Source organism: Scardinius erythrophthalmus (assembly GCF_964197995.2).
Source record: "Scardinius erythrophthalmus genome assembly, chromosome: 2".
Lineage (NCBI taxonomy): Eukaryota > Metazoa > Chordata > Actinopteri > Cypriniformes > Leuciscidae > Scardinius > Scardinius erythrophthalmus.
Genome location: NC_138222.1, coordinates 41990482 through 42111410, shown reverse-complemented (window position 1 = coordinate 42111410; position 120929 = coordinate 41990482). Strand labels below are relative to the sequence as shown.

Sequence of the window (120929 nt, the reverse complement as noted above, 5' to 3'; positions counted from 1 at the left end):
GAGTCTTTGGCCTCCAAAGCTTATTGGAATCCCAGTAAAACAACACAGGCGAGTACAGTTTTGTTATAATTTTATATAAAAAAGGCTATATAGAGCATTTCAATTTCACATCAACAAACCTCTCCATTTACAGTAACACAGCAAAAGGAAGCCATATATCCACACTTTACTCATAGGCAGGAAACAAGAATAAGGTACCTCAAAATCATCAGGCAAATTACTGTCATTTTTGAAGATATTTGAATACCTTTACACACAATCCTTGTGTCACTGAATATTGCAACAGTATTGGGAAAATGCAAGGAGAAAGAGGGAAGAGGGGAGCAAGGGAGCGCTTCTCTAGCCACAGACAAAACACAGACCAGAAACAATGGGGAAGGACAAAAAGAGAGGATTAACGTAAAAGATACCCGACAACAACATACTCTCAAAAAGCAACCACTGGCAACCATACAGGACGACTACAGAGGTGCGGCCACCTGCGGAGCTGAGGACCCCGGTAAGACTTTCGTCCGGCCGGGAAGCAGCTGCAGGTGACACTTAAGAATCATTCTCTTCTGGTGAGTGGGTCCAGCACACAAACTCTCAAAGAGAGTTGCACTGGACTCTTACTAAATCTAAATATATTTTCATATATATATATTTATATACTTTAACAGTAAGTATTTGTTTAATCTTTTTTTTTTTTAATTGTCATCACAAAACATTTAAACCAAAATGATTACAGTGCTAACTTGTTACATATTTTTGGGTGAATTGACTGCTAAGTAACTGTTACCATGGCTTTATTGCTTTGTACATTGAATATGGTTATTACCTGCTGCTAGGACTGTGTCAGCCCTTAGACAGGTTCTCCCTTGTTTTCCCAATGGACACGTTTCCCCCATCCCAGCTAAAATCCCACACTACAGGTTACCTTTGATTAATTGTGCAAAGAAATTGACACGTCAGTAACAGTTTTGTAAAGTAAAAGTGAAATAAAAAACAACATTTACAAAAACAATTTAACCCATGCATAACTAACATTCACAGATGTCAAAATGGCATGGAGTTAAAAGAATGGAATGGAATTTAAAGAGTCCGTAGTTTTGACACCCTGTGCTTTCGCTTTTTGTAGCTTTTGCGATAATGTTCCCAGGCGTTTCCAATGATCTAAAATCGAACCCCTTCCCAAGTTTCATCTATTACACCAAATAGAACAGCACCATCCAATTGAAACAACCTGCTGAGCTTGAGAAACATTTTTTGTTGCTTTTATGTCATCTAAACAACTGTGCTTTTTTTTCTCTGCAGTGTCAAAGACCAAAGTCCTCTTTAATCTCTCAGAAACATGAATTATACGATGGACAAGTAACACATCATGAGATATAAACACTCACTTTGTGTGCTGTTAAATGACATTGTACAGCTCCCTTAGTGCAATCAGAAAAAAGACAGTGTAAACCTGTTGCTTGGTTGGAATTCTCTATAGCAGTTTTTCTCCATGGATGAGATTCATTATCTGAGCCTTAGTTCTGGAAACCAACTGCCTGACTAACTCTAAAGGCTTCTCTATGTTGCAAAGGCTCAGAATAATGGGGTGAAAAACTTGTGACGCACGACTGCACTCGAAATGAAGTTACTCTACTTTTTAATACACAGAACATTTACAGTCAGCCAATTTTGATATGTAATTTCCCCTTTGTATAACTGATACATTTAAATCCATATTTAAATGTAGGATTTGATCATTTCAATTTGTGCAAACATAACAATTCTTAAGAGTTTTGTGTATGTTACTCGATAATCTTTTTTCAGGGCTCACAGACACTATAAAATCTATCATATATTTTTATACTGTGCTGTATGTAGAGTGGCTCAAAAAGTATCTGGATGTTTAAGTCATAGTTAAAATGTATAAATGTCATTACATTAGCTCCTTTTTTAAAGCTAAACATCTTACAAAAACAAGTTTGTTAGGTTTGAAGATATAACGATATATCATATAACTACATATATCTATATATTTATGAAGACACTTCATACATCCACTAAAGAAAAGCTGATTTGTTGCAGATTGCACTTGGTTCGATATCTTGTAATTTAATGCAATGGAATTTACACGTTTTCAACTGTGACTTGCGTCGTTTTTTTGAATACTTTTTTGCGCCACTGTATGTCTGTGTGTGTGTGTCATAGTGTGTATTTGCAAGGTCTAGGAGTAATCCCCACCCTGCCTGTATCCGTAACCCTCTTCTTCCACACCATCCTGTACAAACACCTCTCGCTTATCCCATCCTTCTGCCCATCCTCCGTTCAACTGCGTGGTGGCCCCGTAGGTCTTGGCTGGACCTCCCAGGGCACTGTAGCTCTGGGTGATGTCCCCTGTTTCCTCAGCCAGCTCATCTTCATCAATGAAACCACACTTCTCTTCACTGGTCTGCTCCGGATCTGCCCACGACTGCTTCTCCCCCGAGGCGAAGATGCCATAGAAGATTACACCTCCATAATGCACCATGGAAGCGATAAGGAACACATACTGCCACTCTTCTCGGGTCTGAAAGGATAAAAGAGTTGTCAAGTATTCATTGACATTAAGAAACTCATCCTGGGAGCTGCAAGAATAACACATGAAATAAACATGCAGTTATATCTGAGTATTTTTGACAATGAATATGGAGAAAGATCTAAAAAATCTTTTGTACATTTCACAGTACTATATCCAAACACAGTACTAAACATCTAGAATTCAAAGGAAAGTCCTGACAATTCAAAGTGGTCTTACCTTGTGTTTGGTCATGGCACCCACTATAAGAGGACACACCATTCCTGACAGAGTTCCCACTCCATTAGAGATTCCCATGAGGATACTGGCATAGCGAGGAGCGATGTCTAAATGATTGACATTGAAACCTGATGGACAATAGAGGTTTACATTTTATTACCATCTTATGAAAAGTGAAATAACTGTAAATAATTATCTTTTTTTTCTATATTTGGCACTGCGTTAATATCAACAAACAAGGTATATTATCATTAAAACTAAAACCATTAAAAAATATTTTCATTACATTAAAATAAACATTAACTGAAACCAAATTAAATTAAAAGAAAAACATTAGCTTTATTTCAGCTAGTTTCCAATATTTCTTTGAAGTACTAAAACAAATACAATTAAATAAAGCTATTTAGACATTTAAAAAAATCTACTTTAAAATATGAACAAAAACCATAATAGGTTAGTATATCAGTGATACTAAAATAACACTGCAACAAACAACATTACAGAAAGATATTTTCAAACACTCCGTTTCTGTTCTATACTGTTCTGTATCAAGACGAGTGCACATTTTCTCAGTATCTCTGACATGATGTTGGAGATACAGACTAAAAATAGAAAGATACGCCATCTTGTAGAGCGGAGGCCCTCCCTCATTGAGTGCTCTGTCTGGATGTGCTGCCTGTGAGGCTGCTCTCAGGGGACAGTGTGTATGAATTATTTAAAAAGTCCAGCAAAACCACTTATTCCTTCCAAGCTGAGTGTTTGAGTGATAAAAGGAGAACAATGGTATTTTGTTAAAAAATAAGGCATTATTTGCAGTCTTCCCTGGCTGCGTATGGTTGCTTTTTATTGCTGCTTTTTCTTGTCATTGTTGTGTATAAACGGCAGGTTTGCATGGGAAATTATTAAATCAGACATATTGTTTCCCCAAAGACTTGCCTGATATTGCAAATCCACTGAAGCCGACAGCCAACACAAGGAATGAAATGGCCACCCCTTTACTGTGCGAGTAACCAACAACCAATAATAGAGTGGCCTCCATCCCAAAGCCTGTGAAAGATAAAAACATATGGATAAACAATTCACTAAGCTAAAATAGACAAATAAATGACAATAAAAGAAAGAAAGGGTAAAAGTGTGAAATATTTAGGTTGATGAAAAATTCTCATTTAACATTCCTAGTTCACATGGATTTAACCAAAATTCAGCCATATGGCTGCAATAGGAACGATGCGAATTCGGCAATAGGCTCCACTCACCTCCGCAGTTCATGATCTTCCGAACTGTTGTAGTTGACAGGATGTTTTTGGCGCGAAGGTAATCAGCTAACTGTCCTCCAATGGGTACGATAATGGTCATCACCAGATGGGGCAGGGCCGACAGCATGCCAACCTGAATAAGACAGCAGCCGTCAGGCTCAGAAGCATCTTATTGAAAACACACTGCAGAATGAAAGCATTAGCCATTGACCAATTGACCAAAGATGTGGTTCCACCACAGAAAAGAGAGAAAAGTCCTAAGTCTAATCTACAATAAAATTGAGCAAATTACACAATTACACACACTGGATAAAAAAACAAAACAATAAATTGACATGCAACATTACTGTAATATGCACTATTAATTAGTATGTTAATTCTACAACTAGATGCAAAGACATGATTGCAGGTTTAACCGTAGGAAGTGAGAAAACAAGCAAAATGAGATGCAAGCACAGACTTAAATCACCAATAAATGATTAATGAATAATTCATCATGAACTATTCACAATGAATAATTCATCAACCTATTTCAGACCTTAGGGGATGACAAAGGTCACCCATTTACTGATATACAATGGAATTATAGTCAAAAATCATATGCAACTTAGATACAAAGGCTAGCCATTTTGATCCAATCGCTGATTAAGTCATTGTTAATTTTTTAATCAATCATGCATTTTTTATAATACAAATACCAATTTAAATACATGCAATTTAAAAGGTAAACTGAAATTACCTTGCTAATCTCAAAGCCAAACACCTCCTCAAAGTATGCAGGCTGGCTGATGAGCAGCAAGTAGAAGGTCCAACTCCTGCAGAAGTTGGCCACAATGATTGCATAGACAGGCATGGACGTGAAAAATTTCTTCCAAGGTGTCTTGAATTTCTGTGGGAGAAAATAGTATTGCAGCTTATTTAGTGAAGAGTTACAATAATACCCATACTGATAATGATTTTATCTGTCATGTCTTGAACATTTTTGATTCTTTGTCAGTACTGATGTTCTCTAGGAGTGCATGGCATTTACACCAAAGAAATCAAAGTAGCTGACTGACATTTTATAGCATCAAAACAACTGATGTGCAAGACTTCTCTGATATGTCTTTGATATGTTACAGATTTAATTAGAAATCCTCATATGGTGACACTAAATATATCAACCTCTACCTCAAAATCTATAAGACCACGATAGATTAACATAAGAAGTTTTATACTTTAAAGGCAACATTTTTTGGTGGCCACACATTTATCTCCTCATGTTTTTCAACACATCCTGACTTAAAGATCCCCTAATATGCTTTTTCAAATATTACCTTTCATGTAAAAAGGTTTCATGTAAAAGGTTTGCGAATTTTTAAAGATCAAAGTGCACGACAAATTAAATGATTGTCTCCTAAAAGAAAGAGTTGATTCTGAACTGCCGAAATGAGTCGTCAGCAATTCCAGGGTAACATATCTACGTAAGTTTGTAACAAATTTGCATAATGCCACCCTATGGTCTTCATTGCCACGAACAATGTCTACTTAGTACTTTGGCCCACCCTCAAACAATGTAGTTGTAGCTGAGAATGTCGACATGTCGATAGGTAAATCTACTTTGCATGCTCTTACAAAGGATGAGGACTTAAAACCAATGCCATTGTTACTGTAAATGTATGCAAGAGCTGAGGAAGCCTCTGGAGCTAAAATTCAGATATGGTCATGGACGCTTCATTTCCGACACCTGCTGTAAGCAGTAGACCAATCACAACAGACTGGGCCATCTGACCAATCAGAGCAGAAGCTCTCGGAAAGGAGGGGCTATGAGTGAGTGAATCCTTTATTGAGACGTTTCAAACACTGTGAAAAAAGCGGTGACGTGCAATGTATGAGAAAACTAAAGTGTTTTTTGACCACGGATGCATGTAAACCTATTGTAGGAGACCTTCAGAATAAAATTAGGAACCTTTAAAATAGCATAATAGGGGAAATTTAAATAATTATATGGTTTCATTTACCCTCTATCAAATTGCAAATCGCTCAAAACAAGTTTTAAACTACAGCAATGTCATAATTTTGTTAACAGCAACTGCAAACAGGGGTTTCTCTCTCCATCAAAGCTCCCGATCTTAAGTTCAAAATCTTAAAGCAAAAAATATCTATTATTAACCTGATGTCAAAATAAGTAGACAATGGCACATTATGCTGTTAATCTCTACAATCTTTCAAAGCACAACCATATGAATTTGATTGGTGTCAAGCAACAACTGAGCATTGTAATTACAGATCAGATTGTAATTATAAGAGAGTGGATGTTATTCCATTAGTCAAACCATCTCTTTTTAGGACTTGAGTCCTTCAGTCAAGCATTTTGTGCTGTGATATTTTCTTCTGTGCCATATCCAGCTAGAAGTTTGGAGTATGATTATGTTTGGGGTCACTCACTTCTGCAGGTCCTAGCAGCTTAGCGCTCTCTCCGATACTCTCCTCAATGAAGCAGCGTTCTTCAGCAGTGATGGTGGGATGTACAGCTGGGCTCTCATATGACACCAAGATCCAGAACATATACCAGAACATCCCAAAACATCCTAAAGAGAAACAAAGGATTCTTAGATGTTGACCTTAAAAGAAAACAAAAACATCATAAAATGATGTCAGATAAGAAGCAGACAGGAAGATCAGCTGACTGAAAACTCCTCGTATAACTAAATGGATTACAGTTCATTGCTTTCCTGACAGAACGTGCTAATTCTTGGCACAGGGTCGGGCAGATTCAGTGTCAGTGCAGAGGATAGACACATGGCAGCATCAGAGGAAAAATCAATACTCAGCATCAGTGAGTTGATCCATACTACACTTACTAAAATACACCCATCAAGACCGTTAAGCTCACTCATACAATTATGCTTTACACTATAACCATGGCTCATACAGTGGTGCACACACAAACCTCGTACCATAGACATAGAAAACAGATGACCAGCCAGTGTACTGCACCAGGATCCCAGCTAGAGGCATGGCAATGACAGCTCCAGCATAGGAACCTACAGAACGGGAGAGGATGAGGGCCATGTAAGAACTCAAACGGAACCAAAAACAGCTTCAACTCTGGCAGCTTCAAATCAAAATTGCTGAATACATGCATTAAAACAACACAGGAAAATACAGTCCATGCATAAATCATGTTTCCTAGAATTCTTGCTAAACAACAAATGTATCTTTAAATTTTGACATGCACACAATAATGAGGTAACTTAAAATGTAATGACACATGATTTTCTTTACTATCCACTAATCTATATTTGCTTGGAAGAGAATAAAGATGTAAATTACCACAGAAAGAGGTTGTGGCTAGACGGCTTCTTTCCAGTGGAGGAGCCCATTTACTCCAGATCCCATGACAGGCTGGGTAGGTCACACCCTAACAATAACACTACACATCAGTTTTATATTACAAAGAAATGTGCTTAGACAGATTTTCAAATTATAAACAAATGATAAAAACAAAACGATAGAAAGTTACATCACATAAATCAATTTAAATGCAAATGAATATTCCATTTGTTACAAATAAAAGAATAATAATAATATATACAGTGTTGTCATGTTGTCTACAGATCAATATAGGCTGTACTAAAGACAAACCCTGAGTTATTATTCTCTCAGAATATCCTCAGGCCATAACTGACTGTTTACAGGACCATGGGCTTTCCCTAGGAAGAATTCCCACAAATGGCTTTTTGAGAAAATATCCGCCAAAGGCAAGTGCCCAAATTTTAGATATGAATACATAGAAGGTTATGATATTATATCGTTATTAGCAAATAAGCAATTCGAATGAAATGAGAGAAAATCGTACTTACCTCTACAAGCCCTTGTAATATCCTGACGAATATGACGCAGCCGTAGTGAGCACGTGCAGCTGAGGGGATGAACATATTCAGTGTGGACGTGAGGAAAATGGCTGCGCCGAATACCCTGAATAACAGATGGAAACATAGTTTAATTATATAGCCTACCATTGGATTATAGAATGCAAAAAAAAAAAAAATCATTTTTACATAGGCTATGTATTATTTCTAGTGTTTAAGGCTGTTCTATTTCAGCTATGTGATATTTTGGTTTCTTTAAACTCGACTTTAAACCCCATTTACTTTACTTTAAACCCATTTAAACCCCCCAAAATAGGCCTATAATATACAATTCAAATCTTTCTGTGAAAAAACATCAACAAAAAAACAGGCATAATGGTCGCGCGGGGTGAAGCCCCAGCTCCTACTGCCACAGAAGAAATACGGGTTTCCATTTATTTCCAATTTTCCTGACGTCCTAGAGCTCAAGACCCTTTCTCTCACCTCTCTCCCACCGGCACTCGCTAATCGGATTGAGGGAGTTCTCCGGCACGAGACTCGCTGATTCTATTAGATCTCAATCACGTCAGCCAATAGCCGAAATATGAACTAAGAACTGATGTATAATTTCTGCGACGTCAATTATGTCAAAGATTTGACGTACTGAGTTAATAGAACTACACGATTACACAACATTTCAATAGGCTATGTCGACTATGTTGACATTGTTGGCCAACTATCAAAACAGATGTTTTAGCGAGAACCAATTGTGTCCAATGTTCCAAATATTTCCAGCTAACGACATGGCAGTTTTATTTTTGATAAATTTGTTGTGTGATATATGAGGCACGGCCAAACCCTCTGGCAGCATGTCCGGGGCTGGTTGCCATGCCCCCCTCATTGAGCAGATTAGACACGGTTCCCCCCCGGGACCTCATTAACAGGTGGAGAATGCCCCACAGACAGGGTCTAATCCTACAACTCACACGACGGGTCAGCCTTCAGTCTGCCACTCACGCAACACCGAAACACGAGCAGACTCGTCAACCATCAATGAACTCCCCCTCTGCCTGTCTGAAGCCTTGATTTATTCGTTTGTTTGTTTATTTGATTTCCGTTCCCCTTGGAAACTTGAATAAAAAATTGTATTGATAAGGTTTATATTATAATAATACAATTAGAACAGTGATGTGGGCTATTAGCCTATGCCTTCTTTAATACGGACCATGACCTTCAAATGGAAACGTTTGAAGCACTTGAGACGTTTTCAAAAACATCGGTAGGGCCTATTGTAATAAACATTTCGTAAGTTAGAGATCTTTCTTCGTTTTCTGTAACAAAATTGAATCAATATAAACTATAATAATGCATAAAGTTAAGTAAGATGGCTATAACGAAATTAATTTCACTCAAAATGCGTGTCCTCCTTACACAGTCATCCAGTTAATAAAACAAATTGGAGGTTGGGTTGCACTTGTGTTAAATCAGCTCCTCCCATCATCATCATCCTCTTCTTCTTCCAATGACAGGTAGATCCAGTAGGCGCTATGAATAATCAAAGTGTCTTAAATAATACAGTATGCAGTCATCACTAGCAGGCTTATTAGCTAGCTAATGAATAAAACGAAGGACGCACCAGGGATGTATAGGCCTATAGCCAATTTTTGCGGCTCGATTTTATTGCTTATTTCAAATAGGCCTATTCGTTTCAAATAGGCTAGCCTATTTTTAAAGTCTTATGACTGAAGCCATGTAATAATTATTTATACTATTACATTCAATAATGTTTAATACATTTAACGAAATTCCTTGTTAGGCATTATTTTCGCACTGCTTTCGTGTTGGGTTGACAAACACCTGGAGATGCGTCACTGGCTGCATCTGAACTTGCCAGCTCCTGTTATGTGCAGGAGCTCTGTGCGCGATCCCGCTGGTTTGGAAAACGTGGGCGACACCATCTTTTAGTAGGATAACGGGCGTAAGATGCATTACTTTTAATGGCTTGGTTTGCATAATCTTTGATCCGTTTAAAACTAAATTATATAATTTATCAATAAATAAAGTATTGTTATAGAATATTTATGGTTAGTAAAATTGTTAATAATTCATTAGCATATTAACGTTCTTTTGTTACCATTAGGCTTTTTCCTAAGGTAGCCTATTTGCAATGTGGAAAATATATAAACCAAATGCAACGTTAAAAGCAATTAATTACTGAAATAATACTAATATGAATAATGATAATAATAATAATAATCTGAATTAATTAACAAATGCATATCAAAGCTAAAGCTTTACCTGTTTGCCGCCAGTCTAGAACAAATATATCCTCCGGGAATTTGTGTCACAATATAACCCCAGAAAAACGAGCCATGGATCATTCCAACTGTTTCCGGGTCCCAGTTGAACTTTGCCTTCTATGGAAGAGAAATACCAGAAAAAAATCAGATACCCAATCCTGTCTGTAAAAGGCGAGAGACAACCGAAAATAAACTAATATGCACACGTTTCTACACACCTCTAATAACAGGTTAAATATATAATACAAGCCTATATAATAAACGATGAACTTTTATTTTTTTAAACACATAGGCTAGCACAAAATACGTATTGATTATTTTGCACAATAAATGAAATGACAAGAGCGAAGGATTAGTTTCCAGCTGAAGAATTAATCAATTTGAGGCTGATATAACCAAGGTCAATTTTTTTGCATGAGTAGCCTACTTGTTTTCAATATTTTCCAAGCTAGTAGTGGGGCATTCACTAAGCCTCTTTCCAACAAACACAAACCATTGTGCTTTTGAATTATTCCCTTTATTATTTATTGTATTTCCATTAATTGATTTCAGACTCTCTCTCTCTCTCTCTCTCTCTCTCTCTCTCTCTCTCTCTCTCTCTCTCTCTCTCTCTCTCTCTCTCTCTCTCTCTCTGTGTGTGTGTGTGTGTGTGTGTGTAAGCTGTGAGTGGGGGTGTCACGAGGCTGACGTGAACATATAAAATCCAAGTGTGCCACGCGCACTAACCTCTTTGATGACGATCTTTCCGTTCAGGTGAATGGTGCTGTTGTTCACCATGCTCACTATTGCCACGCCTAAGTTGCACCGAATCCCGAAGGAGATGCAGAACCCGAGGCCGCTCATGACGGCGATGATGTAGCGGCGCGGAAGTCCGAAGCACGTGCAGTCGCACAGAGGTGGCTTTTTCTCGCTGGTCTGGGAAGGCCGTCCATCCTCGGTCAATTCAATGTTGTCGCCAGGTTTTTGCCTCTTTTCTAGCACTCTGCATATGTCAGAAGAGAGTTGTCAGACTCCTTGAAGGACACTATAACGACTGTGGTCCGAATGAACCAATTCATAGGAATCTCATCACTTTTATTATTGAAGCAACAATCATCGTTACAATTACAAACGCATCAAAATATCCTTTTGGCATTGAATTTAATTGAAATATATATTTTTACAAGTAGGCCTACTCTAAACTGCACGGGCAGATTTAGACAATGGTTATTGAAATGGCCTGCAGGAATAGTGTGCATATTTATATATTTTTTCCTACAGATATTTTTATGTAAACTCCACATAGGCTTCGTGTGCGGCTGTAAAGCGCACTGTATACCGCATTGCAGCATTCCCTTCACCTTCACCTTATTTACATTCACACGGGCTTATAGGTTCACTCATATTCACTAACACGATATTAATAGCATTATACCAGTGCCATGGGTATCCAAAAAGAGTCATTTACTCACAGTAATTTAGTATTATTTAATGAAAACATGGCATGCGCAGATAGATTCAATAAATTCATGTGCAAACACGTAGGAATATATTTGTTTAAAGAAATGTCATAAATCAGTCATAAATTTCGATTCATTCATATGATTTAATTAGCAGATGTGACGGAGTTAAATGCATTTTATTTTGTAATATTTTGCACGTGTAAACTGCATAAAATGCACATGAACTGCATTATGAATGTCAATTCAGTTGTTTAATTACAGGAGACAAATAAAATACAATATCCTATTATTTTGGAAAATACTCAGTGATTACAACATTTTTATAAGTAAACGAAAAAAATGAAAGATGATGAGACACATGTATTAAATGTAGCGCTATGGGGTGAAAGGGTATTTTCAGTTGCGTAAGAACAATTCGTTCCTATGGTCGCCACGTTCTTTTCCCCCCTTTTCATAAATTGCAAAAAAGGTTTTTTGAAAGACACGCACAAAAATGACAAAATTTCAAGGAGCAACGATAAATGATTATGGATAAACCGATTTTCTCTTATTTCAATCGTGGTCTTTTTCTTTTTCTTTACAGGACTGGTATATGTGAATGATCTCTAAAAAAAAAGAAGAGACACTCAAGGGGATCCTCTAATTGAACGATTACTATTCAGTCGTAAATGCATTTTAATCGCCGGGTTACAATGACAACCTTTCAAGATAGGAAAACTTGCATGCTTCCATCCCCTCCTCCCAAGATTATGCAGAATTACATAATTTTCTGCACGTCTCCATGAGGCGTGACGCCAAAACCGACCGGGAAACTCGTTATTGAGCAAATCAAACTAGCAACACATTCGTGAATTTTCTGTTCCGTTATATAGTTAGAGTTCATATGTATTGAGAGCCACAATATGCACATATCTAGGCCTATTATTTTAAAATGACTGAATCAGTTGGAAAATGTTCAAATATCTTACTTGTACATGCGCCCCAGCGTCTTCCCCGCTAGTTGCTTCAGCCCCTCTTTGCTGGGCACAAAACCAGGCTCCCTCGGAGTCTCCATGTCCAAATGTGATAATCCCTCGTTTTTCCCCCGGTAATGTTAAAGTACCATGTCACTGTGTGAGATGACAGAGCATACCGGACCGATACCCAGCGGATCAATGATTCAGTGAGACAGATGAGGAAAATTCACGAGCGAAGAAAAAAAAAAAAATATCCGCCTACACAAGAGATACTATATCAGAAGTGGTATGGCTCTGTCTACTCACAGTTATAAACTCATAAACTGCCCTGCGCGCGATAAGGGCACGCGATGCCATCTCAGATTTGAGTCAAGAAATTATTGTTGGCTTCAAATTGAGTTGGAAATAAAATCGGATAGCTACAAATAAAAAACGAGGTATGATCAAATAAGAACTGGTCCAGTTCGTTGTCTCGTACTGTCACTTTTTTAGGTGCAAAGTGACAGTTAAGGGAGGTGAAAGCGTTCAGCACCAAGGTCAGCGACAGTCTCGCGATCAGAGCGGCGCGAGCTCCCGCCGCCACTCCTTTGCCAACTAGCAGTGTGTGCTGCGCGCGAGGCGGATCACTCCCTCCAGTGCCAGCAGCGGTTCACTGCTTTGGGAGGGGTTAGAGAGGGCGGACAGTGTTCACATTCCATTCACATTTTCTTTGATTTTGTCCTCAGATTATCTGATTATGTTCCACGTTCGGGAAAATGATAGTTTTTCGATGCGTAGGCTATATGAAAGGCACATGACGTGACATTCAAAGTTTCTACATTTGTGCTTTTATGCCTATTGCTTGTTTTCCATCAAAGGCCGTGCAAGCCTCCTGGGGGCGGTGCTATGGAAACCGAATGAGGGGTGTTTCCCCCCTCCAAGTGCGTGTGCTGGTGTGAAGGAAAAGCGTATTAATAATTCATATACATATCTCGCAGTCCCCCTCCCTCTCTCTGTTTCACTGTCCTCCACAGCTAAAAAAATAAATAAATAAATAAAAATAGCTATTGTGTGTACGCGTATGTCAAATTCGAGGCCAATACAGATCATTTTGAATTTAAGTCTGTTTCTAATGGCTGGGAATAATGCGGAATATGCTGGCGGGGCATTTTCATAAGTTAGTAGTAATTTATTATTTTGATATCTTGATAAATCAAAGAGCTCTTCATGGGAAAGTAACTGCGCTGTTGCGACGCTGTGCGCGTCCTTGAAAGAGACACAACAGGTTGACGATAGCGCGCTTAGTGAAGCGCAGGCGCCATCTTGTGTTCATTTAGCCTACCATTGCAGACAGTGCAGAGGACGCCCAACAACAAGTGCTAACACGTGTGTTATACTTCATTTATTTTATGTTTGGCACATTCTCGTCATTGGAATGCAAACAATAATTTCTTTTAAAACCTTGATTCATGAATATTCACACTTCTTTTTTTTCACACGGCTTTCATGCAACTCATTCTGTAAACATTTGTAGGGCAAAAAAAAAATACACATTCATAAGTATCATTGCCAAAGAAAATAATTAAGGCAAAGGCATGGGTGACATGGTCTCATCTGAAAACACACAAAAATCCTAAACTAAATGCATTTTTTATTATTTTTTTTTTCGATATTATTTTTAAAATGTCCCTGTAACATTAAATATTGTCACATTGGGCACAGAGATTATGTTTTGTTTAGAATCAAATTGTTTACACAAGTATAGCAACACACAACAACCAGAATAATTCTGTAAACAGTAATTGTATTATCCATAAAAGATCTATGAAAGACAGCATAAATCACTCGACAGTCTAAAAAAAATATAGAATTTATAACACATTTGTGTGAAATGAACATGTATGGCTCACAAAATGTTGTGTACATGGAAGTCATGTGTAGTTGAATTGATAAGACACTTTAATAATAATATTATAATATTAACATGCGTGTTTGTTTTCAAACCAGTCTCTGTAGAGCAGGGTTTCTCAAACTCGGTCCTGGAGGGCCACTGTCCTGCAGAGCTTAGCTCCAACCCTGATCAAACACACCTAGCTGTGAGTTTCTAGTGATCCTGAAGACATTGATTAGCTTGCTCAGGTGTGTTTGATCAGGGTTGGAGCTAAACTCTGCAGGACAGCGGCCCTCCAGGACCGAGTTTGACGATCCTGCTGTAGAGGATGGTTGGCGCTGAGTGAATATAGTGTTCATCAACAGTACTACAGAATGTAGTAACCAAACATCTGAAATGTGGATGGCACAGCTCAAAATTTTTTAACCAAATCTCTTTGCACCAGGTCAGTAATACATTTCTTCAATTCACTCAATTCATTTTTTGTCCTTTTGCATGTATAGACCAACAGAGATGTTTAACTTGGTCTTACAGGAGGAATCTCTGAAAGCCTGTTTCCCTGAAATAATTTACCCCATCACTGCTGTAATATCAAATGCAGTTATCAGGGTGAACATCAAAGTCACTGATGCACGGAGAACTGATGGCAAACATCTGAACTGATCCTGTTAAGTGCAAATGTGCAGAACTCAGTTACAATGAAATATAATAATCAAAAAAAAAAAGACTAGTGTTCTCCTAGTCATGATTAAAGACAAGAGCTAATGTTCATTAGCCTCAGATGTACGATATGTGCAAACATTGACAGAATGAGGTTATGTATAATGGCTTGAGTTTCTGATTTCTGAAGCATCAGAAAATACATAGCAAGTCATTATAGAGCTTAAAACACAATCATTCCACAATCCTTCCTTCCAACCGGATAATAAAGCAGTTATATGATTATTCTGAAGCAATAAATACATCCTTGAAGAAAGCTAATAATAACAAAATATCATTACATTTTAATATTACACTGAACAGAATGTGGGTAGCAAAAGGTATTAATTAAAAGAATATCATCAATAAAATATAAATACTCTGAGAAACATGATAATGCAAGCACTACAGAAATTATGATGCTATTCTGTGTTTCAAAAGGGGAAAATAAAATAAAAAACCTGACAGTTCAGAAAAACCCAAGCAAACAAGACTACAAGTACCTCTTTCACAGTCAGACATACAGGGAAAAACATGCAGATCACATCTTCAGAAGAAAAAGGTTATGGCAACAAGCTGGACAGACGTAAAAAGCTTTATTGCCTTCGAAAAACATTTTCATAAGTCTTTTAATGGTCATATATGATTACTCCTAAGTTGTCTTCACAGCAACTTGCTCTCGAGGCAACATGAGGTGCACCAGGCTGCGTTCCAGAGGGTTTGTGGTTTAAATCACTGTGATGTGTCTCCAAGCCTTTCTCCATTGAAAGAGTGCAGTTATACAAGTGCACTCTGGACATGTATAAAAAAAAATTAAAAAAACCCGGAGGAAACTGTATTGTTCTCCCATAAACCGCAAGCAGAAAAAAAAGCTGCAGGTTTGTATCATTGTTAGGGGTGTCGTTCTTTGTAAAAGTTCTGGCAATTGTCTGGATGAGGGCAGGCAGTTTTTTTGCAATAAATATTTGGAGGGCGTACCGAAGATTCGATTCCTCCATGGTTTGCAGTGTACAGTACATTTTGATTAGACCCGAGGGCTCATGGATGTTCAAATACATTCAGAAAGCACCTGTTGTTTACTAGGACTAGAGGGCAGCAGTGAGGCCGTTTCTGTGGACAGGCAGAAACTCTGGCTCAGCTGCATCTTGAGTTTCTCCACTTCGTAGTTGTGCAGATATTCCTGAACCAGAAAGCGCTCACGCTTTATACGCGCTTTCACGTCTGACGGCACATCTGGAATCAGCCACGCCACGAAGAATTTCACCACAAATACGACGTGCTGAGAAACGAGGGGAAACAGAGGAACAGTTATCATGTGCACATACTGTACAACCAGGTTTAGACAGCTAAGGCCTGGTTTCACAGACAGGGTTTAGATCAAGCCAGGATTAGGCCTTAGTTCAATCAGGACATTAAAGTGGCTTTTATAAATGTGCCTTAGAAAAAAAAAACACTACTGGTGTTGCATCTTGAGATGGCACTAACATTTTTAGTCTTAAGCCTTGTCTGTGAAACCAGGGTACGCTTGTGTCAAATGGTAACTAAATGCTTAGCAAATATTAATGTTCATACAGTACATGTCTTTCCATCACTGTATTGAGCTCACTTCATTCTCTTTATAAAAATTCAGATGGTAAAAACAATGTTCCTGTTAAAGCAAGATCAGAGTACTGCTGTGCTAATTCTTACGGTCAGAAATCATCACGTACAGTTCCAATCCTATTTTTTTTTTTTTAAGTTTCAAGCAATCAATATTTTAAACTAACAGACAGACCTATTATTTATTATATACCAGGATTATTATTATCTAAAATTAAAATATTAAAAACATTTCTGTTAAATGAAATAAAGCTAAAATAAAATATAAATATTAGTTGAAAACCTCAAACTCAACAAAAATGAGAAATTTCAGTTTATTTCAAAATTATGAACTGGTAATAAATAAAAACTAAAGCTAACAAAAACTCAAATAACATTTCTATAAACACTCTCCGGTCTTCAGTGTCACTTGATCCAGAAATCAGTCTAATTTGCTGATTTAGAGTGTTTAGGAAACATTTCTTATTTTTTATTAATGTTAATAACAATTGTGCTGCTTCCTTCTTCTGGAAACCATGATGCATTTTTTTTCAGGATTATTTGATGAATATAAAGTTCAAAATAACAGCATTTATTTGAAATAGAACATATTTGTAACAATGTAAAAGTTTTTCCTGTCAGTTTTAACATGTTCTTGGAGAATGAATTTAATTAATAAAAATCGTACTTACTTTCTCTTACTTACTGAAACTTTTGAATAGTAGAGTAAGCTACTGAACTTAACGATTGCTTACTTTCTCTTACTTGCTTTTCAATTCTCTACTTCACTTTCCTGATCACAGACTTTACATCCCAATAAAAAAATAAAAGTTATTTTAAATTCTCCTGCGTATTCCACCATATTAACTCTAGGTTTCCTAAAAATAAATGAAGAGTCCTTTGGATCATGCAGTTGCTTACTTCCATGATGATGATGAAGGCTAGCTTAGCAGCCAGGATGTGCCAGAACTGCATTGTGTGTGTGTATTGCTTTTCATGGCCAGGTGGGTATCTGTAGTCCCGATAACTAAAAAAAAAAAAAAAAATCATGATGCTGTTAATTTAGTATATAGAAGTGTAGATCTAATTCAAATTATAGTTCCCACTAGGCAATCGCAAACCTGCATTTCGTGATGGTAGAGCTGTTAAACCAGGATGGGTTTTCTCCAGGTTCGGGTAGGTTATCTTCAGGGATCTGAGAGATGTTGTATAAGGAGAGACTGTTGATGATGTAACCACTCATAGTGGCCTCCCTGCCGTGGTAGGCGTACAGATAGACCAGACGAGGAATCATATCTGAGGTGAATGCCATGATGAAGGCCTCAAGTGCAAATGAGAGGAGAAAAGAAACCACAATAGATTTTAAGTATGGTGGAAATAATGCTTGATTTCACTAAAATCAGTAAACTATATTTAGAACGAGCAAGTTAAGCAAGCCACATCCAATTTTACACAAGACAGTAAAATTATGGGATGAGTCAATTAAATAGAAAGCAGAACAAAACAGTTTGCATTTACATTTGTGACTACGGACAAGATGGCCACCACATTGAGGATCTCTTCCCACGCTCCTATGTTGCGTGCCTTTGCTGCCACTGGCCTTCTGAACTGTGTGGTAAACTTCCAAGCATCGACTCGCACCTCCAGGATGTTGTTGAAGAGGGCAAGAAGAGGGGCCAGTGGAAAAGAGGCTACGAAAAGTGTTATGAAGCCAAACTGGATCACTGTTTAAAACACACAGGAAACAACTGGATTAATTGATGAAGGAATGAAAATGCTGACAGAAACCCCTAGCAGATTTTAAGATCCAGATCCTTACTTGGGACTTCTTTTATAGGAACATAAAGATAACAAATATCTTTTTATGTATACTTGCATGTATAATAATGATAAAGAAATTAATATTTTTTTCATTTATATTAACAATTTACTATATATAGTCTATATTTAATATATACTACTGTTCAAAAATTTGGGGTCAGTAAGATTTTTTAATGCTTTGGAAAGAAGTCTCTTATGCTCACCAAGGCTGCATTTATTTGATTAGAAATACAGGAAAACAGCAATAATGTGAAATATTGTTACAACTGTTTTCCATTTTAAAATGTATATTATTTCTTTGATAGCAAAGCTGGATTTTCAGCATCATTACTCCAGTCTTCAGTGTCACATGATCCTACAGAAATCATTCTAAAATGCTGATTTTCTGCTCAAGAAACATTTCTTATTATTATCAATGGTGAAACATTTGTGCTACTTAATATTTTTTACATATTAAAAGAAAGTCCAAAATAACCGCATTTATTTGAAATAGAAAGATTAATAACAATGTAAGTCTTTACTGTCACTTTCGATCAATGTAATGCATCCTTGCTGAGTAAAAGTAATATATTTTAAAAAGTGTATTATACAATATTATTTAATTTAGCACAACTACATAAACAATACAAATAAATTATAATAATAGTAATTCTAGAACACTAATTCTAATTCGCTAGTGTTTTGGTATATCAACACCAAATAATTCCAACATGTATACGTGTTTTAAATCGTACCCATCTCCAGATACTCATAGAAGAGTCCAAACTGGCTGAAGTTCTGCAGATCGTGGTCCTGCTCCCATCTACTGTATGTACTTTCTGGATGACTCCGCCCTTTCCTGCTGCCCCACCAGTTTCTGAGAAGTCTGAGACACAGACACAAGGGACCATTATGTGTTTTCTTGGATTTGAAAATTGCCTAGAGGACAACTACATTCTGACCCTCTAAAAATACATATGCGCCATAAATATGCAAGTATAAAGCAAAAACTATTGAAAAAAAGTCAGTGTTAGAGGTCAAAGTTCATAATGCTTACGGAAGCAGAGCCTCCTGGACGTTCCCAACCATCTGTTTTCCAGCCATGACGATGAGCAGCTGTGTGGTCAGCTCAATCAGACAGCCCCCGGGGGCACACTAAATATTAAAATGCATGTTTCATGTTAGATCTACTTATTTTGAGCTTCACCTGAAGAACATTAGGTCCTCTGGAGAACTGATATTTCAGACTGCCTCACCTCTTCATTTCTCAGACGGGTCCACTTTCCAAACATATAACTGTAGTTTCCCGGATGACCCACAAACTTCCCTTTAAAGAAGGCCACATAGAAACAGGAAGAGTAGTAGTTCACAAACTGGAACATAAACATCTTCATGGTCAGCTTGTTCTCATACTCCAGATGGGTCTTGGGGATCTCTGAGAGGAAGTTAAAAATAGAGGAAGTTCATCAAATATTTTTTTCATACAGCTCAGCTGTACAGATGAGCAAATACGTGAAGGATAATGTACAGTCAAATGGCCATTATCGGAAAATAAACACACACCGTATTGTTATTTTGTAATATTTTGTAATTGCGATATTTTCTAAATGTCGATAAAAAAATATTGTTTCCATTAACTGATGTTATGCAAAATAAAATGTAACTTTTTCCTCTCGCGATAAGTCATTCCAAAAATCATGGCAATGGATGTTGGTAGGTTTACATATATCAAAGCCATTATTTTTAATCGAGGAGACATAGGCATGTTATCCAAGCATTACTGGCAAGGAAAGACCCTTATACTGAGGAGGCACATAAGGTGTTTCTGGGTGTTTCTCCCTCATATCTGCTTCAAGGTCTTGATAAATTGTGGCATTTCTTTGTTGTTTAGAATCAAGTATTCTCGTAATTCTTTTGTATTTTGTGAGTTTAATAAAGAACTCTGTCTCATCTTCTGTCCAAACATACCGTGTCATCTACGTCAGGTGACCTGTAAATGCGGAAAAAACTGTTTCCATTGCAGTTTTGCGAAATATTCCTTTTTCGAACAGCTTGAAAAACCACCTCATGCGAGCGTAAAAACATTTTTGTGATAAATGGGAGTTTTTGCGAAATTGACGCATTTCAATTCGCAATTTCAATTTGCGCAATTTGAAGGGTAATGGAAACGTGGCTACAGTCCGACTGTACATTATCCAGCTTAGTACACAGCTACTCACCAAAGAAACAAAGTGGACACATTAATTCATTACAAACTGTTATGAATTAATTAATGTAATTCATTAATTATACAAACTGTAAACTTGTGATTTTCCGGAGCTTGAGATGCATTGAACATGTCAAACACACTCAATAAATATATCTCGAAACTGCTTTTCTCGTGTGAAGTGAGGATGCGGTTTTTGCTCACCCATATCTGTGATCCAGATGGCCACTTGCTCATAGAGGAAGTTGAGGATGAGGATAATGACAAAGTTGATGCATGAAGCAGTGACAGAGGTGGCAAGTTGAGGAGTGATGAGAGAACCCACAAGCTGGATCTTACTGGTGGGGCTGTCCTTCATGACGCTGGCGAATGCTGCATAAACCGCTAATCTGTAAGCGATCACCCCCATTATACAGGCCACTATCAGAAACGTCTGACAAAACAAAGAAAAGAAGGGACTTTTAAACAGATTGAACTTTCTTTAAATCAGCTTGCTAGAACAGTGTAGGAAATTAGTAGAAAACTCACCCAGAAGAGAACAGTTGCACCAGACAGGCAGAATAGAGCACACTTGCTGGGGAAAGAAAGATAAGGCTCCATTTCCTGTTAGAATAAAGAGAGTGTCAGCAAGCCAATTAGTACTACAAGTGTTTAAGTGCAACTGCAGTCATGGTACAATATGTAAATGTATTTTAAATGACTATGTTAAACAACATTTAAAAAAAATATATGAGATGATGAATAAATGAATTTTAATCAAACTTTAGAATTCTCAAAGTTAACATGGAATTCAAAATGACCCCATTTACGTTCTTACTAAACGTTTCTAGGCTGGTGTTCTGTATAACAGGACTCTTCTACTGCAGACTTCAGTTCAAACCCTAATTAAACACACTAGTCTGTGATTTAAAAGTTATTCTGAACACAGTGGTTGGCTTGTTTGGGGAGTTTGCTAAATTCAGCAAAACACTGGACTGGATTTGAAAAGCCCAAAGCAAAGTATATTCAACGTTTTTTTAGTACATTTACACTAACATTCAAAAGTTTGGTGTCTTTGAATTCTTTTCTGTTTTTTTTCTGTTAATTTCTCCAGGATTCTTTGATTAATAGGAAGTTTTTTGAATTTTTTTTTCAATGTAAAGTAATGCAATGTAAAAGTCTTTACTTTCACGGTTGATGACTTTGAAGCATCATTGCTGAATAAAACAATTTTTTTCATCATCACCAAGACAACAATGTAGAGTTTTGAATGCTTGAGAAACAAAATCTCTGACATAAATTTGAATTTAAATGGAGTATTTGTCACATGGAACAATAACTAAAATGGAAGACTTGCCTTTGCCATGTTTATAATAATGTGTTAAATGATGTGGCAAAAACCAGTTTGGGCAGAAGACAAATGCAAATATTGACTCGGATCATGCAAATTATTTGAAACATATCAGGCAGATTCTCAGTCACAAATCAACACGTGACAAAGGCTATTAAGATAGTGTTATCAGCATGCATTTGAAATCTGAAACAGAAGCTCTTTGAAGTGTTCAGTTCTCATTCTTCACCCTGCTTTTGATTTTTTTTTTGTCTCCTGTTATATTCTCATTCAACAAAATGAATAGTTGAATAAAGTAGTTATTTTGGGGGGGTTTTGCACACAAAAAGTATTCTCATCGCTTGATAAACTTAAGTTTGAGCCACTGTACTCACTTGGACTATTTTAACAATGTCTTTACTAACTTTTCTGGACCGGCAGAATGAAATTGCCTAGAAGCCTATGAAGAAGTGATTTCATCAAAAATATCTTATTTTGTGTTTGAAGATGAACCAAAGTCTTACGGGGTTGGAACAACATTAGGGTGAGTAATTACTGACAGAATTTTCATTTTTGGTTGAACTAACCCTTTAAATCACGCTGTAGTGTTTGCAGGTACCTGAGTGAAGCGGTTGAGTCTGCGGCCTGTGCACTTCAACTCATACTCTGGCCTGATCTGTAGCTGCTGCTGTTCCTCTTCAAAGTCCACAAGGTCCCACTCATATTCCAGACGGGCCTGCCGCCGTTTCCAGAACTCTAGGAACAGGGTCACTGCAAATCATCCAGAGAAAGAAAGAGACAAACAGAGCAGAAGAAAGAGAAAATACATTTTAGGAGTATATGCTCACACTTACTATCAATTCAATTTAAATCTAACCAGCTTCACACATAGTGTCACACAGTGTTTTCCCTCCTTATGAAAATAATTGTACTTCAAGTTAATCTTACAAAAGTTTAGAAGAAACTAAATAAACATTTTTAAAATGTATGAATACACAGTGCACTGGGTGCAGGAATATTTACACAGTGCTGATTAATCAAATCACTGCATAAGCAGAGCTCATTTTGAGCCCTGTGTGAAATGTATTCAGTGTTCAGTAATGGATAATCAGCATGCACCACTACCCTAAAGTGATTACAGACACATTATCAAAAAGCATACACAAATTATGCTCCTTCATTGTAGATTTATTTAGTGAACAAATTCTGTGACAATTTGAACACTTACTACTAATCTCTCATTAGATACTGAGTCTACCTAGAGATATCCTGCTAACCTCTAGATGGAGCTGTTAAGCTAGTATTTTGAACAATAGAAGTGCACTCACCCCAAATGCCCATGAACATGGCGAAGAACACAGTTCCCTCGTTATCAAATAGATGGGATTGCTGAGAAAAAAAAAAAAAAAAAAAAGGATCACATATGAGGAAAATCTGTCTATGATGAAGGGACAGTGCATTTAAAACTTCCTTACTCACCCAGGAGGACAGGCATGTTGAGTTGAGTTTCCAGTAGCTACACTTTTTATCGCAGAGCGGACACATGACAATCATCCCTCCAATTTCTGGGTCACAGATCTCCTTGCTGAAAAGACGGAGGGGGAGAGAGAGAGAGACGGGGTGAAATATGCAGAAGCGAACATGTCCAAAATCTCTGTGACAGTATTTTCTACTACCCCTATTCTTGACGTAATGCAATTACCACAACATGGAAAACTTGGACACAAATAAACCAGGATAACAACAAATTTCACATTCAGTGAGCATGTTCCATAAACACCTATAGTTCTGAAAACAAGAAAAACAAATGTATCGAGCCTCTAGAGTCCCTCTGCCCTCACATTACATTACAGATTGTATGGCAAGTCTTAACACACCGACTCAATCTTTTTCATTTTCAAGTTTTGATGCTATTTGATAAAACGTTCTTTAGACAATGAGAAACATTTCATTTGACAAAGTATTTACCTACTATCAGAGGTTATGGTCTTCAAAAGAATACAGATATTGCATCTTATTCAATATAACAACATTTAGTGTGCAACTGCAAAAACACACTGACTGTACACAATAATTAATAAACAAAACAAGCTCCTGAAGGCTTAGTTTTAACAGTTAAAAGGGCAACAAAAAATGCATGTAACCACACAGTATGGGACTCAGGATGCTGAGGTAAAGATGTGTGTTCATAATATGACCTATATATCCTGCCAGTGCCACTAACCTTGTGATGTTGTCGTCGTAACTGAGCACACCATACACAAAACAGATCACACCCATGACTGCAGCAAAAAACAGCATTTCTGTGTAAAAGCCCAACCAGGCAAAGTAGATACCAATCTTCTCACCATAATATTTCCTATGACAAAATACAAACAGGAAATGTAATGCTGCTTTGATATGCTGCTGCTGCTGCTGCTGCAGCAAAAAAGTGAGAAGTTTTGCCTCACTAAGTTGTACTCTTGCAGCAGTCTAATGATGAAGCATCTAACTGTCTGCTCCAGATATGGTTATTGCATTCTTTTTCAGATGTTATGTCTGCAGTGTCCTCACTTGATCAGATTGAGTGGCTGCTCCTTGTAGAAGCAGAGGAATCCAGCCCAGTGTCTGTACAGGTGATACCTTTCACTCTCACACTGCATGTCTTGTGCTTTCTTCCAATACCGACACTGAGGAACAAACAGCAGATAGATGTTAACCAAAGATATACACAAACTTTTAAAGGGTTCATGAACTGGTGTTTTTTTTTTGTTTGTTTTTTTTACAAATGTTCTCTGAGGTCCACTTATAATGTTATCAAGATTTTTACATAAAAAAAAAAAAAAACATCCTGAGTTAGAAGTAATACGTTATTTACTCTCTTGTTTTTGACTCTCTTTAAAACAGTACAAAATTCAAAATTCAAGACTTGGAAGTAAACGCCCACTGCTATGATTGGGTAACAGTTTTGCATATTAAAATAATTTTCAACGTCCCGCCATTACATCTGGAATTGTTTCGAAAATTGTTTCAATGTGAAAAATGTATGCATATTACGCATGCTTTATAAGTCTTGGTTGTGGCAAATAAATCTTAAAGGGGTCACATAATGGTACATGCACTTTTACAAGTTGATTGTACTGAAATGTGTGTTGGCAGTGCCTGCACACAACCATCATAAAATGATAAAAATCCATCCAGTGTTTTTTTTAAATCTTCTTATATGTTTCCCCCTCTCCTGAATCAAGCTGAGCGTTTGAGCGTTTCAACACAGACCCGCCCTAGCGCCCTCTTGAGCGAGCTGTCAATCATAGCCCGCGCCAACCAAATGGCGTCTAAGCGATGGTGGTGTTCTTGGGTGTAATAACGAACACAGCAGTCATATTGATGTTCCTAAATCCGAACCGCTGAAGACACAGTGGCTGAGTTTGTTTTCGAAGGGGATATTCCCCACGATCAACAGCAATGCTTTCGTGTTTGCGCGAATCATTTCACCAGACTGCTTTACAAACGAGGGTCAGTATAAAGCTGGTTTTGCTAAGAAGCTGCTCCTGAAAAAAGGATCGGTACCAACTATTCGTGTTCCTGCTGCACCTCCAGAAGAAGTGAGTGAGTGTAACGTTTTATTAACCTTTATATTAATCTTTATATTAATCTTTGCAAATCGCTTGCTGCACGCTTCATGATGAATGCGGCTATTTTTACACTCAGGTAGCCTACAGTACATTATGGCATGTTTTCTATGTATGACGTTCTCAATATAATTCATAATTCCATGTTTATAATAATAAACAACGCGTTATGGTTATTGTGTTAAATTGTGTTACAAACGGTGTACGCACAGAACAGAGGGGCGGGGTGAGCAAAGCTCATTATCATTTAAAGACACATGCACTCAAACGGCGTGCTGAAAACAGAGCTGGTTTTCAGCAGGTAAAATTTGTGTTTTCTTACAATACTAATGAGAATTTTTAATTAAAGTATATTACAAACTTTTAATTTAGACCCTAAAGAATCATATTAGCTTGTACAAAAATGACATTATATGACCCCTTTAAGTACTTGGAGTTACCACAGTTATTGTTGACAAAGTATGACTTATGGTATTTCATGTGAATGGAATTATGAATGAATGTACCATATCGTTCTTACAGGCCATTCATAGTTCATCCCTTTCGATAAAGTGAAAAACGTATACATTTTTTAAATAAAATGAAACGTGTTGTAATTACTTACTGATGACAAAACAGATGACGTCACATTTATTCCAAAATAATAACTAAAGGTAGTATTTAAACAATTTATTTTATTTGTGTATTGAATGTTCAGCTGTTCTTTTTAACTCAACTTATTTTCAGATCATCAGTGATGCTCATTAAACACTGCCTGTCACAGACACGATGCTGTATCTTTAATTTCCACAAGCTGATTGCTCATTAAAAATCCTTTCGTCATGTTTTCAGGCCATTTCAAGATTGATTTTGATGTGACAAAGCAGTGAAATCTAATATCTGATATCTGTGTTGTTTACTTACTTTTGTTTACTAACCCTTTACTTAATTAGTCTTCTGATGAACGCCATCATTTTGTTCATTCAGACTGACGCACAGAGGGGGGGATTTATCGCATAACCCAATCATAGCGCGATGGGTCATTGCCTCCTCTCACATGACTTTCCCTTATTCATTCTCAATTACCCTGCACTAAACCCACCGCATACTTGACGGGATCTGTTAAAACTCAATGGGCTCAGGGGAGGCAAGAGAGATGCTGCGTCCCGCTGTATCTTCACCTGGGGGTGTCGCTGTTGGACAGTGTTACTTTAGAAAAACGAGTCACTTTTTAATGTCACATTTTGTAATATTTGTGTTGTTTTATTTTTGTAATATGGATTATTTTCTCATCCTATTTTTTTGTGGAGGCACTGTCTCCCTTGCATCCTCGGAGGCAACTATTTAGTTTGACTGCAATGCTACAGTATAAATACTTGGTACATACTATCTGTATCAGACAAAGAAATAGTGACACATGGTAAAAACACTGTTACTCACATTTGTGTGTTGCGACATTACTGTCGGATCCAATTTAGTCATCACTGCATCATCTTTTATTTTCAGTCTCTCTGAAAAGTAGGGCTGGAACAAACGATTATTTTTCTATTGATTATTTTTCTCGATTAATCGAATAATTTAACGATCTTTTGCTTTTTTTCTGAATAGCCTAGTTGATTAATCCATTGATTAATTTACTGATAAATAATAACCAATAATTTACAAATAAATAATAACCGCAACTAATCTATGTATGAATTTTTACCTAATGATATTATTTATCACAAAAGTTAAGGTTTATGCAGTGTAGGCCTAATTAGGAAAGGTGTTTTACTATGGCTGAGTTCACAGTCACTTTTTGGGATTTACAACAGCAACTGCTTACAAATGTGAATCCTGAAATGTTTTGTTCATTCATTGTTCATTGTTCACAACCGCATTCTAACTAACCGTAGCGACATTGTCAAACATGGCGGTGTCCATAAAACCGTGAAATTTTACCATGATCGACAGCATGTAATGAGTCCAATCGAGGCGCAAGTTCATCCATTAGATATTTTAAATAACCAACAACAGTGTTCAATGCTTTGTAACCGGTTGCATAGAGTACTTTTGAGCCGCACGTCTCGCAGCTTCGCCCGTTTAAAACGTTTCCAGACTTTCCACACTTTAGAATAGGCTTGATTTTTTTGTAATGATGGCTAATTTTCAGAATGCCCAGGAGCCGCCATCATTGGGGAACATAAACAGCACGACGCATTCGACGCAAATCGACTAATTAAAGTAATCGATTACGTCGACGCGTCGTTCCAGCCCTACTGAAAAGCCTGTGTCGAACTGTGCCTTGTTTAAAAATGAATCCGTAGTAAAAATTAAGTGAACAAACGAACTGTGTCTTACTGACGCAATCTAATGGGAACTTCGTTAAAATTAAAATTCATTCAAGTTTCCAAAACTTGACACTTCAAAATCCTCAGAGGCATCGTTTTGCCGCTGGAGCAGTAATCCTGTGTTTGCGTCTGTTTCGTATTTACTTGACATGACAACATGACATGCGTGAATCAGTGGGCGGGGCTAAAGAGGCAATGATGTACAGTAGAAGTAGTCATTATTCTTCTGCAGAGGCGGTCTTTCATTGCATTGTCATAATGTGACAAAACTCAACGAGTTGTTTTGCCAGCTTGGTTTCAAAAAAGCTGTTTTAAAAGCTGTTTTTGGAATTATGAGGAAGTTCAGAAATTGACAGGATATTTTTATAGTAATACCTCTTATATGTCAAAAGATCGAGGAAAATTTCTCAATTCATGATCCCTTTAACTTTGTAGTTTTCTTTGGTTTAACATAATATAGCATCATTGTTGTTACTACTACTACCACTACTACTCCTACTACTAATAATAATAATAATAATAATAATATTCTATTTTTATTATTATGGAATATGTATTAAAAATCCACTGGAATGTACAAACAACTTCTGCTAGATAACATTAAAATGAATGGAGTTCTAAATGGAGCTATACTAAATTGGAAACAAGTAACAGCGCAAAAATGCAAAAGTGCATAAATCTCACACTCACGTCATGAAGGGGATAAGCTGAGGTGTAGGTGCCGTTGTTTAGCAGTCGTTTGATTCCCGTCTTATCTTTCTCTTTACGGTCTTCCTTGTAGTAAGGGCAGCGGGTCAGGATGTAGTACACGATCCTGTTGCGTGTGGAGGGAGGAAAAAACGTGTCCTTATCATCAATGAGGAAGAAGTCAACCTTGCTCTTGTCAAAAGGTGCAGTGAAGTAGTCCGGCTCTGGCCTCATGATGCCTTCTGGAAGCCGGAAAGGGTGAGTGAGCCACTCCAGAGGAACTTCTCGAGCTTTGGGAATATCGCTCTCTTTAAAGGGCACTTTGATCTTTAGCACATCCGCATAGGTGGCCAACACCTCCCATGGAGCGTGGATCTTCAGATAATATGTTTTACGATCATCTGACTCCTGCAGGGGGAGATTTTTTTGAGAGGGGAAGTGTTATATTGGAAAATGCGTAACAAGGTATCTGTATGCATAACAAAAAAGCATTTGTACAAAATCACATCAAAAGACACCTTGAAGTAATGCATTAATTGCAATTTTAATAGTTTAAATAAAGCTTTAAAAAACAAGAGAAAGGTCTAAGCTTACAGACCTTAAATAATAAATATAATAAAATAACACAAAAAATACAATAAAATTAAATCTGAGAAAAAAAATTTATATATAAAGCAGTAAAAGCAAGATAAAGGTCTGTGCTTTGATATAGGAGATAAATTATTATATAACAGTTCTTTCTGGTTCTCGAATCTGATTGGCTGAGAGCCTTTTCCAGCAGTGCTATTTTCACACAGTAACAGCACTCTGGCCGTTTAACCATTTGTATCACTCCGCTTGCGGCGACTGTCATGGCGGTCGAGCAAATCCACCATATAAAAAAAAAATAATAATAATAATAATTTTTAGGCAAGAATGTGGTTATTTAGACCTCAAATATGTTACAAATACAGTATATAATCATAGTGCCTATTTTACAATCTGTCGAGACGCTTTCACAGATGTGAGCTCCAGGCCGTCAGCGGCCGATCAGTGCTCATGTTCCCGCAGAGAACAACGTAATATCGGCCAGTCCTTCGGGAATTTAATATATATATATATATAAAAAAAGATATAATTAATTTGGGGTATATCAAACGGGCAATCTTTGGTCTTATTAATCTATTACTTGTTCCAGAGCAAATCGTTTTTGGTTAAGGGGAAAATTTAGGCTATATTTCACTTAAATCCTGTACTAGAGTGCTGCTTGTACATTTGATAATAAATCATTTTATATAAATAATATGCCGTATTTGGTATTGAGAAAGGATCGTGATATGGACTTCAATGAAAGTTACATTATTACGCCATTGGACAGTCTTTATGAGTGAGCCAGAACAAGGAAGTTGTTTTAGCGCTGTCATGGGAAGGACAATGACGAACATATCGCTTTCCTCAGCGGTCATTTTTGGATATAATATTATGGACATCGACCTGAAGAATGAATGCTATAAAATACCATACTGTACTCTACATAATACCTCAAGCTCAACTGTCAAACTGAGATTTGAATCCGTGGCGGAAGGAAGTAGTTTTGCACAAAAGAGGAAGACACTTAAAGACACTCCATTGTTGTTACTTATTTGTTTACTCACGTGTGCCGTCGAACTGTTGTATAAACGCAATATCACATGAGTAGCCGAGAGGTATGGCTGTATATCAGCACGCTGTGATTACCTACGGCCGAATCACAACCGTGCTGATATAGCCTACAGCCATATCGCACGGCTACTCGTGTGATATTGCTCATATTTATAAATAAAATAAATGCATAAAATATATATTTTTTAAATAATAAAATAAAAGATCCATAATAGAAGTGCAACCATGAGGGGGCATCTGAGGCTCAGAACCTCACCGATTTATCTTCAGTCTCCAGCTCAAGACCAGACTTCTCCAGGTTGGCTTCAAACTCTCTTCTTCTCTCCTGGAAGAAAGGCCACACAAAACTTTCAACTTTATCATTGTACTATATCATTCGTGGTCTCTTTCTCTTTTTTTATCATTAGTTTTAAGTCATTGATTGATTCAGCGTTGTATATGAGGCTATTTTATATGTGATATTTAACGTCCTGAGGGTTGTAAACAAGCTTTGGACTACGTCTTTAGAGAAAACTCGTATTTCCCATGAGCACCGGTGACCTATAGTTACCATATCTTATCTTATGGAACACCACCTCAAATGGGTGACTCAAGGGATACGACCTTCATTAAGCAGAGAGCCTGACCGCGCATCAACCTCTGCATACAGGAGAAAACAGAGGATCAAACCGGTTCACCAGCAGACCCTTCAGTGTTCTCAGCGATTGAACTGAATGAAGGGTCTGACTAAAGAGAAGTGGTTGACCCCCTGCTCTCATTTTATGCAATCACTGTTTGTCTTTCAGTTTATTGTGCAACAGCTTCTATCTGACTCTGACTCACTGTTTCTCACTGTGCCTTATGACCCAGCAGACATCTCACCCCATCTCACCACCACTGCACGCCTACGTACAGGTCCCCATCACACTATTTTTGTACATAGTGAGCAATATTAAGCTTCAGCCATTGTTTGATTGCTTAACAAGGCCAAGTACAGAACATTTTGGAGTGAACGCACACTAATTAGAATTCCTGCATCAATAGTAATTACAGATGATGGAGCAATACCAGAATTTTATGCATGACAGAGATCAGGACTGTGGAAAACAAACAATTAATGAGGGGTGCAGAAAATCTGTGCATGAGCAAATCTGTGCATGATTTTCTAACACCTCGAATATGTGAGTGTAAACATCATTATTTTCAATAATGTTCGTTAGGATGGATGGATGGATGGATGGATGGATGGATGGATGGATGGATGGATGGATGGATGGATGGATGGATGGATGGATGGATGGATGGATGGATGGATGGATGGATGGATGGATGGATGGATGGATGGATGGATGGATGGATGGATGGATGGATGGATGGATGGATGGATGGATGGATGGATGGATAGATGGATAGATGGATAGATGGATAGATGGATAGATGGATAGATGGATAGATGGATAGATGGATAGATGGATAGATGGATAGATAGATAGATAGATAGATAGATAGATAGATAGATAGATAGATAGATAGATAGATAGATAGATTAGATAGATAGATTAGATAGATAGATAGATATATATATAATTAAAAAAAAAAAACATTAATTTTTTTTAAGCACTAACCCTCCAAACCCCACCCCCAAATCCTTCTTGTCGGTTATTGGCTGTAACAGTTTGTTATGTTTCGTGGTGCAGGTGAGCCCAGTTTGTTTTTCTTGCCGTTTGTGGAGCCTGGGGGTGTCTACAGAGACCGCGTTTTTTTACAGTGTGTTACAGAGGAGATGTTTGCTGTATGTGACAAAAAATGTTTTGGCCTAAAAAACGCGTGACATCGCTTAGAGCACCTTTAATATACGTTTTTGGGGATTTGCGGAACATTTTGCAATCTTATTTCTGCTTTAAAAACAATCATATAGGAAGTATATTCAAGTAATAGTATGTGTGAATTGCATTTTAAATGCATCTTTGAACGAATCAACAGAAAGGACTAATAAGTGACTGTCTTGTCTTTGAAGTGTGTTGTTAATAATATAACTATGAAAGTCATGTATATTAGTGTCATACCGCTTTTTTGTCTCCATCCTTGTCGTCAACGTAGGACAGGACGAAGTCGATGCGCCGTACACCATCCTTGAAGTACACAGAGTCCCTGTTCTCCTCAAACTTGTCTATCTAAAAAAGAAACATTCAGAAGATTCATATCAACATCATTCCCACTTATACACAACTACATGACCATACAGCCTTTCAGAGTTGCCTCCTGTCACAATAAACAAATGTGTCTATTAACTGTGCTTATTTTTTTAGTTGACAAAACCCCAACAGACCCGTTACATCAGTAGAGGTGATGCTCAACATACCGCATAAATCACTAGTGCTCAGGGTAGTGAGAGCAGAAATTTACTGCCGAGTAAAACATCATCCCACTAACACAGCAGAAATAGTATCATGACAACATGAGAGGCTCCAGGAAGAGCTGCAGCAAGATGTGCTGAGAAAACCACAGGTACCGTATGAAGAGAGTTGTTACTTCTGCAGACATGTAGAGTGTAAGATCAATACACACACCCACACCCACTGGCTTAGCTATATAAATGGTGACGTTCCATAGACCTCTATTATATATATATACAGTGCCCTCCACAATTAATGGCATCCCTGGTAAATATGATCAAAACTGGCTGTAAAAAATAAATCTGCATCGTTTATCCTTTTGATCTTTCGTTCAAAAAATGTGTAAAATTCTAACCTTTCATTGAAGTAAAAGAATTGAATGTGGGGGGGAAATCACATTATGAAATACGTAAATATGAAAAACACGTTGGCCACAATTATTGGCACCCTTTTATTAAATACTTTTTGCAACCTCCTTTTGACAAGATACCAGCTCTGAGTCTTCTCCTATAATGCCTGATGAGTTTGGAGAACACCTGACAAGAGATCAGAGACCATTCCTCCATACAGAATCTCTCCAGATCCTTCAGATTCCCAGATCCATGTTGGTGCTTCTTCTCTTCAGTTCACTCCACTCATCAGGTCAGGGGACTGGGACGGTCATGGCAGAAGCTTCATTTTGTGCTCCGCAACAAATTTTTGTGTTGATTTTGATGTTTGTTTTGGATCGTTGTCCTGATGGAAGATCCAACCACGGCCCATTATAAGATTTCTAGCAGAAGGCATCAGGTTTTGATTTTTTAGCTGTTGATATTTGATAGAATCCACGATGCCATGTATCTGAAGAAGTCCAGGACCTCCAGCAGAAAAATATGCCCACAACATTAAAGATCCAAAGGTATATTAAATTGTACACATGGGGTACTTTTTATCCTTGTGTTCACAAAACCCATCTAGTGTGTTTGCTGCCAAAAAGCTATTTTTTTAGTCTCATCTGACCACAGAACCCTGTGCCGTTTGAAGTTCCAGTCGTGTCTGACAACTGAATTTGCTGGAGTTTGTTTCTGGAGGAGCGAGGAGGATTTTTCTTGAAACCCTCCCAAACAACATGTGGGGATGTACTGTAGGGTTTTTTGTAGTTTTTTTTTTTTTTGGCTTTCTGACCCCAAGACTCAACTAATCTCTGCAATTCTCCATCTGTGATCCTTGAAGAGTCTTTGGCCACTCAAACTTACATCCTCGCCGTGCATTAAGACAGTATAGACACACGTCCTCTTCCTGGCAGATTCGTAACATCTTTAGTTGATTGGAACTTCTTAATTATTGCCCAGATGGTCAAAATGGGGATTTTCAATTCTTTAGCTATTGTCTTACAGCCACTTTATATTTTGTGATGGTCAACAATCTTTTGCTACGCATCAGAACTATATTCTGTGGTTTTACTCATTGTGATGGATGATTAAGGGGATTTGGCCTTTGTGTTTCCTCATATTTAAACTCCTGTGAAACAAGAAGTCATAGCTGGACAGTTTCATGTTCCTAGTCACCCTGGTGTACTAAAAAAGGTAGCCTAAATATTAATGGGAATATACTTCAGAGATATTTTACTCGGAAAAAATTCTAGGGGGGTGCCAATAATTGTGGCCAATGTGTTTTGGAGAAAAACATTTATTTCATAATGTGATTTCCCCCCACTTTCAATTCTTTTACTTCAATGAAAGGTTAGAATTTTGCACATTTTTTGAATGAAAGATCAAAAGGATAAACGATGCAGATTTATTTTTTACAGCCAGTTTTGATCATATTTACCAGGGGTGCCATTAATTGAGGAGGGCACTATATATATATATATATATATATATATATATATATATGAATATATATATAATATATAAAACATTTAAATAATAATAATAATAATAATAATATATTTTAATTTTGTACCATTTTTCAGATGAGGATGTCAACAAAATTGTTTTTTTCCAGGTTTAAGTCACTTCTGGGTAAAATTTTTTGTACAAAAAGACAATATGTAAAAAGACAATTATGTAAAAATATGAATTTAAAAGAACACATCAAGTGACAAATTTGTAGTCCATCTTTTATAAAATTGTGATGATGCCATGATACAGTGATTGTATCAGATGATAATTCCTTTGGTATTTTTTAGCTATTGATGATTATTGAATAATTACTTTATTGATGTCCTAGTATTTATCTCATATACCAAGACATTTCAAACAATGCCAAGGTTTTAATCCAGACACAAGTCAATAAAAAAATATGCTAATATTATGGTACCTTGTTGTAAATATTTTAAGCAAAAAATGCAAATGCAAAAAAGACAAAAACAACCAAAAAAAAAAACACCCCAGCCATCCCAGACACAAAACCAAAATACCAATACCAAAACCACTGACATTAATATGCAAATGGGGTATAATAAAACCTCAGGAGATTCACAATACATCATACTTGTACAAAAATGCCTTTGAGGTATGTCTGCAAGTCCTGTTTTACAATTGAGAAACATACTGTATACTCTATCTTCTACATCATGCATACAAATCCCACAGGCACAGAGGAGGAGGAAATAGCAGCTGTCCCTACAAATATGCTGCTCCAGACAGTAAAACAAGCCAAAACAGATCAGTCACAAAAAATTTGCCTGCTTGGCGCGTCCGTCTAAAAAAGGCCAGTCAGTGACCGAACCAGGGAAAGTCATTAAACTAAAAAAGTCAAGGCAATGTGCCATATGTGAAGGCTTTTTTTTGCGGACCACTAATTAAATGTGAGAGAGCTGACAGGAGCACTTATTTTCAAACAGGTACTTTGTTAATCAGCATTACTGGTCAGATGGGACCTTTGTACGCTGCTCCTTTAGGAAAGGACATGGAGGGTTATGGATCACTATTGATGACAAAATGACAATCGAATACTTCCAAGCAATCTATAAAGCAACAACAAATCAACAAAATCATTTAAGCACCAGGAATTCTCAAGGACATCTAGGAGCATAATGTGAAACTCCATGCATGAGTTTCAAATTATATCTGAAATATCTGCACTTTATTATTTAATGTCTGCATTTAAGCACTAGACATTGGATGTTCATATCAAGGCCAAGTAGATGAGAAAGCACTAGTCCCATTAGTCCAACAGAGCTGTTGAACAGTGACAAATCATTGCTTGTGTTCAAGACAGATACTGAAGGTCTATCCTTCCTCCTCTTATGACTCACCTCTCTCTCTCTCTCTCTCTCTCTCTCTCTCTCTCTCTCTCTCTCTCTCTCTCTCTCTCTCTCTCTCTCTCTCTCTCTCTCTCTCTCTCTCTCTCTCTCTCTCTCTCTCTCTCAAAAAAAAAAACTTTCACAAAGTGAAACAATCAAAATAAAATATGTCGATTGTCCAGTCTCAATGTGTTCAGGAAGACTATCATCAAAGAAAAATAATAATATGCTATTAATATACAGTACACTGAATACAAACTATATACATTTAAACATTACACATTCTGCATATTTCATATATAATAGGCTACTTGTAATTTAAGATTTGTTGTGAATAACAATGCACTATTCAAGAAATTTAATGTTCAACCCTAAAAAGGTTTCATTGAATTCGCAACAAACCCCTTCCATTCAGACTGCAGGCGAGATAGCGTGTGTTTTCCCCCAATGCCTGTTTGTGCACATTCAATACATACATAGGAACCTTTTGCACGCACTGGTTTCTCGTAGCGGTCGGAGTGGGAACTACATCCGGTTCACGGAAGCTAATATTTTGGTTTGCAAAATGCGCATATCAAGGGCGCAAATGTGGAGAAATTGCCCAAAATGAGTTAGGTTATGCTAAGATAAAAATATGTACCAGCTTATTGATTGCTTCTATAGCTATGTTATTCATATAGACTTCATGTGACGAATATTTTTTACGTACTTTGTAGATTTCTGTTTGTAGCAAATTCGTGACATAGGTCCATAACGGCTGGATTGGGCTATAATGGCTACATATAATAATGCTGTATTTAGATGGTTTCAGCCAAAAAAAAATATTTTTTTTCACAAAAAATAGCATGTTAGGATATAACACTATAAGAATATATAATGTATGCACTGGAGAAACAAGGAAAGAGTTAAACAGAGTGTAACATGGAATGTATAAAAACTACTGTCAATGTTAGGGAGTAGGAGAGTGTTTTGTTTCTTGCTGTTGTCAAGATTCATTAATTTGTCAATTAAAGTTTATAAGTTCTAACAACTTTGTGCCATGAATAAAATCTACATACCTGAGATGGGGAAATGTGTTTTATTAATTTTACCATTTTGTAAAAAAAATTACCCTAAATGCCTGTTGTCGCTAATTTGCAACATACCTAAATTTATATCTATTCTATATGGTATAGACAAATTAACAATCTCAACTTAATTTAGCATCAGCTTGGAGCCAGAAACACACATAATACATTTTTTTTATTTAATTGTAAATAAATTCAGGCGTCAAGAGGTTAAAGAGTCATTTAAAAAAAAGCTCTAACGAAGTAAGCATAGATTGTAAAAAAAGATGGACGACGCCCCTTCACTCTCTTCCATTGGTGAAAAGTGAAGCTGCCAAATTTCTAATATGGCGCTGACATCTTACGCTGATTTGGGACCTGCTTCTGCGCAGTAGTGAACGCGAAGTGGAGCCGCGATATCAAGGTCCCGCCCTCACTCTTGCAGAAACCGTTAGTACTAGGGCTACACAATATATCGAAAAATTCGCAGAGAGGTGCGATAAATTGCATTTATTTTATGTGCCAAGCATTTGTGTGATGCATGCATGCATAGGTTGTTTATCCAAATTCGACCAATCAAATGTGGCCTTACTATCTTTATACCTGCCTCCCCAGTAGGTACTATTATGCTATTGGCTAGATCGGGCCCAAAGGGGAACCTAGTGGCTCAGAGCAGAGAGTGGAAAATAAAAACTAATGGTGGGAGTAGAGACAAGCGAGGAAAATGACAACAGCGAAGAACCTGTGCCTAAAAAGAATTGTACGTCTGAAATATGGCAATATTTTGGCTTCAATAGAGAAGACGTGTCATAAATGCAGGTACTGTGAAAGGGGCCGTTCACATATCGCATCTAAAAACGCATGGAAAGCGCGGCCGCGCCACTATCTCCTTCTTTCCTCAAGCGCTTGCGTCTGTCGTTGCTATGCAACCATGACCTACGTGAGCTTGTGGAATTCTGAAAAGTTGAGATGTTCTCATTTAGTCACGGCATAGGCGGGCCTGTAAAAATGTGCTTCCATTTTGAAATAACGAATTTGCACGTGCAAAAAACGCGATATGTGAACATAAGTGACGCGGTGTCATTAAGTCGTGCCGAAAAAATTTTGGCCACGTCGAGAGGAAACTAATCTCCACAGTCATCTGGAACGCTATCTCAGGGAGCTATATGAAGACTTCAAAAAGTGTAAGCCCAAATCTACCAAAACTGCTAACGAAATGCCAAGTAACAATAACAGAGTCTCACAGACAACCATTAATCAAAGTGTTGCATGTCTAACGTTAACTCCTTATGAACAAACTCAGAAGAATATCTATTAGCCTACCTGTTTATTTTAGTATATAAATTATAAAAAAAAGACTTTAAAAAAAATAGCATTTCTATAGGGAAATGTTATATCGCAAGAAATATCGTTATCGCAATACTCAACAACAATATCTCATATCGCATATTTTCCCAGTATCGTGCAGCCCTAGTTAGTACAGCTTACTTCAGAACAACTCATTATGTCAGTGTGAAATAAACAGTTATGGACATGTAGAAATTAAAGTTGAAGCTCCAATCTCCTCCCGAAAATCCCCCAAAAAGTCTGTTGGTGCCTCAGTGCACTACTTCGTTTAGAGAAGCTGTCAATCATGACGTCACATTCCCATTTTTATAGAGCTGGTAAGTCCCGCCCCTTCCGCTAATCCCGCTGGACCTCTAGGTTGAAAAATCGTCATTGCAAGTGAATGGGAGAAAATAATTATTTTCTGGTCCCGTTTGAATTGTGCCATGAATGTGAACATATGTTGTCTGTGAATTTTTTATATAATCTTTCGTGTAAAGAATGCTACAATTTACCGGGTAGAAGTTTGATACGGTTAGACTTTGTGTGAGAGCACTTTGTGGACTACAACTCTTCGCTGCTTTCGATGCGTTTGAAACGTCACCAACACTAGCACACGGACACTAGCTCACAGATGCCGCTAAACATGGCTGTGTCTTTGGTGCACTTCACCGCCTTCTTTCAGGGAGAGGACAAAATCGTTGAGGTTGGCGAAAACCACGGGTAAGTCAACTTTATGGGGTGACGTCACATAGGCGACATGTAGTCTTTCTCGTTATGTCTTTTCCACAACTGCTAGCCGAAGAATCATACAATATACTGTCAAACTCGTAACATGAAAGATTATATAAAAAATTCACAGACAACATATGTTCACATTCATGGCACAATTCAAACGGGACCAGAAAATAATTATTTTCTCCCATTCACTTGCATTGACGATTTTTCAACCTAGAGGTCCACTTGGGGTTTTACGGATGGGCGGCACTTACCAGCTCTATAGCATCAAGACCAACTAAGACCAGACTTATTTAAAAGAAAAAAACAAACAAAAAAAAAACACTTAAACTTACATCAGCGTGATAAAAATGACCTAAAATGACAGAAAACATCTTTGGAAAAAAAATTACTTGAAGTGTAATTTAATTGTTGTTTCCATCGCATCCATACCTCAGTTCGAGCTTTCATCATTTTCATAATGTGCTCCAATGGTGGTATGCCTCATAGAGAGAGAATGTCCAAAGTAGTGCTAGCAAATGTAAACATCAAGCTGCACACTCTCTCACACAGAGACCTCTGATAAGAGTAGGTCACTCCCCCTCACTGCAGAGAACTGGGGGAAACATGCCTTGGCCTGGAGACTCTACTGTGATGAACTGGTTTACACTGTTCTGGGACTGAGATCACAATCACATGCTCATTGCAATACTTCATTATTCACTAAAAAGCAGAGCTACAGTTTCAGTTCTAGATGCCCCCTCACTAAACTGGTAACACAAGGGTGAGTAATTCAGTATCTGTCTTGAACACAAGCACAAGATTTGTCACCGTTTTAACACTTCAACAGCTCTGTTGGACTAATGGGACTAGTGCTTTCTCATCTACTTGGGCCTTGATATGAACACCCACTTGGCTTGCCAAACCACTCCTTTATTGCTGACTCCACTAAGATGTGGAAATTATCATTAGCAAAGTTCACCAGCAAGAGAAAGAAAGCAAATGCATAATCTATTGATGCTTGCTGCTTACATAGCTTATTATTGCTAAAATCAATGCTTAAGACTAAGGAAAGTGAGTACTTTTATATTATTAATGTAGTGGAAAAATATACTAAAAGGTCCAATGTCCATCTCAGGAACAACCAGAATCTCCTTCTGTATAATAAACATAAGAATTTTCTAAACGTGTGAGAATTTGTATATCTTCAGGGTTGCTTAAGACATCAAAATACCAGGACATTTTAAAAATGTGTTTCCAGGCCAAGAAAAGTCATAATTGCAATTAAATTAATGAATGCAATCTTTAAAATCATGGAAACGTCAATGGAATAGTTTTTTCTAGTCTAAATATTCCTTATATAGAGTAAAACCCATTTTGCATGCCATAATAGTTTGATTTGTGGGCGAATTGTTCTTTAGAGTTGGTTCTTTTCAAAACAGTCTAAATCAAAATGGTTTTTAAAAATCTTTAAATCACAAATGTCATTTTTTGTTCACAAATTCAAAGAGTGTGAATCGTTGTATATTGCGTTTGGTGGACATTATAAGTGTATTAATGGGAGAACCCCCAAATCCCTTTGACCTGTCTTCAAGAGCTGTACTTATTTACAAGTTCAAATTGGCCCAACATAAATGTTTAAAACAGAGATGTTTAGGGCAGTTGGGAGACCTCTTGTTGTGAGTACATTCACACACATTTAAACTACCACAACCTCAAAATGTGACCTATTTACCACATTACAAAATAGCACAGTAGTAGATATCTGACTGAGATGAAAATATCTGATATCTTACCTCCCGGTGACCAGGCAGCTGTGTCCCTCGGTCAGAGATGGAGTTAATGCTGCCATTATTACCTGCAAATGACACAGGGGAAATTACATTAATATATATATATCAATATTAATATATATCTCAGAACCACAAATGCTATATAGTCTAACTGGAAACATCATATGCCAACCAAGATGCTCTTGCCGTTCTAAACTTTGCACCTTTTAGTGGTAGATAAAGTACAAAGTTTTCTCTAAGGCAAACTTAAGGGTACTGCTCAGTGACAAGCTGTTGTACTGTTAAAGGGTAAAATTTTAGCATGTTTTTAAGATTGCATATAAAAACAGGAAATATTTGGTTACATTAAAACAGGGCTTTTTCAGCACAGTAGATCACAGACCAAAGGTGGGCAGTATTAAAGGTGCAGTAAGCGATTTCTGAAAAACGCTGTCGAAAGTGGATCGGAACGAGCACCATAAGAAGCTTGTAGCCAATCAGCAGTAGGGGGCGTGTCCACTCATGATGAGAGAAGGAGAGAGAGTGAGATTTGAAGACTGTTGAAAGAGAGATGGCTGAGAGACATTACAAAAGAAAAAATGTCAAAGGAATATCACTGGAAAAAGAAGGGTTAGAGTTTTAGGAAGTTAATATTAGAACAGCATTCCAGTGCAGCAGAGACTTAAGCGGGAAGGCCTGAAAACAGATGTTGTTTCTGCTCCATACGTGAGTAACACTGGTTTTGAGTGTCATTGTTTGTCGCCAGCAGTACATCTGTTTCAGGCCTTTCTGCTTAAGTCTCTCCAGCACTGGAACGCTTTTCTAATATTAAAGGGATAGTTCACTTTGAAATAAAATGTTGGTATGTTTTAGCTTACCTCAAGGGCATCGAAAATGTAGGTGTCTTTTTTTCAGCAGTAGTTTCAATTTTGATATTTTTAGGTCAAACCGTTTTTGTCTGTCAGTCATATCATGCAGGTCTGTGGTCACTGTCTCAAAGAGCATGCACAGAGTCCAAATTAAAACAATTCTTCCGGTTTGTGTGAGAAAACAAACAGTATTTATATCGTTTTTACCTCTTATACACAGCCACGTCCAAGTGATCTGAGGGCGCGCGCGCTTCCTGCTGTGTGACATGTGCGCAGACTGGTGCATAGATATATATACACTAGATGTCACCTTAAAGACATTCGTTCCAATGAACTGCCGTAGACAAGGCGACATCTAGTGTATATATCTATGCACCAGTCTGCGAACACGTCACACACCAGGATGCGCGCGCGCCCTCAGATCACTTGGACGTGGCTGTTATAAGAGGTAAAAACAATAGAAATACTGTTCATTTTCTCACACAAACCGCTTGTTTCGTGTCTTAGGCCATCAATGTGTACTTACGATGGGGAATTGTTTAATTTGGACTTCTCTGTGCATGCTCTTTGAGACAGTGACCACAGACCTGCATTAAATGACTGACAGACAAGAACGGTTTGACCTAAAAATATCAAAATTGAAACTACTGCGGAAACAAAGACACCTACATCTTGGATGCCCTTGAGGTAAGCTAAAACATACCAAAATTTTATTTCAAAGTGAACTATCCCTTTAACTCTTGTGTACTGTATGTTCATATTTTGTTTCCTTGTCAGTCGTTCGTTCATCATTTTTGCTTTTTTGCTGTTTGTTTGGGCTAATTTCAAATATCAACAGTGTTCAGAAATCGCTTACTGCACCTTTAATGTAAACTACATACTAGTGGTATTTAAATGACAATCATTCCACTATGTTTTAAGAGACATTACATTTTCACAATATTTTATTTCGTTTTACTTTGCAGAAGAGCAGCTCCAACTTAAACAAATTCAGTGTTATGCAGCGTATTAGAGTTCATAGCTGCTAAAGTGAATGTCACATAGCACATCATTTTAACAAAAAGGTTTACAGTCGTATGTGTTTTTTGTCTTTGCAGCCCTTTTGCTCACTCTCCCCCACATACTTTGGCAGAAATTCCATTGGCTAGTCAGCCAATGACTTAATGCTGAGCTGCCAACTTTGTGGGATAGAAGCACTTCCTGTGGTGAACAGTCAGGCATAGTGTAACACGTAGTGTTTTGTAACAGGATACACACAACACATAATTCCTGGCTAGTGCATGATATCACTAAATCAATCACTAAATCAATGAGCACTAAATCACCACTCAATCAAATTACAGATAGGCCTAGTTAAATATGCAAGTAAATATGTTCCACCATGGACAGATTAGATTACAGTCTCAGACTGGTTGTTCTGTTAATTTGATTCTGCCTTATTAAATTTTGGATTTTCAGTTGTGCTGCCTTCATTCTTTCGGAACAACACTGCTATCAACAACAAAAACACAACACTTCAGTCATCAAACACGTCTCTCACAAATTCAAGCTAAAACTTCCATGCAATTCTGACAAAAAAAGCTTTAAACACACACTCATATCCAGCCTTAAAGCAGTGGCATGAACCTTAACAAGTTGACAAGGCCAACGGAATGAAAGAACAGACAAAGACGTCAACATTTTTTAAAACATCTTTAGCATTTGGAGCAAAGTTTACATCTCCAAATATGTGGTACCACAGACAAGCACACTTGTCACAATATGGTCACAATAACAATATGGTTTCTGAGATGCTGATGAAGCGTAATAAAATGATAATGACAGGAAATGAATATGAAGCAAAAGTATCAGAGGATGAGAAGATGGCAGAGCGGGGGACGGACAGACAAGCGGCACACGTAGCTCTGTCCGTACCTGCCTGAAAGGTCCTCCGGTAGCCCGTCAGAACGGCACAGCCATCTTAACCCAAGAGACAGTTAGGGGTGTAAAGATGGAAATTAAATTTTAAATCCACACAAGCAACTCTTTCTATATGCATTTCTTTTAGGGGGAAATTAATACATGTGTGGGCTAACATTTAAAACCATTGATAAAATCACAAAAAACTGCATTTGTAAATGGGTATAAAGGCAGGGGTGCACATAACTGGTGCTCAGGTGCACATGCGTGGTAAAAAGAAACGAAGCGCAGCAGAAAACAGGGAGGGAATCGGATGCAACGGATCGCAATTGTCCGTGATCCATATGGACTAGGCCCCATGGTTCAGCACCCATATGATTCATAGATTAACAGCTAAGTTTAACCATCATAGAGCAAAAGTTTATCATTTGGACATGTTTTGAGTACCGAATTGATTCCTCTTTCATGTTTACTTGCGCTTATTATGTCAAACTAGCCGTCTCTGCAAGTATTCTCTCGGTTTTGTCATAAGTGAACAGTTGAGAAAGAAACCAGATGTGTGGCAGTATATTCGGTCCATGCATTCGGTCTTAAAGTGACAGCAGCCTAATATTCCAGCTGTTGTCTGTGTCATTAATGTTAATAAAAATAAAATAAAAACATCATCATCATCATCTACCATGTTTGAGAGAAAAGAAGACAGTGAGGAAAGCAGTCAGGAGGAAAGTGATGACGACAACTTAAAGTGTGAGTACCAAGCATCCTCTCCAGGTGCTCCCTTGAGAACCAGACCAAAAAAAGTGATGTGCATCCCTGTATAAATGTCTGGTCTCTATCGTTTCCATTCTATGAGAAGGCCAATATTTGCTCTGAGCAGAGCCAACAGGTATGGTCTCGCAGGCTTCCTCTGATCGTGTTATTATGAGTGATGATTAGGCCTACTGGGAAAAAAAGGCTTTGATAATGGCACCTTTGTGTAATACTTTGAAGCAGAGAGGGAAAAAGCAGCAGTAGTGTTGATAAAACCAGTCTGAATACAAACCCATGGCCCCCACAGTAATTTCCTAGTAAACAAATCAACAGTTTAACTGAATCTGTGTGCTAAAGCATACATTTACTGTTCAGCAGGGATGGGCTCAGCTTGTTCAGCAGATGGGCTGAAAATATATTCACAATTCCGATTCAGCCTCACGTGTCACATGACTAGCTGTAAAAGGAATATAAAGTGAACTGAATTTATCGGCTGAATGAATCAAGCTTACACCATTGCACTCTTAATGCATGGCAAACCATAACTCCCAACAGGAAAAGTGTGTCAGGAAACGCCATAGATTCAGGTCAGAGAACATTCACGGAATAGCAATTTCACATTGGCAGCAACTAAACCACAATTCCCAACCACAATTTGTGTCCATGACAAAGTCTTTGAAAAAGCTGCACAATAACACAGAAACTGAATCTTTATCAACAGGATGCAATGGTGTCTCAGTAAATAATTGGGGATCTCCAGCAAAGTCTTACTCTTAAATAGCGAAGGAGACAATGACTATACTGTGAGGTCAGGAGAAGGACTGTTTATAGATACAGATAATATTCATAATTGAAATTAGATGTATACAAACAACTTTTGAGTCACGTACACAAAACAAATGCATAAATCTTCATACAGTTCTCCGAATTGATGAAGAATAGCCCATTATCTCGCTTTAAAAAAAATAATTAAATGTTTCTTATCACTCTGTTGATGCTCAAGGGCCATGATCATACATATACATATACATATATATATATATATATATATATATATACTAAAAATAGAGTGATCCTTTTAGAGTTTATTTATGACTTTTACTGGGTCAACTACTTGTTCATACAGTATGGCTATCAAAGAGAAAAATAAATTAAACTGCCTGTTGCTATAGCAACAACTCTCACTTTCTTTCGCCTGGTTACCAACAAGCGCAGCCTCACTTGTTGGCTGTTGTCTACAAGTGGTGTGACAATTAAACAATCTAATTCAGTTGTGCTCTTTTGAAACAAAACAAAATCAAGTAATTGTATTTATGCTATTTGAATAATAAAACATTTTAGTAGAGTAAATCTGTAACTAAGTTAATATCTTTATTACTTTACATGACAGATCAAGAGAACACATTCATGCACACACATACAAACACAGCAGGCACGGTGTGGCAGGGAGGGCGCGGAAATCTATTCAGGGTCCACGCCGGGTGTCTATGTCGCATTCTCTAAAGAGGATACCATGAGGTCTGCCCTGATAAGAGACTCATTCTTCTGTGTGACAGTCCAGCGTGACAATGCACTGATAAACTCTGAAGAGACGGCAGGACCATTCACACTGTCAGACAATATACAGTTTATTATACAATCCCTTGAAAAAGCAAAAGAGTAAATAAAAGTTTTTCCACAGGACAGAAATAACAACACTTTGCATTGACTAAAGTACTTTCTAATGATGAGAGCTCAGATGGTTAACTTCAAAATAATCTTTTAATAATGGCATTTCTATGATCCAGTAACTGGATTATTAACAATTGTAATGTGTGCATTCTGCTGTAAAAATGATGAGTAGGGCTGCACGATTAATCGCAATTTACATGAAATCGCACTTAAATAGAGTTGGCTTATCGCGATTTTGAAATCGCAAAGTCTGCGATTATTTTTTACTGTGATTATTACCGGAAAGCACTGTGAGTTTGATTCACTTAAAATGTGCATTTGAAAAAGCAACACGCGTCAAACATCTTTCCAAACATGAGAAGCATTTATGAACCTCTTGTCCAACAAAAGACAACATTCAATAACATGCTTTTACTCCAAACTAACTTCATAAAGACAGCTGAGCTCATCCTTCTATGAGATGATGTGCCTTCTTACTCAGAATAAGGCAGTCGTGTGTTTATTAGTCATGTTTAATCAATCAAAGCGTTTCAATCTTCTGTATATTTAGCTACAGCGATGATGCCCGATAGGGATTTCTTGGAATGATGCGCGTCATCTACTTCTGCGCGGGGCATATTTAGCGTGTCTGCGTGAGACGCCCTCTGGCGTTCAGATGGAGCAGCATTTACTACAGACCAGCCACACTACACTGACAAGATGCGCATAAAATAATCGCAGCCTTTGCCAAATCGCGTGCGGTTTATTAAGAGTATGCTAAATTAATTTTGCTCTAGAGCAGTGTTTCCCAAACGTTTGATAAGAAAAAGAAATCCCATGGCACACCTCTAAGCACTAAAATAACAAAATTGCACAAACATGCATGGCTTCAAATGGCATAACTGGATAGGCAATTATATTAAAAGCAGTACTCGCATGTCAAACTTTAGCTTAAGTCAGGTATGAACCCAAATAAGGTCATATGGGTAGCTATGATGTTGTTGGTGATGATGACAAAACAACAGTTTAAAAATTGACGCTGTCGGATGGAAACTTCACATTTTTTGGATGGTATTGTGGCTTTATATATAGTCAGACAAGAGCATATGACATTATTATAATATTAACATTTTATGAAGATCAAGCTCAAACGGAGTTACGATTTTTTTTTTTTACCAGCGAATGACAGAGATATGCCTATGTCTTTTGTCCGTCACTGGAACGCATCTGAGGCAGTAATTGCATTGCATTACGTTTTCATCAACTTACAGGTTATAAAGTTTATTGCAGTTATATGGGCGCTCAGTTTTTCTTGTTGTTGAAGATTTGGACGTTTGGACAAAATCTCATTATATAAAAGATGAAGCACTATGCACAGGATATTTAAAACAGTAAAGCTATATTAATTGGCTACAACTAGACGGCAAATACAATACTAAGACTCTTTTCAAATACAAAAAAAAAGCCTTTATAGACATAGTGTTTCTTGAGTAAAGAAAACGTTGTACTTAATCAAACATCAGTTCTTTATTTACCTTTGCATTGCAAACAAGCAAAGATATCCAAACTGTGTGTGAATAATTTACAATAGAGGCAGGTGAAGTTATGAGATTTGACCGACAGTTTGAGGATACGATAATGTTACGAGATTTAGTCACAAGCTATTTTAAACCCTTTCATTGGTTAAATCTTTGTAAGTCCCTTTAAGACTATGAAGTAATTTCACTCGGCGGCCATCTTTGAAACGCCTCTTATTCCACCATATTGCGCGTTACACTTTCTCCATCTCAGTAATACGAGTGCACCGTCTTTCTGTATATAAAGTCTTTGGTAGAACTTAAAATAAAACAAAAATGACAAAATATAAAGATACATGGTTTCCACCTGAGAGCGACAATACATTTTTATATTAGTAGCATTTATTTTTATTTATTTATTTTGGCATTTGGTTGGGAAACACTGCTCTATAGAGATTCTGTTCCAAGGAGCTCAGAACATCCTGAGTTGAGATACCAAGGTTTCCGTAAACATCTGTATAATCAAAATTTGTTGTGGGCCATGACATAAAGAAGGCTGCTGTAATTAAACCAAGTAAAACGAAATTGCAATACTAAAAAAAAAAAAAACAGAGATAGTCATGCAAACAAAATTAGAAAAATAAAAAAATGATCAACTAGCCTAACCTCTATTTGGACCACTTGCGATTGATTGACCTAGTCCAACTCAATGTTTACAAAAAAGTAATTGGATTTAAATATTTTAGCATATCTAAGAAGTTTATTTAAAAGACAATTTTAAACAAGCTATCTAACACTAAACACAATTAAACTGATGCCCAGTCATGATGGAACTATATTGCTATTGCAGCAATTACGATGATGATGATAAGAAGCAATATATTACCAGGCTTCAATTACTGCAGCAACAGGAAGTTTTATAGCTAAAATGAAAAACTATGTGATATTAAAGCTATGCTATGCAGATTTAATGAGTTGGCCATTAGCTGTGGGTTCTGGCCCTGGGTTGATTCTCTGTTTTAGAGCTGCTTAAGCAATGAATCCTCTCAAACTCTGCTGCACTTCTTAATTTTGCTGTTTATTAGGCACCTATGAATGAAAAGTATATTAAACTCGTACATCTTGTAGTGCACTTGTTGTCGCCAAGCATCTGGCCAATATAAAACTAATTAAATATATAAAAATAATTAACTTTGAGATTCAATGCATTTGTTAATGAAATACAGTGCAAGTAAGATATATATAGATACAAAATTCAGAGTCACTGTAAATCCCTCTGTTTTTTAATCACACATTGCAGACTTAGCAATGTGAGCCATGACACTGCCACAGTCCTGGTCGAGAAGCATAATCATATTACTATCCAGTGAATCACCTATGATCAGTACATGGATTAAATAGTTGCAGTGAAATCCAAAGCAGGAGGGAACAGAGAGATTAGGCTGGGGTTCCCCTGAAATATAGCCTATACATTTCCCTTATATTCTACATTTTCTCATTCCTCTCAACCACTCCCTCTTACAAAACATACACTCATGACACAGAGTAATAAATAATATTAATAATAATAAGTCACTTTGGCAAACAAACCCACACACCAATGTGAACACGAGCCGTGGACATAAACATACACCTACACACCTCACACTTATTAAGTCTCTAAGCCTTAATGCATTAGCAGCTTTTACTCAACCTGTGCAACAAAAAGCCTCAGGACGGCAAGAGCCACAGCACTGATTCATTTCAGCTCGGCTCAATTATTCATTTTACATTATTAAAAAACAAGCCGAGTAATATCAAATGTGGGATCAAACAACACTGCTGCATGACACATCTGTCACATCCCTGAGCTAAAACATCAGCGCAGGATATTCTGTTTAGATAATACCACATATTTATTTGTCAGAGGGGGAAAACCAGGAACATTTTCCTACCTAGGTCCTGTGTCAAAGGGGGCCCCTAGGGTCGGTAAAGCCTATTCATTGGGTATCATCCTATTATGATTTTTCTCATTTGGATACTACAAAATCGAGGAACTATGCACTTCACTATTCAATACTCCACGAATACAAAGACCATTCACTCCACTTCTCTCTGTATACCACATTCTTAGAGGAGCAGCCTGATGTTTTTTAATCTAAAAATGTCCTGTGTGCAGGGGAACTGAATGAACTCTGGATGAGTCACAATGACAGCAGACATTTAACTGATTCAACATAAGGACTGTTTGATTCAATTTCAAGTTATGGGACTGAGGCCAAGCCATGTGGCAAGACGGAGTAACGTGAAAGCTAATGAAAGAGCTGGTTCAAGCTGCTTTTAAAACTACCATTCATACAATGATGCGTAGAAATAAATATCACGTTTCTATGTTGTTTTTCAAAATCCGTAACTTAGGTCACGTAGCCTACATATGCTCACACCAGGGCTATTTTTTGTGGATTTAAACCATGTCACAAACACGCTTTTGTAATGCAGGATACAGCACGGTACCAGGTAGTAATACCCGTATTTGGGTGTAGACCGCAACTTTTCCATACCTTTGCCATTTCAGGAACTTAAGCCTATTTTAATTTCAGTTCAACGCCGCTTATTTGAATACATGTACTGTTATACGTTTTTATTTTGTTAAAAGGACCTGACCTGGTGAACATGTTGCATTTTCTTTCTTTTTTTTTTTTTCATTGTTCTTTGTCTTTGAAGTGATCATGTCAGCTGATTAAATGCAGCGTCACATTCATTTATATTTTCATTTAGGATGACAACTCCCAGACCTTCACATTACGATTTTGAACACTGCATATAAGGTTTACATAGCTGTTGTAGCAGTTCTTACCTTCAATCTGAGAATCCAGAGTGTTGGACATTTCTATTAAAGTAGCTTCTTTCGTCTTCCCCGTTATTCTCTTCATGTTAAGTTCGTGCGTTTCTTTTCTCCCACGGGACAATGAAAAGAAAAGAAAAATCCGTCAGTTCAGTCTGGCTTTCTGGCCTAAAGGTGCCGAAGGAGATTTCTGCTTTCAAGCTTTAAGATGTTAGTTGGGAGAATGTAGTGGCTAAGCAGTGAATCCCTCGCTCGCTTTCTTCTCCATAACATCAATAACTAACATTACAGCAAGCAGCGGCGAGCTGAGGACTGGAGATGTGATGATGATGATGATGATGATGTCTTAAAGGGGAGTGGCTTTCCGTCGGCATACTGACATAAAAATACTGAAAAGTATTATTTACGGGGTCTTTATAATGTCACGTTCTTTATTACTGTGTTATTTATTACATGTGTTCAGTCATGTTTCTAATTTTTTTTTTTTATTGAATACAAGATTAATCTGTAAAAGTATACATCTCTATTTAGCATTTCTGTCCTGCACTGTTAAGGGCATTATGCGTCTTATATGCTATTCTGTATATCCATTACCTCAATAATTTTTTAATTAAAGTACACTGGGTCAGATCGCACGTGCTTCTATCTTACAGCATTTGCGCCCTCTGCTGGTTATTGGACAGACAGACATGAGTGTCCCAATCCTTCGCATAGTGCCCTGAAGTGGACTTCAAAGGTATTCAGCCATTCAAAGGTATTTGCGTTCACGCTATGTCGTAATTACCGTAAATAAGAGATGACTGTGTACTTGGAGCTGTTCACGTCCTCGGATTCGGATACTTTCTCTTGCACTAAATCTGCAGTGGACTGGTCGCATGGTAGCACGGTCACGTGGTACAAGTCTGCTTTTTACAAATCAGAATAGTTACGGTAAATACGACAATGGCGTGGCGCACCTACATCTTAGGAAGCGAGCAGGGCAAACGAAGTAGCCATTTTTTGTACATCTGAGACATAGTGTGAAATTAAACATTACAAAATTAATTTATCACTAAATTTAGTGGTTTCAAGTATGACTAATTATTATTAAGTTATTAATTAAAATATATATAAATATAAAATCTTATATAAACTCACAGATATTTGAATGTAACACTATGAACTTAAACATTTTTATATTATATTATATTATATTATATTATTTTATATTATATTATATTATATTCATACACCGCTTGCTATGCATGAAGGGAGCTGTGAACACTGACCATGTGAGAACTAGAACGCAGCTGTTTTTTTTCATTCTAACAGATAAACTACATTACCCACAAAGCATCTCTTCGTTGATTATGGGCACTCACTGCAGCTAAAGGTATGCTACTGCTTATGTGGACAACTAGATACGTGTCAAATAACTAAGTAACTTTCAAATTATGGTTGTTATATTTCAACCAGCATGTTACCGTAAATGTCGTAGGTTCTGAGGGCATTTGAGATATTTTGATCACGTTTATCATCACAGCTAGGCGGGATAGCTGCGTTAGCTGGCTTAACGTGTCAACAGAACATAATGCTCACTGGCATTACATTAACGTCATGATTTGGTTTAAATGTCTGTAGTTGTGCAAATTTCTTCTTCTTGATTTAATAAGTATACATACAGATATGCTGATGCTGATTTTGTTTAATTCAAGTTTACACCGTAAGAAGAGGACAACCTTCAGACTAAACGCTATGGCCATAACTTTGATCAATACTCTGGAATCAACAATTTTAGCTGAACTGACCAGCTCGCAGTACCTGTGAGTCTTCAACCGCAGTAAGATACCTCCATGCACCCAAGCATTGTTCCAGCTGTATATATTTTTTTACTTTCTTCATATTAGTGGGATTATGTAACAAGCGCATAAAGAACAACATTACAAGATCTGTAAAATAAATGAATAAATATGGATTTTAATATAAATAATGTATTTAAATACTTGTCCTTAAGTATTATTAGATCACTGTATAATGCTGCTATGTAATTGTATGTTTACTGAGTGAAGATCTCACTGCTTGTTTCTCATTCTGGTTCCTATAGGTGTCTCAAGAGCCTTTTGGTGAGCGAGTAGTTCCTCATCTTTTCTTTTCTCTCTATAGTTCATGTCAGTTGGTTTGTTATGAGTTTGTCAAGATCACCATTCTATGAAGTTAATTAGCACTAGTGTTATGTGCAGTCAGTGCCTTACCTTTTTACTTTATATGCTACTCTTTGAATAAAATGTCTGTGTTTGTGCATTACTAATACAAGTATTTCTTAATTTCTTTCTTCTTTAGATCTTTCACACAGCATCTCCGCGTAAATATCCAGCTTCTAATCGTATCTCTTGACCTAACCTCGGAGTAGTAGTAGCACAATGAGTGACCCAAACTGCAAAGAAAAGGATGCTCCCAACAGTCTTTCTAATAGAGATATGATTGAACTTCCAGATGATCTCTCCCTGAGCGACTCTGACTCTGATGAACCCACAGAGCATTTCGGCAGAAAGGTTGAGGACTTGTCATCATCCTCAGAGGATGAAGGTGAGACTCAGCAGCATGTGAAGTCTGTTCCTCAAGAAAATCCCACCTTCAGACTGATAGGTGGGAGCTCTGGTTTCTGTGATCGGAGCAAGGACATCTTTGCACAGTTGGATAGTGCAGCAAAGCTCACATCTAAGGATCTAGGTGAAGACAACATTCTTGATGGCATGTTTGCCCGTCCTGCTCCACCCTCACCTCCACAGGCAGCTCAAAGGAAGTGTGGTGTTGACCAAGAGGCAACCAAAAAACAACCTCCAGGAAAAAAACTCCCAGACTACCTAGCAAACCCTGAGCGCTGGACCCGATACAGTCTCGAAGATATTGCTGAAACCAGTGATAGAAAGAATAGTCAGGTCGCTCATGAGTACATTCAGGAGCTTCAAGACAGCCGGAGGTCTCAAAAAGCCACACTGGAGACTTTCACTCCAACTTTCAACCAGGATCACAGCAGCAGCAGTGATAATAAGATCGTGTTCACTAAACCCAAAAGCAAAGATCAAAGTGGGAGCAAACTTGACCATGCTAAGAAGGAAGTAGTTGGCCTTCAACACTTGGATGATCATCACATTTCTTGGGGCAATAAAGAGAAAAAAAGGAAGTGGGGGTCTGAGAAAGAGGAAGAAAACAAAATGGTGTCCAGCGCTGTCTTCAACAGTGCCAAGAAAGTAAATCGCAAACACTTCCGTAAAACCCTGGAAGATGATGAAGGTGGCGCAGAGTGAGCACTTTGAACCTAAATATTTAAAACTACTGTTTTAATGTTTATGTACTTCAAACTTAACGTTGTTTTGTATAAAGTGGTTTGACTATCCAAATATCTTGGTTTAGGCTGTATAATCCATGAAAAGCTCTTGCTGTCATACTGTACAGGCTATTTCTCAAAGGATAGCCTAAAAAATAACCCACATCTATAGATTAATACTCTTTATGCAGTGGTATCAGTGGTTTAGTGTGTATATAATTATTCTGTGGTCATATTTATGATCACTTTTCATGAATAAATTGGACTCTGTTGTGTACTTTGAGATCACATTAAATAAGTGTGCTTTGTCTTAGTGTTGGTGGAATTGTTTGCTCAATGTTTTGCATGGTCATGTGATTGATGATGAACAATGCAAATGAGGAGATTAATCCCACTTCTGGTAATGCAGCACAAGGCTAGACGATCCATGGACTTTCAGGACATCTGCTTTCAGCCGAATCCCACTGTACACCATTCTTGCTTTTGCCCTCCTCTGTAGAGCATGTGTGTTTTAGGAAATAATTACAGTTTAAAGTCTTAAGAATGATATCCAGGTATTTTCAGAGAAACTAAATGTTGGGTGGTTTCACCAACTTCACCAACTTTCTCCTTAGTGTTTTTTAATGACCTTATGGTCCTGGTAAACCTGGAGAAATCAAGGTATTGCAAAAGTATAATTTGCGGGTCTAGAAAAGTAATTGAAATTTATATAGTCTGAATAATTCTTAGTAGTTATACTTGGTTAAAAAGTATTTAATTGGATTAAAAATACTTTTTGTGAATGCAATCCCTGTGTTTTGTAGTTATTTTGCATTTTCATGCAAACAATTTTGCCGGCCCAACGACAGAATCGACCGGCGTGGGCGAAGTTATAATGTTTGTTGGTCTTTTTAGTGCTTCTGTGAAGTTCACTTAATTATTAGAATTTAATATAAAATTGACTTAAGATCCTTGCTTAATCTGACTCCAATTTCAAATGATTATTAAATTTAGAATGTTTCTAATTAGGAACAAATCATAAATATTGGTTATTTATTCATTTAGATCTTATTCTGGGAATCCCATACTTTCAATTATTCATTCATTAGGAACCCGATGTCACATGGAGTCGCACGCCGGCCTGGTTACGTGGAACTTTACGAACACAAACTCACCAGTCTGATCTTAGTCAGATGGTGCAGGGTTAGCTATTACCTTTAGATGGTTGCATACTGCTTACTCATACAAAAAGAGTAGTTTATTTATCCGTTTCCATACAACTTTCTAAGTCAGTGATCGATAGAAATCAAAAAGTCTAAGATGACGTGCCTAATGTTACATTTATTCATGAGCCTTTAGTTTGACCTACACCAGACTCCATAATATACTCAATGTTTTCAGAAGAATACAGAATAAATCAAACATAACATTTTATTCGTCAGGTAAAAATGTATCATGCCAATTACACAATGAAGCAATTAGAAGCCAATTCATAAATAATAACATCAATTGCTCAAAGAAAGAATCTAAGAGTAAGAAATATACCTGACAGTGGAGAGACACACACAGCAGTGTGTGGAGGTTTTCTGGTAACAGAATCCCCAAAGACTATTCTGCCCGTTTTCCTAATAGGAATAGATTCACAAGATACATCATGTTTTATATCATCAGTATTAGTGAACCTACAGTGACTTGAGCCATGTGAAAGGAGGGGAGTAAGGAGAGGGGTGCTCATGGAAGAGGAGAGAAGTCTGGGCGTTGTCCTATGCTCATCTTTTCTCCAGATGAGAGTTTTACACCCGGTTCCACAGACGGACAGTCCCAGACTAAAATGCATGTTTGAGCTGTTAACTGAAAGCAACTTGCACTGACATATCCATCACTGCCACTGTTTTGTCTCAAGATGCAACACCAGTCATGTTTTTTTCTAAGGCAAGTTTATAAAAGCCACTAATGTCCTAATGGCTAATGGTTTTATCGCAGGGTGTTTATCTCATGTTCTGTCTGAGCAGGAAAACAGTCTTAATGTGTTGCCTTCATTTTCTTGACTGAGATGCAATCATTTATTGTACCCATTTTTTTCTTTAATGAAATAATGTTCCAAAGATTCCAAAGGTTTTTATTTTTCTTCTGGATTCTAGGAGGTTAAAGCAGCAAGTATTTGCATGTAAAAAAAAAATAGCAGTGCAGTGACAACTGTGCCCAACTCTCCTAACTCATTTTTTTGAGTTTAGCATATTCAGAGCCGAATGACTGTTGCCACTGCAGTAACGTCCGAGTTTCGATCTCAAGTTATCAGTATTGGTCTCTCTGATATTGAGAGTAAAACCTCGGACCCGCCCTTCAACAGAGAGCGATGACGTCTGTTGTCTCACCTGTAAAGGTAGAAGTCACGATCATACCGTCGAGCTCGCGGATGTCTTAAATATGAGATGGGAAATGCGGAAGTGTAGGTTACACTGCTTTCGATCGGTCTCTACTCTAGTCAGTTTGAATTTCTCTCATTAGTTAAAGCTGGTCTTCGGCTATGTGAGGATTAGAGAAGAGAGACTGACATCGGTCTGCCTAAACTGAACTGAGCTGCTTTGAAAACTTTGATTTGAGAATGTTCTTCACTGATCGAGAGGTAGGCTACAGTGTGTGTGTGTGTGTGTGTGTGTGTGTGTGTGTGCATAGGTCAATGCCTGTCTGATTGGTTTTGAGGTGTTTATTAATTTATCTGGTCGATGTGAGACATAGCTCATGTGAAGAGAAAATACTATTTTGTTTTCTGAGTATTTAGTTACAGATGTTTCGTTATATAACTATGCTGTTTAGTAATATTAAATGTGCAGTTTATACCCTTTTAATATATAATAATTGGTAGACTACTGTAGTCTCTGTGTTGCACTCATCCTGTCATATACATCAGTCGCTTTCACCACCAACAATATTACTGTAACAATATATCCAACATAGCCTAGAGAGGGAAGTTACAGTAATAGTTTATCCCATAACACTGTTTAAAATAGGGAGGTGCATCCTATTTTATTTACAATTTTATTTTTCCTTAGTGAATGACTTTGTCTTGGGATTTATAAATAACTGTCTCGTTTGGATTATTCAAATGTATCGTTTCAGACAGGTTAAACTGCATTATTTAGGAGGGATTAATGCAATCAGAAACTATTCTGAAGAACACTCACCTGACCTGAACATCTTGTTGAGATCTTTCATGTGAATGTTTCAGAAGAAAGACTCTGTTGTGAGCGTAAACTTAATGTATAACTCGTGTTTTACACAGACAACTCAGTAATTTGCTTATGACCTCCTTAATCTCGCATACGGTAATACAAAAACTTGATTAGGGATTAGATTTTTTTTAGACTCATTATTGATTAATCTGTTTTGGTTGAGTAAAGTGTTCAGGTACGTGTTCATATTACGTAAATGTATGCAAAAACTGAACGAATGATGGTTATGTTATGGTTAAACAGGTTATTTGTCATGTGCTGCTTTTTAATATGTCATTGACTAGAGCAAGAACATATTTTAATTACTGTGACTTCAGTTAATGATTTTGTAAGGCAGAGGTGAGGAATAATAATCCACGTTCTTAGTGATTCCTCAGTCTTTCTGACACCCACAAACACACACTCTTATCAAACACTTGTTACCCACAGGCATGTCTTGACCTGCCATCATACCAGCAGGAGTAACTGCTGTCAAAGTGAACATCAGACGTAGGAAAAAAAAAGGGAAAGAAAGCTTTTACGCTACAAGAAATTATCAAACAAATTCAGGTTTTTTTTTGTCCCAATCAATCTGAATTCATCCTAGAATATTAATAATAGCCTAAACATTTCCCATCCAACTGGCTTTAATTTCTACAAAACACATGGTTTCATATGGGCACATGTTTTCGAGCTCCGTTGAAGTCCGGTTTTACTTGACAAAACTGGTGAAAAGTCTTTTATTTTTTATTTAATCTTTAAAAAGTATAATTACAAACTAGACTATCATCATAACAATGTGAGCGAAAAACTTTAAAAAGATATTTGGATCCTGCTGTATTTGATCAGTTTGCTTTATATAGAGCTGGTTAGTCATTAAGTATTACTGTAGTAGCTTGCATGAAGACAGGTTAGAAATTTGCGTTTCACTTGAGATAAGGTTTGGCATCACAAACAAATGTCAGTTTGCATAATGCACATTTTCCTCTGTCTCAGGGTGATACCGGGTTGGTTTATTGTAAGTACATAGATAAGTCTTATGCTGTCCTCAATACATTAATCACAGTGGCAGTAGGTGAATTTTTTACAGTATATGCACTTGCTATTCAGAAATTGTGCATTGGTCAGTAAACTATTTAAACCTATTTATAGTTCTCTGGGTAACACTTTTGTCCTTGTTATGTACTTACGATAGTAATAACAGTAAATTATGCATAATTACATGCAACTAACCCTCAACAAAATCCTAATCCTGCCCTAACCCTATAGCAAGTACATGTACTGTAGTTGCTTAATATTACTCAGTACTTAAATATATAATTACACTGTAACACTGACACCTCAGAATAAAGTGTAACCGTTATTTCTATGTATTGCAGGATGAAATGGCTATGTATGAGTTGGACAATGCAAATGAGACTTTACTTACACCACAGGTAAGAAAAGAGACCAGACATGTGTTTTTGTGCATTTGTTGACCAATAGGATTTAAATACCACAGTCACCACAGTCACATTTCTACCCGAGCACATGTTCAGTTGTGATGACTTCACATGCAAAGCACATGATGATGTTATATCTTACCAAACTATGGTCATAATGTCACATTCACATCACTTTTTTGACCTAAACTTTTGGAAAAAACAGCTGACAGTCACAGACCCAAACACTCAACTAAACCAAACCCACAAAACCTAGAGTCAGCAGAAATACAGTCTGATCATTAATTGATATTCAGAGAAAAATGGTATGTCTGCTCTGCAAGCATGTTTCTTTCTGTCTTGGTTATTTCTGCATTTGTTTCATTCAGCATAACTCATACGTCCCTCGATTATTTGACTATGTCCTGGTGGCTGATAAAGTGGAGGACATGGAGGACCAAACCTTCAAGAAGCAGGATGCCTTTATTGGCGAACTGAAACAGAAGAACATTAAAGTGACTGTATGTTGTCACCGTCACACACATAGTATTGTGTCTTTCAGTTCAATTTGACTGTCTTACTCAAGGCTCTCATTACTTTTGAACAGAGAATTGAACATGCTGGAAAGGTGTTCTTCGGTATCTGTGCACCTGAGGAGATGTTTGCAAAGTACAAGTACTTGCTAAAGGTGTCTGATGCCTGTAACTGGAGCGCGGAGCAAAAGTGTGAATCGTCTGTGTCGTTCTGCACCAGGTGAGGGTCACAGATAGCACCTCTACACTGCTTAAAATTGAATTTGAAATCTGCCACATAAGACGTTCTTTTCATAGCTTTTGTAATGGGTTTCTATTCCTTTGTTTCATAGAATCAGGATTGTCCACTTCGTCTTGTACAATACATTTATAGGAACAGGAGGTACACTTTCTTTCCTTTTCACTTTCACTTCGTCTTATTTCCCATTGTTGTCTTGACTCATTCTAAACCTTAAAAACTAAAAACTTTCAAAAGTTCAAAAGTTTGGAGTCGGAATGAATTTTTTATGTTTTGAAAGAAGTCTCTTCTGCTCTCCAAGGCTGAAATGATTGAATAAAAAATACCTTAAAATGAAATATTATTACAATTTAAAAAGATTTTTCTGTTTTCTGTTTGAATATATTTTAAAAATGTAATTTATTCCTGTAATGGCAAAGCTGCATTTTCAGCATCATTACTCCAGTGTTCAGTGTCACATGATCCTTCAGAAATCATTCGAATATGCTGGTCTGGTGCTCAAGAAACATTTATTCTTATAATCAATGCTGAACAGTAATGTGCTGCTTAATATTTTTGTGGAAACTGATACATTGGTTTCGGGTTTCTTTGATAAATTGAATACATTTTAAAAGAACAGCATTTATTGGAAATAGATTTTTTTTTGTTTTATAAATGTCTGTCACTTTTGACCAATTTTAGTGCATCCTATCTGAATTAAAAAAATATATATATATATATATTTTAGTTACACTACCGTTAAAAGTTTTGGGGCAAGTAAGATATATATATATATATATATATATATATATATATATATATATATATCTTACTTGCCCCAAAACTTTTAACGGTAGTGTAACTTGAGTTTGTTATCTTTAAGTCTTTCAAACACTTTGTCTACAAAAAAGCTTTACATAAAATGTATGTAATATGAAACTGCATTGAATCTAAAAGTGTTTGAATTTTCCTATGCATGTATTAAAAGGGCTCAGAAGTCAATAACAGAGACACCCATTCATGTTCGATGTTTTTAAAGAAATAATGAAAGGGACCAGGACTGAGCCTCTGTAATATTATCAATGTCTTTATTCACTATTTTACTCTATAAGAGAGCCTTGACGAGTTGCTGAGTGAAGGTGCTTTTGAGTCCATCTTCTGTCTGCATGAGGTAAAAGCCCTTATTTGTTTGAGTTTTTATTTATTATAGACTGTAGCTAAGGAAATCATTAAATAAATATCTGAGGTTTGTCATTGTAAAAGGTCACATTAAACTTTTTTGACTTGTCTCTTCAGAAACAAGAGCAGAAAAAACTAAAGAAGAAGTGGGCAAGCTGGCTTTCAGTATTGAAGCTTTTTAAACAGCCTGTCACTGATGTCAAGTAAGTTCTACTGGTTTTATATTGTTCTCTGTTCCTTGAAAATCCTTTTTTTACCACTCTATGTTCACATATGTCATTTTTAGGGACTATTTTGGGGAGAAAGTGGCACTGTATTACCTGTGGCTGGGCTGGTACACACGGATGCTTATCCCTGCAGCTATTATTGGTGTCATTGTGTTCTTGTACGGCCTTGCCTTCTTCAATACCAGTCCACTCATGTGAGTATATTTACAGCAAACAAATGCTGAGTGTTGAGGTGTAGAGGCAGATTACAGATCGTATGCAGACAGAATAATCTGATTTTAATTGACTCCCAATTATCTCTAAGTCGTGGTGTCTGGGTGTTCTTACAGTCATGAAGTCTGTGACTCCAACACCATCATGTGTCCAAGATGTGACACAAGATGCAATGTGTGGAACCTGTCTGAGACCTGTACATATGCCAAGGTCAGTGAATAAACATGTCACTCTTTTTCTTGCATTTCTTGACACCATTAATTGTTGTATTTGATACACTACTGTTCAAAAGTTTGGGGTTGGTAAGATTTTTTTGATGTTTTTGAAAGAAGTCTCTTATGATTTTGTGAACTATTATTACAATAAAATAAAACATTTAAAATATATTACGTGGAAACCGCCATGCTTTTTTTTCAGGAGATTTTGATGAATAGAATGTTGAAAAGGAAAAGAACATTATTTATTTCAACATTATAAATGTCTTTTCTTTTACTTTTGATTAATGTAATATATCCTTTTTGAACGAAAGTACTTTCTTCCAAAAAGAAACTTGATTCAAAATAAATGAGAGCTGAATGCCACACTATTTTCTACCTGTGCTTATCTGTTTCATCTTGACTAGTTGTGTTAACAGTAAATGCTTACAAACAGGTGAGCCAACTTTTTGACAATGAAGGGACGGTGGCTTTTGCCATGTTCATGGCGATTTGGGGTGAGTTTTGCCCTTTAGCTAATGGAAATGACATATTTCAGTGTCATTTGACAAATGCTAAGGTACTGTTATGTTGTTTGACTAGCAACCCTGTTCTTGGAGTTGTGGAAGAGACATCGAGCTCTGTATGTGTCAAAGTGGAAAGTGTTCAACTGGTGCGAGGAGGAGGTAGACTCATTAATATTTTTCTGATCATTATTTTGGCATATTTAATGTGCATCTGCTGATGGAGCCGAATGACTATTTGTCCACAGGAAGAACTGATTTTGGAGATTGTAAATAACCCTCAGTGTAAACCCAAAGAGTTCAGACATTCCTACCTGCGCAGCATCGTGGTGCTTCTGTTGGTCACATTAGTGGTGAGAAACACATTCATTTTTACTATGTATATATATATATATATATGCATTAGCATTACTATTACTTCAAAAGTTGTTATTGTTTAAAAGGACTGATATGCTAGCCTGGGTTTCCCCATGCTGCCTTGCGCGCAGCGCGATTTTATTCACGCTGCTAGGCAGTCTGGACACCATGGACCAGATTTTCCCCTCAAAAAGGGAACCAATCACAGAACGGGGAGGGAGCAGCAAGACGATGATGACGTCTATGCAACACACAAGCACTTTGTTTATATCTATGGATGGATCCAACATGGCAGCAGACGCAAAGTTACCTTTTCGATGCAGCACAAACGGCAATAGTCGCTGAACGCCATCGTGTACACATAAATCTCTGACCCATCGTCTTCTTCCTTGTCGAATTTCTGTCGCTCTACATACATCATCTGGTATAATTGAAACGATTGGCTATGAGCTACGTACAGGTGCATGTGATAGATATTCGTAGCGCCCAATAAACGGCTCTGGGCATTCGTAAACCACGCCTCAAATACGAGAAAATGAACGTGTGGTTCCCAGACCACGTCTCAATGAGACGAGGTCTGACGTTAGCCCGGCTACTGATATGCACTTATAAACATAATAACAACTGTATCTTCATGTTTTTCAGCTGGTGGTGATCATTGGTCTGACCCATGCTCTGGTGATCTTCCGTGTTTTAACTGCAATATTGTTGTCCGAAAGCAGCTTGCACTTTCTGCGTGAGCGTGCTTCCACAATAGCTATGTTGTCCGGAGCAGTGCTACACTACATTACTATTCAGGTTATGACTCGGGTAAGAACTGACAGATAAACTGTCTAATGGGCATAAAGCATCTGCTTGTTAAAAAAACATAGCACCTGTCTAATTGCTATAATTCTTTTCAGGTCAACAAAATTGTGGCGTTCAAACTGTGTGAGTTTGGTGGGTAATAAATCTAAATTATAATATTTGTTTGCATGTCAGTAAACAGGCTAAGTACTTAAAATGTCTCTGTTGTTTATTTGTAGAGAAGACTCGCTCCTTTGCAGCCACAGAGAAGCGCTTCACTGTGAAGATGTTCACATTTCAATTCTTTACTCTCTTCTCATCACTATTTTATGTGGCGTTCTTTCTGGGAAGGTAATTGTGTGTGTGTGTGTGTGTGTGTGTGTGTGTGTGTGTGTGTGTGTGTGTGTGTGTGTGTGTGTGTGTGTGTGTGTGTGTGTGTGTGTGTGTGTGTGTGTGTGTGTGTGTGTGTGTGTGTGTGTGTGTGTGTGTGTGTGTTTGTCTGTGTGAGTGAGTGTGTGCTTATCTAGTTATTTACTCTAACAGTCTATTCAAAGTCTCTTTGTGCTGTGCTTAGGATCAATGGCTATCCAGGAAACTATGTTCGAATTGCAGGGAAATGGAGGCTAGAAGAGGTACGATTCATGCAGTAATCATTGTACATTACATTTATATTTACAAATGCATATTTACATGTATGCATTTGGCAGACGCTTTTATCCAAAGCTGAATCAAATCTTCAAATGTAATTGTAAACAAAAATAAGAGGTAAAAGTCATTTTTTTTCTATCTCTCTCTCTGATTTAGTGTCATCCAAGCGGCTGCCTTACGGATCTCTTCATCCAGATGGCTGTAATCCTAGTGCTCAAACAAACAATCAACAACATATTTGAGTTCACAGTGCCGTAAGTGTTTACAAAAATATACACTAAAACCCAATGAAAACTTCTTTCGCTGATTGCTCTTTTCATTATTATTATTATTATTATTATTTAAAATTTTTCTCTCACTTTCTATCTCTGACTATGCCGTTTCTCTGCAGCTGGTTAAAGGTGTGTTTCAGGCACACAAAAGCTAAGACGATGCGCAGAAAGTGTGGTAACTGTTACCGGAAGGCATGTCGAGAGGATGATACTAACTTCTTCCCATGTGACCTCTGCAACCTTCGTAATTGGCTGGAAAACTACGACCTGAATGATGTTAATTCTTTCAGCTTGTTTAATGAGTTTTTGGAAATGGGTGTGTATCTTTCTTTGTTACCTATGTTCAGCACAAACTATTTTTACAGTATTGCTGACTTGTATAACATCTATTTTTTTTTATTGGAATATCATTTTTGAATTGTAAAGATGTGACTGTAATGTTGCTATGCTACAATATTGTACACTAACACATGCTGTTCTTCCCTGTGTCATTAGTTCTTCAGTTCAGTTTCACCACCATCTTTGTGGCTGCGTTTCCTCTGGCTCCTTTATTGGCTCTCATCAATAACATCTTTGAGATCAGGCTGGATGCCATCAAGATGGTCAGCCTTGAGCGCCGCCTAGTGCCCAAAAAGACAAATGACATTGGTGAATAGCTACTGTATTGGCTTTTTTGTGCATGTATTTGTGCAGTGGTGATGTGTGAGTTTAGCTATCATCATGGAGTAAACCATGATGTGTTGTGTGTTCTCCTGTGGCAGGTGTGTGGACTGGAATATTAGAAGCTATTGGTGTGATGGCTGTCATTGCTAATGGACTAGTGATTGGGATTACCTCTGACTTCATACCTCGTCTGGTGTATCGATATCATTATGGACCTTGTGCTGTCAGCAATAGTACAGACCTGGAGTGAGTATCTGAGCTACAAACCATCAGACAATATAAGCTGTTTTTGTCCACCTTTTTCTCTCACCACAACAATATTGGAAAAAAAAGTTTGCTTATTTGTTTTCAAGCATATATGATAGTAGATTACTGCTGTAATGAGTGCATTTATTTTGTCTGATAGCTGTATGACAGGGTATATCAACAACACTCTGGCAACAGCGTTCATGTCCAATGAGAGAGTGAAAGACGACTTCAAGCAATTGACCGAAAACAACGGGTATAATGTTACGCAGTGCAGGTGACAACTTTGTTGGTTTTTACTTCTACTTATATTAATACGGATTCATTTGATTGGTTAGTTCATACTGGACTAACGAGGAAATGTTTCATGTGATACAGCGTCATTGCATTGAATGTGTATTGTGTGTACTACAGTTACAGAGACTACCGCAGTGATGAAGACCAGAGTCTCACCTCTCAGTTTTGGCTCATTCTGGCACTCCGCTTTGCCTTTGTTGTTCTGTTCGAGGTACAAATGTTAGAGCTATTTAACTTGTTTTTCTATTTAATTTGATTTAGTTTTTAACAAACATTAATATATTTTGTTAAATATCGTCTGAGATTTGTTCTTCTCTCCACTCCTCATACACAGCATGTAGTGGTGATGTGCAAATTTATTGCTGCCTGGTTTATACCTGACAATCCCATCAGAGTGAAGAATGAAAGGCTAAACGACAAACTGAGAAGACTGAAAAAGGAACTCAAGTAAGTATTTTCTTGTGTTGATTTATATAAAAATTATAATTTCAAGCCTCACTGTGATGCTTATTTCCAGTTGTTGATTCTCTGATTTTAACAGTGAAGCAAAGGGAACGTATGACAGCAGATCTACTGAGGTGTGAACGGTGAAGGTTCAAACCGTGTTCTTTCATTTGAGAGATCTGAAAACCTTCTGACTTCTGTGTGCAAACAAGACGTGACACAAGGAAGATTTCTGTATTTGACTGAGATCATTATCTCACTTGCATCAGTACATGGGACAGATCTCTTCACTTCACTACTTCCAGAGCCTTCAGCATCTTACTGGAACTTAGTGGAAAGCTCTCGTTGCAGTTTACAGTTTCGCCTCAAGATGAGTCATATTTGGTCTGCTTCAGAGGGATACACCATACATGTTTTTGGTTGCGTCATAAATTAACTATATTTCTGAGCAATGAAAAAAATGTGAAAATGTCAAATTATTTTATTTAGTGTGTGTGCGCTTCTAAGAGAAAATCCAACAAGCCTAAAATAATCCATTCATTTTGTTGCCAAAAACATTTTATGGCAATTCCATTTTAACAGAATATATTGTGTTTTAATGTTTACTCTTATTAAAAGTAAAAAAGCTGTATTTAGCTTCACAATGAAAACCTAGTTTCATGAGGACTTTTACTTAAAGGAGAACTCCGGTCAATTTTAACATTGAGCTTATTTTTTTGTACATTTGGAGTGCTGTCAATACAGAGAACAACGACAAAAATCGGTGTTGCCTACACCGTGTTATCTTTTTAAAATTTGCACCCTGTTGACTTCAATGGGGCAAGTTTTAAACCTGCTTTTAGCCTCTTAACATCCTTGATGTGTCATTAAGTGCACAGGTCATGTGAGTGATTCCTTCAGAGTGATCACGGGTGAATCTGACTGCAGTAGATGTGAAAGATATTAATAAAAATGATGTTATTTCAGCCAGCGCACATACCTGTATTTTCTTCCTGTTTTCGGCCGAAGGCCATAGTAATCGATTGTCGAGTTCACGCGCATAGGTTCAGTACCTATGATCATGCGCGTGAACTCGACAATCGATTACTATGGACTTTGACCGAAAACAGGATGTAAATACAGCTATGAGCGCTGGCTAAATAAATATCATTTTTATCCATATCTTTCACATCTACTGCAGTCAGACTCACCCGCGTTCACTCCGAAGGAATCACTCACATGACCTGTGCACTTGTAATGACACATCAAGGATGTTAAGAGGCTAAAAGCAGGTTTAAAACTTGCCCCATTGAAGTCAACAGGGTGCAAATTTTAAAAAGAGGATAACACAGTGTAGGCAACACCGATTTTTGTCGTTGTTCTCTGTATTGAAAAAAATGAGCTCAATGTTAAAATTGACCGGAGTTCTCCTTTAAATGTGAAGACCTGAATGTGACAAACAAAAAATATCAGGAATTGTGCCAATGTGTGTTATTATCTTTACAATGCTGTCCATAGCAATTCTAAACAACTGTGTTTCTCAGTACATAAAATTATATTTTGATAGCCTATTGTATTTTTGATATTGTCCTATTGGTCTGGTTTCACAGACATGGTTTAGATTAAGCCAGGATTAGGCATTTAAGTAGCTTTTATAAACTTGCCTTAGAAAAAAAAAACATTTCTGCTGTGCATCTTGAGACAAAACAATGGCAGTGACATATTTCGTATGTCAGTGCAAGTTTCTTTCAGTTAAAACAGCTGAAACTTGCATTTTAGTCTAGGACTAGGTTAAAGCCTTGTCTGTGAAACCGGGGATTGTGTTCCAGGAATGAAAGGGTGAAATAAATATTGAAGTTGAAATTAAACCGTTGCCCCTTTAGTCCTCCACAAGATGTCAGTAGAAATGCATGTCTACAATGCTGAGTTGCTTCAGACAAAGAATGAATACTTGGGTTCCACACAGTTACTTTTGCTAAATGCGTTTTGTCTTATTCTGTCAGTTGCTTAAGATTTCTGTTGTGTTGTTATTGATGGGTTATTAATAAGCTAATATTTATATTTTAATAATAATTCGCTTTTTATAGTAGCCTAAATACAATGTGAAGAAAGGTTTTGTTATTTTGCTGGAATCAGAACGCAACATCTGAAGTCATCCCCAGCCTGTTGGCACAAAGCTGCATTGTTTTATCTTCCCTTTTTATGTATCTTCTAATAATAGTCCTTGAACCCTAGTGAAAATATCTGTACCAAAATGTATTTAAAATACATTTATTACGTTCTCAAAATACATTATTAAATCCGTTAACATTTTTTTCTGACATATTGCTTGAGACTTACTGATGTAAATATTATATTAGTACTTCTTTATTGCACATTTTGTAATATTATGCATAAAATATGTTTTACTCACTATTAGTAAGGAAATGATCACTGTATAATATCAGTCTTTAAATGCAAGATACTTGTAATAGTTCCACTTTAGCACAATCAGATATACTTAAGTATATCTTTAGTTGGACCTCAGCACTATTTCCGGATAACTAAAGTGCATTAAGTACAGAATTAGTTGTTCCAATTTAGCAGACTTGTACTGCATAAAATACAATTATTTCAAATACATTTTGGTATATTTATTTTTCACTATAAGGAAGATTAGCTGTTTGAGGCGAGGCAGCTGTGAATCTTGTGTTAGAGTGTGTGCGTGCACATTTTTTTCTATGGAACAGCAACTTTTTCTTAAGAAATGATAGTCTTGTACTCCCTAAGTGTTGATGGGCCACATATGGGGAACTTGAGTAATTTCATGTGTGCATATTTCTGTGGCTGCGTTGGACTTTTCTTTTAGCCAAACATACTTGGCTCATACCACGTAAACCAGATATGTATAAAATGTGGAGTGCCTTTTTAATTTGCTAACATTAAAGGTCTTAATCTTCCTTTTTAATTATCTTTTTTTTTTTTCTCTCTCTTGTGGATACACTGTCTTGGATTTGACTTCTATTTTTGAAAAAAAAAAAAAAAAAAAAAACATATTTGCTTTGTCTCTAGTGTTTAGAGAGTAAACAGTTAGAATCATTTCTCTGGGCAGAAGATTTTTTTAAAACAAACAAACCCTCTGTTCATCTCCCTCTCTTCGTCGTCCAGTTAGGACAAGGCTCTTTTTCAGCATTTTACAGTTCCGTCTTTATATTGAAGAGAGAGCTGTTTTTGGTCAGTGGTTGCTCAGCATGTTCCCATGCACTCAACTAAAGGCCACAACTTCTAGTACACTGACCCACAATGTATTCTAACCTATCAGTCATTAGCCTCAAGAAACCTACCCCAAAAAAGAAAGAAAAAGAGTTGAGCATGTATTTCACAAGGCTTTTTGTGTCAGTTAATTTTCTGGAAGAGTGTATACTGTTCAACATTCATGAACCTCTTTATTCATAATAACCATCAGAACCATTTTGATTGTGCTTTGGGAGATGAAGTACATTAAATCACACAAAACTAAAAGCCAATCAGTTCATGTGTTAAATTTGGGTGATAATAATAATAATTTGGATTGACTGTACATCAAATTAAAAAAAAAAAAAAAAAAGATATATATATATATTTTTTTTCAAGATAAGTGTAATGATCACCAGTGAGAGTGCCCGGGATAACAATCAGAGGGTACTCCAACCTGGACAATCACCACACATCCACAAACTACATTACCCATAATCCTTTGCCATGATCACATTCACCTGTATGTCATTACCTTGTTAAGTTCACCCCATATAAGCCTGGTTTTCACACTCATTCCCTGCCAAGTCTTCTTTAGTGTTTGTATGTCTCACTGCATTTCTGAGCATTTTTCCCGTCTCCTGGTTTTCTTGATTCTCTGCCTGTCCCCTCGGCTTTCTCTCTTTGCCTCAGCCCTTATCTGTTATTGTTTGGATTGTTTGTTTGTGTATGATCCTTGTCTGGATTTGGATTATGATTGTGGATAACCCTTTAAATAAATACTGCATTTGGATGCTCAACCTTCATGTCTCAGAGCAGTTCGTGACAATATGTAATATCAAGATTGTTTGTTTCCTGTTTAATCTTTACAAGTGGCACACAAATTCTTTTGCCTTAATCTTCTGGAAATGGTAATACAAATGTTTAAAGATGCTTTTCTATTTGTTTCCAAAGGCAATGGGTGTGTAATATTTGTGCTTTCAGAGTAAGGCTTTAACGAGATACTTTGCTTCAAAGGTTTATTTCAGGTGCGATGTCATTTGTTAGCTCATTTGCACTCAAAATCCAAGGCTATTATATCTGTAACAGGTTACCACAAAAGCCTGCAGCAATGTTACATGAAAAGCAAAAATTGCAAATATTTATTGCAAAGCCAGCAAATCTGTTTCATTAGTTGTAAACAACTACAACATTTTAGTTCACAGTCCACTTCAGTCTCTCTTTCTCTAAATGTCATGATTTTAGTCTGTGAACTATGAATCTGTGTGAATATATATAAATTCAACTTCAAATCTATGTTAAAAAAACAGGTCTGATGAAGATGAATTAGACTTTGACTTGACTTGTTTCCGCAGTATTTAATGGAACTAATGGTTGTTAATGTCTTCTCTCAAACAGGCTTGAGGTTTATGACACACACACACACACACACACACAAGCATCTCAGCCTGTCTGTTAGACTAAGTGCTCCGCAAGCATTCCTCAACATCTCTGGCATGTTGTAATACTTTAAGGGTGCTGTTAACTAAAATGTATACTCTAGTCATTAGAGAAAACTTCCGAATTTAATCTCTCCGCCACAACAGGCTGCATTCACTTTGGTGATAAAGTAAAATCCCATGGATGTTAAATGCCATCTTGTCCACTGAGTTTAGCATCGAGTCATGGACACAGATTACATGGCCGCATCAGTGAAATCTCGTCTTGTGAACCCTTTCTGCAAAATTGAAAACAGAAAAAGAGAAATTAATTCTTAATTAGTAGTATATAATAGTCTAAATGTAAAAGGTAATTGTCATGTGAAGAAATATATTGGTATATTATATCTAGATGATGGAAAGGAAAGAAGTTGCCCCAAACTTTGATCAAAAAGGAACTTCTTGCATTCCACTGACGCATTCCACATGGACCACTGATCTGACCAACGCCATTTTGAACACCACAGACAACAGACTTTAACAAGCCTCAGCCTCGGACGGTAAGTCCATGGACCGCCCACAGTCCATTTACTGACCATTTGATGCACACTGCCCATAAAAATGGCAAGAGCTGGTGAAATATGACCTCTTTAGAAAGAAAGTACTGGCCTCTAACAATGAGCGCTTCTGAAGAAGAAGAAACCACTGGATTGCACACTTTGTGAGGTACTTGGCATTCAAAAGTTTAGTTTGGGCCACTACTAGATAAATCACTTAGTTGTCTGCATTAGCCCACATGTTTAAAAAAATCTGTACTTGTATTCTGATCACAATTGACACAAATTTGAATCATTGTTGTCTGTACATTAATTCACCGACTTATTATTGTTATATTCATTTTAGATTTGGATACCATGCTGTATTTTTACAAGAACGTAGGGTTGGTCAGTCACATATAAGTCAGACGGTCTCTTCCTGTGTAATTGGCCATTGTCTACAAGGCTTTAACTATTTAAAACAATACAACCACTTTGGGGGGAAAAGCCTTAAGTGAGTTCAAAGTAAGTTTAACTGTATCTTGTGTTGTTGCCAGAGATATAACCTGACTGATACGGCCTTTAGCTCGAGTGTTAAATAGTTGCTTTTGTCAGCAGTTTTTGGTAGTGTGCTTGCCATCCTTCATGAGAAAATTCATTTTGTTGTAAATATGCAGCAATATAATTTAAGACATGAGAAACGAAAAGTCATTTCAACAGTAAAAACAGAAAAGACTATATGTTTTCTAGTCTGGAAATCAGTAACGGTTGTGGGTAAATATTATTCCAGTTCAGTTATAGAACTGACTAACACAGCTGATATCACATAGGAGAGCACAGTAACAAGCAATTAGACAGCTTTACAGTATCCTTAAGGAGCTGTTCACACACTGTAACCGCCCATATTTATTGACTTGACATAATAAAATAACTGACCATTGGCCAAGCAGGCTGATACTCGGTAAGCAAATGCACACAATACCCATCAGTGCAAAGTCTGTATACAGTAAGGTATCCATTTTCATATCAGATTACAGAGAACAGGCCTTTTGTCGCACGCCTACTACTGGCAACTCTGAACAGTAACACATTCATTTGTGCTTTTAGCTGGGTTTGATACTGAGACTCACCTGTTTGTAGTCTCTGTGAAGTTTGCTGTACTGAAACATGTTGGACAGAACCGTGGAGGCGGCCCTAGCTGCTTTCAGCTTCCCGGGACTGAGATAGAATAAGAAGGGAGAAACATGAGAAGCAATGCTGGGACATTGTGCTCTTAATTAAACAGCTAAATAATGAAACAGCATGTAGGCTATATTACAACAGTAGTGCTGTGAGAGCTGGTAGGTGAGGTCCAATATAAATGGGTCAAAATTATTTCTTGTCATATCAGTTGGGTCACAGCTGAAATTTAAAGAAATTATGCTTTCTCACCTTAGCTCTAAAGTAACAAAACTGTAAGCACCATAAACATTGGGGACCACCACTTTTTTTTCTAAGGCCAATTCTGACACTAGCACCCGCAATACTCAATATGTGATAACTAATTACAAAGTTTATCGTTGCTAACCTTAAGCTTAATCCTAAAATGCCACAATTATTCAACCCATCCCAGTACATTCACAAATCATAAACAGTATAGCTTATATTTTATGGCACATGTTAGCTGGAAGACAATTCGATTTTATTCTATTACAAATTAAACAAAGTTACAGTAAATCCATCAAAGATATCAATCAAAATATCAATATTCCTGAGAATAACCCAAAAGTGTAAGGCTTTTTTCAGTCTTTTGCCCAAAAACTAAAGCATTTATATTTGTGACAAGCTCTTAATGTTTTTACACTGTCTATTTAAAGTATTTAAGTGGGGTTGGTAAGAGTTTTTTAATGTTTATGAAAAAAAGTATCTTATGCTCACCAAGACTGCATTTATGTACTGAATAAAAAATGATTACAATTTAAAATAAATATTTTTCTATTTGAATATATTTAAAAATGTAATTTATTCGTGTCATGGCATTTTCAGCGTCAGTGTCACATGATCCTTAAGAAATCATTCTGAAATGCTGATTTGCTGCTCAAGAAACATGTATTATTAGTATCAATGTTGCTTAATATTATTCTGGAAAATGTAATACATTTCTTTGATCAATAGAAAGATAAAAAGAAATCTTCTCTATTATTATAAATGTATTTATTGTCACATTTGATCAATTTAATGCATCCTTCCTGAATAAAACTTTCACTTTTTTCAGTTCAGCATCAAGACCAGGCTTGAGAAATCATAATGTTTTTGGTTTTCATCTGAAACATTGACAATATTAAAGAATGAAGTAAAGCTTTCGTAAATAGCATTGCAACTGTTTTACCTGTTGTCATGAGATGTCTTAATGCTGACCAGCTTGGGTAGTCCATCAAAGTAAGTGATATCTCTTGCAGCTACAGAGCTTGCTGTCACCAGATTGTTGAGAACCCCACAGATGTTGACCACCACGTCACTGGAAGGTTCCTTCTGATGCCCATCACAAGGGAGTTTGTTCACCAGAATATTCACCACTTTGGTAGCTATGGATAGGAAGCAAAAACAAATTTAGCTGTAATTACACAAACAAAAAGAGTGAAAGAGTGATTGATGTATGTGTAGTTTGATGAAGGAGGCGCCCTGTGGCCCAGCGGGGGTGGATTATAGTGAAGCAGAGAGCTGAGGTCAGGGTGGGGAAGAATGGGCGGTAGAAGTATGAGTCTGATGGGAACTGAAAAGAATGTGTGGGAGTAAAATGTGTGAGAAATCTGTCTACAGTGGGGGTGAACAATGGGCAGTAGTAATCAGAGAGTTTTTTTTTTTTATAGTTATCGCTTGGGCAATAACTTTATGTAGGTTTTTACTAATCTAGACATTTTCTTTGCCAGAATGTTGAAATCTTGGCAGGGGTGTTTTACTCATTGAAATGTAAAGACAGAGAGCTGGGACATAAAGTCATTCCCTAACCCATGTCAGCTTTGTTTCTGCAGTGTCGGGAGAGGTTCCTCAGCAGACCCGTGAGAGAACGGAGCTCAGCATCTGTGGGACTTCGCAACAGGTCAAGAATCACCGGCAACATCCGCTCCTGCTCCAGCGCCACACGACTCAACACATAGGCCCACTAAGAGAGAACAAAGGGAAATAGCGAGTGAAGGAAAACAAGAGAGAATGATAACAATTAGTTAGACGTCCAGCCGGATAAAACACAAAAAAACATAGGGGGATGGTGAGTAATTAGAGCAGTGGAAAAACAAAGATATGGGAACATACAGATGGAATAAGTAGGAGAGTTGAAGAACACACTGAACTTTACAATTTACACTAAAAGTGATAAAAAGTGACAGATGCAGCTACAAAAGAGATTATGATACGGAATATGATTACGTCAGGTCTGGTATCTCACCCTGCTGTCGCCCGCTGTGATGTTCTGCAGGGCTCCCGCTGCTGCCTCACGTGTGGCTGTGCTTGACTCGCAGTTCTGCAGGATGCGGTTGTACAGACCGACTATCTGAGGGTGCCACAGCCACTCTGCTCCTTTAGGGACTCTGGCCACTTCAGAGAAGGTGGACAGCTCTTGATTCCTCTAAAGAGACACATTATAAACTCATTAAAGACAGACAGCAGGGAGTCTACTAGATGAACTATAACAACTCTTTCAACACACTGCTGAGAGCACAGAACCACACTGATGTTCAAAAGTTTGGGGTCAGTGAGACTTTTGTTTTCTTTTTGAAAGAACTTAATACTTTTATTCAGGAAGGATGCATTAAATTGATCGAAGAGATAAAAAAGAAATGTATCTGAACTTTCTAATCCTGAAAAAAAAAAAAAAAAACTTTTATTCATCAAGTAAATAATTAAATTAAACAAATGTGACAGTAAGGACATTTATAAATAATGTTTAAAAAGATTTCTATTTCAAATAAATGCTGTTCTTTTGAACTTTCTGTTGATCAAAGAATCTTGAAATGTTTCACCAAATCAGCATATTAGAATGATTTCATTTCTGAAGGATCATGTGACACTGAGGACTGGAGTAATGATGCTGAAAATGCAGCTATTTAAAATTAGAAAAGGTTATTTTAAATTGTTATAATATTTCACAATATTACAATTTTTTTACAGTATTTCTGATCAAATAAATGAGACTTCTTCTGACCCTAAACTTTGAACAATAGTATTTATTATTATCACTATACTGTATTTTCAAAGAAATAATCATAAATGAATAATATAAAATAGGTCATTTGTGAGGAGAATAATATTGCTTATACATATAAAAGCCAGAGTGGAAGAGTGACTGACATCTTTTGCCTTCTTGCTCTGTGGTGTGAAGCAGCCGATGGGGTCATTGTGTCGCACGTCCTGTGCTCGAGTGGGTCCTTCCAAACGCATCTGAACTGAAGCAGGGATCTCAGAGTACAGCTGGTACGACAGGTTGCGCAGGACACATACACAGTTTTCAACACCCTAGAGACACAGAGGTGCAGAATTAGGATTTCAAATGGTTTTGGAAGTAATGTTGTAGATTACAGCAACTGATGTTCTTGATTTAATAACAATAGTTTTCTAATTGCCACCTGAAAATGGTTTTCACTTTGTAAGTAATGCCACACTCACACAGGCTCAAGGCTAGTATATTAGCAAGCACAAAACTTGAATGTTGATTCTCGGGTCTGACCTTGTCCTCTCCTTTCCCCTCCTGTATGGAGTTTTCGATGTATCCGACCAAAGAGTCTACCAGCCCCCGGGATTCCCGCATCTGCTGCCTGGTTCTTTCATTCACTGAGCTCAGGTTCCTTTCAATACATATAAATGGGTGATGTTAAAATCCGCGTGAACCGGAAGTTGCAAACGACTTTTCTCCAGTGTTGTGACGTATTTCCCAGTGAAAAGGAATATTGAACAGAGGGCAGGGTTTTACTCTAGCGCTCCTCCTCTCCATCTCTCGCTCATAACAGACTAACGGTTTGAGGGGAGTGGTTAAGCGTTTCCCAACCCAAGTCCTCAAACCTGCGTCATCAGGGAAGGTCCTCCAAAGCAGAGGGGAGGGGCATTTTCAGATTTTGATTAAAGATTACGAAGCCAAAACATTTTTTTGTGTGGATTGACTTGCATGGATGAATTGTTCACCACAAACCGATCAATTTAGGCAAACAAAGTAAATATGGTCAATTTTGATTTCATGTGGACTTTAACATGCCAAGATGTTTGTTTTTTTCATGAATTTGTCTTTAAATATTTAAAACAGGTCTATAAATCTTTCCAGCTGGAAATCTGATACGTTGTATACTCTTTGTCTGGTGTTTTTTTACAAACTTGCAAACTACACAGTAGCAACCAGCCATAAACACTCATATTTGTGATTGTCACCCAGTGAAAGCATATGAGTGATCATATGATCCATCAGTGTCAGAAATGAACTCTTTTTATTTTTAAGTAAAAAGTACAAGAAATAATGCAAATAGTACCTGACATAACAGACAATATCAGGTCTAGCCCTATAATATGATATTATGAAATATACAATATATAATTTCATGTAATATTATTTTTCTGTTAAAAAAGAGGCATTCATTATGGATACATTTTACAACCCCAGGTTTTAAATATCGTGGACTTGTTACAACATTGGTTGACATTTTTTGCCCCATGCTCTGGTTATTTTTTGACCATGCTGTGCATTGGTGCATAATGCAGGTAATAGAACATAAATGCTTTTAAATGCAGGCATGTATATCTGATGGCTGTACCTGAGGCAGCCTGTGGTGTTGTAGAATATATCAGACTCAGACGCGCTCTGTTGAATGACACCAGCATCTCCTCCTCCAGACAGAGGCACCAGCACTCTCTCCGTCAGCTCAGACAAACTCTCTCTGGCCAGTCTCTCCTTCAGACTGTCTTTAGAAGACAGGTTCCACAAAATGCCTACAGAAGAGATACTCACAATTTAGTCCTCTTTACCTTTTTACTTATAAATATAACATACATTCGCAGATCCTGAAGGAGTATAACAACTAATATATTATATTTAAGTTATATCACATTTTTTTTTATCTCATCTTTCACTACAGTATACTTTGTATGAACTCATATATGTGTTGCATCCCAAAAATATCATTTAAATAAAATGTTTTCACCTATGCCATTTATGTGGATTTTTATCATTCAGACTACATAAAACTAAATGGCAAAGTTTGTTCAGCAAAACAAGAAGCTTGTTTAATAGGAGCAGAAATTTCCTTAAAGGGATAATATCATAAAACAATGTTTTGTTGATCTGAATTAAATGATCAAATGAGCTACGTTATCATATATTTTATTAAGTTCATTATGAAAAAACAAGTTAACTGACATGTAGGGATGAATATATAAACACATGACTGCCTAGTCATGGTTATCAACCATTACATTTATTTTTATTTATTTTTAGAAAAAACTGCATAATTGACACTACTACACATATTATAAGTAATAGTTATAGTAATAAAATTAGTTTAGGGCTTAATTCTCACTATTAACTAGTTGCTTATTAGCATGCATATTACTAGGATATTGGCTGTTTATTAGTACTTATATGAATGCCTTATTCTGCATGACCATATTCTACATCCCTTAATCCTACCCAATAATACCTAAACTTAACAACTACCTTACTAACTATAAAAGGAGAACTCCGTTCAATTTTAACATTGAGCTAATTTATTTGTAAATTTGGAGTGCTGTCAATACAGAGAACAACGACAAAAATCGGTGTTGCCTACACCGTGTTATCCTCTTTTTAAAATGTGCACCCTGTTGACTTCAATGGGGCCGAAAACAGGATGTAAATACAGGTATGTGCGCTGGCTGAAATAACATAATTTTTATTAATATCTTTCACATCTACTGCAGTCAGATTCACCCGTGATCACTCTGAAGGAATCACTCACATTGGCTGTGCACTTGTAATGACACATCAAGGATGTTAAGAGGTTAAAAGCAGGTTTAAAACTTGCCCCATTGAAGTCAACAGGGTGCAAATTTTAAAAAGAGGATAACACGGTGTAGGCGACACCGATTTTTGTCGTTGTTCTCTGTATTGACAGCACTCCAAATTTACAAAAAAAATTTGCTCAATGTTAAAATTGACCGGAGTTCTCCTTTAATAAGCAATAATTAGGAGTTTATTGGGGCAAAAGTCATAGTTAATAGTTAGTTCATAGTGAGAATTGGACCCTAATCTAAAGTGTGACCTAAAATTAATTTTGAAAAACAAAACGAAAAAAACACTTTTTTTTCAAAGAGTCTAAATTCTCAAATGTATAAAACTGCCCATTGGGAGATGTTTAGTACACAGATCACTAAGCTGCTATTGTCTTGTGAGGTTTTAAACTCATCACAGATAAGAGTACAAGTCATAAAATGCCACTAAGAGACCTGGCAACCCCGAGTCCAGCAGGAAAGAATGTCAAGGATTGTTTACTAAGTGAGTGCGAGTGTGTGAGGGGTGGGGGTGATAGCAGAGCTCACAAAGCACAAAGGCCTCTGGGAGTCTACTTCCCACTGCCTCTGAGACTTGGAGTGATTTCAGGTAACAGCCAGACAACTTTTCTTTTCTTTTCTGCTCTCTCTCTCTCTCTCTCTCTCTCTCTCTGTTTCTTTGAACATGCTCACTGCTTAACTTAACGCTCCACCTGTCTGCACTGACAAATCTGCTCCAAGTTGTCATCTAAAAATCACCAGACCTTACTGATGTGGAGGACTTATGTACTCAATCAATATTGATATACTTCTAAATACACCGGACTTCTAGCTAAGATATGAGTGCCACTGTTTATTTCCAAAGTGAAGTTCATAGTCCAAAACTTTTACCCTGCTCTGAAAAAACAAACAAACAAAAAAAAAAACTCACTCAAACATACGCACCTGTGATATTTTTGCGTAGTTCATCATCTGGTTCTCTTAAAGCTCCAACTAGTTTGCTAATGCCACCAGCTTCGATAAGTGCTGTCTTGTTGTCCATATTCTCATAGATGAGATTGCGTGTAGCACCTGTCGCATAGCGCTGTACCTCCTGGTTCTCACTGCTGAACAGCTGTACTAATGCTGAAATGCCCTTCAAACTGCGCAACTGTGGCGAGAATAAAAACATCTAGATCAGTTCGGCGAGAAAGAAAAATAATTTTTGAATCAGTTCATTACTTATATTGATTCCTAAATAATCCCAGGTCTCTGAATCCCATTTCTGTGCTTTACACTTAGCAGACAAAAATAGCTAATCTATTTAACAACACTTTTTCAGCCCAACATGGCAACCTGCTCGGACATCTGTCTATGTTTTGCCATGATGTGCTCTCAGGCGGAATGTTCTGCTCCCTGAGGTTCAGGATAAAGATTAAGGACAGGGTGAAGGTATTCTCTCCATCTGGCTTGAGTATAAAATATAACAATAGTGAAGAAAAAGCAGCTTAGCCTAGAGCTTGACCATGCTCAATGGGCTATACAAATAAATATTTTGCTGACATCTAAGATTTGACATTTTTTTAGCCAAACTTTACACAATTTACTTTTTTTATTGTAAAGCTGTCTCATTGATTTATTTTTTCCCCCTTGAACATGGTTTATTTGTATAGACTTTAAAAGGGATTTTCGTCATTTTGTATGGAATTTTTTATATATATATAATTGCGAGATATTTACTTTTTTCTCAGAATTGCAAGTTATATTCTTGGAATTGCAAGAAATAAAGTCAGAATTGTGAGATTGCTAGTTTATATTTAGCAATTCACAGTTGCGAGTTTCTCAATCTCACAATCAGACTTTATTCTCAGAATTGTGAGTTATAATCTTGGAATAGTGAGAAATAAAGTAAAATTTTGAAATAAAATAATAAATCGCAATTACATTTTAATTTTTTATTCTGTGGTGGAAACAAGCTTTGGTAATTTTGTCTACACAACCACTCAACAGACAAATCATCCAACTACTTGGGGGGGAGTTTGCACCTGAGCTATTTTTTAAATGACGTGATGTTGTACTTATGTATCAGTCTTTTGTCACTGATAATGTCTGTTTCTTCAGTGTCTCGCAGCATGAACTTTGCACTTTTAAAGACTGAGTATAGTTCAAAAGATTTCGCCTTTCAAAAACACGTCACTAGACCCCGGGACTCTGTTCCTGTCGGATGCACTTCGTCAGGCTGTTTTTGAAAGGGTGAGCACATCCTGTGTGTACGCCCTCTAATCTTGTCCAAACAGAGCTCTGTTGCTGCCCTGGACTAAAGGTTGTCATGTAAAACACAAGCAAATTCTGCCAAGGTACCAGAAATTTTGACTAAATTTAAAATACGATCTCACATTGTTGTTGATTGAAGTCAAAATTTTCCATTGTATGTGTTATTTCCATAGTGTCCATTGTTTCAAATGTTTATTGCTGAACTAATAAACTAACAAAGTTTGTTTTTGTTTTTACCATGGTCTTGGCTTCATTGCTGTGGTAACACTGATGCTGTATGTAGGCTGCTCCCAACATCTGCATTGCAACGTCAGTGGAAGAGAGGTAACTGACTGCTGTGGTCATGTCCAGGTTATGGATTCTGCTCATTCACACAAACAAAATGGAGATTGTAATAAAAATATAATATACTTAAAACAAGTCGTACATTAATATGTTTAAACAAAAACATAATATAATCTATATGTCTAATACACTAATATTCAAAAGATTGGGTAAGTAAGAGTAAGAAACACTCTTATTCAGCAAGGATGTATTAAGTTGATCAAAATTGACAGTAGGCTAAAGACTTTTACATTGTTACAAAAGATTTATATTTTAAATAAATACTGTTCTTGTGAACTTTCTATTCATCAAAGGATCCTGAAAAAAATGTATCACAGTTCCCACAAAATTATTAACTGTTTTCGTGGTCTGTTTTTATAAAAATACATTTAAATAGATTTTACTGTTTTATCTGTATTTTAATTCAAATAAATGCAGCCTTGGTGAGCATAAGAGACTTTTTCAAAAAATCATAACAGTCCCAAACTTTTGAACGGCAGTGAATGTGTTTAAGATATACTTATTGATGATGAAGTGTTAAACAAAAGTTGTTATCATGTACACTGCATTGTATGTATGTTGTATACCTATTAACCTTGAGTCCTTAATGGCCAAATATATCAAGAACTTTGTAGAAACAGCATGAGAATACAGCTAAATGGAGATTTACAGCTTTTTTGTAGTTGAAATATAATTTTATATTACCCGCCAAGCACATCCGCGGTTTCATCTGCAAATCCATCATAAACGTCCACACCACGTCCGACACTCTTCATACTATGCACTGACCCTGCTCTTTTCATGGTGCTCTGGTATTGCCCAGCACCCATCAGACTGGTGCCCCCAGTGGACATCTGTTGCCACTGCATTGAGCTGCCGCTCAGCCTTTGCTGCTGTTGCTGCTGTTGCTGCTGCACCTGCCGATTATTTATGCGGTTGATGGTCCGGTGGGAAGGGCCTTTAAATGAATATTGATTAGCCAACTCTGCCTCCCTCCATCCTGTATTGAAACCCTCCCGTGCCAGGGTCCCACTGAGGGTGCGTTGCCTGTGCACTGCATTGGGTGAAGGGCTGTGGCCATAGGACGGCACCCAATTCGCCACAGGAGATGGCTGTCGTTGCAACGTGAGCCCGGCCATTGCTGCCACCTCCTGCTCAGTCCGATTCAGTGTCCTCGATTCTGATGTTTGCATCTGGTTGTAAGAGCCACTCGGATGCGAATCATCGTGGTACATGTACGGGCGGCCCACTACGGCGGGAATGGGCACGCCATGGCTGATTCTCTTCCGTGTGCCCATTTCTACCGCAGAGCGCGAGGAAAATTCCCCTGCATACTGAGACGGTCGGGGCGTCTGTGTAAAAGCAAGTCATATGGATATCAAAATTACACAAAAGCAACATTTTGTGTCTGATATGAGTGATTAAGTACATGCTAACTCTTCTTGCAGGCTCACTGCTATCTCACAGAAGGGGTAATGGTAATGTACCATTTGGCACATGAGGTCTTGGGTTAGGAATGTTTCAGATGCACTTTGGGCTCTGAGCTCAATTCCGCAGCTTGCTAGAACTGCACTTCACTTTCTAAACACAGCTCCCACAGGAGAACGCAAAATACCGCATCATTGTGTGTGCAGGGTGCAGCCACACAGAGTGTCATTGTCAAGGGATTGTGGACTTGGCAAATGAATTCAATAAAAAAACATTCATAGTAGGCAGTTCTGATCTGATTTTAAGAGTGCTATCAGTGAAAATGATGTAAAATGAAAGATTTGTACTAAGTAGCTAGCATAAAACGACAATGTGATTTGTCATGCAATTGAAAATTTTGTGAATGTGGTCCCACTTACCGCCATTGTTCTGTTGCCATTGTAGATAAGAGACTTGGAACTGAATCCAGGGCTTTTGGATTGGTATCTCACAGTGGATGAGTGGCCATTAAATTCTAGAAAAGAGGACCATTAAGTAAAATGTTAAAACAATGTATTTGTTTATAAAAATATGTGTGGCTAACTTGTTTGTATATTGCATATATTATTTCCCTTTAGCAAAAATAAATAGATAAATAAATAAATGATGTCATGTCATAATTAACTTAACTACGACATTAACGACTTAAAAAAATATTTTTCTTCTCCGGAACAGAAAATAAAAATATTTGAAAGAATGTCTCAACTCCATACAATGAAATTCAGTGGGATATTCAATACAACATTGAGGCATATGTTCCACAGAAAAAGTTTTTTTTTGGGCCATTTTGCAATCCAGATAATTCTTTTCATAGAAACAAGAACAACTCATGAAAACTTTCCAGGTGGCTTTCATTTTGATGGGATTTCTTCCAAAGCATATTGGTCAAAAGTGTCAACAAAACCCAGTTGTGTCACCTGATCTTTGTTCGCCATTCAGCTCTCAAATTTGAAGAGATTAGGTTTCTATCAGTGCTTGGCATCTCAACCCAGTCTGTTGCAAACAGTGCTGATTAGTTGTGAAAATGCATTAGGTTTAAGTCTCCAAAACATGCTCAAAGGAAGTTATTTCATGGGTGAGAGGGGAAGTCTGCTATAGCAATCACACTGGAGAAGAATGAAAGGGAGGGAAAAGAGGATGACGTCATAGGGTGGTCCTTTGTCTTATTTTCTGTTTTTTGGAGGTGCTTCAGTGCTCTGTTCTCGTTATTTTATGTTCTTTATTGTCTTTTTCTTTTTCTCTTTCTTTCCTCTGTACACTGACTTTTGTAGACAAAAAACAAAAAAACAACTTGAGTGGTTGATCCCTGTATGAAAGAAAACCTCGTGATAAAGCAGTTGGACAGTAAGAAACAGAAATTGTTCTGTTGTTTCAGGCCCAGAAACATTCAACAAACCAAAGTGAGTCAGCTATATCCATTCCAGTAACACTGGATATAAGGACAAGCAAACAAACCCATCAGACTGGGTTCAGAAGAGTGTAATAGCTTCGGTTTCTGTGATGACTGAAAGATGAGGTCAACCATGTATTGCTCCTCCCAGAGGAGAGATGAATTTCAGCCGAAGCTCCATATAAATGTGTCGGAGGATGTTGCTCAATAGATGAAAATATCAGATTAACTTTGGCACATCTTTACAATGTTTTCTGAAGAATAAAAATACTGAACTTATTAGACTAAAGAGTGTGTGCATCTATCTTAAAGGAGAACTCCGGTCAATTTTAATTTCAATTTCATATTTCAGCCAGCGCACATACCTGTATTTACATCCTGTTTTCGGTCGAAGCCCATAGTAATCAATTGTCGAGTTCACACGCATAGGTTTAGTTACCTATGATCACGCGCGTGAACTCGGCAATCGATTACTATGGACTTCGACCGAAAACAGGATGTAAATACAGGTATGTGCGCTGGCTGAAATAACATCATTTTTATTAATATCTTTCACATCTACTGCAGTCAGATTCACCTGTGTTCACTCTGAAGGAATCACTCACATGACCTGTGCACTTGTAATGACACATCAAGGATGTTAAGAGGCTAAAAGCAGGTTTAAAACTTGCCCCATTGAAGTCAACAGGGTGCAAATTTTAAAAAGAGGATAACACGGTGTAGGCGACACCGATTTTTGTCGTTGTTCTCTGTATTGACAGCACTCCAAATTTACAAAAAAATGAGATCAATGTTAAAATTGACCGGAGTTCTCCTTTAATATCTTTATGCAATTCTGCAATCTAATAAGACTATTTTAAGTGCTCCGTTAAGAAGAGCTATTATATTTGGACAATAAGAATGCAGAAAGTGCTGAGATCTGCATTTCCATAATCATTTAAAATGTTTCTTAAAAGATTCATAATTAGCCTCATTATCACACCCTTCTCCTCAAACTGTCATAATGTAAAACATTTTCCCATTCAAATGCCTAGCTAATTCCTGTTTCCACTGTAGTTTCTAATCTGTCCGTGGGAAGTCTGACAGGAAACACAAACGTCCAAATTAAAGTCTTGGCAAGAATGTCTAAAGGTTTAAGACCTGACCAAAGCTATCTTTATCCTGATTAACTGTGACTATCATTTTTTTTTTTTTATCAGCATTTCCTTGAACTGGCACTATTTCAGAGCTTTGAAGTGCACTCTATTGAGATGGTTCCCAGGTAGCCAGTAAATACAGAAGTTTATTAAATGATAAATTCCTTCATATTGGGTGGAAGAGAGTGTTTAAGGAAGATTACTTCTAAAATTGAAACATCTGTTTTGTTTTAGACATCCTTGGCATGATATGTATGTCTTTGCTCATCTCCTTCTTTTTTTCAGTGGATTAAGAGTACATTCCACAACCTTAATTAATTCCTTAATGTTACTGATACGCAGGCTGTATTGATATATACTTCAACCATGGTGTTGATCTTAAATACATACATTATTAGGCTTCAGAATTCGTTACTTTATTACTTTGTTTTCTACAAAAACATTTGCAAAATGTAAAAATTTAAATAAAAAATAAATAAATAACTATGAACTATTACAAAAAAATAAATCCGCCCCGTGACCACAATGTTTACGAGGGATGTCATGTGGCTGGACCATCTAAAAATGTCCCATTATAAGCCCAAGTGCAATAACAACACATACTAAACTTGAACTTGTTGCTGCTGGAATTGATAAAGTTTGAGATTCTTATTGCACATGCTCAGTAAATCACTAGAATGAGTCTGAGGATGATTAAAACCCATGCAATCCCAATTTTCCCTGACATCTTGGTTACAAAATCTGAGTAACAGAGCATAAATCTTGATGATACTTCAATAGCAAGCACTGTGCACCATATTTAGGATAATTGCAAAGCAGCATGTTGTCTGTTGCATGCCTTAACAACTGTTTTTTCACGGTTACTCTATTCTTCTCTATTCTTCACATCCTCCCATTCAGGTCTTCCATAAGCTAAAATAGCACTGGTAAAACACTCTGAATCAAATGGCAGGAAACTTGTCTGCAAAGGACGTGGAAGTGTGACCAAGTGTGCGACAGACCAGGTCAAACTGAGCTCATGTGTAAGCTGACTACAAAAAAAAAAAAAAAAACCTGTGTAAGTTGCATATAAAAATGTACAAGATAAAAAATACACATATTCCAATGATTTCTTCTGTTGTAGTTCATTCTGTGCTTGGGGAAAGTCCCTCAAGAACAGCAGCTTGGTCATTTCGTCTTCTTTTCAAAAGGTCACGTCCTGGCTCATTTTTTAACATAAGCCAGATAGGACCTCTCAAAGTCACTCGCTGTGATTAGGCTCAACAATAGGGTCAAAGTTTAAATGCCTAACATTCCTTTTCCTAACAGGCATCCCAAAGGGAAGAGTTTCTTCCAGATTTAAATGTTAGCTACTGGTTTGCACAGTCTTTTCTAGTCATGTTAATCAGTCGTCACAATTTCAGTGAAATATTAAGTGGACTTTGCTATAATTTGCGTGAGATCTGCTGTATACTTCATCTTTAAGAATGATATACTATACTATAGCTTATTCCTTAGGTACCTATTCCTGTTAATTTGTGATTTTTAATATAATGTTTGACCAAAGTGTTCAGTTCAGTTATATTTCAGCCACCTTCTTGGCAAGAGAAAGTTACGCTACAGGGCAGTGGGGGGTGGGGTGTTGGGGAGGTGGAGACTGAGGTTTGCCCTAATTTCCACCTGCCTTTCTAAGCCAGAGAAGAAAGTGATACCTTTCCCACGGGTTACACTCCTCCTCCACAAACATCCACATACGCACTGCTCACAACGGCTTACATCTCTAAATCACCAGTGCTGAGTGATCCATTTTACACATTTGCATTTGAATGCCTCATATATCTTGTCAAGGTTTCACTGTAGAACAATGGGCCGATTTTCCATTCACTCAAGCTTATGCAACGTTTACAAGTTTAACTCCATTCTGAGGGCCAATTGACCGTCTAGTTTTCAGGAAAACGTCAGGATATCAGTTGTTCCAAAGTATTTGTTTCCTGTTTTTAGGGGGTTCCCAGCAGCCAAAGTCAGTGTTTTGTCTCTTTTTATCCAAGATACAAAGCAACACAACAAGCATGCTGGAGAACCAGTGTGCACACCTGCAGCAAATGCAACGACTCTGATCAACACATGAAGACCTATAGATATTTGCATGTTGATGCAAATCAAATCCTATCCGTCTCACCCAGAGTCTATGCAGAGCTATTGTGTTCACAAGTTCAGCTATTGTAGGAATGCTGTAAGGTTTTACTTATATTCGGATTGTTTTCTTAAACTACACAATATATAATTATTCATATTATAGAATCCATGTTATATTTACATAACTGGTATGTTGAGCCTTGGTGTTTCTGATATAACAAGAATATAGGAGACAAAAAAAAAAAATTCTGGCGAATTTAATTTTGAAAACTCCAAAATTTGTAAAAGTTATTTAACGAGAAAATAACAATTTTACATTTTTAAACTGTATTTCAAAGTTAAATTTGTTGTTGTTGGTGGTTTTTTTTTTTTTTTTGGGGGGGGGGGGGGGGTCACTTTGTATTAAAAATTCTTTATGTACTATTTTGATGAACTCCTATACAGTGTTAGTGTAGCTACTATGTTGTAGTCAGTTTACTAAATGTTTCAAAATGTCCTATGTGTACATTGCATGGCAGTTCATACGCTATCCGAGTTGTGAAGACCACAGCACCCCATAAGGGATCTCACCTGTAGAAGCGTTGATTCGGGATGAGGATAAGGATTTCTCCGCCATGCGCTGCTGGACCTGCTGCTGGACGCGTCTGGCTTTCGATAGGTGATCCTTCCTGGGATGGTCATCGGTCGGAATCGCATATGTAGTGACCGAGGTGCTGGGCTGTAAGGCGGAGAAGAACAGGCCCTCAGTGGCCACAACTGCACTCATCGTGAAGTCCGAAAACTCGCTCGAAAAATGACACAATCCAAATAGTTTTTATTTGCGCGTTGAAAAATATTTTTTTTTTTCGAAATCCGAATTTCGTGAGAAAGTATATTTTCCCCCACCTCGAATGTTCTTCTAAAAGAATTCCAATATGATATAAAAGTAATTTGCCCGGAGCGCAGGTCAAATGAACAGCGCTCCGTACACTTGATCTCCAGCTCTACGTAGGCAGCAGTGCGCTACTGTCGCCAATAGAGACAGCCAGCAGAGAGGAGCCTGACGGGGGCGGGGCGTCCTCATTCAACATGCTCTCAGCACTGAGATATGCGTTTATCACACAGTTTAGAGTTACAATGGTAATATGAGATCCACCGTGTAGATTCTGTCCCCACTAAAAGTAGTTTTACCATGTTTTTGACATGGTTCCATGGGCATGCCATGTAGGCTAATTACAATGGTACTTGAATGTGCTAAACATTCAGGACTATCTGACTATCCACAGAACTTTTTTGGGTTACACTTTATTTTAAGGCGTCCATGTTACAGTGTAATTATACATTTAAGTGCTGAGTAATAATAATTAACTACACATAGGCCTACTTATAGGGTTAGGGTGAGGGTTTGGTTTAGGGTTAGTTACATGTGATTATGCATAATTTACTACCAACTACATAACACATGTAACAAGGACACTATAAAACCGCCTAAGTTATTTATAGCTTCATAATTTTTTTAATAAATATATCGCTTACAAATAATTATTTTCTAAGGAATCTAAAACTAATACCATATATATATAAACATGACAAAAATGATTACTCACCTCCAATACTGAAGATTCTGGTTTCATTGTTTGATGTTCCTCCTCCTTATTTATTTGTCTTTTGTTGGTTTTAGAGAACACAGCCTTACAATATAAGCAACTCTTGCTCTTCTCTCTTTCTTCTCTTGTTTTTAACAATTCTGTTTAAAGAGGAGTATCTTAAAATGTGTGTTACCCGCCCAAATACTGACCTTGCATCATCCCTCCTCCCAGGAACTTTAGTTAATCCTTAAAAAAAAAAAAAAAGATTGGAGGAAAAATGCAGGGTTACAAAAAAAATCCCACTTTAAAGGGATAGTTTGCACAAAAATGAAGATTTTGTAATCAATAACTAACCCTCAAGTTGTTCCAGACATGTATGAGTTTCTGTCTTCTGAACACAAAAGAAGATATTTTAAAGAATGTTGGTAATCAAACAGTTGACGGTAGCCATTGACTTCCATAGTCATTTTTTTCCTATGGAAGTCAATGGCTACTTTCAACTGTTTGATTACCAACATTCTTTAAAAATGTCTTTTAAAAAATAAATAAATAATAATTTTTAAAACTCATACAGGTTTGGAACAACTTGAGGGTAAGTTATTACAAATAATTTTGGGGTGAACTATCCCTTTAAGGAGGAGAGGATGTGAAAACTGTTTAGTCAACAGGCTGTGAGAAATTTCAGGGTTTTTTTCAGTTCAGTTGGTATAAATGTGATTATATTCTGTGTATACTAGAATCATAAGTGACTCATACAGTAAAGAATGCCTGATTTTGGCTGACTGCTTTATCCACTTACTGTAATGGCCATTGGCTTTTGTTGTAAACAAAGGAAAGCCCCATAGTTCAGTAAGACACACCCAATGCAGCAGTCCAGAGTGGTCACTATCCCATAACACTGAAACTGAGAAACTGCTACTAAAATGACTCCTTTGCTGTCTATGTCTGGAGGTAATTGACAAAATAAATACATACATACATTAAATAAATAAATAAATAAATAAATAAAAGTATATTTTTTAATTGGATTTGACTGACAATGTATGAGCCAATGTATAAAGCATTCTTGACGAAATATACAAAATTCTTTATATATATATATATATATATATATATATATATATATATATATATATATATATATATATATAGGGCCATTCCATGTCAAATCACAAATCAGCCAAATTTCAGAAACTTACCCGGCTCAAATTTTTAATTTTGTTAATATTTATTCTAAAGAAACATAAATAGTGATGAAAGCCAAAATATTAAATATCATGGATGTATATTTATTGAGTAAACCACTATTTTGTAGAGGGGGGTCAAAATGACAGTTGACATGAGATTTGGAGCCAAGTAACAGAGGGGTAAAAAATGACTTTAGAAAGATGGCAGCATGCTTATTTTATTTTATTTTATTTTATTTTATTTATTTTTTTACACAGAGGTTGGCTCTATTAGTAAAATCTATGTTTAATAAATCTATTAAATTATTAGTAAAAATATAATTATATTAGTAAAATCTGTTGTCCAAGTTTTCATGCCTGTGTAACTGAAAAAAGTATTAAAGATCTCGTAATATCTTTTTAGATTCTGGTTCATAATGAACTTTTCTTTTGGTATCTTATTTTTAAGGCCCAATATGGTTAATTTGCAGCGATATGGGGATTTCAATGTGGCTCAATTAGTAAATTGTACACATTTTCAATGGTCAAAAACTAAATCTGGGTCACTTTGCATATGGCTGATACTTTTTCTTACAAAGAGGAACAGCTAAAGAACAAATTATGTTGAAACTAGAAATGTAGGCTATGTTGTTATTTTCTATCAACACAATTGCATTGATCATACCTCTCTGATTTCCATAAATATTGTTTTTACAAAGTTTGAGTGCCTATAAAGTATTAAAGATATCTCAACATGATTTTAGATTCTGGTTCTTAACATTTTTTTTTTACCCTACATGGTTTAACTGTTCAAATGGTTGAAAACAAAATGTGGTTCACTTTGCACGCAGCTAATACTTAAAGGTCCGGTTTCACAGACAGTGCTTAGATAAGGCCAGGATTAGGCTTTAGTTCAGTTAGGGCATTTAAGTGGCTTTTATAAACATGCCTTAGAAAAAAAAAACATTACTGGTGTGCATCTTGAGACAAAACAATGGCACTGACATTTGTAAGATATGTCCGTGCAAATTGCTTTCAGTTAAAATAGCTCAAACATGCATTGTTGTCTGGGACTAGTCTTAAACCTTGTCTGTGAAACCGGGGGATTGTGTTTAAAGGGGAATGTCTGAAGAATCTTGTTTCCCTCAATCAAACAATAACATATGACATTCCATCATCTCTGAGTGGCAAAAATACACAAAAATGGTCAAGTTGATGCACATTAACTTTCCTCTCAACTCTCAAAAGTGTATTTATAAGAATATTTGAATTAGTTTCAGAAAAAAAAAGTGTTCATTTTAACAGCTTCTGAAGCTACTAAGAGTTAAAATATGCTATAGTCAAATATGCTATATTGTAACTACGTTTCCGGATTGACATCCCAATATCTCTGGGATTGGACCATATAGGGAATTAAAATTATATGGTAAATTTCATATTAACAAGAATCTAAAAGGATATTAAGATATTTTAGTACTTCTTGAGTTATAGATAAACTTTGGAAATATTTAAATATTTTTGCAACTCAGACAGTTATTATGCAATTGTTTTCATAGAAGGAAACAAGATACATTTCTAGTTTCAGTATTACTTGTTCTGGAGACATTCTTCTTTAAACAAACATTTGGTTTTCGACCATTGAAAATGGGTGAAATTCAACAATTTGGAAATAGTTCAGCAATGGGATCCTCATATGGGATTGAACTACATTGGGCCTTAAAAGTGAGGATTACAAAAGAAAATTTTATGAAGAATGTGAATCTAGAAGGATATCAAGATATCTAATACTTCTTGAGTTGCACGCAAACTTTGTAAAAACAGTATTTATGGCACTCAGACAGGTATTCAATTGTTTTGATAGAAAAAAAACGAGATACATTTCAAGTTTCAACATTTTTTGTTCTTCAGATATTCCTCTTTAAAAGAAAAAGCATCAGTCGTATGCAAAATGACCCACATTTGGTTTTTGACCACTGAAAATGAATTTACCAATTTATTCATGGAGCCACATTGAAATCCCCTGGAAATTAACCATATTGGGCCATAAAAATTAAGATAAGCTACCAGAAAAGTTCATTATGTACCAAAATCTAAAATGATCTTTAATACTTCTTGAATTACATGAAAACTTTGTGGGAAAAGCAGTGCTTTTTACCATTTTTGAATTGTCACCGTTGGCATACAATGCAACAAAGATCGCTCAACATATTTTACTAATAGAAGAATAAAAAGCCATTTTACCCTCCAGAAAATTATTATTTTGACCACCCTTTAGTGTATTTCTCAGTAAATATCAATCCATAACATTTAATATTTTGCCTTTCTTCTTCATTTATGTATTTCTTTCACCAGAATTATTATTTTTTTAAATCGAAATGAAAATATGTATCTAGGGACCTTTGGTTGATCTGACACAGAATGACCCAAATGTAATTTCCATGCTTTGAAAAAGAGTGTGACAAGTATTAATGGTACATGATGACAACTTTTAGATCTCTAACTGACGAGGCAAAAAATGAAGACACAAGAAAAAAATGAAGACATGTTATTTGTAAAATACATTTAATTCCTGAATATTTGGGCAACAAAACCAGACCAGAATCTACAATTGGTGTGTCAGGGTATAGGTTTGAGCGACAGCTGTCAATTTAGGCATCAAATAAGTATGAGATCCTTACAACACAAAGGTTATATTTGATAGTATTCAAATACCTTGATGTGTTTTAACTACAGCAGTTATTTTCATAAACAACTGTTTCACCTTCATAATATGTAATAGTTAGAAGATCATGCTCGACCTGTCAGGACCCCCTAAAATTCTTACATGCTTCAACTGAAATCATTGCTGAGGTTCTCTCTCTTTTTTTGACAAGTACCAGGAAAAAGATATCACAATTAAAGGCATACATTGTCATTACATGGTCATTAGTATACTATATAGCTGTACAAGACACTTTTTAAGCATATCAGCATAGGCAATATGTCTTAATAAAAGGACAAGGTTGCATAATGGTCTAGTTCGGGGGGTTCGTATTAGTGCGGTCTAGAAGAATTAAGTGCACGATAGACATGTACACAGGCATAGTAAGGGTGTAATCTCCAGTAAAAGTGAAACATCTTTGCACCACCTAGTGAAAGTGGCACGGTATTACAGCAACTACATCTGTGATAGAGGTGGCAGTGAAGAGAGCTTGTCCATTCTATAACCATTTAAACCTGTCCATCTGAATTCACTGTCAACATATAGCATACATGTACATTCACACAAACTGACTATCTTGATGGTCTACAGATCATCTTGTCAGACTTTCTAGTGGTGTGAGGTGTGTTAAGTGAGTGAATCTGCTCAGAAAAACGTCGGGGGCCGCGTCGATATCAAATCGTAAATATCCAACATGAAATCCTGTTGTGTGGGGGTGGGAACGAAACGATACGATACACAGCCAGAAAGCGCGCCGACGGAAAACAGAAGCATAACACGACTTCATCCGAAACGCAGTACAAACACTCGCCATTCCATCTTGCCCGTCGTCCGCCATGTTTTTTTTTTTTTTACTTTAAAGTCACGCTTGACCGTGAGATTTTGCGAGATTTCTCCGGTTCACGCTCACAGTCGGGACTCCGTTTGTAAGTGAATAGAATCTGTTAGTGTGTGGTGTGCTGTCTTGGTCACATCGTGGAACTCCACACATTATAGGAACTTTATCATCATGTTTCTGGTCTCACATTTTGAAAATCTGACAAGATTTTAGTGCTTAAGGGATAGTGTTTCATTTATTCATTAAGGCTGTTAGGTATATGTATGATCCTCTCCATGTCTGCGATTACTGTAAAGAGGGGCAGAACTTGACTGGGGCAGTAATTCTTAATGGGTCCATCTCCTTGTATGGGAAAACACATTGCACTATATTAGTCTTATAGAACATAAAAAAGATAGTAGATTGCATCAGGAGCTCTGTGTTTACAGCTTTCTACAGCAAAACGCTGATCTAGGATCAGCTCTTTCGTCCATGTGATTCCACATACGAGAAACACAATGATCATAGATCAGCGCCCTTTCTGCCATTAAAGGAATATTACAGGTTCAATACAATTCACAGGTTAAGCTCAACAGACAGCATTTGTGGCTGCGGCGAGACACTTAAAATGGAAGTGAATGGGGCACATTTCTGGAGAAACGTGAAGCTTGTGTACTTTTAGAAAAGCGCTAATGTTTCTGTTAAAAAGTAGTTCTAATGTTAAGGTTTTAGATTTAATTTCTCATGGCAACTAAGTTGTAAAATTGGATACAACTTTACACACACACACAAAAAAAAGTTTTCACATTAACATCATGTAAGCATGCATGTTATTTGCATTTTGAGGCTATACTATTGAATATACTATATAATTTGTTTGCGAATCGGCCCCATTCAACCCCCGTGTAAGTACTTTGCTGTAACCCAGATTGTAGCTGTTTTTGAAGAAAATGAGGTACAGTTAATTTGGAAAAGTGCTGTCTACTGATATTAATTTCTACTGAATCCGGAATATACATTTAAGCTTTGTTTGCACCGAATGAGCTCTACTGAATGGCATACAGTGTAAGCAGCAAACTTAACATTACAACTCTGTAATGTTAAGACGAAAGTATACTTCCCCTGTCCGCGTGGTGATGCGTGTAGCCCGATTTTTGTGTCTGCGCGAGTGATTTGAGAGCGCTTGATAAAGGTCAACCTGGTAGTGCACGCGCACGGTCAATAGAGTGTACTTTCTCGCTCAACTGTGCGCTAGAAGGAGCAGAACACGGAAAACGGAGTATATCTGGGTCTTTAAACATTTATCAATCTTGGCATTCTCACCTTCAATAAGCACTGTATTCTGACTTTCTCTCTCACTTAGCTAACACTGTTTATTTAGTGGTTTCTCAGGAAGAAACGTGTACATACAAGCAGCAGTCTCGGAGAAGAAGATGGACAGGAGTGTTCAATACGAGATTCATGCTTATTCAGCCATACAGGGCTGCAAATATATACAGTTTATACATGTACATACGAAAAGAATGATAGTAACCGATAGCAATAGCAGAACTTAACGGTTAACACACAAAATAAAACTACAAGCAAATAAATGTATCCATCCTTCATGTGATAATGTACTGTGTGTGTTTGTGTGTGTGTGTGTGTGTGTGTGTGTGTGTGTGTGTGTGTGTGTATATATATATATATATATATATATATATGTGTGTGTGTACAAGTCTACTGCTAAAGCTACAGATCGCAACTAGTCATCGCCAACTACAGCGTAAACAATAGCAGACTAGTTGTTGGTGGTTCCACCGCCACATTTGAACAAAAATGCACAAAAATTGTTCTGAGACTTTAGGAACAGGACAGAGTGACTATATTATAAAACGATGGTAGATACAAAACAAAATAGGAGATGGTAGATATAAAACAAAATGATTTTTTTTTTTTTTTGGCTGATGTTTTTAAAGGACATATCTTGCCCCTGTGTTTTAGTAAACAGGGCTGTTCCTGATACCGCAGCAGAGCACCATGCTGAAGATCATCTCGAAGATCTAGAAAGGAAAAAGGGCACAATAGGGGTAAAATGTGATACAAGCGACATCAAATGATAGTAGAGTGTAACTTGACACACACTCAAGAATCCCTCACCATGATCACAGCAACAACCAGGGCAGCGATGCCAATCAGGTAGATCTTCTCTGAGAAAAGCTCTTTGATCTTGGTGTGACAGTTCTGAAAAACGGAGAAAACGTTTTTTTTCGTCATGCTATGAGAGATGATGATTTAAATGAGAATTCTCTATCTCGAGGGTTTACTGGGGGTAGACTTACTGCAGCGTTAATTTTCAATTCTCCAGGACAGGTGTCTGTGAACAACGTTCCAAATGAATTTAACAATCCACCTTTGCCACAGCAGTTAAGCTGAAAGCCAGAGATGACACTGATTAGAGAAGCGTCTTTACAACATTATCTGGTTTGAGTGGAGTTTGTGTTAGCTTGATTATTGTTGTGCTCCTCAGTACACAAGGACTACTTACAGTCTCGTGAAAGGCCTTCAAGACAGCAGCGGCAGCCTGCTGTTGATCGCTTTGAGCGAGTGAAGTGCCTTTGTCATACACAGAGTCATAGAAAGTGATCACCTCTTTGGAGATCTGAAGAGAAAAAGAAGAAGATTTAATTACAAAAATATGTAAACAGATGTGTATGTGTCAGCTTGACACGGTGTATTAATGAAACCAACCTGGTCTTTGTGCATGAATCCCCAGATTCCAGCAGCAACCTCACAGGCAAACAGAATTACCAGGCAGGCAAAGAACTGTTGGAGAGAAACAAAAAAGGATGTGTACTGCATATGGGCAAGAGTCAGTGCCGTACAGTGCAAGACGCCAAACTTACTAACAGTAGTGTAAAACGGTCAGCAGTTGTTAAAATAATGACAACGTCATGGCACCATAACAAGTTCAGTGAATGCTTTACTTAGAATAATTCGATAAATTCAACTAAAAAGCAATGCAAATATCAGTAGGGTTTTACACTCATTCTATTAATATATACTTCCGGTTATTGTTAGGCATCATGTGATTTGAGGAATTTGCTGAGTGGTCTCAGGATTTGTAACTCACTGTTCCGAGAAGACACTGGGATTCCTGTATGGCTCCATAACAACCAAGGAATCCAACAAACATCATCACAGCACCAACAGCAATCAAGATGTAGACACCTACAAAAGAAAAGCATGTGTGTTATACTAAGGAAATATCTACGATCCTTAAACAAAAAAAAACTGAGCTCAAAGAGGGAGCCATGAAGCTCAGTTGTTTAGATGCTTAATTAAACTGAATAACCAAACTAGATTTGAAAAGTCACCCGATCAAAATAGTTTATATATCGAGGGTGCACTACTTCATTGTGACCAGCAGGAGGCACTGTGTATTCACTTTGATAGGGTGGTAAATTTACTTTAAGCAGAAGAAAAACTGCACGACATTTGGAAGTCATACTAAGAGGCCCAAATTAACTTTGTTTCCATTCCCTCATTCACATAAAAAAAAAAAAAAAAGCGCCTTCAGTTAATAGCAAATCAGGGTCTTATGTAGCATGACGTGCACTGCTAGAAGGAAAAAAATAATAATAAAAAGAGAGCTGTGGAGTTAAAGATTCAACAGCAAAGAAAGAAAGAAAGAAAGAACTCTTTTTTCCAGTGTTTACATCGGTTAGTAACACAGGCTCAGTGATAGCTGCTGTAACCATAGCAACCCCAGTAGGCCATGGAGTGCAGCAGCAGTGTTTGCATGGATGTTCAAATGGCAGAAAATAGAGGGACAGAGAAAGAGAGAAATAGAACAGAAAACTCTCTCTCTTAAGAAACAATCAGCCACACACAAACTGAAATCGTGTGTGACCCAGCATGCAGAATATGAGGTAGCGTGAATGATCTTTCAACTGTATCTTCCTCTTTTGTAACACCTGTTCCCTCCTGCAAGTTAGATTCTGTATTTTTTTGTTTGTTTTAGCTTTAGTAATTAACACTTTGAGTTAAAGACAAGTTTAATGTTTGCAGTTTACAGTTAACTTTTGTGTAAACCTCTAAATAATAAAAATAAAATAATTGTTTGAGATTGAAAAAAGAACCAAACAAATGCAACTTAAAAGTATAAAATTAACCATTATTAATTTATACTCATTCATATTAAAGATCTTGGTAAACATGTGGTGTATAAGAAAAATAAAAATAATGTGTATGATTATTCTTTTATGGTTATTTCTATGATTAATCCTTTCAAATATTATCATCGTATTGATCGATTTATGCTTTTTGTGTATTGTATATTTTAATATCATATACTCATATTCATGTGTTCTATTCAGACCTGACATTTAGTTTACTTCTGCTCTGAAAAGTATATGTCTATTTCTGGGCTAGACACGCTGTTTGTTTTTTCCGTTTTCTCCTCAGTGTGTTATGGCGTCTAATATGTGTGATATCCTGTTTATTATGAAGTTTCACATGCGATAGTTATCTTACCTGGAATTAAGGTACAGCTGTATTTGCATAAGGTCCACACAAGATGGAAATACTTATTTGGCCATTTCGGCTTCTTAGGCAGGTTCACACAGAAAGCATATTTGCTTTGAAAAAGGCAAGATGCGGGTAGTGGATGTGTTTCGAGACACATCTTTTAAAAGTTGAACTTTTTTTAACTTGAGTGCCGCGTTTTCGCAACGGTCATACTTGTCAATCTAGCGCGTGTTTACATTGAAAAATGTAAGTCTGTTGTTTATTTTTGTTGTTATTTTGTTGTTAGCTATTATTTCTTCTCTCCAACAATAAATAAATGCATACATAAATAAAACAACAACAATCCAATTTGGTGAACTGTTCTGGAAACTGTTTTGTTTGATTCTACTTGTCAGTCACTTCATGCAGAGGTATATGGAAATATGGCACACACATTCTTACTTCTACAGGAACTTGTAGATTTGTTTAAGATTCCCAACCCAAAATCAAAACTGTATAAGCCTATTTCAACAAAAGCTATTTTTGTGTCAGGAAAAAATAAATACAAATGTGCTTTACATGGTAGCACCTAAATTGTCATGATTCTGCCCTCTTGTCATTATCTTTCTCTAGTCTGAGGCAGGATCATGACAGACCCATGTTTTGTGTACAAGCACATGGCCATTTGTTTGTACACAAAACATGGGTCTGTCATGATCCTGCCTCAGACTAGAGAAAGATAATGATAAGAGGGCAGAATCATGACATAAATGGACTGGTTTAAAGTCAGAAAAAAATGATTTCATATTACTGAATCAGCCTATACATCAGGGTTCCAATGGCAAATGCAATTTTAACAGTCAGATTAAGCAGAAATAGCTCCTTAAAGTCTGCATGAAATCAAAAGTAACTTAGTGCAAGTTAATCCACAGGAAAAAAAATGTCCTTGCAATCTGGTCAAAATCAGAAAATTTGTCAGGTTTAATCAATTCACTGATTGATTCTATCTTGTCAATCCCTTCGGCACACACATTCTTCCTCAGTACACTGTAAAAAGTGATCAGTTGACAACTTAAAGTAAATAAACTTTAATGGTTAATGGTTAGAGAGTCGGACTTGTAACTTGAAGGTCGCGAGTTTGAGTCTCAAGAAATGTAGGTGAGGGCGGGGAGTGAATGAACTTCCACTCTCATTACCCACAACTGACCTAACCCCTAATCGCTCCCCGGGTGCCGCAGCAAAAAAATGGGTGTCTTTTTGCTCTACTGCTCTGGGTGTGTGTTCATGGTGTGTGTATGTGTGTGCACATGGATGGGTGAAATGCAGAGCACAAATTCCGAGTATGGGACTCCATACTTGGCCACATGTCACATCACTTTCACTTAAAAGTTATTGAAACAAAAGAAAATGTGTTGTGATAACTTTTTATTTTAAGTTGGACTAACTTAATCTTAATAAATTGTAATTACTTCAAAATGTTCCAATAGGAACCAGTTGGTTTGTTTTAGATTCCCTAATCTAAACCACCTATTCAACAATTTTAAAAATACATAATTTCTCTAGAAGAGTATTGCAAACCCCGCCTTCTTTGTTTCCCCATCTCTTATTAAAATTCAGTTGATTCTGTCCTGCCAGCCCCTTCTCTCTCATCCTCCAGCCATACAGACACGCCCAGGCACTTCTAGCTCTAATGCTGCTGTTAACACAAACTGAATCTCCAGAGCATAATTAAATTAAGTTTTTAAAATGTCTAAATGTCCCGCTGTCATTTAGCAACTGTGCCCATTCCGTTGCAAGAGAATAAAAAATAAATAAAATCAATGCAATGTTGGGCTGTGCGGGAGAGGACTGTCTGAGTCCCGGTTCCATTTACTTAATTGCAGTGGGTACAGGGCTAAAGGAATCGCCATCAGGCCATTTCTCAGCGTGACAGGTCTGAGTGGAGCGCTACGATGTTACTAGCATACTGAACAGCTGCATAATACACTCCAACTCTCCCTATGTGCACCTTTACTTTCTCTTTAAACAACCCTCTTTCTATTTTGATTCAGATGTCTTTGGATGTCCATCTCCAATTACCAAGTCCATAACTACTGAACTACTGAGTAACTGTGCAGAGTGTAATTACTTTGAGATGAATTTCTACGTAAGGATATTTCTATGCATTTGCTTAGTTGCAGGTGCTTCCTGTAGGGAAGGACTGTCTTATGACACAATACAATGAAGAGACCCCCAACCTCCTGGATCGAGGCACTGACTCTGCTGTCTGCGTCTCTGTCTGAGTCTATGTGAGTCTCTGTAAGAGTGTCTGAATTCATGTGTGAGTGCAAAGAAAGTTGCCAAATGCAGCTGCAATTTTGGTTAATTCCAAGAGCAGACGCCTGGCTCTCGGCCAGTGAAAGACATGGAAGTGAAAGAGAAAGAAAGAGAAGGAGAGAGAGAGCTGGGCATGTCACATGAGGAAATGAGCACGCAACCCCCCCCCCCCCCCCCCAAAAAAAAAAATCAGGAAAATATGATGGAGAAGAACAGGAAAAGGAGGATGGTGGACAAAAGAATTAAGAGAAGAATGAGACAAAGGTAGTAAGGAAAGGAGGTGAAAGAGTGGACACGGGTAAAGGTGCAGTTGAAATTCAGTCATTTCAACAGGAATCCACAGAATTTCGTGTGAGAGCGGATTTTTTTTTTATTATTTTGCACAGATTTGCACAGATCAAAACACAGATTTTGCAACGGTTTCAAGTTTGTCAAGCCGATTCACCGCATTAACCAGCTGCTTGGTTTGTAATTGACTTCTGTGATTTATACATCGCTAAACCATAAAAACATTTCTCAATGCAGATTTTGCAACGGATTAAAGATGGTAGGACAGATTTGCCACGTTGAACAGATATCTGCTTGGTTTGAAAGTGACTTTTGTGTGAGATGTGCTTCATACATCGGCACAATATTGACAAGATACAATTGACTTTTCCCCCCACAAATTTTGCTGAAATTTCACTAATGTGACTGCACCTTAAGGGAGAAAAGGGAATGGGAAAGTCAGTGCACACGCTGCAAACTTTAAGCACAAACAGATTATGCTAGAGTTCAGAGTTGAACCACAATGGAAGTAATGGTGAGTGGAAAAGCTGCAGAGAGAGAGAGAGAGAGAGAGAGAGAGAGAGAGAGAGAGAGAGAGAGTGAGAGAGAGTGAGAGAGAGAGAGAGAGAGAGAGAGAGAGAGAGTGAGAGAGAGAGAGAGAGAGAGAGAGAGAGAGAGAGAGAGAGAGAGAGAGAGAGAGAGAGAGAGAGAGAGAGAGAGAGAGAGAGAGAGAGAGGGAGGGAGGGAGGCATGTTCTCAGGCAACAGGCGGAGCTGTAGTGGAGGAGGGGTGCTGGGATGTGTGAGCAGATTTTTCCTTTCGTTTTTTTTTCTCAAGAGACTGTTTTCTGTAACTTGTGTCCTTTGAATGCAGAACATCTTTGCTTTTGAAAGTCCAAACATGCACATTTGATTTGCTTTGTGTCTGCATAAAGCAACATGGTAACCTGTAACTGTTACCTATAAGGAGCTGTTCCTGAAAATAGGCTACCTTCCGTCAACATAACCAACGTGACAACCTGCTTGCACAGGAAGCGTTGGAAGTTACCGAGCTGGGGACTATTTGCAGGTGCTGCGTCATATCATTACGCCTGCTGCACTCATGGTATGGCAGTAAAGTTTCTTGATTATTATGCAGGAATGAGAGTATAGTTCCTAGCCATATCAGCCTAGAAAATCACAACTTTACATTTTCCGTCGGTCTTAGTGCACAATGTAACTACAGAAGTCAAGTTTAAAATAGGAAAAATATTGAAACTCTTTGGTCATTTTTTTGAGAGAAATGCTAATGGTCTTGTCCACTTCAATGATGTATGCTAAGCTATGCTAAAAGTGGTACCGCCAGAACCGGCTGAATGGATTCAAAAACGGTAAAACTCAACTATTTAACGCTGGGGGAGTTGTAAAATGAGCCTATTTCCAAAAAAAGTGGAGTATCCCTTTAAGACACTGATTTTCTATATTTGATAGTATGGTATAAGTGAACTATGAAAGTAAGGTGTACAGTGGTAGAGAAAAGAGAGAGTCGGTAAAATCTGGGATAGTACTCTTCTTTCACAGACGAAAAAAAAAACTTTGTTTTAGCAAGTCAGGAATTGACAGCCCAATCTGGACTCTTAAGATGTGCCATTCAAATTTGAAGAAACTAAAGAAATCGAAGGCAGAAAACAATGACAAACACAAAAGGCCATGTCACAATACTTCAAGGTCACTTCCTCAGAAGGAAGTGTAATGTTTGGTCAGCTAAGAAACACAGTTTGACCTTTAAAATACAGCAAATTAAGCCATTCTTATGGAAAAGCAAAACTTTAAAAACAATACTTATTTGAAATACATTTTTGGCCTGTAAGCCAGAAAAGAACTGCAGATAAGTATCCAAATGCATGTCTGCAGCCGTCTGTTAAGCAAGAGCATACCGGAACAAACTGCATTAGTTTTGCATTCCAAGGAAGTTTACAACATACTGACTGCTTTTGAAGAGGAAGAAAAAATTAACATTAATGTATTATGTTTCTCCTTTTATTCAAATGCGATACAGTGATTTAAGCTAATAATATTTGTACACTGTACGAAACAAAAAACAAGTTACATTATTGACACTAAAATTAAATGAGCTAATATTACATTACAATTACTAGCAGTAGCAGGATTGCTAAGATGTATCTCAATAAGGTCTGATGATTGTTTATTTTTCTCATCAACTCTTCACAAAGTGCTTCAACCTGGCAACCAGTAAAACTCCTGAAATTAATTTGTACACTTGAATAGGCTTTCAGTGGAGAAGAGCATAAATCCACATCAGTTCTGTGGTATAAATGACTCAAGATTATGAGCTGCAAAGCTAATGCTGAGTGCTGATGGATTTTCAAAGTGATTGCGATCATAGGAACAGGAAGCCATTTGTGCTAACTAAATATAAATGAATTCTAGGTATTGACTGAAAAAAACATTTTAGCTTAGTGTCTCATGAGGCCTGCTGACACTGGTATGCTATCACACGTAGGCTATGCCAAAGGGTGGGGACTTTTCAAATGAGAACATTCAACAAAAAGTGTTAAGCTTACTTTCAGTATCGTGTTGGTCTCTTTTTATAATGCAGGAGTACTTGAGTTTTTCTTTCAGACTGACAGATCCCACTGGGGATCTCCATGGGATGTTTTTATTAGATTGCCATTGAGTTTATAGTTTGTCATGTGTATGATATTGGTCGAAAAATACATTATCACTTTAGCCACAATGGGCTTGTGGTTACTGGGTGGGGTTGGCCACTAAAGGAGGAACAAATAAGACATTCATTCATTACTAGGGTTGGGTACCGAAACCCGGTTCCAATAGGGAACCGGTTCCAACGTAAACGGTAGTAACGAGACCGAATAAGAACGAAACTTTTGGTGCCTGATTTTGGTGCCTGACGTTTTTTACCGCCCCCTATAAAACATCTCGCGGCACGAATGATCCAATAATAAAACATCTCCAGTAAACCAGCAGAGCATTCATTTAGTTCGTTTGTTAAATAAGAGACGATCTAGCGCTGAAATGTGTTTTTTAAATCAAGTGATCAAAGTGCTCGTTGCCACTGCGATCAGTGGCACGGATACAGTGTTTTCTCTTGCGGCTCGCGCACACCGCACTGTCTTCACTCGGACGCGTGCTTCAATACGTTGCGGAGATCGATCTATTTATGAGGCGCCGTCTATATGATTATGTGCGCGGAGAGTTTGTGTGTGCGTGCTCGCGTCTCAGAGGAGTATGTGCGCAGAGAGATCCGCGCGTCTCGTGTGTGTAGAGTTTGCGTGTGTGTGCGTGAGCGACTTTAGATGTGCATTTTATATGTATTAGTTTGAGCATTCAGCAGTATACATGTATGTGTGACTACTTAGTATATGTGTATGCAAATGTTTCATATGTGCGTGAATGAAGTTTGATTTAAGCCCTAGACGGCGCCTCATATCTTTTCGTTCTGGTGAAATCACAAAATATAATGGACACAAAGTGTCGCTGCATATAGAATGCGTTGGATGAGCATAATCGGTTTTGAACAAAAAAAAAAAAAAAAACACGAATGCGGATTAAAACCCAAAACCTCTGACATGCTTGACTAAAGTTCAAGTTAAGCTGCCAGTGTTCCTCTTCGGGTAAGTCTAGTAGGCCTATTTTAATGCCAACTGCAAATCTTGCATATCAAGTATGAAGTATATCAATATCAAGTATATTTATATGAGGCTATACTGTGTAGGTTAAATATTTCTGCTCAGTGTCAGATATTTCTCTGTTTTGTAAAAGTCATAATATGAGAAGACAAGATTTTGATCTTAACTCAAGTGTTTTCGGCTACACCAGTAGCCTTTTAAACGGCACAAGTTTTCATTTAATCAGAAAATCTTTTTCAGGAAAACACACACACACACACACACACACACACACTCACACTCACACACACACACTCACACACACACACACACACACACACACACACACACACACACACACACACACACACACACACACACACACACACACACAGAGAGAAAGAGAGAGGTATTATTTTTTTGATAAAGTGTGTGCGGTTTAGTTTTCTAAAGTACCGTTTCAAGAACCATTTAAGCACCGGAACCGTTTGAAAAATACCGAGTAGGTACAGGTATCGGATAAAACCCAACCCTATTCATTACGTTTTCTTTACTAAAAGGAAAATGTGGGGATTTCTCTGGTGAATCAATCAAAAAACATCCTTTCTGGAAAGAATTACTCAAACAAAATGTAATTTACATGAGATTGTGTTATATACAGTAACAAACCTTTGTGTGGGTTTACCATACACAGTGGTTTAGTGATTAGTGGTATAAATTCAGCGAAGTTCAGTGATTCTCTGCTATGAGACTTTCAATCTGAAATTTTTTAAAAGTTTTGAAAAAAAGAGAAGAGCCGTAAATGACACCTCTGAACATACTGCAAAAAGTCAGCAATGCCGCTTTCAAACTGATCTTGCATTTACACACTTGTCAAATGAGGAACTTTTACCTACTCTTAAAGGAGTCATGAACTTTTTTTATTTAATAATTGTATAATGTTATCAATATCCTAATTTAGAAGTAATTCTCTCCAGTTTTTGACCCTCTCTTTTAAACACTCAGTTTTGATAGGCGTGCTGCATTCAAGACTTGGAAGTAAACGCCCAGTGCTATGATTGGGTAACAGTTTTGCATACTGAAATGATTTTCAACGTCCCCGCCATTACACGTGCGGAATTGAATATATTGATTTTTTTATTTAAAATTTAGTCAGAATTATGGCGCTCTTATTCAATTGCGCTCCATCTGTTTGACACGTATGCGCGTGGTGGCCCTCATTGAGTGAAGTTTGTGAAGGATAGCGGAGACTTGCTAGCATAAGGTGCATCCACTCCTGAATATATTGAAAAATAAGGAAAATTTGATATCTCGATTCATTAAAAAAATTTAAATCTGAAACATTTACAGTAAATGTTTACAGTAAAAACAGTAATATTGTGAAATTAGTATACATGAAAATGATTTTATTTACTATATTACTTAAATTACTTTATTGTTTTAATATATTTTACAATGTAATCTATTCTAATATGCTGATTTGTTGCTCAAGAAACATTTTTTATTTTCAATGTTGAAAACAGTTGTGCTGTTTAATATTTGTTGTGGAAACTGTAACATTTTCAGGATTCTCTGATGAATAAAAAGTTAAAAACAAAATTTATCTTACTGACCCCAATTTTTTGAATGATAGTGTACTTCACTTATGTACTGCTTGAGTGATCAGTTTGAAACAGGCCTGGGACAGCAGAAAAATTCTTATTGCTGAGCTATGATTTAGTTGTCAATTTTGTGAACAAGAGCTAAGACCGTAAGAAGATGCACTACTGGGCACTAAAGTCATATTGGTTTGAGTCGTGAATCCAGTCTTATTCAAACTGTGTTGTTTAAGTACAGAAGCAGCCACTCATCTAATTTTGTTGCTATGGTTACATCCCTCCCCTGCCAATATGGAATAATTGAGTCACCCGGGCCAGCTCCATTCCCCTCACACTCAGCAGCAGGCATTTTCAGGGAATGGCTGACCTGACCACACACCACCATGAGATTACACAATGTCTGATGGGAATTGCTCAAGTAAGACAAGTGAAGCAAAAGCATCGCAAATGTGTGTACAACAAAAACAGTGATGAGTCTTGGATATTTTTAGTCATTTGAGTTTGTGTTCAGCTACAGTAAATCACATCCTGACGCCGTTTCTAGAACATAATGTATTAGTAAATATCACAACAATGATTTATGGAAATGAATAATTGACTTACTATTTAATATTTATGAGTGCTTATTCTTTAATCGCATTCTATATTGTAGCCTTTAAAAGATGACTTTTAAAGAGACTATTAAAGCAAGCACAATCCTTTATTCTATTCAGAACAAAAAGCTTCCCCACCTGGAGCCGTCCAATGCTCTTTCTCTGATGGACTTGAGCTCTAGTTGTGTTCTCTCACATTACACTCTATAAAGAGTAAGGCAGGGTGTAGAGAGCTTCTGGCTGCAGGCCATTTCCTCACATTAAGATGTTGAGAGCTGTAATGTTTCATCTGCAGCTCCTTACATGGCATCTTTGCACTTTGCAGACAGACAGAATATCACAGTATACTCGTTCTGTTTCAGCCTGGGATCCAAAACGCATTCTGTCATTCTTTACTTGTATTGCATCATTCCCTTAAATCTCTAATTCTGCCAAATGCATATTTGCTGGTTCTCTGGCTTTGCATTCAGATCTGCTAACTTACAGAAATAAGCTGCTCTGTTTTTTTTTTCCTGACAGTATTCTTTATTAGGTTACCATGTGCTTGGATGCCACAAATCTGAGTTTCACCTCTCGCCTTTATGGCCACCCCCCAACCCCCCAACCCCCCAACCACTGCCACTCCCATCATGCCTGAGCCATGTGTGATCGTCCAGTCAAGCCCTCAGCTGTTCCCAGACATCAGGAAGGCCACCCGCTGAGCTTTTATAATAGTGGCTGTATACCACTGAAGCGCTGGACCTTGATGGTCAAAAGGTTAAGGCCTTTTTCGTTTTTTTGCTTAGGGGTGAAATTAAGTTTGAAATACCTGAAAAGTAATATATTGTCAGCAACCAATGGTTGTTCAAAGGTGTTTACCAGTCAAAGTGAACTTTTTTTTTATTGAATTGCAATAATTAGCCAAAATGAGCACAGAAGCACCAACAGAGCCAATAATGTACCAAGCACAGCAAGCTCACTGTTCCCGATGCTTGAAATATTGGAAGAAAATATAATTATTGAATTGGGGGTGGGGGTTTATATGAATGTATCTCAGAAGGGAACTGACGGTCTTCAGAAAAGTTTCAATAGCATTTTTTTCCCTCTTACCTCTGTTTAATTATCTGTATAAGTGTTTATAAGCGTAGTGCTGCTTTGTTTATAGTGGTAAGGAACCAAGGAAATGTTGTGTCGCTGCTGTTTCATAAATGCCACCTAGTGACAGAAAGTGATCTGCTGTGTTTGTTTCGCGCAGGTATGTAATTTCACAAAGCTAAAGTCAAATCATTCTGTTTTTGCTTTAAATACTTAAATTCGATCTAATTTAAATAAAAAACAACTGCTCATGCTTCATGTGTGTAGTTTGGATCATTTCAAATGGCTACATATATTTTAAGGCCAGTTTGGCCTGAAGTAGAGCAAATAAACAAACAAATAGCCTACATTTGAAGAAAAAATATTGTAATCGGCCCATTTGCTTGTAAAAAATTGGCAATCGTAAGCAACCATGAAAAATCATGACCAGTGCATCCCTACACGAAACAAACTTCATTTTGGCCTGATTTTGTTCAAAATGACATCACACTAGTTCATTCTTTGATTTAGGTATATTTAGGCCCTTTAAGGCTAAACCACTATTTCACATATTCTCATGTTAATATAGCCTAATCATTTATCGAGATAAAGGAAACTATATTTGAAAAAACTGTGATTCATACATGAATTATAGTAATAAAATTGACACAAAGCTGGTGATGCTTAACATAACTGACACAAAAAATCCTTTTGGAAACTTGTGCCAATTTGCCAAATAGGCTAGCTGTTCAAAATTAGTTTCAAATGTTAAATAGGAATTTAAATTCCTAATGTACACATTCTGTATTTATCTTTCTACATATTTTTTTTTTTCTTTCTTTGTTTTTTTTTTTTATTGTATTATGTTCAGGATCTTTGAATTACATGTGACCTAAGATTTAAATGTTCATAATGACCGAAGAAATAAACTACTACTACTACTACTAAATGGTGTGAAACAAACATTTTGCTTCAGGCAATCCAGTCAGGGGTGTTTTTTGTACTACTGTTTAAGCTATATTCACGTTTACACACAAGACATACACACACATAAACACACACAGTTAGTCACATCTGTAATCAGCCCTTAATGTTCAGGAAATACTTCACATGACTCACTGGGAATTTCACATTTTCCAAACCCTAAGCAGGACCACACGTATTAAACTCCTCCCTTTTGCACACAGAGTTGCAATAATATCTCCAATTAAGCATAACAGATATTCTGCATTCCAGAAGAAAGAAAGTGAATGTTGAGTATGTGTTTATGTGTGTTTGGGGGTAGGGGATATGGAAAGTTGCACAGAGAAGGAAAACACACAGTACAAACCCTCTGTGGCTCCTTAAATTGATTTTCCTGTTTCCATTAGTTATATGCTCATTAACAAACATGTTGGAAATACTAGGTTTCACTTTTGGATGAATGTGAGCCACGTGTTTTCCGTAATGCAGGCAAACTGATCAAGCTGAAAAACTCTGGCAAATACCTTTAAGACCAACAGATAGGAGAGAGGAAATGGGAGAGAGAACATTGTTTTCACAAAAAGAGGCCGAGAGGGTTTTTCCACAGCCTGAGAAAGCAGACACCTGCACTCAAACATGTTAGTTTCCATGTATCACAAGATTAAATACACAGCCGAGTTAAAAATAAAATGACAAAGAGATGTTTTTTTTTTTTTTAAAGAGTATGCATTTTTCAACAAAACATTAGAATGAGTTAACACCACTCTGTTGGTGTTTCCTCAATTAGTTGGTGTTTCCTCATTAGTTCCTCTTTTCTATGCTCTTTAGTCCCTAGTATCAATCCTAGTATCAATTTAGTTGGTTTGCTTCAGTTGCAGAGCTCAAAAATATATATATTTTTTAGGGCTGTCAAAAGATTAATCGCGATTAATCGCATCCAAAATAAAGGTTTGTGTTTAAATAATATAAGTGTGTGTACTGTGTATAATTAAATTTGTGTATATAAATACACACACATGCTTGTATATATTTAAGAAAACTTTCTAATTTATATATAAAAAAAATTATATTTATATATAATAGAAATTATATATAAATATATACAGTATATGTATGCAAATATTTCTTAAATAAATACATGCATGTGTGTGTATTTATATATACAAAACAATTATACAGAGTACACACACATATATTATGTAAACACAAACCTTTATTTTGGATGCGATTAATCTTTTGACAGCCCTAATTTTTTAAAAAATTAGAATATTTTTTAGTATTTATATTTTTCACTTTTCATATTAATTTTAAATAATAGCTGTAAGCTATAATGTATGTCTATGAAATCTATATTCATTAACACTACAGCTGGAAAACAATAGTCAAAACATATTTGACTGCCTGGTATGTAGGCCTAATTTCTAACAATTTCTAATAATTTCTTACTGATGCATCCAAGACTATCACAAGTCATTCTTACTATTTCAACAAAACTTCAACTGTGTCAAGCCAACATTGGTTTCACATTTAAATAAGCACAATTTGCAATAACAATATTACAATAAAACTCAATGTTTACATTTGCAGGGCATTAAAATACATCTAGAATAAAAGAAATCTATAACAATGTAAAAAAAAAGAGATGAATAAATGATGACAGAATTTTCATTTTAGGTTGACTTTAAATAATTTTTGTTCACACTTAAGGTATAGATAAGATATTTCTCTCTTGAAATCCATTCCTCAATAAATATTAGGTCTTGTAATACCATTGACATGAACTGGAACTGGAGAATTGTTTACCCAGTTGTTAACCTCAGTGCCTAAACAGGCACTTCCTGAATAAACAAAAGGCTTTTAACAGTCGCCACTCGTCACCTGAAACAGCCCAGTTGTGCATCTGTTGGAGTCCTTGACAGTAACCTCTGACCTCACAAATATCCATGTGAACCAACCAATCAGTTCAACACGCGTCACATGACCAAACATGCATCATTGTTTTTAAATGCCTCGGTTTTCACAGCCCACACACTACAACGTAAAAACGGCGTTTTCAAATCTATCCACTTGGGAAAGCATTTTCAAAAAGCTCAGCTTTTGCAGGATAAAAACGGCATCTCAGTGTGGACGGAAGGCCAAAACGGAGAGAAAAAGATGCGTTTTCAAACAAAAACGTATCAGTGTGGACAGTACAGATGGTTGCATTTCGTCCCAGTGATTAATGACAAGTAAATTAAACACAAATTTTCAAATTGGTGCATTTTCGGTCACCGTAACTTTGCGAGTACTAGCACCACTTCCAAAAACTACAGGAAGTTGTGAGGTCAAGCAGTTTGACACACAGATCGCTAACGGAAGGTCCTTGTGGTAATTACAGTATGTCAGGCAGGAAATCCAAATGTTCACCTATCATCCATCAACCTCAGATATGGCTTATCACTTGAAACCAAGCGGTAACCTTCCGGTCTCTCTCATGAATCCAACACGGAAGAGATTTAAACTGCAATTCATTATTTCATACAATTATCAAATAATATGGCTTGCTGTGCGGTTAATTGTACTAACAAGAAGTGCAAGAAGTCTTGGCTCCATTTTTATTTTTTATTTATAGTTTTATTTAAAACTTTACTACACTCTAGAATCCGACAGACTGTGATTAGCGGTAGACTGAAACCATAGACTGTATAAAACAGCCTGAAACATTGTCATATAATGTTACGCCTGCATTTCATAAATAGCGTAACATTTACTAACACAGACTAAATTGGAAGTATTTGTTTGACATGTCCCCAAAAATATGCGTAGGAAATAGGCCTGTAATTACCATAGATTGTCTAAAACCAGGCACCTCAACTCCACCCACGTCCCGCCTCTTTGCCCATTTTCGGTTATCCGGGAGTGACGCGACGGATTTTTAAAAGGTCTTGCCAAGATGGCGACGGCCGGCTCCGCCTTTTTGGGCTTCAAAAATGCTCTTCAGAAACCTACGGGTGACGTCACGGACACTACGTCCATTGTTTTATACAGTCTATGTTTGAAACATGTAAGTAGTAGCAACTTTACATGGTCGCTCACTCTAACATTAACCCCTTTAGCCCTGATGGTATTGTTAGCGTTGACATACACAAAGTAAAGACTCATAACTCCAAAACTACAGCTAGGAGAGTCAAAAGGTAAGTATTGTTTGATAGAAAACTTTTATAATTTGTAGAAAAAAAAATTACATTTGGGCATTCTCAAGCTGAGAAACTGCTGATAAAAGACAAAAATATACATTTTTAATATCTTTCTTATTTGACATGCAATAACCCAGGAAGGAAATAAGATAGAAGGACAATTCTTTCGGTGAAGTTCCCTTACATGTGAGCTGAATCTGGATAAAATTTTGTGGTGATAGCATACCGTAATCAAAAGTTACAGCATTTGGAACCAAGGTAGCCTTTTTGTTTAGCCCTTGACACCCCCTAATGGACATTTTTAAAATTGTTCCTCCGTAAGGAATATCTTGTGATCAACGCAATGGATTATGTTGATTTTGGACTCATTTCAGTCGGGAGCATCAACTGTAAGTAATCAACTTTCTACGATCTGTGCATGTTTCATGAAGTTAAAAGCGAAAACACCACGTGAAAAGCTACATTTGTTTTTATTTAGGGCCTGTGGAGTTTTATGTTTCGTAACTCCGTGAGGAATAACTCATGATCGAAGCAATGGTTTATGTTGATTTTAGACTCATTTTAAGCATGAGAATCTGCTGTAAGTAATGATATTATGATTGGAGCATGTATCATGAAGTTACAAGCGAAAACGTGACATAAATGCCACATCTGTATATTATTTACATATGGGTCTTGCGGGGCTTCACGTACAAAAACTGGCTTAAGTTTAGTCAAAGCTCAAAACAATTATGCTTGTTTTATTCTACAGTGAGCCCTTTCAATTGACATATGACACATGACTATCTGAGATGTATGATGTTTTTGACATATTACAGTACATATTTCAAAAAGTATTTCATAAATTATTTTCATAACTTTTTTTATCAGCAAATAACTCAGCACTACTAAGGAGCTAATCAAATTGGCTACATTCATTGTAAAGTTCAGGCTCTAAGCTTTCAAATGACACCTATTTTGTGTTGATCAAGGCAGTAGTTTTGAAAATATGATTGATCAAAATGGTTATATGCATTAAAAAGCTGATATTTTGTGTTATTCCATGCAGTGGTTGCTTAGTAATTAGCTACTTGCCTCACATACATGAGAAATAAGAGTTTGCAGACACATGATTCTGAGGACGTGTGAAATTCAGATGGAGGACAGGAAGTGAAAAGCAGAACGAACAAGATGGAGAAATGACCATACTGTGCTGGTAAACAGAAAATCACAACATTTCACAACATTAATCACAACTATAAACAGAAAATCACAACATTTGTTGGACGTGATCCTTATGTTATGAAGAGGAGCAATTTTTGTACTGAATTGAGCGAATGTGAAGCTGCCGTCACACCGTGTTGAGTTCTAGTCTGGCTTGTTTACATCGTGCTGCCTTTCTGCTAGTGACTTTAGGGCAGTATTTCAATTTTCTGTCGTGATAGTGAAAAATGTTGCCATTGTAGGTCATTATCCTCCCTCAACAATGATGCGAGTTCCTATGGCAATTCTGCTATTAGTCGACTAATGGCTTAAATGAACGACTGCTAGTCGACTAGAAAAATCTTTAGTAGGGTGCAGCCCTAATTAAATCTGATAATGTTGCACAGAACTGAATGAAGAATAATATATTGATATTTAATATTATTTTAATATATTCTCTGTCCAATTTTGGAGTTCCTTTAAATAAAAGTGTGGTTATTTTATTTATTGGCTTGTATTTTTAAAATTCAGATTCAGTAAAATGATTGAATTTAATTAAAAAGTCAAATAATAATACAATTATACAAAAACAATTTAAATAAGAAAATAATAATTGTTAAGAAAAAAAGTCATTTTCGGTTTCGCCCAGAATTTTCATTTCCGTGCATCCCTACTTATTAAAAATTATATATATAGGCCTATAATATATATATATATGTGTGTGTGTGTGTGTGTGTGTACACCACTCAAGACTCAAGACTTTGTGCGATGCGATTTATGGATGGGTTGAGAGACTGAGGAATGAGAGATGGAAAAAAAAAACAGACTAAATGAGTAAAGAGGGAAATGAAGAGAAAAAGTGATGTACTTACTGACGTAGAAGGTGCTGGGTGGTTCTGTGCCCTCAAACCTCTGATCCAGAAGACTGCTTGTTTTAGTGTCATGACGAAGCCAGAGTGAAACCCCCAAGATTACACAACCAGCCAGCTAAGGGAGAGAAATGGTGCGACTTTAACACATTTGGTCACTGTTATTAAATGCCCAAAAGAAACCAGCAAGACTTTTTGTGAACTTTATACATGTCTTTTTTTTTATCTTTAAGCATTTACATATTTAGATCTTCATCTCAACATTCTTTTCCATCTCAACATTTAAAGTGGTGTGTTGACGCATTTTGTCAGTCTCCTTGGATCTATCTCTTGTAGTCTGCCTATTTTCCATTCAACAAAGAGAAAGAGAGACACATTCTCTGAGGCAGGGGGAGGGAGGGATCTTGTTACAGACCCCATCTAGAGGCCCACAGTGCAGAGGGTTAAGAATATCAAAACATCACTGTACGCCACAGCAGTATGATTCAACCCGCTTTCTCTTTACATGGCTCACAGTGATGAGCATTCAGTTGAGTGAGGCCCATAAACACATGGCATATTCACAAGAGAGACTCTTGCGGCAAGGGGGAGGGAGAGATAGAAAATGGGGGAAAAGCAAAGAGGGCGTAGGCAGTCGAGAAGTCCATTTAAAGTAGCGCTACAATGTGTGGTATTGTATGCGCGAGCGGGTAAGAAGCGGTAAGTTAAGGCGGGGGAGGGGCGACTGCAGCAGTGGTTTATTTGGCTTTGTTTATACGACTTTATTTACAGCGAAATCACTGTCAAATCCGACAAGAGCTGGGCCCTGTGAGAACAGCTGGATCTCGTCAGGAATGCGTAGGCTCTGTGGAGGAATGCAGAGTGCAGATCAAGAGCACTGGAGACCGCCAAGAACATGGTGGGTGCCGTTAGAAGCAAGGTGATCCGGCAACACCGCACAGGGGAGAGTAACGGGAATGTGAGACAGAGCAAAGACCATTAGTAGGAATGCTGGGATGGGCAAAATGCGCAGCTCTGGCTGTGAAAACAATAGATGTGTACTTCCTTCCCTTCTTTTCTCTCGTTCAGCTACCCCTTTCCCAATCAAGAATCCAACTCTCGCACCAGCTCTACATATGCGAACAGCTGCATTGCCACAGTTATTTGCTTAAGGTCAAACCAAAAAGCATTTGTTGGTGAGGTTCTTACACACTAAGCATCACAAGGGAAACACTGGGAACTTTCTCTTCTCTCAATGTTTTTTTCCCACCATTACTGGTTTTCACACCTGTTGATGTAAAAAGAAACCACAGCCTCTCCTCTACAAAATAAACTGAGCATTTATAACCATTGTTGGTATTGTGAACTGAAACTAAAACGCTAAAAACGTTTGAAAAATTGAAATAGATCTAAAATAAAATTAATATAAATAGTAGATAAAAACTTCAATTTTAAATGTTGCCTTGGGAACTAACTGAAATAACTTGTTGAAATCGAAATACTAAAATGACTAAAACTAACATAAATTAAAATAAAATACGAAAATTAAATTTAAAATCAAATTCAAAATGTAATTTGTTCAAACATATGTTTTATCTAATACAAATGGTTTTCTTGGATATTATTTGCCTAAATTTGCAGACTAGCATGCTGAATGATAAACACATTCTGAATAAGGAATTCTCTCTGCGGCTAAACACGGAGAAGAAAAGTTCTTTCCATTTCTCTTTCTGTCTTTCTCAGTCTCCCTCCAAAGGCCAGATAGGCCCATTCCAGAGCTCAGGCAGCCCCGCTGCTTAGCAACTGAGTAAACAGAGGCCAGCCAAAGGGAGAGGTTTTAAAGTGATGTTCATGGAGAAGCTCTGTCACTTCAAGCAACCCGTTCTCGGTGGATTCCACATTACATTTACTCATAAGGAGTTTGGGAATATCTCAGTAAACAGAGATTCCCCTAAACACAGGATTTTCCAGTTGACCAGAGGTGTCAGGGGGAGTTATAACCAGGATAAGCCATTATTCTTGTGGGGCGATCTGGGGGCATCCTCCCTTCTCAGTTTCCATACTTTAACTGAATTTATGTAGAAAAAGGCAGGAAATGCCATTCATTTTGTAGAGCCAAACACACAGATTAATTTAATAATAATCTATTTGTCATACAGGATATTTGGCCCTATTACAAGCTATTACAGGCAATAATATTGCAATCCATGCTACAATGCTTTCAAATAAAAGCTGAGTATGCTCATAAAAACTTTTATTGATTGAATTACAATTTTTGTTTTGTCATTTTATTGTGAATTTTCAAACATCAAATGGCCTGTTTACACAGAAAAAGCATTGACAGTGACTACTCAATCATTGCAGAATTGGGAGTCAAAAAATGCTTGATGAATAAATGCTTCAGGTTTAATCTGTTGCTAAAAGTGCAAAAAACTATTTAGCAGGGTGCAAAAAGCCAATACTAAGTTGGCATGAACTGAAAATTGTGATCGTCTTCCCTGTTGTGACATTTATCTAAGTGAAACAGCTTCTCAAATGAGAAAAAAAAGCAGATTCCATTTTGTCCACCAGGAATTTGTTATTTGTTGACAACTCCTAAAACCGTTTCATGTGAATGACAGGTTGCTGGAGGGGACTGATTGAAACTCGTCTTGCTATTGGACAACCTTTTTGCCCAGCCACACACCGGACACGTATACAAAAAACCTACTGGTGTCCTACTAGGTTTATGAGGTTTTGCTGGTGTAAGCTCGATTACATAAAATACTATTTAAAGCAGCACCATGCAGTTTTGGCAATTCGCTTTTTGCTCGCGGGTTTCTCTATAGAGCTCCTCCTACAGCTTCGGAATAGATATTTGACAACAATGTCGTCAAAACTCGTTGGCGATTTCCCCCCTCCCATCTTCTCCCTCTGGTCACGTGCATTTGTTTTCAAAGAAGCCGGCGAACGCACAGAGCCATGTCCACTGAGGTATGCATGATACACAGAAGGCTAGCGTATAAATGTTTAGTATATGTGTATGTGTGCAGTGCCGTAAAGCAATTCGTTACATCGCGAGACACTTCCTGATGCTGAGGCCTGCGGCCTGCCGGCCCAAAATTGCAAGGGTGGTTTTTCCGCTCTCAGGCGCTATGGGGGTGCTAGAAGACCACCATTCAACCTGAAAAAAGTCACATAACCATTCCAATGTCTGCGAAGCTGTTCAGTTAAGGTAAATTAAGCTAAAAAACCTGCATAGTTCACCTTTAAGAGTTCCAACTAGTGTCTTTCGGTGGAACAACAGAACACAAGACTTTATCTACATGAATGTCTTCCCTCCCGTTCTCAGTGTTTTTCTACTACTTTAAGTGTTTTACTGCATTTATGCAGAGCACACATCAATATTTTGAGAAATACCTTCCTGATAGGGAAGGAAGTGTGACCCTGAGGGAAAGTATAATGGAGGACAATCCTTGTGAACTTAGTGACATGGCCTACTTACGCTGAACAGTTTCTCTGGCAACCGAAGAAGCCAGACCGAGGGGCTAGGTTTGACGCTTGGACAGTCTGGTTTGTGGTGTTCTGTTCTTGTTGTTCCAAAGGCTGACTTACAGTTTTGGCTATCGTGACTCGTCTCGAAGACAATATGATCGAGACATTGTAGTTTCAATAACTTGTACGCACTCCGCACTCACTCATTCACTTTCAGGCACTCTCCGTTACTTGAATAAGCCCCGCCCACTCATTAACATAGCATTTGCATTCAGGCTGACTTTAAAAATGAAAACAATAACTGTGAAATAAAAGACGAAATAAAATGAAAACTAAACTTTAAATTTGAATTTGAATTGTGTCACTATTATTGCATGAGCATTAATAAAAAAGCTTTGTAAAAAATGTTTTAGCAGTATCTTTTTCACGTTTGCCTTTTGGGAGTCTTGCTTCCAGATTGTAGTGAAAATGAAATGTCAAATCACCAATTGCATTTTATTTTTCAATTTGACAGGGATGATGCATCTGGTTTTAGTTTTCATTTTTCTCATTTAATTGATTTATTCAAAATTGGCAGAAAATGCTTTCCATATACAACGGCCTTCATACATAAAGCTATTTAACTCAGCCATGAACGAATTGTCACCTTTTATAAGTGGGTTGTCAAGAGAACACAAATAGAAGCCAATGCCCTGGGTTGAGTAAACGTTTGCACCATCATGTTGGTTAATATTTCCTGCAATGTGACGAATTTTCATCTGCCCTCCCACGCACACTTCTCCCTATCTCTCACACACTATTATCAACCTGTGTAAGGGTCTTAAAAATAGAGCCCCCTTCAAACCTCTCCCGTCTGTTGCCAGCAGTCCGGTGCGGGTGCTATTTTTGACCCATGACCCAGTGTGAGGTGCTTGTAGAATGCTTGGCATGTCAAAGCATGAGGCACAGAAGAAGAAGGCCCAGACATTCTGTCAAACCCCCACACCCATTCTGCATTAACCACAACTTACTGTCAAACTCATCCTGTATGGGTTTGGCAATGGACTCTTAGATCTAACACCTTCTTTATAGGTATTTTTCCAACACCGTCCCTATGGCTCAGTTCTCAAAGCAAAATTCTTCATTAGTAAGAAGCCATTATGCTGTTTTGAAATGTTCATTCACACATGAGTGGTCTCTCCACCTGTTGGGCCCGTAAAGAAATTAGTGTGGGTGTTAAACCCATTAACCATAACCAGCAGGAAAATATGCTTCTGTTTTATGGTTGATGTTGGTTTCTTGTTTCATCTCAGTGGCTGCAAGATTAGTTTCTCAATGTGACTAAAGGCCCATTCATGCCAAGAGCAATAACCTTAAAGATAACTATAACGATAACAATATTTGCATCCACACCAACGGACAATAACGTTTTCTTTATCCCAAGTGTGCACTGCAGTTTTGTGTATGCCGTTTTAAATGTTCAAGCTCTTTAAAGGCAGCTGGATTCTGATTGGCTCTCAATGTTTTCATTATTAATCGGCTGGGGGAAAAATCGTTCTGAAATCGATTTAAACAGTATTGTTCCTCTGTGTTGTTATCGTTATAGAATATAGAATTGAACTAGAACAATTATTACAAGCAACTTTACAGTTATAGTTATCGTCCTTGGTGTGAACGGGCCTAAACACTGCAACTGTATTGAATTCCCGTTGTATTGTTCATGAAGCCACTTTCTGGGAAGAAAAGAAGAAAAATTTAGTTTTAGCACGTATAAACCTACTTTCTTACGTGATCATTAATGCAGTTACGCACTGTTCTTATTTTTTGGCTTAGAATTAGGCTGACCAACCAAGAGACTAAATGTAAAATGTAAATTGAGACCTGATTAAACTACCAGCCATTTTGAGAGGACAATGTGAATGCTTGACTAACAACTTAAAGAGCTGTAGATGAGACATACGTGTAGGCCTACACATGTGTGAATGATTTCCATTTAGACTGTTTGGTAAGAGTAAGTTTCTTACTCAGAAATTAACGAAGACACAGGCAATGAGTAATGTGACTATTACACATCTGCACGATGAGCAACCACTTTCAACAGTATCTGGCTGGTGGAATATTTTAGTACCATTCACTTTTCCAGGTTCTTTTCCAAACTACAGCGAGAGGGAGGGACCAGACAACGCCAATTTATTACTGCGCTATTTTATTCCTTCAATGTGTCGCCAAGTGAATTGGAAACTATTAATTAGTAGTAGCGTAGTTTTGAGAAATTAAAAACAAGTTTGACAGGCATAATAAACATAAGACAAGTCTTTGTGGGGAGTTTTAATAGACGACAGCTGTGATGAAGTCTTGTTGATGGACTCCTCCGCCCCATGTCCGTTATTCGCCCTGAGGTCGAAAAAAGAGCTTTTTACAGCGAACTGACTTTATCATTTTGTCTCAGCGGTTCTACAATCTTGTGTCTTCTACATAAAACATCTGTATTTACACAGATTCATGTTCATCGAATTAACTTAGTCACAGCCTACCTGAAGTTACTCAAAATTAGCGGCGCAAGTCTGCGGATTAAATTCCTGTTCATAACGTAAAACATGAAGGATAAACAGTCCTCTTAATAATAATAATAATAATTAAAACAAAACAATGGCGGTTTCTCAGGCCAGACACAGGAACATCGCACAGAATGAATGACCACTTACCCAGAAGATGAAATTGAAGAAGAAGAGCATGTATTTAATACATTTCGTGCAGCCTTCAACGCCCATGGTGTCGGTTTCTGCGGATTTTTTAAAAGCCGGTTAACGAAGAAGTGTCTCGATGAAGCCGCCGTTACGCAGTGCTCGCGCAGACTGGACTCCAATCTCCGCCCGTGTCTGTGTGTGTTTGCTGCTGCTTGGATTCAGACGACGTAAAAAGGGCAACACCCAGTTTCCTCCCCCTTAGAGAGTCCCCCAAAACACGGCCAAAAAACACAATAGAGACCGTACAAAAAATATTCGGTACTAAATAAATAAATAAATATACTGAGTAGACACTCGCTGAAAATACATAAGCTGTCAGATCTGGTTCATTTCTGAACACTTCGATTTTTTCTTTGTTTTGATTTCTTATTATTGCAGCTCAAGCGCAGTGCTCTTTTATCCTCTGATGCGTTTAAGTCACACCGATTTTAAAATCGATTTGGGATGTTAAAAATAACGATGTCCTTTGTTGAATACAAATCATACAGGCCACGGGTATAAATGGCAGATTACAGGATATTTGCGTCTCACTGACTCATCCAAAATGAGCGTATGTCTCCACCTTGTGGTGGAAAAGGAAACAGAGCTTCAGAGATTTTAAACTGAAAATTATAAATTTGGATGCACTAATCGTCACCACCACAGAAACTTTATGATAACCTTTTTTAAGGAGCAAGACAAAGATAACTGTTATTTTCTCACGTAAAATTGGTAACTCTCATATAACAATTATTATAAACATAATGATAAGATAAAATTAAATAAATCATTCAAATTCATTTTGAACCATATATTTTACACCCTATATTTACTTAGTATTAGTTATAGACCTACCCTATACTTATTATTGAAAGTAGAAGTGCTATAAGTGAGAACATTTTCAGCAGTTAGCAGGCAGCTGCAGCACCATGTTTTACGCATATGCAGAAAAACTTTGTGGAGACTTTACAAATAAAAAAAATAAAAAAATAAAGACCACTTTGTGCCGCTAGATGTCACTAATATTTCGATATATATTAACTGTTCACATAGTGACAAGTAGAAAAGCTGGTAAATCAAAATTAGTAAAGATATAGCCTTCAGCCTATAGGCTTAGAATAGGCTATACGGTTTTTATTATAACATTTTGTTAAATATTTCTTTTTATATAACGCATTGGCATACTTTTAATTTAATTGCTATACAAGCAGTAGACGAATGCTACTAATGGGTTAATGGGTTTCTGACAGTGGAGGTGATGCCCATGGGACCACGCACCAAGAGCCCACTAGTGTGAGTGGACATTATCTATCCTTTGAAGCCTAATTGCTTTTCTTCTTCACCAGAACAGGATAATTTAGGATAAATCCCATTATGTGTTTTCTGAAACGAAGCATACTGTAATCTGCCTTTAAATTGTCAGGAATGATGATTAGAAAAAGAAACAGATAACAGCAAAATGTGAACTGAAAACAGGCCTATAGTCATAATAAGTTAGATCAAATCATGCACTTTGTTAAAAATAATATTTCATGATTTGAAGTTATGTTTTAATGCTTTTCAAAGATTACAAGGACTGAACGGTTATCTGACATCTGATGGACTGATGTTCTGATACATATTAATAAACATATGTGTACTTTATTTTGCAGTCCTGTTCCCCATACTATATACTTATTATAGTAATTGCAATAACAGGATAACAACTAGGTAATAACCCTCAACCTACCCCTAAACCTAAACTCATGTTGTTTACATTACCCAATACTTTTTTAGGTAAGTACACTGTAAGACATGTAAGTAAATAAAGTGCAACCAAACATTCAATTTAGTGTTAGAAATGAACTTTTTTATGGTCTAATTTATTTGTATTGAGTCTATGCAAGGGCATTTCCATACAACCAAAAATCAAATTAACTTTAAATACAGTCTATCTGCAAATAAAAAATAAAAAATGGACTTCTAAATTATTAATTTGTCAGTCACATTTACACATATTACAGTACATTTGGATGCAATTGTTGTTTATTTCACATTCCGTGTTTTCAGAGCAGATTTTATTTTATTTTTATTCATGAAAACACACTTCATAGATATACTGTACTCTCAACAACAGTGAATTCAGGTATCTGATAGCTATGTATGTCTTCAGAAGTACTACTAAACCAAAAACTTAATAATCTTAGAATAGTCAAATATTATAACAAATACAATTCTCTATATTTACCCCCAAATTGAAATATCTGGGGGTGTCATCATTTTTTGATTTCTGACCCTATATCACATATTATTTATTTTCTGGATTTTCAGTTTAGCAAATATGTTTTGTGTTAGCTGCAGTGTGTAGGCAACAGCTAGCCACACATCTCATGAAACCTGCAGACACAGGATGATGAGGGAAAGCACAGCATGGCGCAGCGCTTTTGCAAGCGTTGTCTTCTCAATTATATTGTGTGTCGTTCTGAACCGAGATTTCCACCGTCAGAAACCATCCCAATAATATCTGATCTCGTGCACGCGTCGACTCAGCAATTGCGCATGCGCGTCGGTGGGCTCTAGAGAAGGCTCATCTTGTCTCTCCGCAGGAATGACGAGTCTCGCTCCACTCTCATCGACA

At 37.1% G+C, this 120929-nt stretch overlaps 6 protein-coding genes across 9 annotated transcripts; 2 read left to right on the top strand and 4 right to left on the bottom strand.

Annotated features, from left to right (window-relative positions):
• Positions 1-688: 688 nt before the first annotated feature.
• On the bottom strand, positions 689-13157 carry slc17a6b (solute carrier family 17 member 6b). The gene is made up of 12 exons (XM_081355071.1): positions 12564-13157; positions 10880-11135; positions 10152-10270; positions 7866-7980; positions 7336-7423; positions 6960-7046; positions 6448-6590; positions 4760-4909; positions 4021-4153; positions 3701-3811; positions 2765-2892; positions 689-2536 (listed from the first exon to the last, which is right to left on the bottom strand). Exons 1-12 carry the CDS (start codon positions 12647-12649, stop codon positions 2195-2197), a joined length of 1758 nt encoding a protein of 585 aa, XP_081211197.1. The 5' UTR covers positions 12650-13157; the 3' UTR covers positions 689-2194.
• Positions 13158-13915: 758 nt separating this feature from the next.
• Positions 13916-50534, bottom strand: ano5b (anoctamin 5b). Its single transcript, XM_081348418.1, has 21 exons — positions 50248-50534; positions 40751-40812; positions 32307-32414; positions 30518-30586; positions 28624-29028; positions 27044-27127; positions 24567-24682; positions 24238-24372; positions 23493-23598; positions 23342-23402; positions 22633-22784; positions 21233-21307; positions 20909-21137; positions 19755-19933; positions 19556-19653; positions 19254-19384; positions 18217-18422; positions 17820-18019; positions 17620-17725; positions 14734-16399; positions 13916-14569 (listed from the first exon to the last, which is right to left on the bottom strand). Exons 1-20 carry the CDS (start codon positions 50321-50323, stop codon positions 16169-16171), a joined length of 2829 nt encoding a protein of 942 aa, XP_081204544.1. The 5' UTR covers positions 50324-50534; the 3' UTR covers positions 13916-14569; positions 14734-16168.
• A 354-nt stretch (positions 50535-50888) lies between these two features.
• Positions 50889-54329, top strand: tssc4 (tumor suppressing subtransferable candidate 4). Of its 3 annotated transcripts, XM_081348389.1 has the most exons (5): positions 50889-50971; positions 51547-51607; positions 51930-52054; positions 52319-52337; positions 52555-54329. In XM_081348389.1, exon 5 carries the CDS (start codon positions 52635-52637, stop codon positions 53520-53522), a length of 888 nt encoding a protein of 295 aa, XP_081204515.1. In that variant the 5' UTR covers positions 50889-50971; positions 51547-51607; positions 51930-52054; positions 52319-52337; positions 52555-52634; the 3' UTR covers positions 53523-54329. The 3 variants fall into 3 exon arrangements, with proteins under 3 accessions (XP_081204515.1, XP_081204514.1, XP_081204516.1); XM_081348388.1 differs by lacking the exon at positions 50889-50971 and having other exon boundaries at positions 51476-51607; XM_081348390.1 differs by lacking the exon at positions 50889-50971 and having other exon boundaries at positions 51545-51607; positions 51930-52051.
• A 1704-nt stretch (positions 54330-56033) lies between these two features.
• ano9b (anoctamin 9b) lies at positions 56034-65942 on the top strand. Its single transcript, XM_081394264.1, has 24 exons — positions 56034-56147; positions 58113-58169; positions 58544-58675; positions 58762-58907; positions 59020-59069; positions 60017-60075; positions 60201-60286; positions 60370-60504; positions 60640-60733; positions 61175-61235; positions 61321-61403; positions 61490-61594; positions 62244-62408; positions 62501-62537; positions 62624-62735; positions 62959-63016; positions 63189-63286; positions 63424-63620; positions 63800-63952; positions 64066-64213; positions 64374-64490; positions 64628-64721; positions 64845-64957; positions 65052-65942. Exons 1-24 carry the CDS (start codon positions 56127-56129, stop codon positions 65092-65094), a joined length of 2364 nt encoding a protein of 787 aa, XP_081250390.1. The 5' UTR covers positions 56034-56126; the 3' UTR covers positions 65095-65942.
• A 3038-nt stretch (positions 65943-68980) lies between these two features.
• pkp3b (plakophilin 3b) lies at positions 68981-87495 on the bottom strand. Of its 2 annotated transcripts, XM_081358735.1 has the most exons (14): positions 87356-87495; positions 86340-86487; positions 81509-81603; positions 80367-81013; positions 79575-79698; positions 78030-78234; positions 75875-76049; positions 74803-74920; positions 74427-74591; positions 73525-73704; positions 73089-73242; positions 72469-72664; positions 71231-71318; positions 68981-69863 (listed from the first exon to the last, which is right to left on the bottom strand). In XM_081358735.1, the coding sequence occupies exons 1-14, from the start codon at positions 87380-87382 to the stop codon at positions 69822-69824; spliced, it is 2364 nt and encodes a 787-aa protein (XP_081214861.1). In that variant the 5' UTR covers positions 87383-87495; the 3' UTR covers positions 68981-69821. The 2 variants fall into 2 exon arrangements, with proteins under 2 accessions (XP_081214861.1, XP_081214860.1); XM_081358734.1 differs by lacking the exon at positions 87356-87495 and having other exon boundaries at positions 86340-86776.
• A 5876-nt stretch (positions 87496-93371) lies between these two features.
• Positions 93372-118870, bottom strand: cd81a (CD81 molecule a). The gene is made up of 8 exons (XM_081359726.1): positions 118292-118870; positions 112158-112272; positions 95134-95231; positions 94752-94826; positions 94549-94662; positions 94343-94432; positions 94161-94244; positions 93372-94063 (listed from the first exon to the last, which is right to left on the bottom strand). Exons 1-8 carry the CDS (start codon positions 118355-118357, stop codon positions 94001-94003), a joined length of 705 nt encoding a protein of 234 aa, XP_081215852.1. The 5' UTR covers positions 118358-118870; the 3' UTR covers positions 93372-94000.
• Between the last annotated feature and the right edge of the window lie 2059 nt (positions 118871-120929).

Bases quoted from the DNA above. Each gene is read 5' to 3' on its own strand.
- ano9b (XM_081394264.1), top strand. From the start codon at position 56,127: ATGTTCTTCACTGATCGAGAG. The intron at 58,908-59,019 runs GTGAGGGTCACA...TTTGTTTCATAG, and splicing joins TCTGTGTCGTTCTGCACCAG to AATCAGGATTGTCCACTTCG. The intron at 61,595-62,243 runs GTGAGAAACACA...CATGTTTTTCAG, and splicing joins TTCTGTTGGTCACATTAGTG to CTGGTGGTGATCATTGGTCT.
- cd81a (XM_081359726.1), bottom strand. From the start codon at position 118,357: ATGGGCGTTGAAGGCTGCACGAAATGTATTAAATACATGCTCTTCTTC. The intron at 95,232-112,157 runs GTAAGTACATCA...TTTCTTTTGTAG, and splicing joins ACCCAGCACCTTCTACGTCA to GTGTCTACATCTTGATTGCT. The intron at 94,064-94,160 runs GTGAGGGATTCT...TTTCCTTTCTAG, and splicing joins TGGTTGTTGCTGTGATCATG to ATCTTCGAGATGATCTTCAG.
- slc17a6b (XM_081355071.1), bottom strand. From the start codon at position 12,649: ATGGAGACTCCGAGGGAGCCTGGTTTTGTGCCCAGCAAAGAGGGGCTG. The intron at 10,271-10,879 runs GTTAGTGCGCGT...TCTCTTCCATAG, and splicing joins GAAAGATCGTCATCAAAGAG to AAGGCAAAGTTCAACTGGGA. The intron at 2,537-2,764 runs GTAAGACCACTT...TTATCCTTTCAG, and splicing joins GTGCCATGACCAAACACAAG to ACCCGAGAAGAGTGGCAGTA.
- tssc4 (XM_081348389.1), top strand. From the start codon at position 52,635: ATGAGTGACCCAAACTGCAAAGAAAAGGATGCTCCCAACAGTCTTTCT.
- pkp3b (XM_081358734.1), bottom strand. From the start codon at position 86,535: ATGAGTGCAGTTGTGGCCACTGAGGGCCTGTTCTTCTCCGCCTTACAG. The intron at 79,699-80,366 runs GTAATATAAAAT...GTGAATGAGCAG, and splicing joins ACCGCGGATGTGCTTGGCGG to AATCCATAACCTGGACATGA. The intron at 72,665-73,088 runs GTTAGGGAATGA...TCCTATCCATAG, and splicing joins CAGAAACAAAGCTGACATGG to CTACCAAAGTGGTGAATATT.
- ano5b (XM_081348418.1), bottom strand. From the start codon at position 50,323: ATGAAGAGAATAACGGGGAAGACGAAAGAAGCTACTTTAATAGAAATG. The intron at 30,587-32,306 runs GTATGACACTAA...CCTTTCTTCCAG, and splicing joins AGGATGGAGACAAAAAAGCG to GAGAGAAGAAGAGAGTTTGA. The intron at 23,599-24,237 runs GTTAGTGGCACT...CCGTCTTTTCAG, and splicing joins TACGACGACAACATCACAAG to CAAGGAGATCTGTGACCCAG.